Below are 140,639 nucleotides of genomic sequence, written 5' to 3'. Positions count from 1 at the left end.
ATATAGATATCTGGAGATGAAGGTAGTTCATTTTTTAAAGAAATATACAATAGCAACACGTCTTGGTTTGGAGTCTAGGGACTCCACTAGCTAAACAAAAATGGGGAGAAGAGGATTAGAAAACCAGCAGAAGCACACTACACTTTTCATTTAATAAAAATATCAAACACCTTGCTGACTAATCATCGTATAGGCTGATTGCATGCACCAAGCAAAAATGTTGTCCACGGAAGTTAGTGGTGGCTTATTAGTGTTTGAGTTGGCATTTCGTAAACGTAACCTTATATACAGTTTTAAAGGATATAGGAAGTTATGGAATGGGCCCTTTTAGTTTTTCCTTTTTTAGTAAAATTCGTCTAATTTGAATTCGAGTTCGAAATTGTCTTGAAAACGGCTTCTTTTTATCTTTTTTGGTATATATAATCGGCTCTAACTTGAGTTAGAATTTGAAATCTCGATTTTAAAACGAATTCAATATTAGGTATTAAATAAGATAGAATTCTTTTTTTCATCTTAGATATAATTGATTTCATTTTGGATTTGAACTTAGAAATTTCGATCTTAAAAATGATTTCAGTATTGGGTGGTATATGAGATGGGACTTTGATGCATTGGTATTTAATTCTTTTTGTTTCTTAGCTTTATGCCTTGTGAAATGCTTTCGCCATTTGGAAAGGAAGAGTGCTATGTAAAAGATATTGGTATCTGATTTAGAAATTCTTAGATAGATTTAGCTTAACGCACATAAACTAGCTGAATACGGATTTTGTCCTTTATCTTCTCTCCAAAACTTATTTACCTCGTTTATATTCCATTTATTTGCCAAAAATAACTTCAATTCAATAAAATAATTTATTTTTTATTATTTAATTTTAATATAAAAAATATATATTAAAAATTTTATATAAAAATATTAAATTATTAAAATATTTTAAATCTATAACGAACAAATTTAAATATACTTTTTTTAAAGCGAAAAATTTTCTAATTAATTTGAATTAACATCATTGTAGAGCACTAAGAAAGAATAATAATCTTAGATATCGGGGAAAAATATATTCTAGCACTTGTAAAAATATCTGAAAATAATATTCTAGCATAAAACCTAACATAAATATATATTATAGTATAATGTATATATTAAGCATGTGTTTATTAAGCTGTTAAAATTATTTTATATTATATAATTTAATTATAAAATATTATAAAATCATTTAAATTTAATTTAATAATCATAAAAATAATAAAATAAATTTTTATAATTATTTTTTACAATAGTACTTATTTTTATAAGCAATTTTAACCCTTAAACTGAAATGTCAAATAAGTATTATTGGTAAGTCAGAAAAAAAAGGTGTATTGCTATTTCATACTATAATCTTAATTGCTACAAACAAAATGTCACAAAATAAAAGAAATTATAAATATATATATATGGAAATTCTTCTGGTTTACGTATTTGGTTTAATTAGCACTTAGAACATCACCATGACTTTCACTTATCGTTTAACCTTAAAAATTAACAAAATGCCAATACCCTAGTCCCTAGCTTCAACAACTGCAATTCTGAGTGAAAAAAATAAAAATAAAAATAATTCAAAAAAATTGAATTAAATTATTAAATTTAAAGAGAGTATGAAAATATTAATATTAATTAATTTACATGAAACAATTAATTTTAAATTTTATGGCAGACTTAAAAATAAAAATAAAAATATACGCACAATTTTTAAAAATATGGCGAGAGCCATAAACCTACCATAAAATTTAATATAAAAATTTCATCATGAGTTAATTTTATATTTTATTTATTTATTTTTTAATATTTTATATATTTTTATAATTTTACATATTAAAATTATATTTTCTATTATAAATAGTCACTTTATATATTAAAAACTCACTTTTCAATTTTTAAGAAATTTTAATAAAATTTTTTATTTTCTAATCTATATTTTCTTTTATTTTATCTTAACCAAACGATTTTGATTAAAATTCTTAATAAAATTTAAATAAATTTTTTAATGAAAGTCTAAATAGTTATTTATCATTCATTTTATATGAATGTATATAAATAATTAAATTATTTTATATATTAAAATGAGTTTTTTAAATAATAAAAAATAAATATTAAAATATTTAATAATTAAAATTAATGAAATGATTAATTAATAAATTTTTTAAAATTTCTTAAATTTTATAATATATTTTTCAAAATTAATAAATTAACTGAATTTTATATAATATAGAAATTAAATAATAAATATTTTAAATATTTTTTGACTAATTTTATGGAGAGATTATGAAGACATTAGTTAATAAGGTTTTGTTTGTGTATGAGATAGGGATGAGTCCACAGTTAGCAGTCAATTCCTTAATAATTTGTGAATAAATTAAAATAGATGTAGTGCGTTCTGACATTTTCCTATCAAAAACCCATTAATTTTTTAGAATGGAGTTCAAGTCAATATCTTTTAAGGGCTCTCTCATTAATTCATTAATTCATTAATTAATTAATTAATTAATTAATTAGTGGCTCGAAATCAAAGCAACTTTTAGCCCATTTACCTTTCATTTCTTTCTCATGGTGATAATGACCCTATTAATTAATTAATTAATCTCACTAGCAAAATTGCAATCCTTCTCATACTCTGGTACTTTCATGATGTGCTTCAATTTTCTTTTTTCCACGTCCAGTGGCTTTTTCTTTCTTTATTTCTTTTTTTTTTCTGAATCAATTTAGCATTTTGAGTGAGTTTCCTATTAGTTTGATTTTATATTAAATAAATTTATTATAAAAAAATACTTTCTCTCAAATTTAAAAATATTTTATACTCTAAAATTTAAATTCAAAATTACTAATTAATAGGATAAATATTTAATCAATTCAATTTAAAATCAAACTGAATCGAAAAAATTAAAATTAAAATTTTAGTATTGATAAAAATTAAATCGAATAGATTTTAAGTAAAAATTAATTTAAATCAAATCGATTTGATTTAATTTGATTTGATTCAGTTAAATCGATTAAATTTTTTTTTATTTTTATCCCATACTTTTAGTGATTTAAAATTTAATTTAAGTATTTCTATCTTAAATATATCTAATCTCTTTATATTATTAAAAATAATATATTGCTTTTTTCATTTCATAATTTTTATCTATTTTTTTAATTATCTCAAAATTATTATTCACTTTGTTTTACACTATAATAATATATATATTACTGTTATAGTTTTATTTAATTTAATTTTATTTTTTAAAAATTTTTTAAATTTTTTTAATATTTAATAAAATTTAATATTTTTAAGATGAATATAATAGAAATATTAATAAAAAATATTATTTTTTTAATATACGTAAAAAAAATAAAGTGGATAAAAATTATAAAATAATAAAGTATTATTCGGGAATCGATTCAATTTAATTTTATTAATTTTTCTAATCAAAATTAAACTGAATTGAAATGATTAAAATTTTTAAAAATAAAAATCGAACCAAACAAACTGAATAATCAAATTAATACGATTTAGTCAAAATTTTCGATTTGAATTAAATACTGTGTCACCGTAAAGAATATTTATAAATGTCTAATAACTTTTTAGTTGTTAGTAGTACTCAAAATCTGTGTCCTTGCACATAGTTAGAGTGTAAAATGAGCAACCAATTAGGATATTTTCTTTCTTCTGCTTCTCTAAAGAGTGCTTTAGCCCTCTAAACAATTAATTTATTTTGTATAAAAAAAAAATCTATGTTATGCAGCATTAGTTAATGGATAATTAGAGAAAAACCACAACTTAATTCTTGCTTTTTACCCTCTATTTATTTTTAGTATATTTTACATTTTTTAACATTTAGAGTACAAAAATATTTTTTTAATAAAAAATTAAATCATTTTAAAAAAAATTAAAAAAAAATATTTTTCATACTGTAAAGATCTTATTAAAACATACACATATAAAATTATTAATATATTTTACTTTTTAAAATTAAAATTAAATAATAAAAAATACATTATTTTATTAAAAATATTTTTTAAATATAAATTATTTTCTATAAATAAATAAAATCTTAATAAAAAAAATTAACTATTGAGAGTTTATTCTGTTAATATAGTATTTCTATTAAATTTTCATTAATTAAACTATAATTCAATATATATAAATTTAAATAGTATGTTTTTAGTTAATTATGATTTTATTATGTTTTTTTATGATAAAAGAATGTCACAAATGATATAATTTTAAATTCGAGTATTTTCATTTATTTATTTTAAAATTTTCATAATTATAAAAATAATGGTTGATTAAATAATAATTATATTTTATTTATTTATTTTCTTTTATAGTATAAATTTAAATTTATAAATTAGATCATGATTAATGAAATACTTTCAAATTAATTTAACTGTTTTCTTAATGAATTATTTAGAATAACAACGAAAGTAAAGTGCAAACGTTTATGTACATATATATGTATATAATTAATTTTAACCCGAGTCTAAAAATTTATAATAATTCAATATAATTAATTTTTCAATTAAATAGAGATTTTATTTAAAAAAAAAAAAACTAAATAACAAACATTGTGATTACTAGAAACTTGAATTCCTTTCATTTTTGGAATATGATTTATTTCAAAAGAAGTCTGATAGACTATCAGATTTTTTTATTTACATTCAATTTTTTTAAAATGTATTAAATTCAAAGTAGGTTTAATTTAATTTTTTAAAGGAGGAGTGTCTAAAATATTTTTAAAAAATATATTATCTCATTATAAACTGACGTGAAATTTCAAGTTATCTTAGTAGAAAAGGCTAGTTTTATTAAATTTAATGAAGAATTTATTGATTATAAGAAGTAGCAATACCGTGGGGCAATAATAGAAAACGTTTAGTATATTGTGAATACAATAAATGTGATGTATTTCTTGTACGTATATGATTGAAAGCTCAATAATCGAAAGCTACATTAATCATATCCGATTAATTATTTATATAATTCAGCTGTAATACATTTAAAATTTTTATTTAGACTCGATTTATGTAAATTTATAATATAAAAATAGAGTAAAATTCAGATTATTTATACTTTAAATTCAGTTTACAAAAAAATTTTTAACAGTTGCTTTTTAACTTCTCGATAAACTAATTTAATAAATTTACCTTTTTATTTTAATTATTTTTTATTTTTTAATACAATTGACCTTAACTGTGTTTCAACTTAAAATTTTTCAATCCGGTAAATAACTACAATAATGAGGAGTTAAGGATTATTGATTTAAATTTTCTTTATTAAGTTTATATCACAGTACTATCTTACATGTTAATATACATTAAAAAAAAATACTCGATTACTAAATGGGAATGATGAAAATTATACCAAAATTTCCATATGCTAATTATTGAAAAAAATATTATATATAAATTCAGTGATAAATTTCTTAAAATTTTGTTTTTTGATAAGGGTAATATGATCTATGGAGCTGTCACATGTGAAAGTAGGTAGGTCCTTCAAATCGTACATCAATTATAAGCAGCGTGCACATGTGGATCATATAAAATAAAAAAGTCTAGTTAAAGAAAATAATCTTTTTTTATCTCCATCTCACCTCCTCTTTCGTTTTTTGTCATTACTTTTGATCACCGTGAACCTTACTATATTTAAAAACAAGATCAGACCTTAAAAACGATTTCTCAAAGCAAATTAACCCCACGAGGCGTGTTCCAGTGCGGTGACAAAAAGCAGGCCGGACAGGCCACACGCGCGGACCTATCTGAAGGAAAGTTAGTCTAGTAACGTGACAAGAGGTTGGGGAGCAATTCGAGTTACCTTATAGTTCTGCTCGCATGCGCGCTAGAGGAATTAAATGACTTTCTAGCGTGGAGAGAGATTCTGACACATTGTACGTATAGATCTGAATAACAAAGACAGGTAACACTGTAACAGAGAGACGTTTAGACATCACTGGTAAACAAAATAAAAAGAGATAAAAGTTGATAAACGTCTTTTATTCAACCAAATTCAAATAATCACTGTAAATTCTATTTTCTAAATTTCAGAACATCAACTTTAATACGCCTTATTTCCAAACAAAACTAACACGAATCAGACCCAATAAGCAAAAACCAAAACTTTTGGCGTGCAAGTATTTAAAACTCCAATAAAAATTCATAAATGAGAAGCAAACTTGGCAGACAATATTTCAAGATAACATAATAAGATCATGAATGGAACAATTTTTTTTTTTTTAATATCTTGAGGTTGATGTTGAATGGAAAAATTAGTAGGGACATTTGATAGGGTCAGGCTGCATAGCTAGCTGAACCAGGTCAAGCTGTTCGTTTTTGTGAACAACATAAAAGCCAGTAGCTGTGGAAGCAGATGGAGGTCGGCCAACGTATTTGATGTCCTCAAAAGATCCTCTCCCCATGGCTCTCATGGCTGTGTAAAGACGAGGTTTAATGTAATTGTAGGCCCCCATATTCATTGCCTCTTCTTGGCACCAAACTATCTCTGCATCTGTAACAATCAACCATGGCCTCAGTTGCACATTACCTCTATAAAAAAAAATATTAAATTTTCAATGCAACTGTTATATGTACATATGTAGATTTTGATCATTGATTATAATAGGATCCACATAAATCTTACTCTAAAATTTACCTAGTTAACATTTAAACTTGGATTCTGCTTGAAATAATCCAAAATTTAGTGACAAAATTTTAACTATTTTGATCCAAAAATAATCTACAATTATGACTTTGAAAAAAATATTCAAAATAAGTTGAATTTATCAAAATCAACTCATTTATCAGCTCGAAATACCTTCCTGACACGTTACCGTATTTGGTATCAAGTTTTCTTTATAAAGTATGAAATTATAAAAGGTTAATTTGATTTAAAAAAATCCAACGTTCAAGTCATTTAGTATTTTAATGTGAACCATTAAAATTTTAATTAATTTTTAAAATTAAAATAAAAAATAAAAAATTTAATTATTAAATATATAGTTGATACCTTTAACAATAATGAATTTTATTTATTTTATAATAAATATGTTATTTAATTCAAAATAATAGCATATACAAAATAATTAAAAATAATATATTTATTATAAAATTTTTATAATTATTAATACAAAATAAAATTCATCTACTGTTAAAGTTGTAGACTGATGCAGCATGTTTAATAGTTAGATTATGTTGTTTTTAAAATTAAATATATCAATTAATTTAATAATATTTTCAAACGTAGAATTAATTTATATTTAAAAAATAATAAAATATTACATGTAAGATAATTTTTGAACTCCCACATTTTGATTTTTTTAAAAAATTAATTAAAATTATATTTAAATATAAATATTAGATTAATTTATTCAAAATTTAAATGTTTAGATTAATAAAATAATGTAAACATTGGATTTTTTTGTTCAATTAGCTATTGTTAAAATATTAAGTTTCCTTGAGAGTAAAGTTTTTTAAAAATGAAAAGTATTTGAAGCTTTCAAAATCTCCGAAAACGAACACTTGTTCAATCTATTTTTCATTTTCTTACTTTACTTTAAGAAACCTCGATACTACAATTAGAAATTTTTATTTTTATGTATTTTCAATATGAGATATCTCATGGAGATGAAACAGTGGAAACATACTTGGATAACGATTGAGTTCACGCTGGAAGAGGTCATATGGGAAGGGACAGAGCTGTTCCACTCTACAAATTGCAACATTTTTCTCGTTGATCCTGCTACGTTCTTCATCAAGCTCATAATAAACCTGCAGCGCAGCACAGATACATATATAACATCAAATGACCATTTTCTTTGCATTATCAGTTAGAAAATGCAGACCCAGACAAGTGAACCATAGTTTAACAAATACTACCTTTCCAGAGCAAAGAATCAGTCTCCTGATTCCCTCCTCAAGATCAGAGTGATCATTCTGATCCTTTATAAGTCGCTTGAATCTGGTTCCCTGTTTGTCAAAACCAGGGTGGCCTTGGACATCATCAAATTCGGACAGATTTGACTTGCAGGACTTGTGGCGAAGCAGGTTCTTCGGAGACATCACTACTAGAGGCTTCCGGAACTCCCTGTGTATCTGGGGTAAATAAGAGACAAGTATCAGAAGAAATCTGGAATATTGTCTGAAGTTTTGCAAGGAAACACAACCTGAGTCATTGTCTTCTAACCTGACGACGCAACACGTGGAAGTAATTAGCAGGAGTAGTAACATTCACAACCTGCCAATTGCATTCCTGGATTTGCTTTCTGAGCGATGAATCCATCTCAGGCACAACAAAGGGATCACTATCACTCATCTGTCATTAGATATAGAACCACCAATTCAACCGTAGTAAAACCAAATGAAATGCTGGTTGCTTATTCATGATTCAGTATATATTCTAGATAAACCCATGTTCGGTTTGGTTTTTAAATGCTGAGGACCTTGTTACTGTAGTACCTGAAGGAAACGCTCCAATCGTGCGCTTGAATGTTCAGGACCCTGGCCATCATAACCATGAGGAAGCAACAGAACTAGTCCACTTTGGCGTAGCCACTTTGACTCCCCACCACTCAGAAACTGATCGAACATCACTTGAGCTCCATTAGAAAAATCACCAAATTGAGCTTCCCACATAACCAAAGCATTTGGATTTTCCATTGAGTAACCCAATTCAAACCCAAGCACACCAAATTCTGAAAGAGAGCTGCATACAAGAACATAGACTGCTCGCACATGAGAACATTCAAAAGTAATGGTTGCTGTTTACAACTGAAATATAATTCCCTACTGCATTCTTCTATAGATTTCATCTGAGCTCATAATTCATATATTCTTCCTGAATATCCAGAAAGTGTAGAATACACCTTTATAGGAGTCAAATCATAAGAGGCATGAGCATTTTGATTACTTAAGAGAACGCTGCAGGACAAATTACAATAGCAACTCTGCTGTTTCAGCCACTAGAACTTGTAGTATTAGACCAGGATACAAAATTTTTCTTAAATATCAGCAATTATATATTTTCAATGCGTATGTATTGATCGGAATTGATAATTGGTTGGCTTGAGTGTCGAGTATAGATTAAGGCTTTCATAGCCAAACTTGCAATCAATTCTAATATATAGCTGCAGAATTACAGTGGCAGCATATAAAACCTCACAGGTAAGTGTCAAGAAGTTTTTGGCATGTTTCTATCAGTTAGAATGTAATATTCACCAAAAAGGATTCAAAAATGCATCAGCTAAAATGCATTATTTAGCATAACAAATAATGGTAAAACACAAGCAAGTGCACAAAAGAAGTTACCAAATACTACCTATTGCTCACAGTAAACATTTCCTCATCCTGGTCCATCACAACATGATCCAGAGTGCAATATTTTTTCCCTGACTCCTGATCGTGAACCATAGCATGGCGATGACTGAACGTACCTCTTTCAACATCTTGGCCACTGAGTCTTACATGGTTACCTTCCGATAGCAATGTTGCAAAAGCTAGTGCTTCAGCAAGTGCCCAGTCAATGCCTTCCCCAGTTTCAATCATCTGTGCCCTGTCATCATATATTTTTTTCACTTGTTTGTGAGGCTTGAAATCATCTGGCAATACTGTGATTGCTCTACCGACCTTCTTCAACACTTCTGGGTTTACCCTGTGTTACGCCAGAAATTTCATGTCATAACTCAAACGATTTAGAGATGCACGAATGACTATAAAAGATGAGTGAGACACTGGCATACCCAGTGTTTCGGATACGGGAAAGCTGTTCAGGAGACTTGAAGCCGGACCAATGAGATGCAAGCCAATCTCTTCTTTTAGGAAAATAATCTTTACTGTTCAAATATTCTTCATTAAGTATTCTATTGACCTTTTTGTGTATTCTATCAATGTCTCCTTGTGTGACCTCCCCAGATTCCAACAATTTATTTTGATATATTTCAAGAGAAGAGGGATGCTTCTGAATGACCTGTTACCGCAAAACTCCAATTCAGAAACATAGAAATAAAGTTCACATCAAGAAGAGTTAAGTGAGAGAGGGGCATTTGAGATTTGAGATATGCCTCAAATCTAAAGAAAAAAATCACCCTTAGACAATAGGCTAACCTTGTACATCTTTGGCTGTGTGAAAAATGGCTCATCGACTTCATTATGTCCAAATCGACGATAGCATACTATATCAACTATAACATCAGAATGGAAAGTCTGGCGCCACTCTGCTGCAAGCTCACAGACATGAGCAACTGCTTCCATGTCATCTCCATTTACATGGAAGATTGGGGCATTCAAGGCCTTAGCAGCATCAGTACAATACTGTGAAGATCTCCCTGACCTTGGATCGGTAGTGAAGGCTACTTGGTTGTTCACTACAATGTGTATAGTCCCACCCGTAGTGTAGCTAGGAAGTGCACTAAGATGTAGTGTTTCATAAACTACACCTTGCCCTGAAAAGCTACCATCCCCATGGATCAAAACGGCCATATTCTTAATCCGGTCCACATCATTACTATAATATTGCTTTGCTCTAGTTTTACCAAGAACAACTGGGTCTACAGCTTCCAAATGGCTGGGGTTTGCAACCAGAGACAAATGAATTCTATTTCCAGATCTAGTTGGTCTATCATAAGAAGTTCCCAAATGATATTTGACATCACCAGTACCTGCATAAAGCCCATCCTCGTCGAGAGATTTTGCATTCTTGTCAAACTCACTAAATATCTGTGCAAGTGGTTTCCGGAAAACGTTACCCAACACATTCAATCTTCCTCTATGAGGCATTCCAACAACTATGTTCTCAACGCCAAGGTCAGAAGCTCTATCAAACATCTCCTTCATTCCCGGGATCAGTGATTCGCCACCTTCAAGCCCAAACCTCTTTGCTGCTTTCATCTTAGTAGCCAAGAAATTCTCAAAGTATGTACTCCATGTTAATCTATCAAGAAAAACCACGCGCCTTTCCTTACTGTATGTCATCGCTGTCGGGGTTTCGATCTTGTCTCTTAGCCAGTTACATTTAGCACTATCATCGATATGCATATACTCATATCCTACATGTCCAGAGTACGCTTGCTCAAGTCTTGTTAATATGGATCGAAGTGTCATTACCGGCCGATTGTCTGATAAAAACCCAGACATTTTCCACACTCCTAGGAAGAATTCCTTATCAAGATCAGCTTCTGTAAAGCCATGGAACGCAGGATCCAAATCATCAGGAATTTCTCTTTCTTCCAAATCCAATGGGTCTAATCTTGCTTTCATATGGCCATTAACCTGGTAAGCTATAACCAGCAAAAATAACCGCATACTTTCTTGTATTGTTTGTCCTGAAATCCCTGCAGATGTGACCGACTGACCAGCAAAATTCCTGAAGAAATTGTCCCAGGACTCGTCTACATTATTGGGATCAGATTCCCAGGCTTTCTGAAGCTCTTCTATGTACACACTGCTTGTGGCATCTAGAAAGTTATCAGGTAGCTTAGAAAGAGGCACAGAATTGGGGGTAGCAGTAGCTTGTGCCTTTGACTGAAAGATTGTACGATGAAAACTCCTATACTGTGAGGGAACGCCCTGTACTCTTGTCATATATGATCCACTGTGACAGAGAGTTCTCTTGATGGCGATTCTTGCCACATTATAACCAGCTCTAAACCATGCCATAGCCTATCAATCTCAAGTATCAAAGTATTGCACCTTCCAAGCTCAAGCCTCACTAGATCATATAAGCATATGTTTCTTATCTATGGGAATCAAATCCTGCATGACAGCATCAGCGGCAAATATTAGACAGTCCTCTATAGACCTTACATTGATTTATGATTTGATCGAAATGAAAAGGCGAGGAAGTGGATGAACAGAATTAAACTTGATATGGAAGAAACATAGAAATGAAATGCGCAAATCATATGCAAAACGTTTGCAATGGCACTCACATTGACTAGTAGAAAAAACCAATAAGGAAAATGAAAATTAGATGTGATGGGGACAAATCTGAGGAAAAAGGAAAGAAACCCAAGAATATAAAGACCAGTATTCAGTCTGATTCAAGAAAAGTTTTATATTTGCACAGAAACCCAAGAAGCATATTACTGATATAACTTCATTAGAAAGAGGAACTTATTCACTATCAAAACTTGACTAGATTTAGCAGAAGGAACATATAAAACTGCCACAAAGAATCAAAGTTGTTGTTGAATAGAACTCATGTAAGGATACATAATATAGAAAATATCATCCCCATATAGATATTCATATATACATTTATACAAACAACAGAATTGCATACATTGGCAGTAGGAGAAAAAGATTAGAAGAGCGATAGTGATCACCGAGATGCGGAGTTTGCGTGCAACTAACTGGGAGGAGGAAGAGAATGGAAAGCTAAAAATATGAAAATGGAGAATGCTAAAGAGTGATTGTTTGGTGCCAAGTGTCACAACAGATTTTTAGCAAATATTGGTATTTGCATTTCAATGAGAGGCTTATGCCGTTGCGTAGATTGCAGATCCATATCAGAAATTGTGGCAAATTTTACTGCACTAGTGGACATGGGATTTCCAATCCAGGGCAGCAGAGGTTATTTTATCAGATAATTCTCATTTAGATCGGAGCCGTATATGAATTCAATGTATGTAATTTTATATATAATTATTAAAATTTTATATTACAAATTTATACGAATTTGATTTAAATAGTAAATTTGATATAAAAAATAGTAAATTAATTAAAATTTTCACGATCTCTTAAGATTTTTTATAAAATTTTTAGATTTTAATTTTTTTAAAAAAATTTATAAATTTTAATTAAAATTATAGAATTTAAATATAAAATGTTAAATAATAATATTTTATTTCACTATTATCTGTTTTAATATTTTTTATTCATATAGTAGGGTTATATTATTTTAATATTATTTTGAGTGATATTTATTTTCGGATTATTTTATAGAAATATAATAAATTAACGGAATTGTATTTTCTAAATATATAAATATATATATTTTATAAATGTATTTTATTTTTATATTCCCTGCAAAACAGTAAAAACATTTTAATGTGTTTTTGAAAATGTAAGAATTAATTTATTAATAATTATAATATTTAGAAATTAAATAATAAATATTTTATAAAATTAATAACACCATTGTTAATTAAAAATAATATTTTTTTATTATTAAAAGAGTATGTTATTATTATTATTTTTTGAACCGTATGTTATTATCTTTTATATTTCAAAATGTTAATTTTTTTATATTTCTTAAAATAGTCATTGTATTTAATTTTTTTTTATAAAAAAATAATTACACTACAAAATTATATATTTTTTGTAAATTTAAAAAATAAAAATACGAATACCATAGATTTTAATTTTTAAAAAATTTTAAAAATATCATATTATGAATTATTATAATTTTTTTTCATTAAAATTTTATATTTTTTATAATGTGATTGATTGGAAAAAAATATGTTCATTTAAAAAAATTAAAATAAATTATACATAAAGTTTAATTAGTTTTTTAATAAAAGTAATTCTTACAATGATGAAAGTGTTTATAAAAATCACTTAATAATAATAACGGATAAGCGTACTCAAGAAGCTCTAAATTGGACCTTTTTTTCTAGGAAAAAACGAGACTATGAATCCATGGATAGGATTTTACATAGGTCCCACACTCATTTTTTATTAGAAATCCATGTAAACTTAGTTAAGGAGTTTAAGGGCTTTTTGCAAAATTAGGGGTCAGAGAAGAATTATTTGTGGATTTAGGGTCGAAGAAAAATTATTTATTAATTTGAGATTGAACTGTTAGATGGCAGCCAAAAAGAGAGTTTAGCGGCTATTTGACATTTAGAATGGCGTCAGCTTTTTTTTAAGAATAGCCTGTCGCCATTTTTTTATCTTTTAAGAATAGTTTGGCGCCCCACTCCAGACCATTTTTTTTATTATTTTTTATTTATTAAAATATTATAATTATATTAATTAATTAATATATGAATAAATATTTAAAATTATAAAAATTAAATTTATTTTTATTGGACTGCTATTATACGGTGTATATAATCACAGAATAATATTAATACCCTCATACTTTAGAGAGTTATGAAATATATTATTATATAATTTGATAACCTCCGTACTTTTCTCACTCTAGGAGAAACTAAACTCGGAAAAGTGAAATAGGCCTAAAGTTTCAGAAACCTACTTTATTTAGCCGGTCCAGCTTCTTCGGTCCTGACCCAGACAGACACGGGGCAAATCAGACTGCCCGCGAATCTGAGTCCAGCACAAGGAGTCCAGCCCGGTGATATGACTTAAAGAATGACAGCAAGTCCAGTCAATTCGCAGCTCTGCCCGCATGCGTGTTGGAGGAATTAAATGGCCGCCTAATGTGAAGAGGGGTCCTGATACTTCCGTACTAGCGATTTAAGCACCTTCCGTTGTAATTAAATAATATTAGATATTTTTATAATAATAAATAATTTTTTATAATTTTAATATATTAATATTTAATAAATTTTATTATTAATTTTTAAATAAAAAATTACTGTAATATATAATTTCATAATTATAAAATTAATATTATACTGCATATATAAAAATAATTCGGTTATAATTAAATATATAAAAATAATTTAATAATGTTATATATATTTATTTAATGATAAAATTTTTTATTATTTTAATAAATTAATATAGTAATATTGTTAAATAATATTAGTAATTTTTAAATTATATAATAATATTATAAAAAAATAAATAAAAAATAAAAAATAATAATGGCATGGCGCCAGGCTATTTTTAAAAAAAAAAATGGTTGCCGCCATTCTTAAAAAACAAAAAAAAATAATTAGTGCCATTCTAAATGGCGGGCTCCTATTAAATAGGCGACTCTCTTTTCCGCTGCCACCTGGCAGTCCAACCCCAAATTCATAAATAAATTTTCTCCCACCCCTAATTTTACAAAAAGCCCCTTAGTCAAAGCAAGACCAAATGGGAAAATCATCAGAAAGTGAGACTGAGAAACCATTCAAGACCAAATGATACCAGGCTTCTCATATACAAACCAGCTTTTTTATTTTTTCCCAGGCTCTTTTCTGGGAAGTGGCATCATCAACCACAATTTACTCCAAAAAATACTGTTATATCAACAATCGCCTGCTGCTTCAAGAATATAAACATCATTTACAATCCTCATAAAAATACGTGTCTGGTGTTTTTCTCTTCAGGTATCTTGTTCTTCAAATGGTCAACAAATACATAACATCATCAAACTAAACTTGGAAAATATGACACAGGGATATTCATTATTCCATTCAAAAGAGAAGGGGATACAGGAAGCGAAAGAAAGAAAAAATCCCCAGAAAAGCTTTAAATTGCCATATCTTTGCTTGCTGCAAGCGAAGCGTTTTAAAGAAATGCTACCAGCAAAATGAATCAGAAATATGATGGAATGTATACATCCATAATGCAAATAGCTCACCATCTCTTCTACACATAATCCCTATTTTGACAACAATGACAACACTTGATTATTGCACGGCATTATACCTTGAAGTGTCATAAACTTGTAAAAGAGTACCGATATTATGCCTTGGCCCAAAAAAAGAAGCTTCGTGAACAGGACATGAACAATATCCAGCCTCCACAAAGGGAGATTTATCAATGGATGTGCCACATTGTTCTTTAAGATAAGTATTTAACAGATTGAAAAGGTTCAGGAGGGATACTTTATTGGCTCAGGTTGCATGGCTTTTTGGATGAGTTCGGTCTGCTCCTTCACATGCACCTGGTAGAATCCGGTGGCTGTTGCAGCAGAGGGGGCACGTCCAACATACTTGATGTCCTCCAGAGATCCTCTTCCCAGTGCTTTCATAGCAGTGCAAAGGCGGAGCAAAATGTAATTGTATGCACCCATGTTCATTGGCTCTTCCTGGCACCAAACAATCTCGGCATCTAAAAGCAACAAGGAAAATAAGGGTCAAAGGCATATGTAAAATCAACGGAGAGAGCGGTAAATGGCAAGAAAAATTTCAAGTATCATCATCACTCCATATAAACCACCCAATGACAATTCCCAAACAGCCCTGAGTCACCATGTTAACCAATAACCAAACTCAAGTCGAAGCAAACAAGCCATCATGTTTAATAGACTGGAAAATTTGAATAGCAGCATACTAATCAAGATTTCATTTTATTGCAGAAAATATAATGCCCGAAAAAGGAAGGAAATGTCTGTATGCATCATCACTTTTTTATCAAACTAATTTTGGAAAACATACTTGGATAGCGCTTGAGCTCACGCTGGATGAGATCATATGGGAATGGACACAGCTGCTCCACCCTACAAATTGCAATATCCTTAGCACCATTCTTTTTGCGCTCTTCATCAAGCTCATAGTAAACCTGCATGCAAGAGTTTCAAATGTTTAAGATAAATGCCTTTTACATCACCAGTATGGAATCAAATTCAAATGTGAGAAAAAAACAGGCAGTAGCTGAGAGCGTAATGCACCTTTCCAGAGCAAAGAACCAGGCGTCTGATACCCTCTTCAAGGTCAGAGTGGTCATTCTGATCCTTTATGAGACGCTTAAATCTGGTTCCCTGTTTATCAAAGCCAGGGTGGCCTTGGACATCATCAAACTCGGAAAGATTTGATTTGCAGTCCTTGTGACGAAGTAGGTTTTTTGGAGCCATCACAATGAGGGGCTTACGGAACTCCCTGTGTAGCTGAAACGCAAAACCAAAGAACTTAAGAAAATGAGGATGTCCACCTTCAAGCTGGATAATATTTCATCAAGCAATTAATTAATTACACCAACCTGGCGCCGCAAGACATGGAAATAATTAGCAGGAGTTGTAACATTTACAACCTGCCAGTTACATTCCTGGATTTGCTTCCGAAGTGTTGGGTCCATGTCTGGAATGACATAAGGATTGTCATCACTCATCTGCAACAATATACATAACTGTATTAGTGGTACTGTGTTGCAATCCTCATGACCATTATACATGCGGATCATAGAATAAAAGAAATATGTACATCTGAATAGTTCATGAGTCCAACATGCTATAGACTGGAAGTGACTAAACAACAGAATCAGTGGAAAAACCGAGAATTAAAGTCAACAGAATGTATCTATTAGGTTCTTTCATTAAATACCATTTAGGTATATTTCTTATAGGATTGTCTTGTGTCAGGCTACAAGAAATTGAACTGAAATTTTAACATCCCTTGGAAAACCTTCAACAAAGTCCAACCCTGGAGACCAAACCAATGCTTAAAAAGAAGCAAGGAAATGCAAGACCAACTAGACATGCAGAGATACTATGTTTCATAAAATAGCAGTAATCATCAGTTCATGGGTTTTCTTTAAATGGACAAAACAAAGCACTGAAATGCAAAAAATGGACAAGATGGTATATATGTGTATGTACAGCATAGTACACATCCTTCACGAGGGATCACCTGAAGGAAGCGTTCCAACCGTGCACTTGAATGTTCAGGACCCTGACCATCATATCCATGAGGAAGAAGCACAACAAGGCCAGTTTGACGCAACCACTTCGATTCCCCACTACTCAGGAACTGATCAAATATCACTTGAGCCCCATTAGCAAAGTCACCAAATTGAGCTTCCCAGATAACCAATGAATTTGGATTTTCCATTGAGTAACCCAATTCAAATCCAAGAACAGCAAACTCTGAAAGAGAACTGTAGAAACGAACAACTTGAACTTATTACTATAGACATTCACTATAAAGCTCCAATAAAAAGAATTTCTACGTCTCTATATTCCTATTTTAAAATCACAAATGACCTCAAGGAAATAGTAATAATTGATATAACCTTTGCCAACACATCAGAGTCACTTAAAGAAAAACCAATACAAAAACAACTGAAGTTCCAGGATGCTCAAGCTATGTTCGATAAGTTTCTTTGATATAGAAGTTATACAAGGAAAACATAGAAATATAGTAATGCACCTGTTGCTGACAGTAAACAATTCCTCATCTTGGTTAATGACAAGATGGTCCAGAGGACAATACTTTTCCCCAGTTTCTTGATCATGAACGACTGAATGCCGGTGACTAAATGTACCTCTTTCAACATCCTGGCCACTCAATCTAACATGATTACCTTCTACAACCAAAGTGGCAAAGGCAAGAGCTTCTGCAACTGCCCAATCAATTCCTTCCCCAGTTTCAATCATTTGTGCACGTTGTTCATAAACCTTCTTTACACCTCTGTGAGGCTTAAAATTATCAGGAAAAGTTGTGATTGCCTTGCCAACATTCTTCAAGATCTCAGGTTTCACCCTGCATAATACCAAAGTAATTTCAAAACAAGAAAATATTTAAGTTACAAGTAGTGCCAGCATTAAAATCTGGTCACCATGCTGGCATACCCAGTGTTTCGGATACGTGAAAGCTGTTCAGGTGACTTAAACCCAGCCCAGTGAGATGAAAGCCAATCTCTTCTTTTAGGAACATAATCTTTGCTAGCCAAGAATTCTTCGTTGAGAATCGAATTGACCTTCTCTTGTATCTTTTGAATATCTTCTTCACCCACCTGGCCAGATTCTAAAAGTCTCTTTCTGTAAATCTCAAGAGATGAGGGATGATTTCGAATAACCTGTTCACCCATCAAATAAAGTGTGATAAGTCAGCTTGACACATGTAAAGACAGCAATGAATACATGTTACTAGCAGAAAATCAGGATAAACAGCCATGACAACAAGATAAAAAACAACCCAAAGCTTGGTTATATAAGATTGTGGACAAAACTAATAATAAAAATGAGGTCTTGTAAACTAGGGCATAAGGGAGGTGAAAGGAATGGAGGCAAAAAGGAGTTTTAATTTGCATGAAAATTGGAGTTAACCTGATACATTTTTGGCTGCGTGAATGATGGCTCATCAATCTCATTATGTCCAAATCGACGGTAACACACCAAATCAACCACAACATCCGAATGGAAAGTCTGGCGCCACTCAGCTGCAAGCTCACAGGCATGAACAACTGCCTCCACATCGTCTCCATTTACATGGAAAATAGGGGCATCCAAAGCCTTGGCAACATCAGTGCAATACTGTGAAGATCTCCCGGCCCTCGGATCAGTAGTGAAAGCAACTTGGTTATTCACCACAATGTGTATAGTTCCGCCAGTAGTGTAGTTTGGCAGGGCACTAAGATGTAAAGTTTCATAGACCACACCTTGTCCAGCAAAGCTACCATCACCATGAATCAAAACTCCCATGTTTTTGGTCCTCTGCTCATCATTGGAGTAAAATTGCTTAGCTCTAGTCTTTCCAACAACAACAGGGTCTACAGCTTCCAGGTGGCTAGGATTTGCAACCAATGACAAATGGATTCTCTTCCCACCTCTGGTTGGACGATCATATGAAGTTCCTAAGTGATACTTCACATCACCAGTTCCAGTGTAAAGGCCAACCTCATCTACAGGCTTTGTACCACCACTAAACTCGCTAAATATTTGACGAAGCGGCTTTCGAACAACATTACCAAGAACATTCAATCTTCCTCTATGAGGCATTCCAATAACTATGCTCTCAACGCCCAGATCTGCTGACCTATCAAACATCTCCTTCATACCAGGAATAAGAGTTTCCCCGCCTTCAAGCCCAAACCTCTTAGCTGTTGCCCACTTGGTGGCCAAGAAGTTTTCAAATTGTGTACTCCATATAAGTCTATCGAGAATAACTTCACGACGTTGGCGATTGTACTGCATAGGAGTTGGAGTTTCAATCTTGTCTCTTAACCAGTTACATTTATCACGATCTGCAATGTGCATATACTCAAAGCCAATGCTCCCACAATAAGCCTGCTCGAGACGGGTTAATATAGACCTAAGAGTCTGAACCGGACGGTTTTCAGACAAAAACCCAGACATTCTCCACACTCCTAAAAAGAATTCTCTATCAAGGTCAGCTTCTGTGAACCCATAAAGTGCTGGGTCTAAATCATCTGGAATTTCTCTTTCTTCCAACCCCAACGGATCCAACTTGGCTTTCATATGGCCATTAACTTGATAAGCCCTCACAAGCAACAGTAAACGCATACTCTCCTGAATGGTCTGGCCTGAAATTCCTGGGGATGTGGCAGCCTGACCCACAAAATTCCTAAAGAAATTGTCCCAAGACTCATCCACACTATTCGGGTCAGCTTCCCAAGCTCGTTGTAGCTCCTCCAAGTACACACTACTGGTTCCATCTAAGAAGCTATCAGTTAACCTGGAGAGGGGCACTGGACGAGGGACAGGTGCAGATTGTGCCTTGGACTTAAAGACAGTGGTATGGAAATAACGACTCTGAGAAGGAATGAGCCGTGTTCTAGTTGTATATGATCCACTTTGAGATAAAGTCCTCCTAATGGCAAGCCTTGCCACACTAGTGCCAGCCCTAAACCACCCCATTGATAACAATGCACAGTACAGAATACCACAAATTTGTCAAAGATGTACCTCCGTGGATCAAACCTCAAGCATGAACATATGTAATTTCTCTAACGGAACAAGGCCTGTTAAACAAAGTTTAGAATAAATAAATAAATAAGTTAAAAGAAGACATACCCACGAATTCTGCTAATTCACCTAACAGCAAAAGACTCCAAACATTTTCCAAGTGTGACTACAGACCCAGATTCAACTAAAATCGACCCATGATTCAACTATTATTTCAGATTAATCTGAATTCTGAAGCCAGTCATAAAATTTCAGATTAAATAAGACCCAGAAAAACAGAGCAAACACAGATGGCAAGAAACAAACGAAAATCGTCTTAACAATCGAGCAAATAAAATAGAAATTCCTTTTCTTGTTAATTTGACTCAAATGTTCCCATCCCAGCAACCATACACAGTTAATCACATGAAAGCAAAGAATCAATAAATCAGAAAACGGAAAGAAGATCACAGAAGTGGAGAAACAGATATGAAAGGAAAAAAAACTGATTGAAATGCAGCGTTTGGATTGAAGGAAAGAAAACATTACCGGTCAGAGAGAGAGATTGGTAAAAAAGAAAAGCCTATTCGCTGCTGAGAGATGACTGTCTTAAATCCAGGTATGGTGGGCCACTTTCCGCTTTATGCGTTCCTTTCTTTTCCCATTTTCTGGAAGCTTGATATTTGAGCTCTCGTTTGGAAAAATTTACTATTTAATATTTATATTATTAAAAATTTATTAATTAACCATTTAATATATTAAAATATTTTTTACATTTAAAAAAAATTCACTGATGAATCATTTAATTAATTTTAATTACTAAATATTTTATTATTTAATTTTATAATTTAAAAAATTTATTAATTTATTCATCAATTATATAAAAAGTTTATAATTTCTCTTTCTATATTAAAATATTTTATATTTTTTGTAATTTATTTATAAAATTTTTAATTCGTTGAACATGTTTATTTTGTACTGAATCTATTGAAATCTTAATACTATGTTTAGATAAGATTAAAATTATGGTAGATAGAGAATTTTGTGAGAAAAAAAATATTTTTTTCTTTTTTTCATTTTATTTGAATTGGAGAAAATCAAGAAGCTTAGAAAATAATAAATAAAAATTGCTATTCATTTTCTCTAAAGAAAAATTAAGTAGAAAATAAATGTGATGCTCTGAAATCCAGAAAATAGGGTTTTATAAAGAGTTTTTTTGTGAGATAGTGTTTCCCCTTTTATTCCTTTCATTTTGTCTGCCAGTGACGTATAACGAAATTTCCGTCATTAAGCCACGTGTCTCTGCTGTACGGATATGAACGTACAAGAAGATCAAATTTCTGCTACATGCGTAACGGCCATTTAATTCTTACCTGGTACGCCGACGAGTGGACCTACCAGTCGGACGGGCTGGCCCCTTTCCCTCTTCCGGACCGGACTGAAAGATGGGGTTAAGGCTAAGTCTAGTGGAGGCCTGATTATTGGGTCGGAAGATTAGGCTGACCGGATAGAGAAATCTTGGTGAATTCCGGTCCTTCAGCTGAGCGGGTCGGGTCTAACTATTGGGTGAGACTTAGAAGCTTTCAGCTGTATTCATTAGGCCTGCCCTTGGATCGGAGTGAAAAAATTCAGCGGTCATCAAAATGAAAATATATTTTATCTCAATAATTATTTTATTTTAATTATAAATATATAAAGGGTATTTTACTACTAAAAAGTCACTTTTTTGTTTTATTTTCTTCTTTAATATCTAAACAATAAAAAGAAAATAACATTTTCTTAAAAAATATTAAAATTATCTTTAGAGTTATGAGTTCTCAAATTCAAAAATACAATATAAACATATTCCACATGTATACACGTGTACAACCCAAATATATAATATTTTATTTAATAAAGATATATTTTCATTTTTTAATAATTCTCAGAAAATTAACTCGCAATAATGTTTTTTTTTTTTCTAAAATGAAATACAAGTTCTCTCTGGTACTGTATTTAATATTTATCGGTACTATTTAAATGAAATTTAATACAGATCATATTGAAAAATAGTCATGATGAGAGGGAATGGCATTCGATTTAAATTGAAAAATTGATAGAATTAAATTAATTTAAAATTTTAATTTAATTTTTTATTTATTTCGATTTGATTTGATTTTTAATTTTAAATTTTTTAATTATTTTAATTTGATAAAAAAATAAAAAAAATTAAATTGAATCGATTAATAATAATAATATATTATTTTGAAAAATTATATCATATTAAAATTAAAATATTTTAATTAAATTTTAAAATACTAAAAATAAAAATAAAGTGTAAAAAATAAAAAATTTATTAAAATTGAAATTAATCAAATCGAATCGAATCGAATCGAATTAAATTAATTTAATTCAATTTGATTTTTATTAAAATCAATTCGGTTTGATTTTTATAAATATTAAAATTTTAATTTTTAATTTATTTAATTCGATTTAATTTTAAACTGAATCGATTGAATACTAGTTGTGATAATAAAAAGAAATTGCATGATTGATTTTTTGAATAAAAAAATATTAAGATTTATTCTCAATTTTTTGTTGGGTTCATCTTTATTATATTCTTCGATGGACTTCAGAAGCACAAAAGATGGTCTAGAATCATGGGAAGATAAGCTACGCTATTGTTGCTTTTTAACTTTTTAATTGATGGGAAATTATTATTAAGTTTAAAATTTTTATAAATTAATTAGTTTATTTTTATTTTAAAAATAATAAATTAAAATATTTATATATTTTATAAAATATATAAACGATTTAATTAAATAATTTTAAAATATAAATAAATTAATAAATTTTATAAAAATTTAAGGACCTAATAGAAAGTTTTCCTTGATTGATCACGTGGACAGAGCATTTATTCTTGTTATCTTCTGTGGTAGGTAAAAGAAATTTAGTATATGAAATTTGAAATTAATTATGAAAAAATCAATAATAGAGGAATCTTTCAAACTAAATACAAATTTACATTTTTCAAAAAAAAAAAAACAATTTCTCACATTATTTTTAATACGACGTATGATTTTGAAAAAGATTTATATATAAAAAAACAGCCACGATTTTGATAAAAAAAAAAAAATTAAACGGCATCGTTTTGTTCATCCACATCAAATAATGGAGAACGTGAAAAAACAACAAAATTAAAAGAGAATACAGAAAAAGAAAGGTATTTAAGAGGATAATTTTTTATTAATTTTTAATTATATCTATTTTAAATATATTAAATTTTATTAAATATTAAGAGATATTTTAAATATCCATTTAGAAAAATAATAATTGTAATAAAATTAAATAGAGTTTATAATAATTCATTTATATATTATTATAATGTAAAATATGAAAATGATAATAATTTTAAAATAATAAAAATAAATAAAAATTATGAAATAAAAACAGTAATAAATATAAAACTTTTAGAGGTTGATTTCAAAATTCAAGTCTAATAATACAAATAAAATCAGTTAGAAGTATCATAATTCAAATCTTATCGTATATAGATATAATTGATTTTTTTTTTTACATTTGCTTCCAATTATTTTATATTTTTTATATTTCTAATTGAATGAATTAATTATTATTTTAAAATACAAATTAACTGTGAAGTGTTTTTTAAGTAATTTGTCTAATTTTCTCAATTTAATTTTTAGTTTGCATTTTTTGGGAAATTGATCCCAATTGTGGTTATTTTATATTAAGAGAATATAAAATTTATAGTTAAGAGTGAAAATTTTTTGGATAAGAATTTTATATTCCCTTAATTTATTATTAAGGGAATATTTATATATTTATTATTTAAAAAATATCCATTTCTAAATAATTTCTCATGATTACCTTGCATTGTGATATCCATTTGTAAATAATTTTATATCTATGGTTAGGTCTATCACCAATCCAAAATGAAATAATTTTAAAGGTTTTTATTTTTTTTTTTGGCTAATTGATTATAGTCTGAATTAAGTTTGCTGGACACAAAATATATTGAAGGGCCGTAATTGATTATAGTCTCTACCTATAAGTAAACAAAATCCAACCTAGAAACCCAGACAATAAGAAGGCACTTCAAAAAAAAAAGCCCTCTTTCAGTATCCAGACCAAGAAAAAAATAACACAAAAGAAAATATAAACTAAAGAAAAAAAACCCAAAACGTCATCCAGAGATAGAGAGAGAAATCCACGCTTCGAGTGGGGAGAAGAGCTTTCCCCTACCCGAATGGGGCAAGGGGAAGCCGACAGTGCTGCAGTCGAAGGAGACTTACTATTGTAAAAGGAAAAACGAAATTTCATAGTATCTCTCCCTAGAAACCCTATAGAGAAAGGACCATTTTTTTCCCAACTTCCGTCATGCACGACAAAAGTAAAAAGAAGCTGGCATGTAAAGGGGACATAAATCACTAGAAAGAGATGAAAAATCTCAATTTTCTTCTACCAACGGCCACATGTTATAGTTTTTTTTTTTTTTTTTCTTTTGCTAGATTACATGTTATAATTAAGTAAATTTGTTTACACACGTATAAATAAAATTTTAATTTCTTTATTTTTTTTCTCCATTTTCATGCATATCTGTTTTTTAATAAATTTATTCAAAGATTAACACGTGTACATCTGAATTCAAAAATAGAACTAAATCTCTATTAAAATTATAGTAAATTTGATAAAGTATTTAACTTCATATAAGTCTTACATTTATCTAAAAATGTAGGTTTATTTAAACATTCTTCCATTCAAAACTATTCCTTGGTCCTACTTGATCATAGGATATTTAACCTTCCAATGATACATAAATCATAGTTATTATTATTTTGTTATGTAAAAAATAGAAAGAAAAATATAAAGTTTTTTAAAAAAAAAAATTCAAACACAACACGGACCACCATGAGATAATGAATATAATATCATATTATGTAATTAAAAGATGATTGATACTTTTATATGGTTAATTTTAATATTAAATTTAATACAAAGTAATTAAAAGGGTAATGTACTTTTTTATCTTCAAGTTATATTAAAATTAATACATATTTCTTAATTTAACTTAATTATTTAATCTATATTTTTTAAACTGTGTTAAATTAAAAGTTGTTCTATGCATTTTTTTAATTAGTCACTTATTAAATGAAGAAAATTCTTTTAAAAATAAACTACTTTTTATCTTTTAGTTATATAAAAAATTAACTTGTATTTCATTTGATCCTTTAAAAATTAATGATTTAATATCTGTATTTTAAATTTATTCAAACGGGACAAAAATATATTATTTTTATATATAAATAGAGAGATTTTTCGTTTGATTGGTTAAAATGTATGAATTAAAATTTTAAATTTTATAAATTAAATGAAATAAATAATAATTTTAATTCTATTTTATAGAAAAAGAATTTAAAATACAAGAATTCTATTTCTTAAATGACAGATTTTCAAGTAAAAAAAATTAATTTTTTTATTAAAAAAATAAATTAAATTGAATTATTACGAATCGTTGGTTCCAAATGGAAGAAATGGGATGAGGGAACTAATTTTACTTTTCACCTTCAATTTTGAGAGTAGATTGAAACTAAATTATTATTCTATTCTATTATTTTATTTTATTTTATTTTTCATGCATATTAAAAATAATTTTTTTTATTTATATTTATTTTAAAAATATGAAATTTTATTTAATATTTAGAGATATACTGTAATTTTTTTAAAAATAAAATAAAATAAATTAGAATAAAATTAAATAGAATTATAGTAATTAATTTATATATTATTATAATAGAAAAATAAAAATAAATAATAATTTTAAAATAATAATAATAAAATAAATAAAATTATAAAATAAAAAATATTAAATATAAATGTTACACTCGTAAATTTAATCGGCTGATAAATATATCTGAATAAATTTAAGAGATTTCAGATTTTATTCTCTTAATTTTAATTTTTATTTAAAAAAAAATATAAATATTTTTAATTTATTATATTAAAATTAAAATTTATTTATATCAATCTGACTGTATAAATTATTTTTAATGATAATTTACTATAGAGAAAGATGAAAATTTAAATCTAAGTTTAAAAAAAAAAAATATCGGACAACTCCTTAGCATAACTTCTAACTAATTTACAAGAAGTTTGTTATCCATAAATTTAAATAAATATATTTTTGTCCGGGTAAATTTAAATAAGTATATAAGATCTGAAATCTAATCATTTGGAAAGAGAGCTTATCTGGTGCACTCAATTTTACGTTAGGCAAATTCAAGTCTCACTCCAATTGGCAGGATACTAGCCACGTAATACACGCGGAGAAAGACAAGGGTGTCGCAAACTCGTTGGACACAGTCTCTGCATTTCTCTCTCTTGCTAACCTAAAGGGTACTCTCTCTCTCTCTCTCTCTCTCTCTCCCATTCTCTAATTTTGATCTTATATAGGTCCTTCTTTCTCTCTGTATATATCTCTAGTTTTTGTTTTTCCAGTGACGGAATTTGATTTGTGGGGCGAAATTGATTTGAAAGAGAAACCATGGCCGCACCACCAGCAAGGGCTCGTGCTGATTACGATTACTTGATTAAGCTTCTCTTGATTGGGGACAGCGGTTAGTTAGCTGCTCATTTCTCATTTCTCATTTCTCTCTCTTCTCTGTGGTATTTGTTTATCGCTTTTTGGTTTTGATTTCTTTGTGGGGATAGGCCATTTGGGTTGTTGATGTGGAATGTGATGTAGTGAATTTAGGGATTCTTTTCATGGTTTCAGCAAATGGATACCTGTTAGTTTTTGTTTTTCGCTTCTTAGATGCCACATTTTCGAGTTTGTCGTATATGGGCTGTTGTTTAGCTTGTGTCTGTTAATGTGGTTCGAAATTATATTTTATTTAACGATTGGTGCTTTCTTTGGCTTAATCCGGATGGTTGTGCTTGCAAAATTTTTTTGTTGTTTATGTTTTTATTGGATGCTATTTACATGGAAAGACAAGTTTGTTTCTTTATGAGTTGTGGACAAATATGGATATATCAGTTTAATTGCATAACTGAATTGATAAAAGATCGCTTGTGCTTCTGCAAGTTACATATAGAAAATTTGTTCAGGCATGCATTGCCACATCCTTATTTATTTGTGTGATAATTCACTTTTAACAATTATCTTGTGTAACACCCTTTCTGATTTTCTGTCACGCAACATCTTCTCGATCCATGTACAAAAATCTGATCATCTTGTGCTTGGGTTTCTTCAATATTTTCTTTTCCAATAGGCCGTGTGTTTTAAACAGAGTGATGCTGAGCTGTGGGCCTTTTGTATGAGATGAATCAGGTTGACTGACCATTCATTTGGCAAGCATTATGTACTTGTTATTTTTCTTACCTTTCTTAGTATACGCATGCTTTCATGGACTGTAAATGATCCATTGCTAGGTTGAATAACAGGCTGGTTCAGCTTTAGCAAATTGCTCTGTTTTTCATCCAGTCAGCAAATTTATATTCAGCCCTATGATTTGGCACAGTAAATTAGGTTAGAGTGCGAGTTTTTTGATGCAGTACAAATTCTCCAAGATGGATTGTATACTTTATTGTTCTGAGCTTGGGAAACTAGAATGTTTTGATTTTTACTTAGCCTATATGTCAGGCAAAAGAAGAACTGTGATGGATAAATTACTGGGGTGATTGAGTGTGGCCTGGGAAGTTGCATTCTATTCAGTCTTGTCGTTGTTAATTTAGTAGGGTTTGACTGTTAATGAAATAGAAAATAGTTCAAGCTGAATGACTCTTTAGGTAGCTGAGCCAAGCTTGGCAAGTAGAATTGTGTTTTATCTTGGCTCAACCAATTATGTTGGTTTATGGTTGAAACATGAGAAGGAAGACTGTTCTTGAGTTTGGCTCATAAAGGAACAAAGAAGCAACTAACTTGCTAGCCAAGCTGAGTTTTGAGGCATCTGCTGTTGCTGGGCTCATTGATATCAGATTTTAGTTGCATCTAGGGGAAATTAGTAGATATAGGTTTTGAATATTGAAAAACATGTTGGATAGCAGAGTTGCATAAGCCTCCATGCAGTAGTTTGAGAGAAAAATTGGTTTCCTACTCTATATTTTGAAGGACTTGAGAAGCTTTGGATGCATGGCAGGGTACTTCTTTATTTTGGAATCTGAAGCATGGTTTTAAATAACGGCCGTAACGTAACGGCCGTTATGTAACGGGTTTTGGGGGGTCCGTTACCCGTTATCTCGTTATATAACGGCCCCTTCTGATTTGCAGGCGTAACGGCCGTTACGTAACGGTAACGGCCGTTACCAATAATTAAAATTCTTTTATATCTTTTATTTTTTGCTCCCTATTCTCATTTTCATTAGTTTCTACACTTTTTAGCAGCTTCAAAGACTATATTTTCTAAGTTTTCTCTTTCCTTTCTCTTTCAAATTTCAATCTTCCCTGCATATTTCTCATATAAACTTAGATCCATTATAAACTACTCTATTTCCAAGCTTATTTCTTCTAAAAAGTTAGTTAAATATCTATTTTAGTTTTTAACTGTTGTTTTTTTTTTCCTTTTTTTTGTAAGTTTTCGTGGATTAAAGTGTTAGTTTTGAGTTAAAATTATACTTTGAGCTATTAGTTTACTCGATCTATAAAGATTATGTTGATTTTTCTTATTTTAAATTATATGATGTTTAACTTAAGTTAAATAATCTATATTTTATATATTTATGTTTATTATGCATTTGTATACATTGTTCTAAATTAAATCTAATCAATATCATTTTATTTATGAACTTTGCAAATTTTTTTAAAAAATTTGCGTAGCGCCAGGCCGTTACCGTTACGTTACGACCGTTATAGGTCTGTTTCCGTTACTCGCGACCGCGACTGCGAACGTGGCCGCGACCGCGATTTAAAACCATGATCTGAAGTCATGCCATGTGGGGTACCATGTTTTCCTTTATATCTAAATTGCATAAACTAAATCATCCTTGGATTGCGTTTTACTCTGTTAAGACCCTTGAGAAAAAATTTCATGGTCTCCTTGGTAACTCATCTGATTGCCCATCCATCTCTTTTCTCTGAAGTTTGAGTATGTGATTCTGGAGTGCTGATCAAATTTGGTACTCATCCTGGAATTATAGGCTGATTTGCTTGGTCACTCTTGGTTATTCCAATGCGATTATTTGACATTCTTGTTCTTGTAACTTTGCAGGTGTCGGGAAGAGTTGTCTTCTACTACGTTTCTCTGATGGTTCCTTCACAACTAGTTTCATTACCACAATTGGGTGCATATCTTTGAGAACTCTTATCTTTGTTTTGTGAAGCTATTTCAGCATCCTTTTGGTACTTGAATATTGATAAGTAGGCTAATGATATAGCAGAACATTAAGAAGTAAGCTAATGACATTTAGCAGGGCTTGAATTTGAGAAGTAGCCCAATGAAAATCTTTCAATTATGCCTCCATCTGTTCTACATAATCTCTCTGCGGAGGTCCTGGAATATTGCTGTTCACATATGTTTGATTAATATATTTATCAATTGCTGAAAGAGAAAAGTTTAATTTAAAACATTTTTTATTGTTTTTTGAAATTATATTTGTGATACTTCTTTCGACAGAATTGACTTTAAAATAAGAACAATTGATCTTGACGGAAAGCGGATTAAGTTGCAAATCTGGGATACAGCTGGTCAGGAGCGTTTTCGAACTATCACAACAGGTTTGTCTTTGGGCATCTGTTGGGTTCTCATTTTCAAAATTTATGGGTAGTTTTCTAGATATTGCCCTCCTTGTTTACATTTGGAAGCTTTTCATATAATTCATTAGCATTTTACATGTTTGAGCCTGGAGAGTACAATGTAACCTCACCTGGTGATCTGGTTTTTGAACCTAATAAATATGAATAAAAATGAAATATAATAATTTTGAAACCCTGGAGACAAAAAACTGAGAAGGAAAAGAGTGAATAATAAAAGCACTTGAGTGAAAAATTGAGGAATCTCATATTTTGGATGATTCCATCAGGTTGATAAGATGGGTACTTTCTAGTCTAGATATTTTTATGAACTGCCATTTATCATGAGGAATAGGTTTAAATTTAGTATGCTTGTTTTTGTCTATTTTTAAGTGCTTTCGATGCTTTTCAAATTGTATGGTAAATTGTGGTTTTCATTATTTTTAGATGGTACTGGAATTTGCTCATGTACTTTATATTCTTCTGCAGCGTATTACCGTGGAGCCATGGGGATTTTGCTGGTCTATGATGTCACTGATGAATCATCTTTCAACAGTAAATTCACCTTTATTGTTTCTCACAATTGGAGATTTGTTGAATATGCTACTATTAATGTTTGCATTTCATCACATCTGGCAATTGCATTTTTCCTTTTGTTATTGGTGATTGATACAAATTCTTAATCCCTGTTTTTTTGGGATGAATGATACAAAATCTTTGATAGATTATAGCTGCTGCATCTCTTGTAACTTTTTCTTCCACATTTGCTCTTTCATTTCCCAAATGCTTATGGATCTCGCATCCCAATGTGGTCAGATATCAGGAACTGGATTCGGAATATTGAGCAACACGCATCTGACAATGTCAACAAAGTACTGGTGGGAAACAAGGCAGACATGGATGAAAGTAAAAGGGTAAGTATTGTGTTTTGCAACATAGAGGATATTCCTGTTTCCTACCTGGTAGATTGGACCATGAGTTTGTCGATTGGTATCAACCATCCACTTTTCTGTGTCGCAAGCTGTGTAACCATTAAAGGACAATAGTTCTCTCACAGAAATTGTGAAAGAAATAAGTAGCTGGATCTAAAACTTTATTGCCTTAAAAGTTGGGTGTCAGATTGTGTGTGTCATTTCAATTCCTCTCTCTGCATATGTGTATGTGTTATTTAGTGATGCCCACTGCTCAGGAAGATACTTTCTGTTATTTCCTTAGGCTGTGCCTACATCCAAAGGTCAAGCTCTTGCTGACGAGTATGGTATCAAGTTCTTCGAAACTGTAAGTATTAGTTATCTTCTGCCACAATTGAACTTTGAGAACTTCATCTGCATTTCTCTGTCTACATATATGTGTGCCTGTGTGTGTATAAATATATAAATAAATGTAATCATGTTTTGCAGAGTGCAAAGACAAATTTGAATGTCGAGGAGGTTTTCTTTTCAATTGCAAGGGATATCAAGCAAAGGCTTGCAGAAACTGATACCAAGGCTGAGGTACTCTTTTTTTTTTTTCTTCTGGTTTTTTCTCTTTTTCTGTAAGTTAGTTTTTGTACCATTTTACCAAAGAATACTTGGTTCTTTATGTTGTTTTGCCGTTCTTTCTCTTGAATTACATGTATTTTTTTTCTTTTCAAATGATGTTGTATTTTCCAATTTTCTTGGTGATACCAGTCTCAAACAATCAAGATTAACCAAGCAGATCAGGCAGCCAATGGTGGCCAAGCAGCTCAGAAGTCAGGTTGTTGTTCATAAGGGGGAATCTAAGAAACAGACTGAACAGGAAAAGGTTATGCCAGTGACTTCCATTGAAGTATAAAATTGATTCTGATGACATTTTGGTTGGTCCAGATCTCTGTGCCCTTGTTATTTTTTTTCCCAGTTATCAATCTTAGTGTGTTTAAGGCAGTTCTTTATTTGCTTAATTATGTGGAGTTTATGATGATACCCTTTTTCCATTCCTTTCCTTTCGGGATTTAAAACTCATTGACCAGTCTTTGATGTAGATAGATAATCCATATTTAGCTTATTTCTTCTGATTCATGATGTCTAGTTTTGTTTGTCCTCTCTCTCTCTCTCTCTCTTTCCATCTTCCATTTTTTCTTTCTATTTTTGATTTGTGGTGTGTTATAGTTTACCATCTTGCTGTTGCCTGTAGCTGGACTAATTGTTTATATAAGGTGTGGATTTCAGTGTGACCACATTTTCTCTTTCTATCAATATTATCATGAAGAGAGAATTGCCTAGAATTTTTAAAAAGTTTATTAGTTTTTTTTTTTAAATTCTAAAATCATTCAATTAAAATATGTTTCCGTTCTGAAAAATCAGAACTATTTAGTCTTTCATATGAGAATTAGCTATAAAGCAAAAGAATAATAAATTTCTTTGGTGGTATGAACCTTTATGATGAAATATATGATATTTCAATATAAGGAATTTTTATCAACCGAATTTTACTGATGCATTGATTGCTAAAATAAAATTAAGGGTGTTTGTCTAAATTGATAAGTTGGTCTTATCAAATAAGGGATGTTTTTGTTTATAATATTTTTTAAATTTATAAGTTGGGTGAAGAAAATTCAGTGCTTCTAAATATTAAATTTAAAAACTGATTTAATTAAATAAATTATTATATTATTTTTATTTAATTTTAAAATTTTACCATATATTTTATTTAATAATTTTAATAATAAATATATTTATAAACTATTTATTATTAAACATATCAGCGATTTACTATAAGCAAATATTTATAAGTCAAAGCCGAATACTCTGGAAAATTTTGGTCATTTTGAGCAGAGGTGGAGGAATTAAGGTTGACCTGAAGTCTTGCAACTTGTTCCACTACCTTTACTATAAATTATTAGTATGAACGTTCGAGATTGGGTAACAACATTATTAGTTGTATTGCAATAGTTAGTTGTATAAAAGTTAAAAGAGGTTAGGATATATACAATTTAAAGTTACAGAGAATAATTTATTTTTCGATATATATTCACCAATTTGAAATTTAAAAAAAAAAAAAAACACAATGAAAAATAGAAATAAGGTTTATAAAGTAGGGAAATTTATATTTTATTAAGATAATTAAAAATAAAAATATTTTTTTATTTTATTGTAAAATTTAAAAATGAAAAAAACATAGAGAAAATAAAAAGAGAACGTCCATGGTGTTCCTGCCTGTCATGACGCAAGTGATCAAGTCATGAGGATAAATGTCGTGCTCCAATTATACACACTTCAATGCAGCCTTCTCTTTCTTGGTGTTTCTTCCATTTTCTTTTTGTTTCTTTATTCCAAAATCTTCCAAACACTTCTTCGTTATCTCAGAGTGAGGTTAACAATGACGAACACAACAACAACACACGTAAGAACTCGCTAAGGGAGGAAACTTCTCTTGAACTCCAGAAAATCAAATCAAAGCTTCACTCATCATTCTTTCTTCTTCTTCTTCTTCTTCTTCTTCTTCTTTCTCATGGCACAAAATCTTGATCTGTGTCGTCAGCTCCACGTTTTTTTCTTTCCCTTCATGGCTCATGGCCATATGATTCCAACAATAGATATGGCGAAGCTGTTTGCTTCACGAGGACTAAGAGCTACAATAATCACCACTCCTCTCAATTCACTTCTCTTCTCCAAAACAATCGAAAGAAGCCAAGATTTGGGTATGAATATTGATCTGCTTATCCTCAAGTTTCCTTCAAAGGAGGCTGGATTACCAGAAGGATGCGAGAACATGGATTCCATCACTTCCCATGCCAATGGCGAAGAATTGATCAAAAACTTTTTCCAGGCTGCATCGTTGCTTCAAGAACCTCTTGAAAGTCTCCTCCAAGAATGCAAACCCGATTGCCTTGTTGCTGATATGTTCTTCCCTTGGGCTACTGATGCAGCTGCCAAGTTTGGAATTCCAAGGTTAGTGTTTCATGGAATGGGTTTCTTTTCTTTATGCACCCAAGTGTGTCTATACCAATACAAGCCATACAAGAATGTTTCCTCGGATTCAGAGAGCTTTGTTGTGCCTCATCTTCCTGGCGAGATAAAGTTGACGAGAAAGCAACTCCCAGATAGTATTAGAAACGAGGTTGAAACTGATCTTACAAAATTGATGAAAGCTGTTGTAGAATCAGAATCAAAGAGTTTTGGTGTAGTTGTCAACAGTTTCTACGAGCTAGAACCTGCTTACGCTGATTATTACAGGAAGGTCTTGGGAAGAAGAGCATGGCATGTTGGCCCAGTTTCGCTATGCAATAGGGGAATTGAAGATAAAGCACAAAGAGGAAAACAAGCTTCCATTGATGAACACGAGTGTTTAAAATGGCTCGATTCCAAGAAACCCAACTCTGTTATCTACATATGTTTTGGAAGTGTGGCCAACTTCACTGGCTCTCAGCTTATGGAGATTGCAATGGCTCTTGAAGCTTCAAGGCAGCAATTCATCTGGGTAGTGAGGAGAGATAAAAACAATAAAGAAGATGAAGAGAAATGGTTACCTGAAGGATTTGAACAAAGAATTGAAGATAAAGGGCTCATTATAAGAGGATGGGCACCACAAGTTCTGATTCTTGATCATGAAGCCGTTGGAGGATTTGTGAGCCACTGCGGATGGAACTCTACACTTGAAGGGATAACTTCTGGGAAGCCATTGGTGACATGGCCTGTATCTGCTGAGCAATTCTACAATGAGAAGTTGGTGACAGATGTTTTGAAGGTTGGGATTGGTGTTGGGGTTAAGGAATGGGTGAGATTGCAGGGAGATTTTGTTGAAAGTAAAGATATAGAGAAAGCAATCAGTCGAGTTATGGAGGGTGAAGAAGCAGAGAAGATGAGGATCAGATCAAAAAAGTTGAGAGAAATGGCGAGGCAAGCTGTTGAAGAAGGTGGATCCTCTTACTCTGATTTCAATGCTTTGGTTGAAGAGCTGAGGTGGCGTCGCCCATGAAAAAACTTTGGGAAAATTCTCAACATTCAACCCATAAAATGTTATGCACCGTTTCAAATTCACAAAGGATTTTTTTTTTTTTTTTTCTGATTGGAATAAATTTCAAGTGGTGTTATTATTATTTTTTTTATTGAGTATATTTATAGGCTAAGATTTTCTGAGTACAAATTTATTGTCGGTACATATTTAAAATTTATTAGCACACAATTTAATTCACGATTGAATCGGGTCGAATTGAGTAGGAGGACAGGTCAATTATTCCACAACTCTATCAGCATTGACGAAAATGGTCGTCTGACGATGATGAGCAGGCAAATATGCCCATCGTGAGAGGCACAAAGAAAAAAAAAATAGAAAAAACTTATTCATATATGCTTAAACTCTATTTTTTTTTTCTAAATTTCATATTATCATGTATCGTATAGATATGTATCATATAAATTTCACTATAAATAATGTTTTCTCTAATCATATGGTTTTGATTCTCTGAATATTCATAAGAATTTTATTGTGAAACAAAAGTCAGAGCTTTTTGCAAAATTAGGGGTGGGAGAAGAATTATTTATGGATTTAGAGTTATAAAAATTTATTTATGAATTTTGAGTTGGACTGCCAGGTGGTAGCCGAAAAAAGAGTCTGGCGCCTATTTAACAGGCGTGGAGTCTGGCGCCATTTTAAATGGCGCCAACTATTCTTTTTTTTTTTTTAAGAATGAGCGGCGCCAGTCGATTATTATTATTATTTTTTTATTTATCATTTTTATAATATTATTATATAATTTAAAAATTATTGATATTATTTAACAATATTAATATATTAATTTATTAAAATAATAAAAAATTTTATTATTAAATAAATATATATGACATTATTGAATTATTTTTATATATTTAATTACAACTAAATTGTTTTTATATATGTAATTACAATATAATATTAATTTTATAATTATAAAATTATATATTACAGTAATTTTTTATTTAAAAATTAATAATAAAATTTATTAAATATTAATATATTAAAATTATAAAAAATATTTATTATTATAAAAATATCTAATATTATCTAATTATAACCGAAGGTGCTTAAACGGCCATTTAATTCCTCTGCCATGCATACGGGCAGAACTGTGAATTGACTGGACTTGCTGTCCTTCTTTAAGTCACATCACCGGACAGGACTCCTCGTACTGGATCCAGACTCGCGGGCAGTCTGATCTGTCCCGTGTCTGTCTGGGTCAGAACCGAAGATGCTGGACTGGCTAAATGAAGTGGACTTCTGAGACCTTAGGCCTCTTTCACTTTTTCGGGTTTAGCTTCTCCTAGAGTGAGAAAAGTCCGACGGTTATCAAATTATATAATAATATATTTCATAACACTCTAAAATATGAGGACATTAATATTATTCTGTAATTATATATGACTGCCTGCATAATAGCAGTCCAATAAAAATAAATTTAATTTTTATAATTTTAAATATTTATTTGTATATTAATTAATTAATATAATTATAATATTTTAATAATTAAAAAATAATTAAAAATAATAATGGCATGTCACCGCTCTAAGTGATGCCAGGTTATTTTTTTTTTTTAAAAAAAAGGTTGACGCCATTTTAAATGACGCCAGGCTCTGGCGTTCTTTTCAGCTGCCACCTGGCAGTCCAACCTCAAATCCAACAAATAATTTTTTTTCAACCCTAAATCCACAAATAATTTTTCTCCAACCCCTAATTTTATAAAAATTACAAAGAATATGTGGATACATTTCGGACCAGACATTTTCCAGAATGTTCCATCGATCCTGCCCCTGTCCCTCCATGTCCACGTTCGTTGAGGCACTATAAGCTAACGTTATCCCTCCATGTCCACGTTCGTTGAGGCACTATAAGCTAACATTATCATGTACATGTCATTATTTTTTAGGAAATTTATTATTTAATTTTTATATTATAAAAAAATTCAGTTAATTTTTTTATTTTAAAAAATATATTAAAATATTTATAATATTTTAAAATATTTTTTAATTATTTTTTAATTTTAATTATTAATTTTTTTTAAAAAATTTAAAATACTCTTTAATATAAATAGATTAAGTAGTAGATTTTTTTATAAATTTAAGAGATTAATTAATAAATTTTTTTAAATTATAAAAATAAATAATAAAATATTTTAACGATTAAAATTAATGAAAGCATTAGTCGATAAACGTTTTAAAATGTATATTTCTCAAAAATTGAGGATTTATTTTTATACTACCATTAGAACGAAAGTACCTCTGCAACCATTAGCATCGATATGGCGTTCTGAGTGCAGTTATGAGCAATCTTGAACAAAATAGAAGCAGATAATAAATTAATGCCAACCATCCCCAGTGAAAAATGTTCCCAGAAACTCTTCCTCAGCATCTATGGCTATGCAGTCATTTGGACGAGCAAGCTCATTTGTTAGATTAGCATAGAATACAGCAATTTCAGTATGAGCAAGCTCATTTGTCGTTGAGCACTTAGATCATAAAAAATTCATAAATATGTGTTGCTGGATTGAAACGGAAGAGAAGCAAGGAGAAAGTTAATTGAAAAAAGAAATTTGGATTGTGAGAATAATTTTAGAAGTCGAAAAGAAAGGCTTTTAGATGGAATTATAGTTTATAAGACATTTTGTTTGGATAAATTTAAAAATAGAAAAATTTATTATCTCAATTTAAAGTAAATGAATTTCATAATTATTAAATTAAATATTTAAATATATGATCCATGCATTTAGAATTTATTATACATTTTTAAACAATAGTAATTAAGGTTGAACTCATATGTGATCAAATTTATATTACACTCACTTTTTTATATATTTTTATTTTAATTAGGATAATAAATTAAAGAATTTTTTTTTAAAAAAATTTATTTCTTATCGGTTTTATTGGAATAAAGAAATTAATTATAAATTTTTATTGAAGTCGTCGGTGTGAATTTAAATTTTAATTAATATTATTTTTTTTTAAAATATACACATGTTAAATTTATATGAAACTAATCTATATCCGAAAAATATCATATTCTACTCTCATCCTGTCGTAATTCTGACAAAAACAAAAAATTGTATCATAGGATTTTTAAAAAAAAAACAAAAGGCAAAAAGCTAGCCAGATGAAGCTGAGTAACACAGAAATGACCAGAGAAAGCAAAGCACTAGCTTATGTAACCAGAATATTTTTGGTAGATTCCTCACATATTGCCTTTAATGTCTTCCTCAAATAATTATTAACAAGAAAAAGCAAAAAGTGGACAAAAAAAACAAATGCAAAAAAAAAGTTATGCTTCTTCAAAGCATATGCTTAGAAGATACTCTCATCCACATCATTATTCCTACTACAAAAACTCACATAAAACACCAACTTCTCACACTTGAAGCCCTTGGAGGGATGAAGAGTTGGGGATATATACATCCCCTCTATAATACAGCTATATTTCTATCCCTCCCATTCGGTCTGATGGGCTGGACGCTCTTCCCCGACCACCGGCAAAGGCGGGGATGATATCGAAAATGAAGAGAAGGGTTAGTTGTATGTAGAATTAAGGTCATGATGGTTTTTATACCATTAGGGCAACTATGATCCTTTGGCAATGTTATCAGTATGAATATTGCTCCACATATTTCATGTGTATCATGCTTTTTTAATGGGGAAAATATTTATGTATTTTTATATATTGTCTTTGATTTCTTTTCTTGTTAGTTTGTTGATGATGAACTTGTTCATTGTTGATGGATCTTAGTTTTGTTCATTAATCAATGTCTCATGTTTAACTTCATTTCTTGAGAGAAATTTCTTCTGTAAAATCAGAGAAATCTAGCCGGCTAGTGAAATCACAGCTCATGTTCAACTGGGATATTTCATTTTTATTCCTTGCTTAAAACTAATAAGATAAAATAATGGAGGATGGTTTTATCTCTGTCAAATCTGAACTACCAGTACAATATATGCAAGGCTTGTGTCATTCATTTACTGCCCAACTTTGGACCATACAAGATGAAGTTTCTACTGATCTGATTGGTGCTCTTAACAAAGTGCAGACCTAATAGGATACCATTGAATGAAAATGGTCACTTGGAGAACAAATTTTATTTTGGTGATTGACACATTATCTCATTGACAGCAGGCAATTCCTCTGTTGATTCCCCTTTCAATGACGAAAAATTACTGGTTAATTCATGTGTTATCGGGAATCTAAATGATTAATTCTTATATTTTAAAAATAAAATTTTGAAAACTCAACTTAATGTAACATATCCTTTAATTGAATTTTCAAATTATAAGAATTATTTATATATTTTAAAAACACAAAGAATAACTAGTTAATTTTGAATATCCCAAGAAATAAAATAGAATTCATTTTCCTTATATAAAAAGCGAAACTTGTTCAAATATATTTGATAATAATAATTTATATATAAATATATGAGGATGTGAAATGCGCGCATGTATTAAAACTATTAATCGGATTGGGAGAAAATGTTCTGCAGATACAATACAGTGGCCATTGCCCTCTCTACATCTGGCCGCTGCAGCTTCCAAAAGAAAGCTCGCATGATTTCAGCACTTATAGTCATTTCAATCAAGAGGCAATTTAAAGATGTAATCTAACAAGAAAGTTGGCTTGGCAAAGCCCAGGAATCTCTTGCAACCTTTGAGAAAGCACTACAGAATAGTGTGCTAAAATAACTAAAAATAAAATAAAATAGAATTTCAGTCTCGCTAATTAAAAGTTCTCATACGTAGGCACACAACGAGGTTGCTTAGTATTCTTAACCCTTGGTTAAAGCGGCTTCACATCACTTCAAATTAGTAATCGCACTAAAATCTGTAGCATTTGTACCAGTTGACTTGCAGTCAAACAAAAAATGAATTGCTCTGAAAGCACTTGCTTTATTCGTATGCACAGATTTGTTAATGGAGAAAGACAGCCATTCTATATGAGATTGGAATTCGAACAAACCCCTTATTTACCCAGTCCGAAAAGGGCAAATGCCAAGCTTCAGATCAAGGACTAAACCAGGCAACATCATAGAATGGAGCAAGAGTCAACAGCAATATCAAATCGAGTCCAGTAGACATCACTTCAATAAATGTTGCCATTTTTAAATAAAATGTGAGCTACAAAAAAAAACATCAGTCTTTAATTCACGCAATCAGGCACAAACACTAGCCTTTTGAAGATGGCACAAACAGAGGGCAAAAAACAACAATCTGATCCTATAGTAAAGAAGTTCAAAAGTACGACCAAAATCTCCTCGTAAGCAAAAATAGTCATTCAAAAGGGGAAATGAAGTAAAATCTAAGTCTAGTAAAAGAATCCAAGCACTTTGCCACCAACATTCTTTCTTCTAGCCTCTTCATGGTCCATAATGCCAGCAGAAGTTGTCAACACAATATAACCAAACTGCAAGTTTAAAATCATTTATTATGTCAATACCAGAAACCACAGATATCTATTTAAGTACTTGACATAAATAATGCCTACAAACAAGTGTGCAAAAAAGATTCAAGCACATATCATAATACGATTGAAGTTGATGTAAACATTATGCAAGCAAATGAGTTGTACTTGCCCTGGACACTAACTAGATCTAGAGATTATATTTGTGTCATCACCATTGCTTGATATTCGTGGTAAAGGAAACTTATATCATGTATTCATGCAAGTATTCCTCAATTTAGAGGTTTTTGTGTTCACCTGTCTAGAGGGGAGCAATCTGGCAGTCCATCCTTCAATCTCCTTGACACCAATATCAAATCGAGGACTTATAACTCCACACTTGTTCAACCTTCCATTCAATTCAACCACAATTTTACCAGCCCTGTGGTCATCAACATATTCAAACTCACCAATGTATCCTATATACCAGAAACATAGAGAAAATGATAAAAAAATCAGTGTAAGTTTAAGAATTTTCAAGGGAAAAAAATGAAAAAGAACACAGGTCAAACAAAACAATACCGTGCTTCTGCATCACCAACAGAAATTTGATGATCACTTTTGATGACGGCCTTATCATGACCTGGCGCTTACCACGCTTTTCAGCATTGTACATGCTCTTCAAAGCATCATTCAAAACACTAACTCTCACCATTGTCGCTGAAACAGGTATTTTGAGAAGTAAGCCAATATTTCTAGTTTAATTATCTTCAAAAAATAAAGTTATCTAAAGAGAGGGAAATTATACATCCCCTCCCCCAACCCAAAAAAAATTGAAGTAAACTAAGGCAATCTAGAGCTCAGTGACCATAAATATTGATTCATGGCAAAAAAAACTTTCCAAGCATTTGTGACAAAGTATTATGCAAGAAAGTTGAGGCAATTTGGAAGCTCAGCAACCATTAATTCTATCTCTAACATCATAATGTTTGAAAGTACCTTAGGCTAAAATGCAATCTTGCAAGGATGATATGATCAGTGGGATAACAGAATTAATATATATATATATATATATATATATATATATATATATATATATATAATGTAAAGAATGAAGAAAATTGTGCTGGTTGGACAGTTAAAAACACCAGTACACCACTATGAAATGTCAACGGTGAAAAGATATCTTAGCCCTATTGTATATATCCTGGGAATCACAGGAGAGAGAGAGGGGGGGGGGGGGAGGAACTGATGTCAGGTTGAAGTAAGGCTAAATATATGATGTCACAAGGTAACAAAGTTTAATTGTCTCGTGCACATGTAGAGGATTATGTTAGGCTAATAAAAAATGCCAACAGGAAGTGCTTATGAATCAATATCACTAACTAACTTTCTGGCAATACAACTCAACGAAAATCACAAGAGATCATAACTGGTCAAGTACAGATTGCAAGAATAGGAAATTTTCACTAGTAAAAGATTAGAAGAATGAGAAACTTTCACTAATAGAGATTACATAAATGAGGAACTTTCCAGTGGATTTGGTATCAGTTTAATGCAAAAGGTTCACCAGACTTGTAATGATTTGAACAATTTAAGAGCCTCAGTGGTTGTTTCAGGACTTTGATTACTATAACTTATAATTAAGGTGTGTGCGGTGGCAGTGGATGTTTCACTTGGAATCATTTTGTCACTTTAAATCAAATTTACAGAATTGTTTTTGAAAGTTCTCTTAGGTCAGTGTGTTCCAACATTCCAAGTTACATCAACAGATAAACAAATTTGTCAATGCCGTTTTTCCATGTAATATCTAACAGATCACAATGCCTACAGTACGAAAAGAAATGAAAAAAAATCTATTCAGTTATTATGAATCAATCATATTATAATCCAAGAGAAATTTTCTACTAAAGCCTTAAGAGCGCTACATTAGTCTTGTTTTCTTTTTCGCAGAAAGCAAACACAAGATATGGGAGATACATACCACAGTAGAAGCAGAGAAGGACCTGCAGAGGCGCCTCAAAGCAAACGAAAACAGAGAGCTAGGGTTTTGAGAGAAATTCGAAGACAGAAAACCCTAGTATTTATACGGTTAGGAACAAGGTGGATTTACTATATTACCCTTTCCCTAGGGTTTATTTGAAGCCATGGGCTTGGCCTCAGTATCAGCCCGGGATGATCTCTACGTCTTCTCAACCCACAATCTTTGAGATGATTTATATGAATTTAAAGGAATTTTGTGATAAAAAAGATCTTTTATAATTTTTTATTGACTCCTTAATTTTATAAAAGATATATTAAATATGTATAATAAATTATACTTTTTGTTAATTAGCTCCTTAAATTTTTTGTTGACACTTAATAATTTGTAATATAATATATTTATTTATTTATTTTAAATTGAAGCACCAAAATTATTTTATCTTAAATGAATACAAAAGTTTAATTAAAATTAATTATTCAGACATTATATTTACACATTATACAAAAGTTTTTAAAATTTGTATTTTTGCTCTTTTCGTTCTTCTACTATTATAATATATTTTTGCTTTTTATTCATTGTGCCATTCAAATTTAAAATTTATTAATAAAGCCAGGGAGAGAAACAGCAAGCAAGTAGTCAGGCTTTCAGGCTTCTTCATTTATTTTATCACTTTCCGCTGGATTAGATTCGCCCAACTCATTCATTCGCCCAACTCATTTGTCTACTTATTTGTCATTGGTTTTATCTCAATTTTGAAGACTCAAAAAATCACTTTCATATAATTATCTCTCTGGATAATTCTTCTGCCAACGAAGAAAAAAAAGTAGAATTAGAAAAGAAATATAGAACAAATATGCTTTGATACCATATAATAAAAAGACTTAATCGGAATACAGAGATTGAAACAATACTTACTCAATTTTTATTTAGAAAGAATATGTTTATATATAGTTCTATCGACTATTTTAAAAAGACACGCGTTATAATATACAATTGTTGTTAGAACAAAAAATATATAAATTAGAAGAGAAAAAATTCTTACGCTATTTTTATGTAGCTGACATATAAATAAAAATAAGTTTTCTAAAATATCAATTCAATTTTATATTTTTGAAGTAGTGTTTGACCTATAAAGTCGTCTGACCTAATTTGTTGGAGTGCTGCCCAACACTTAAAGTTGGTCTCTTGAAGTGGTGGTCGGACCTATTTTCTGATTTGTACTGTTTTATTATCCGATAAAATACTATCCGGTAATCAATTTGATTTTTTTTTACTTTTATGCGGTTGTCATGATTTGCAACTTTTTTGGCAATGGACTTGGGCTTGTTTCTGAATTTAGATTCTTATAATTTCTAGGTCATAGTCTGGTTTTTCTTTTTTTTTGTCGTAATTTGCGCACTTTATCTACTGGTTCATGACAAATTGCAATGATTTTGCTTTGTTAAAAAAAAAAATGTAAAATTTGTTTTGTATAATGATCTAAACTCTCAAGTAAATTTTAACTTGGTGAATTTAAATCTACTATTTTCTTGATATATTTACTTTATTGTTTTGCAAATCTCTGACTTTCATGTACTTTTAATTGTTAATTTTACTAATTAATAGGTTTATATTTATTTTAAACTTTTAGGGATATAAATTTTATATAATATTTTGATATCAACTAATTTTTTATTTTTGAAATAATAAATTTTTAATTATATAATTATTTAAATTAAAATAATTAATAATTTGCTATTAAAATTTGAGTTTTTGAGATTTTTGAAATTGAAGGTGCTACAAAGTTTCAGAAAATATATCCTTGATAAACTAGAGCCACCAATTCCAAAACCAGTAGGAAGATATACCTAATTCAACTTCACCACCAAGGGATAAATTAAAATTGGTTAGGTTAAGGATTTTTCATCTTGTTTGTTTATTTGTCCGGCTCTCGTGAAACTCCCTTAAAATTTTAATTTATATGGAAATATTTTTAATTTAATTTTTAAAAAAGAATGCTTGGACATGTGAAATTTACTTAAAATAAAAGATGTTTTATTTTTTAAATTTGAGGTCCGTCCCTATATAAAATATTAAGCATCCTCTAATAAACACAGTTATTAATCAACACAAGGTCTTTAATCATAAAATTAATCATGAGATGCAATATGTGAATCGACAGTATATATTTTACAACCCTATAGTCAATGGTGGCCTAATGGCCTGCATATCATGATCGCATACATATACACAAATATATATATTTCAATTAAAATTTCAAATCCAAAACCTCTCAATTTTAATATCATGGCAGTAATATAATTTTATTATTTTATATACTTCACTTAGTTTAAAAATTATTGTATTTATCTCAAGTCACAATTTATTTGAGGGCAGTTAAAATAATAATTTTATTAAATTTAAAATAAATTATTTTTTAATATGTCAAACGTAAATTTAACACACCACTTCATACTCAGAACTATACTGGAGCGTAGAACTATACTGGAGCGTGGCATAGTTATGAAAAATTAAATACCGGTGGAATACTCTGATATCATATTAAATTTGGATGAGATCTAGTTTATCCCAAAAGCAACTCAATAGAGAAGAGTGACTAAGACTCTTGTACGAGATAAAGGTGAGCAGTATTCGGTTCAAACCGAAAAAATCGATTGAATCAAATTAATTTAAAAATTCAGTTCAGTTTTTTATTCATTTCGATTTGATTTAATTTTTAATTTTAAAAATTTTAGTTATTTCAATTCATTTTGATTTTGGTGATAAAAAATTAAAAAAATCAAATTGAATCGATTAATGATAATAATATATTATTTTTAATAATATAGAAATTAGATCATATTAAAATTAAAATATTTTAATTAAATTTTAAAATAGTAAAAATAAAGTGTAAAAAATAAAAAATTTATTAAAAGTTCAAACTGATCAAATCAAATTGAATCTGACCGATTCAATTTGATTTTTTGATTAAAATCAATTCGGTTTGATTTTTATAAATATTAAAATTTTAATTTTTAATTTATTTGATTCGATTTGATTTTAAATTAAATCAACTAAATATTTACCCTAATATAAAGGGTATTACTCTTAGGGGAGAGCATAAATCGGTTTGAACCAAAAAACCAAGCCGAACCGATCAATTTCGGTTTAATAGTTCGATTAATCAAAATATTTGGTTCGGTTCAGTTAGTATTTTCCAACTTATTCGGTTTTCGGTTCGATTTGATTTAAACGTATTAAATAATCGAAAAACCGATTTTATATATACTTTTATTAATTTTATATGTATTTTTAAATTTTACATAGATTTTTATGATTTTTTAAATATTATCATTATGTATTCAGACAATATTTATTGGTAAATTTATGTGAAATATTTATTAAATTATTCTACTGAAATTAAAACCAGAAAATTCAAAAAAAATTACAGATTTTAGTTTGAATCAAACTGAATTGAACCGAACTGATTTTTATCTGTTCGATTCGGTTTGATTATATTTTTATAATTGATTTTTTTGGTTTTTAATATTTTTACAATTCGATTTTTGATTTTTTCAATTCAGTTCGGTTCAAAATCGAACCGACCTATTGCACAGCCCTAATTACTCTATTTTACATCGAGGTGAAATTTAATTGAATGAAATGAAATTTATAATAATGACTATTTTGAGTTTGCATATTCATAGGACTGAGCAGTTCAAACCGAAAAAATCGATCAAATTGAATTAATTTTAAAATTTGGTTTGATTTTTTATTCAATTCGGTTCGGTTTTTAATTTTAAAAATTTCAATTATTTCGGTTCGGTTCGATTTTGATCATAAAAAATCGAAAAAACCGAACCGAATCGATTAGTGATAATATTATATTATTTTTAATAACATAGAGAAATTAAATTATATTAAGATTAAAATATTTTAATTAAACTTTAAAATATAAAAAATAAAAAAATTATTAAAAATCGAAACTGATTAAACTGAATCAGACCAGTTTGGTTCGATTCAGTTTCTAATAAAAATCGATTCAGTTCGGTTCGATTTTTATAAATACTAAAATTTCAATTTTCGATTTATTCAATTTGATTCGATTTTAAACCGAACCGACCGAATGCTCACCCTACATATTCACATGTTAATAATATGGGAGGATAATGTCATAGGACCACGCATATACAGACATTAAGCTTTAAAAATATCATATTTAGGTGTGAGAAGTCAAAATAGAAGAAGAAAATTTCAAAGACTACAAACCCTAATTGACAAACTAAAGCCATTGACTTGTGATTTTGAAATGCATTTGAACTTATGCTGCTTACTCATTTTAGATTCTTGCTTTGCAACTACAAGACAAGAGTTTAACTTCTCATCAGCTCTCATCGTGTGGCTATTTACATGACAACTTTATTTTTTTTAAAAAAAAAATCATTTTCTATTTCTTAAAAATTTTATTAATATGCGTAAGTCTTATTAAGACATAATTTATTTTTAAACGTTGCAAATAAAAATGAAATATTAAAAATATTTTTTAAACAAAAGTAATTTTCTACGAAATATATAAACAGAATATAATTAATAAAGATTTTTTTGCAAAATTAATAAATTGATTTGAAATTTGATTCAAAGTTCTCTTGCACAATGATTTGATAATTGATCCTGAATCAATTTTAAATTTGAAATAATTACTATTTTAAAAATTAACTTAAAAAATATGAGATTAAAATAATTTAAAATTCAAAATGAATTAGGTGAAATTCAATTATGAAATGGAGAAATCAATTGATAAATAAGATTTTTGTTATATAAAAAATAACAAAACAGATAAGGGATTAGTTAATTCTCTACAATTACTCAAAATACAAAAGATTAAATTTTAGAATCTCTAAAATTAAGTGAATAAAAGGAAAATGAAAAAGGGAAAAAGAATTATTAGGAAATTAAATAAGAAGTCGGAGGTGCTTTAATAAATTGGCTACTGTATGGATTCCACATGTCATCACGATAGGCATTTATGATTAATTTAACTAAGTATATAGAAACAGAGAAATTAAGGCTGCCGAATCTGGAGATTAAACATTGAAGTAATTAAAGAGGAGAGATTTAGAAACATTACTTTAGACATGGACACGTACGTGTAATAAATGAACATGCTTATACAAGACAAGTAGAAATGCTGCATTTTCTGATGAACCCTACCTTTTAATTGTCAACTCATTTTTATATTTTAAATTATTGATATGGATAGGTATGACAATTTTTTTTTATCAAATCGAATTAAAAAAGATTAAAAAATAAAATAAAATTATTAAATTAATTCAATTTAATAGATTTTTTTATTAAAAATAATTGAATATTTTTCTATATGTGATTTGATAAAGAACTGTTTAGACTCCATCAAGAGTTTTAATCAATATCGTTTATTAAAATAAAATAAGAGAAAAAATAGATTAGTAAACTAAAAGCTTATTGAAATTTCTTCCAAAATTAAAAAGTGAATTTTAATAGAAAATAAAGTTTTAATATATAAAATTATGAAAATATCTAAAATATCTAAAAAATAATTAAAATGTAAAATTTATCATCTAAATGATATAATTTTTATATCGAATTTCGTGACAGACTTGCGGCCCTCGTCACACTTTTGAAAGTTGTGTGACTCGAAATTTCTTTTTCGAAAAGTTATCGTGAGTCTCTATCGGATATCGGCAGTAAAAGTTAGATCCGGTCCAAATTTATCATAAAATTGAAGGCTAATTGCTCCATATCACGATCATTTAGCGGCAAACCTTTTACATACCTTTCACATGTTTTTTTTTGGTTTAAAGTCTAATTTTTTTAGAGTGGTTGATATTTTGATTTAATATAAAAATAAAAATATTAATTTGACTAAATCTAACTTAAATTGAAATTTCTAGACTAATTTAGAAAAAAAAAAAAAAGAACTAAATTAAACTTCATCTTATAAGCACAAGAGTCATTGTTGACATTATGATTACTTGGTGAAATTAAACATAATGATTAATGAAAATAACCTAAATATTCAACTAAATAAAATAAAGAATGAAAGCGAAATGAAACAGATAATTTGCCAGTTAGAGAAAGCCGACCATGCATCTTACGTATATAAACATCATAAAAAAGCCATTTTCTGTCTTGTAATAAGTCATTTTTTGGACCTTTCATTTTCCTTGACCTTTCATGCAATTAATATATATAATATAATTAAATGGGTTAGCTTTATCCTCAAAACTACTCTCTTTTTCAAAGGAAAACACACAGATCAGAACAGTTCTTACACTCAGAAGAAACCTTGTAAACTCTCTTCTCAAAGGATATCTTTTGTTAAAGTTCTTCATTGTCTGCCCAGCAAAAGCTTAAGGTATTCTCTAACTTCTTTTAGTTTATCCATGACCTTTTTTTTCAAAAGTTTCTTGTTATTTTCAACTAATTAGGTTCTAATTACTCTTCTCTGTTCTCGCCAGAAATTTGAATATACACCAAGAATTTAATCTTATTTGGTTCAAATGAGGAATGCTATTCTTCCATCTGTACCTTTACAGCTTTATAATTTCGGTATATTTGGCTCTCACTATTACTCGAACTTGAGATTTATTAATGGCTTGAAAATTGTTTTAGTATTACTGATCTTTGATGTTTATGAAATTTTGTGGCTTGAATATAAATAGTCCTAAGCTATATCCTTGAAAATTAAATTGCTAAATATATATATTAGAGAAATTGTTTTATTTGATATATGATTTTGTATTTTTTTTTACCCTTTATTGTAGGGAACACTGAAATTCAGATTACAAATTTAGATGTTTCAACGGAGAGGTGTGCATTTCGGCTAATTATTATTATTTTTTCTTATACGATCTTTGTGTTTATATATATAAAAGAAAATCGCTCATATTTTAATTTATAATTTAATTCCATCGCCGATACATGCATATCCGTGTGTTTATTATTATTGTTATTATTAATTACAATCTCTTTCCAAGAGTTTATTTTTTTGTTATAGTATACCATTTTTGAAAAGTTGATGTTGTCTTTGAATAGCTTTTGGTTGGATTCCAGAGTTGATGACAACCAACTAAGAGGTGAAAGCATTGCTATTCCTCACCAACAATTCCAATCAGGTTTAATGAATTTCTATTTGCTACAAATATAACTCCAAAACAAGTTGAGCATAGATTTCCAACATATAGTAATTTGAGAATTCTCACATTAACTCGGTATAGATAGGATAAATTATTCTCGAATACTTATATTTTGTCTATAAAAAAAAAAGTTTAAGACGGATTTTGTAGATTCATCACTATTAATATGCATTAGTGACAAATAAATATTCTGTTGCTAATTTATAACTATTAATAGACTATTTAGCGACGGTTTTAATATGTCCCTTGACAAAGTCGCTTAATTTATTAGAAGCCTATCGTTTAAAAATTTTACAATCTTGTGAGATTTTGAGATATTATTTTTGATGCCATATGAAAATTTAAAATTTGTAGATGCATATTTAAAATTAATAAATAAAAAAACTTAATTTGGAATTTTATCTATTTTTTATACTTTAAAAATAAAAAAAGATATGAGAGCTGAACCAATTGAGATTTTCTACTAAAATTTCCAATTTTTGTATTTTATTGTCAGATTGTCAGTTTACATCCTCTAGCTGGGAGGAGAATACACAACAATCTCTTATATTAAGCAAGAAGGCTAACGTTTCCCAAGAGTTGGTATGAACTATACCCTTTTCTTTTATTATTTAATAGAGGCCCAAATATTCCTCTTTTAAATTTTTATTATTTAATAGAAACTCAATTATTATTATTATTATTTTATTTTGTTCCTTCAGGATTTTCAATCCACAACAAGAAGGAAAAGATCAACTGAGGTTGTTACCTCAGATTTAACAGATTTAATTGAAAACAGAGCAGCTTTTAGTGAATGGAAGAAAGACAAGAGAAGGAAGGCATCTTCCTCTGAGGAACAATGGCTTGATCATCAAGTTAAGCAATCAACCAATATTAAAGATCACAAGGTAACAATAAATGATAACATATCAACAAGAAGATTAAGAAGTTCTTGTTGACCAAAAATGTCCACCAGATTTCAAGATTGAAGGGCTTTTTTTTTCTGTTGTTGCAGTTGCAGGTGCCTGTGAGGAGAAGCCAAAAGCTAGCTGACAAAATCACAGCTCTTCAAAAATTAGTCTCTCCATATGGCAAGGTTATATTTCTTGATTTTCTATTCCTTGTGTGGAGCTAATTATTTTCTCCTATATTAAAGCTAATAAATTAGGGTTTTTTTTAAAAAAAAATTGCAGACAGATACTGCTTCTGTTCTTCAAGAGGCTTCTCTTTATATCAAACTCCTTCAAGAACAGATTAAGGTACAACTCTCTTCTAATCACAGTGGAGTTTAGTGTCCGTTTATTTGTGTAAAATAATTTATATTTTAAAAATTTTATCTATAAAAATATTTTTCATTACCTTGACAGAATTTGCTTCAGATGCTGAGTAGTTCATGTCACTTTCAGGTAAGCATGAACTAAAAATTCTATATTTTACATGTGAAACTAATGCATAATTTTGCTAACTTTAATGTTCATTAATCACCCAATCGATTTGAGTAAATTTGAAATTGTGATTAACTGATTTGTGACAGGAAACTGATGGCAGACTATTAGACCTGCAAAGCAGAGGACTGTGTTTGTTTCCCATATCAGTAATGCAGGAATTTTCTCAGGAAAATTGTTTTGATACTTGTAATGCATATTCAATTAAGTCAATCTTCAATTAAATTTAGCTTGGCCTTAACACAAGAATAGCCATATCTCTAATCCATTTTGGACAATTCTGTTTGAAAAAATAGAACAGATCTATTAGACAAGTTTTGTAGCTCTTTTGATATATGCAGAGTGTGCCAACTCCTGCAAATTTTGTTAATTTTGCAATTGTCATGATAAAATTTGGATACAGGGTTAGTAGATGAAGTACTCCATTGCCCAATATTAGAAATACTCACTATTATGAAAATGAATCTAAAGTAGCGGCTACAAATTGATACCATATATTTAAATTGTAGACATAAATTAATGGTAGCCGTTTGAAAATTGTTGTATTTGATTTTGATGTTATAACATATAGTATAAACAGTGCAGCTAAAAGTATAATTTTATAGTATTAAAATAACAATTTTATAATTTGAACTTAGTTCATTATCTGTTCTAATTTGCTTGATATCAATTTTGAATTATATGTGCATGAGTTTGTGAAATTGAGGAATAATTAAAGACACTTTAAATTTAGATTTCATGAAATAAGTCCGTATACATCTAGAAAGATCATCCACTATTGTCAAAAATAATGATTGTTATTAATGTCCTTTTATGAGTAAGGTCCTATACATCCATGTGGACTAGTTTAAAAGGTCTTGAGCAAATAGTACTACTATGAGGAAAAACTAACCTCTTTTGTTTAGCTCTAGGGTATTAGTACTACTATGAGGAAAAACTAACCTCTTTTGTTTAGCTCTAGGGCATGTAAGACAAGGATTACATAAGTCTTTTATCTGTAGGATGTCCTAAACAATTATGCCACAGGTTAAAAGAGTTTGAAGATGCAACAACATAGCAAATATTGTAATTATGTGATTATGTTGCTCAATATAAAAGAAACCATTTCTTTCCTCAGCCTTCCCAATAATCATCCATGTTAAGTGGTCCTGGACGAAAGACTGATTAGGCATAAAGAGAATAGAAACATCTTGTTCAGTGACAAGCTTACTTATTGATAACATATTGAACCTGAAACTTAGAATAAAAATAACATTCTGTGACAAAATCTTGGAATTAAGTTGTACAGAACCAATGGCTTTAACTTGAAATTGTCTATTAGGTAGAGACATAAAAAGATTTGAGATAGATGAAGATTTAGCAAATAAAGAAAGATTGCAAATGATATGATCGGTTGTACCAGTGTCTAAGATCTATCTAGACAAGGGTTCAAGAACTGATTTTGAGTAAGAAGAAAGGAAATTGGAATTGTATGTAACTATCATATTGACTTGTTGAGTGACTTTACTAATTTTTTTATCATCTAGAAGAGCCAACGGTTTTTGTATTTGATCTTTAAAAAGATTAAACATATTTATAGGAGCAACAGTCGGTGCATTGAGATTTGTTGAACATATGCAGACTTGTAGAATTTACCAGAATTTCCTCCACCACCATTACAATTACCCTTGTATCTTGTGAACTTGATATCAGCAGGAAAATCAACAATCTTATAGCATTGAGCATTTACATGTCCAGTTTTGTCAGAATGGAAACATACGAGGTTTGCTTTAGCCTTTTTAACTGCCATTGCAACCATTTCCGGAAAATATTGAGTTTGCAATATTAATGATATTTGTGTTTCTTCTCTTAAAACTATATTATAGGCCTAATCCAGAGTAAAAAAGGGTTTCATATTGATCACTTGTGAAGACAAGCCTTGATAGTTGTCATTCAATCCATTTAAAAACTTGAGTACGTAATCCTTTTGCTGGATTTCAATAAACTTGTGAAAACAATCAGAATTACACTTTCCACAACTGCAAGAAGATAAAGGTCTAAAGATTCTCAACTCTTTTTATATTCTATTTAGTTCAGTAAAATATATGTCAACAGATTTGGTACCTTGAATAATAGTGCACAACAATTGTTGATGATGATTGACTCTTGAATCATCTGCTTCTGAAAACCTTTGGTGTAGTTTGTCCCAAATTTACTTAACATTTTCAAGATAAAAGATTGTCAATGCAATTGGAGGTGAAACTGATCTTAACAACCATACAACTAGCAGATTGTTGCACCTTATCCATAGTAAAAATAATGGATCTCCGGTTGAAGGTTTTGAAATGGATCCATCCAAGAACCCTTATTTGTTTATAATTGAAACATCTGACGAGAACGATTTTCGCCAAGAAGGAAAATTCAGTACATTAATTTTGGAATAACAATTACATAACCATGATTTTTTGAATGATAAAAAAAAGAAGTTTTGAATTGAACCGATCGAATACTTATTCTTAGAGGTAGATACAACGGATTTCAAACTGTTACTATTGATTTATGATTACAGTAAAAATATATAAGACAACAATTTACTACTGACATCTTAGACCTATTTTTAAAGTATTGTATTAGGAGAATATTCTTTTAGTATAATCCAACAATTATATTCCCATTGTGCCTCCTTAGAAGAAAAAAAATCATAATTTGCAGCGAGTAATTTTTATTTTGGAAGGGATTATTATACATGCACTCAATTATACATGGATCTACCCTCCTTATATCTTATATAGAAAACTCTCTCTATTAATTCATGTTGTAAACTAATTAAGGCTTCATTTACATTTGCCAAACTGTTGGCAGAAGAGACTTAAAGAATTCTTTACTGCATCTTCCAAATCACCATACTTTGCCCTAATCGTCACCAATGTACTGCTTTTTTGCTTCTTCAGCTCATCATCCAATCCATCCGTACAATCCGAGCTATAAGTGAGAGCAGCGCTTACATACGTTTGAATATTAGATAAATGGCAATCATCGTTACATTGCTGATCACTGCCACCCAAGAAACCTAGCTCTTTGATTGAGTCGTTGAATTCATCCACCGCAGAACTGACTTGTTCAATACAGTCTTTGACGCCTGGGTCAGCCGGACTTGTTTTCGAGGCGAAGGAGTTTGCGGCCTGGGCTGTGCTTATAGTTTCTGAAAATGAAGCTTCCACCACCTGCTTTGCATTTTGTATCGTTGCGCTTTGAGCGATGGAGTCTTGTTTAGCGATTCCTGAAATGAAGAGGAAACAGTGGAGAAGAAACAGCAAGAAGATGGCAAGTTTGGCCATTTTTCTCTGAGAAAGATGATGAGGTTGAGAGGTTTTGTTAAATGATGATCTTGTAGTATAGGTTAGGTGACCTAATTATATAAGGGGAGGAAAAAATTTAAAATTTCTAAATAATTTGGAAATAAATTAAATACTTTCCAATTCTGCATTAAATATATTAAGATTTTGGATATTCGTTAATGCCTGATTATATAATTGGTAGGTGAATCCAAGAAAAATCAAAATTTCTCAGTAATTTGGAAATAAATTAAATACTTACCAAATCTGCAATAAATATCTTGAGATTTTGGAAATTCTTTCATTGAAAACATCTTAGTTACCATAATAATATGACTTTATCTCCTTTTTTGGTATTTTTTTTTTAAATCAAGAAAGTAAAATGGATTTAAAATAATAATTATGGATAACATAACTAAAATTTTAGAAATTACTTAAATGTGAGATATTTATTATTTTTAATTAAATTACTCTCTTACTAGGTACTCAAATTTGAGATGTTCATCATCCTCCATTAAATTATTTCCTCATTACACTACAAGAAATTGATGCTTTTCCGATGATTTTTCCATCTTTCAGGGGCAGTTGTTATAGCAGGTAAACGAATCGCCATATGAGCATCGTTATAGATGCTGGCTTTACAACATTGCAGTGTTTTTATCAACCGCCAGATATATATTTTTATTAAGAGCGATTGTTAGTGACAGACTTAACCGCTGTACATAAGATTTTAGAGGTGTTTAAAAATGTCTCTAAACGTATTTTATTTATAGAATAAGTGATAAATCAATCAATTTTAAAGACAGTTTAGACCGCCCTTATACAAATTCCCACCATAATTTACGGTAACTCTAACTGCCTCTAGCATATTAAAATTTCTTATTTATTGCTAGTTTCAATTAATAGTTGAGGTGGTTACAATAGTTGATATATATTATTGGTATCAAAATAATAACCACCCCAACACATTTAATAATTTTAGGGGCGGTTTAATGCAGATTCCGTTATTATTTATGGCAACTCAAACCACCTCTAGTATATTAAATCATCATTTTTATTATTCATTTGCATACATAGTTGAAGCAGTTAAAATCACCCATAAATATTTTTGGCGCTAAAATAACTGTAATTACAATAATATATACATTTCAAACCACCCTCCAGCTAATGCCATCATTTACCTATTAATAGCACAAAAGTAAAAGATTAAGGATTTTTAAAATTTTTTAAAATATGATAACTTCATTTTTAATATATATTACACATAATAGCTAATGACTGTCGGGCTTTTTCTACCCTAGGCAAGGTTGGGCCCAAGAGAAGGATGCTGGTCCAAAGCCCATCGGGCTTTTCTCATAAACAAACCAGCGGAGCACCCCGACTCGGAGAAATGAAACAGGCCAGACCAGACATGCGCGTAGGCCCATCCTTTAGGAACTCAGCCCGGTGATGTGACAGGAGGTAGGCAAGGCAGGCCCAATCACTTCGCAGCTTTGTCCACATGTGCGCCGAGAGAAATTAAATGGCCGTCTGGTGTGGAGAAAGGCTTTAACGCGTCCGTACGTACAGATCTAAGTGACAGAGACAGATGACACTGTAGCAGAGAGGCCGTTAGACGTCATTAGCAAACAAAAGAAAAAATGATAAAATGGGAGGAACGTCTTCCTCTCCATCTAAACTTATACTCATACTGTAAACCATATTCTCTGGATCTTAGAATATTAATACCAATAAACAATATTTAATAAAACAATTAATTAACATGTAACTTTATAAGGCAAAATAGATTAGTATCTCTTTTTTCAAAGTGTATGAAAAGAGAAAAAAGAAATGGGAAAATTACTTTGTAGTCCCTGAGGTTTAACGTAATTAACACTTCTGTCCCTCTATTTTGGCGACCCAACACTTAAGTCCCTCACTTTCTCTTCCGTCCAAATTCGTAGTCATTCCGTCCAAAATAGCCGTTTGGGACACGTGAATCGACAAAATTAACCCTCTTCTTCTTCTTTTTCTTCCTACCCAGCAACTTTTTCTTCTTCTTCTTCTTCTTTCTTCTTCTTCTTCTTCTTCTTCTTCTTCTTCTTCCTACCCAGCAACTTTTTCTTCTTCTTCTTCTTCTTCTTCTTCTTCTTCTTCTTCTTCTTCTTCTTCTTCTTCTTCTTCTTCTTCTTCTTCTTCTTCCTACCCAGCAACTTTTTCTTCTTCTTCTTCTTCTTTATTCTTCTTCTTCTTCCTACCCAGCAACTTTTTCTTCTTTTTTCTTCTTCTTCTTCTTCTTTCTTCTTCTTCTTCTTCTTCTTCTTCTTCTTCTTCCTACCCAGCAATTTTTTCTTCTTCTTCTTCTTCTTTCTTCTTCTTCTTCTTCTTCTTCTTCTTCTTCTTCTTCTTCTTCTTCTTCTTCTTTCTTCTTCTTCTTCTTTCTTCTTCTTCTTCTTCTTCTTCTTCTTCTTCCTCTTCTTCTTCTTCTTCTTCTTCTTCTTCTTCTTCTTCTTCTTCTTCTTGAATTTCACATTGAAAGAAGGGTATTTTTGGAAAAAATCGTCACATCCCACTTTTGACTCTTTGACCAAACGGTTTAAATGGACGGAAGGACTACGAATTTGGACGGAAGAGAAAGTGAGGGACTTAAGTGTTGGGTTACCAAAATAGAGGGACAGAAGTGTTAATTACGTTAAACCTCAGGGACTAAAAAGTAATTTTCCCAAAAGAAATATATAATGGAAGTCATGCATTGATATTTTCTATGTAAAGCAGGAATATAAATAATTGAAACACAAGGTGATTCATTAATTGATAATTTTCTATATACTTTTAAATTTAGATAGTATGAATTTTAATGTATTTTATTAGAGTCTATTTCATTATAAGTGAATTAATATTCAATATATTAATTTATATATCAACTATAATTTTAATATAATTATTTAAATTAATTAAAAATATAACACAAAACTCAACTAATTAAATATAAAAAGTATGTATCTGAAAACTCACAGTTTGCTCATACCCAGCAACTTTTTCTTCTTTTTTCTTCTTCTTCTTCTTCTTCTTTCTTCTTCTTCTTCTTCTTCTTCTTCTTCTTCTTCTTCTTCTTCTTCTTCTTCTTCTTCTTCCTACCCAGCAACTTTTTCTTCTTCTTCTTCTTCTTTCTTCTTCTTCTTCTTCTTCTTCTTCTTCTTCTTCTTCTTTCTTCTTCTTCTTTCTTCTTCTTCTTCTTCTTCTTCTTCTTCCTCTTCTTCTTCTTCTTCTTCTTCTTCTTCTTCTTCTGGAATTTCACATTGAAAGAAGGGTATTTTTGGAAAAAATCATCACATCCCACTTTTGACTCTTTGACCAAACGGTTTAAATGGATGGAAGGACTACGAATTTGGACGGAAGAGAAAGTGAGGGACTTAAGTGTTGGGTTACCAAAATAGAGGGACAGAAGTGTTAATTACGTTAAACCTCAGGGACTAAAAAGTAATTTTCCCAAAAGAAATATATAATGGAAGTCATGCATTGATATTTTCTATGTAAAGCAGGAATATAAATAATTGAAACACAAGGTGATTCATTAATTGATAATTTTCTATATACTTTTAAATTTAGATAGTATGAATTTTAATGTATTTTATTAGAGTCTATTTCATTATATGTGAATTAATATTCAATATATTAATTTATATATCAACTATAATTTTAATATAATTATTTAAATTAATTAAAAATATAACACAAAACTCAACTAATTAAATATAAAAAGTATGTATCTGAAAACTCACAGTTTGCTCATAAAATATTTGAGATAGAAATCTACGTAAGGTATGGACAATTTCATCTAATAATTCACATTTATTTGTCATGAACTGCAACTTTTGTTTAAGCATTGTTATCTCTTCTGATTGATTTTGAGTTAGTGGAATCCTCCTACCTAGATCCTACATTGTAAGAGGTCACAACAAAATAGTTTCTAGGTGTTGGTCCTAAACTTAAAGTTCACACATGACCATTATGCTTGAAAAATGCTCTTATTTAATTCATTTAAGTCAATGCTAGAATTTTCGCTTTGTTCGGCTATAAGTGCATGTGCCTTCTCCTATAAGATTAAATATATAACAATTAAAAAGGAGAAAATGTCATTTCGTCCACATATGTTCCATCTTTTTTCTTGTGAATTGCCTCAAAACATGCAAGTTTATCTGGATCTTTTCCAAGTTCTTTTTCCTGTAAGTAAAAGTTATTACCATTTAGCAAATACTTACTATTTTCTTTCTCTTTTTCGCATAACTTTCCTTCCTGATGTGTGAGTATTCTTTTATTTCTTTGCATTAAAAGATATTGATATTAATAAGTTACCTGACTCTCTACAATGAACCATTCATTAACAAGAGTAGGCCAGGCCATTGTTCTTCCACAACATTTTCAAATACATTTTCTATAATCTGTTCTTTAGGCTTGCATGGATCATAATATTGTGCCTTCAAGTCACATTTAAAATATCTCCATTTTTTATTCAAAGATTTTAAAATTCAACTCTTAGTTTTAGGTGAACATAAAAATCTTATCTGTACAATCAAAATTTAATAAACGCAAATTAGTAATAAAGATCATGAAAAAATAATTATTAACTTTAAACTATATTATGAGAATTTTATAACCTGAACAATCTTCTCCATTTTCCTTTTGAATATTGAAAAATCTTTATAGCCCATCCTGCAATATTCAAAGGTCCCACTTTGCACCTAATACTCTGGTTCAACTTGAGAGGAGAATACATAAGGATGGTCGTTAAGTTTCTCACCAGTATGGATTAAGCGAGAAAAGTTTACCAAGGTAAACCCAAATTTATTTTGTTTAATGCATGCACTATGATAAATGTCAAACCAATCACATCTAAACAGTATGACCTTAAAACTATCATGATAATTTAATTCTAGCACATCTATAAGCTTGCCATAATAGTTCATCCCTCCAATTTCTGAAGTGTTAGCCAAGCCACTATTTTGTGTCATATAGTAAAATAGACTTGATGTACATATTAATAAAGTAAAAATCAATTATTTAACATCATATAATAATAAGAGAAAAAATATAGACACCAATGAATATAATGAAACTAAACCCATATATGATTTTTTCATCCATTCAAATTCTAGGTCACGATAGATGGGTTTCAAAGTCTTTTGCATCAACAGAGTACCAATGGGAATAAAAAGAATAAAAAAGGGTCATTTAATTGCATGTTTGTATCGAAACTTGTGATAGTTACTTATCTTTGAGAAGATTGAAATGAGTATCTCACTTTGATTTCAAGTCATTCTCCCAGCAGAATTGAGTGTAGAAAAGTAGAATTAAGAGAAAGCAATTTACAAAGAGCAACTTGATAGAGAAAATCTAATAAAATCAGGAGAACCCAAAAATAGAGAGTGAGAGAGAGATCGATAGTTTATTTTTCTTCCTATCTTATTTCCTTTTGGGCGCAATTGAGGAAACACAAATTTTCAAATATTACGGCAAAATTTATATATCGCCTTTGTGAAGTACGGATCATTTAGCGAATCTGAAGTTATTGCAGCATATTTCATTTGGACTCTATCACCCGCTCCTACAAAGAGGCAAAATTAAAAAATGCCTTTCTCAGTTGCCATTTTTTATAAGGGATATGATCATTGAGGCGATTGATAAGATAGCCTAAATGAACACTAACGAATAGATACATGTTGTTCAGTGACAAGCTTACTTATTGATAACAAATTGAACCTGAAACTTGGAATAAAAATAACATTCTATAACAAAATCTTAGAATTAAGTTGCATAGAACCAATAGTTTTAACTTGAAATTTTCCATTAGGCAGATATACAAAAGGATTTGAGATAGATGAAGATTTATTAAATAAAGAACGATTGCAAATGATATGATCGGTTGCACCAGTGTCTAAGATCTATATAGACAAGGGTTCAAGAACTGATTTTGAGTAAGAAGAAAGGAAATTGGAATTGTATGTACATATCTTATTAACTTGTGGGGAGACATTACTAGTTTTTTGATCACCTAGAAGAGCCAACAGTCTTTGTATTTGATCTTTCGAAAGATTAAACAGATTTACATTCTCATAAATAGGAGCAACAATCGATGCATTTGAGATTTATTTTGAATAGTAGTGCACAATAGTTGTTGAAGATGATTGACTCTTGAATCATTTGGTTCTAAAAACTTTTGGTGTAGTTTGTCCCAAATTTGCTTAACATTTTCAAGATAAAAGATTGTCAATGCAATTGGAGGTGAAACTGATCTTAACAACCATGCAACTAATAGATTGTTGCATCTTATCCACAGTAAAAACAATAGATCTCCAGTTGAAGGTTTTGAAATGGATCCATCCAAGAACCCCTGTTTGTTTCTAATTGAAACGTCTAACAAGAATGATTTTCAACAAGAAGGAAAATTCAGTACATTAATTTTGAAGTAACAATCATATAACTATGAATTTTTGAATGGTAAAAAAAGAAAGTTTTGATTCGAACCGACCGAATGCTTACTCTTAGAGACAGATTTCAAACTGTTATTATTGATTTATGATTACACTGTTATTATTGATTTATGATTACGGTAAAAAGATAATAATTTACTACGGATATCTTAAACCTATTTTTAAAGTATTGGATAAGGAGAATATTCGTTTAGTATGATCTAACAATTGTATTCCCGGTTGTGCCTCCTTAGAAGAAAAAAAAATCATAATTTGCACTGAATAATTTTTATTTTGGAAGGGATTATTATACATGCACTCACTTATACATGGGTCCACCCTCCTTATATCTTATTTAGAGAACTCTCTTACTAATTCATGTTGTAAACTAATTAAGGCTTCATTTACATTTGCCAAACTGTTGGCAGAACAGACTTAAAGAATTCTTTACTGCATTTTCCAAACCACCATACTTTGCCCTAATCGTCACCAATGTACTGCTTTTGTGCTTCTTCAGCTCATCATCCAATCCATCTGTACAATCCGAGCTATCAGTGAGAGCAGTGCTTACATACGTTTGAATATTAGATAAATGGCAATCATCGTTGCATTGCTGATCACTGCCGCCCAAGAAACCTAGCTCTTTGATTGAGTCGTTGAATTCATCCACCGCAGAACTGACTTGTTCAATACAGTCTTTGACGCCTAGGTCAGCCGGACTTGTTTTCGAGGCGAAGGAGTTTGCGGCCTGGGCTGTGCGTATAGCTGCTGAAAATGAAGCTTTCACCACCTGCTTTGCATTTTGTATCCTTGCGCTTTGAGAGATGGAGTCTTGTTTAGCCATTCCTGAAATGAAGAGGAAACAGTGGAGAAGAAACAGCAAGAAGATAGCAAATTTGGTCATTTTTCTCAGAGAAAGATGATGAGGTTGAGAGGTTTTGTTAAATGATGATCTTGTAGTATAGGTTAGATGACCTAATTATATAAGGGGAGGAAAAAATTTAAAATTTCTAAATAATTTGGAAATAAATTAAATACTTTCCAATTCTGCATTAAATATATTAAGATTTTTTTAATTCAAGAAAGTAAAATGGATTTAAAATAATAATTATGGACAACATAACTAAAATTCTAGAAATTACTCAAATGTGAGATATTTATTATTTTTAGTTAAATTACTCTCTGACTAGCTACTCAAATTTGAGATTTCATCATCCTCCATTAAATTATTTCCTCATTACACCGGCGATTTTTCCATCTTTTAGGGGTGGTTGTCATAGCGGATCAACGAATCGCCATATGAGCATCGTTATAGATGTGAGCTTTATAATGTTGCAGCGTTTTTGTCAATCGTCGTATGTATATTTTTATTAGGAACGGTTATTAGTAATAGACTTGACTGTCATACATAAAATTTTAGAGGTGTTTAAAAATGACTCTAAATGTATTTTATTTATAGAAAAAATATAAATCAATTAATTTTAAAGACAGTTTACACTGCCTTATATAAATTCCTACCATAATTTGCGGTAATTCTAACCGCCTCTGACATATTGAAATTTCTTATTTATTATTTGTTTCAATTAATGGTTGAGGCCGTTAGAATAGTTAGTTTATATTTTTAGTACCAAAATAATAACCACCTCAAGGCATTTAATAATTTTAGAGACAGTTTAAACCGCTTTTATGCAGATTCCCACTGCTATTTATGACAACTCAAACCGCCTCTAGTATATTAAATCATTACTTATATTATTTATTTGCATTCATAATTTTAGAGACGGTTTAAACTGCCTTTATCCAGATTCCCTCTATTATTTATGGCAACTTAAATCACATTTCTGCTGTTATTTATAGCAACTCAAACTGCCTCTATAATATTAAACCATCATTTTTATTATTAATTTGAATTTATAATTGAGGCAGTTATAATCATCCATGAATATTTTTGGCGCCAAAATAATTGTAATTACAATAATATATACATTTCAAATAATCCTCTAGCTACTGTCATCATTTACCTATTAATAACACAAAAATAAAAGGTTAAGAATTTTTAAAAAATTTTAAAATATGATAACTTCATTTTTAATATATATTATACATAATACCAATAAACAATATTTAACAAAAAAATTAATTAATTTGTATCTTTATAAGGCAAAATGGATTAGTATCTCTTTTTTCAAAGTGTATGAAAAGAGAAAAACAAATATATAATGGAGGTCATGCATTGATATTTTCTATGTAAAGCATAAGGAATATAAATAATTGAAACACAAGGTGATTTATTAATTGATAATTTTCTATATACTTTTAAATTTAGATAGTATGAATTTTAATGTATTTTATCAAAGTCTATTTCATTATAAGTAAATTAATACTATAATTTTAATATAATTATTTAAATTAATTGAAAATATAACACAAAACTCAACTAATTAAATACAAAACGCATGTACCTACTTACAGTTTACCCATAAAACATTTGAGATAGAAATTCATGCAAAGTATGAACAATTTCATCTAATAATTCACATTTACTTGAGTTAGTGGAATCCTCCCACCTAGATTTTACATTGTAAAAAGTCACACTAAAATAGTTTCTAGGTGTTGGTTCTAAACCTAAAGCTCGCACATAACCATTATGCTTGAAAAATGCTTCCATTTAATTCATTTAAGTCGATGCGAGAATTTTCGATTTGTTCAGCTATAAGTGCATGTGCCTTCTCCTATACGGTTAAATATATAACAATTAAAAAAGAGAAAATGTCTTTTTTTTTTTTAAAGAAAAAAAAAGAGAAGTAGTTAAGTAGATAAACTGAATAATACCATCAGCTACTTTATATTCTCATCCACACATGTTCCATCTTTTTTCTTGTGAGTTGCCTAAAAAAATGTAAGTCTATCTGAAACTTTTCCAAGTTATTTTTCCTGTAAGTAAAAGTTATTACCATTTAACAAAATATGAAAATTAAACTATGTTAATAAGCATGATATTGATAATTAATAAGCATATCGATAAATACTTATCATTTTCTTTCTCTTTCTTTTCTTATGTGTGAGCATTCTTTTATTTCTTTGTTCTAACACTCAATTGCTATATATATACATTACATCATGCAATACCAAAAAATATTGACATGAATAAGTTACTTGACTCTCCACAATAAACCATCCATTAACAAGAGTAGGCCATTGTTCTTCCACAACATTTTCAGGTACATTTTCTATAATATGTTCTTTAGGCTTGTGTGGATCATAATATTGTGCCTTCAAGTCACATTTAAAATATCTTCATTTCTTATTAAAGATTTTAAAATCCAGCTCTTAGTTTCAGGTGGACATAAAAATCTTATCTGTACAATCAAAATTTAATAAACGCAAATTAGTAATAGAAATCATGAGAAAATAATTATTAACTTTAAACCATATTATGAGAATTTTATAACCTGAACAATCTTCTCCATGTTCCTTTTGAATATTGTCTTTATGGTCTCATCTTGCACAACTTGAGAGGAGAATACATAAGGATCGTCATTCAGTTTCTCACCAATATGGATTAAGCGAGAAAAATTTATCAAGGTAAACCCAAATTCATCTTGTTTAATGCATGCACTATAATAAACGTCAAACCAATCACATCTAAATAGTATGACCTTAAAATTATCATAATAATTTAATTCTAAGACATTGCAAGCTTACCATAGTAGTTCATCCGTCCAATTTTTGAAGTATGAACCACGCCACTATTTTGTGTCATATAGTAAAATAGACTTGATTTACATATTAGTAGAGTAAATATTAATTATTCAACGTCATATAATAATAAGAGAAAAAATATAGACACCAATCAATATAATGGAATGAACCCATATATAATTTTTTTTTCACCCATTCAAATTTTAGGTCACGATAGATGGGTTTCAAAATCTTTTGCATCAACAGAGTACCAATGGGAATAACAAGAAAAAAAGGGTCATTTAATTGCATGTTTGTATCAGAACTTATGATACTTACTTACCTTTAAGAAGATTGAAATGAGCATTTCACTTTGATTTCAAGTCATTCTCCCAGCAAAATTGAGTGTAGAAAAGCAGAATTAAGAGAAAACAATTTATAGAGTGCAATTTGATAGAGAAAACCTAGTAAAATTAGGAGAACCCAAAAACAGAGAGAGTGAGAGAGAGATCGACAGTTGATTTTTCTTCCTATCTTATTTTCTTTTGAGCGCGATTGAGAAAACACAAATTTTGCTCCAAATTTTCAAATATTATGGCAAAATTTATAAACTGCCTTTAGTACGAATCATTTAGCGAATATAAAGTTAATTGCAACATATTTCATTTGGACTCTATCACCCGCTCCTACAAAGAGGCGAAACTAAAAAACGCATTTATTCATTGCCACTTTTTATAAAGGATATGATCATTGAGGTGATTGATAAGATCGCCTAAATGAAATCGCCGGCAAACCCAACCCTCCCCTCCCCTTTTGTAGTGTTAGCTAAAATGGTTGTATTTTGAATGGAGTTTATTAAATATGTGGCTTGAATTTTGGATGTATTTTATTATAATTCGAATTGTAAGTTTAATATCGCTAATTGAATTGGATAAACAATAAGAACATGTGTAGGAAGGAAAAAGCGAGGACTTCATGGTATGGAGAGTTATAAATAATTATATTTTGGTGAATTATTTTAAAAAGGCCCAACGTTTGCACATATTTGCATTTTAATCCAAACGTTTTAATTTTAATTTAATTGGTGCCAACTTTTGCATTTTGGTGCAATTTTAGTTAATTTATAAATTTCTAAATTTAATAATTTATGTGACAATTTGATAATCTAGCTGACACATTACGTGTATTATTATTATTATTATTATTTATATAAACTAATGATCAAATGACTAAAAAGACCTAGCGTTTATATTATTTTACGTTTAATCCAAATGTTTAAATTTTGAATCAGCGTTTATATTATTTTACGTTTAATCTAAATATTTAAATTTTAGATAAATTGGGCCAACGTTTGCATTTGAATATAATTTTAATCAATTTCAAAAAATTAAAATGTAAGAGTTCCGATAGAATGTCAAATGTAATATTTTATTATTTTTTAAATATAAATTAATTTCATATATGAAAATAATATTAACTCATACTTAACTATAGTAAATGATATATTTAATTCTAAAAGTAATAGCAATTTAAGTGTTAAATATAGACAGATTCAACAATGGATAGATTTTATTTTGTATTTATAATTATAAAAATTTAATAATAAATATATTATTTTTAATTATTTTATATATGTTGTTATTTTAAATTAAAAATATGTCTGTTATAAAATATTCATAATTATTAATGTAAAATAAAATTATCACTGTTGAGATGTGAATTATATATTAATTTTGATTTTAAAAATTAGCCAAAATTACATTCAAATATAAACGTTAGACTAATTTATTCAAAATTTAAATATTTAAATTAAAATACAAAATGATATGAATGTTAGATTTTTTTAATTAATGACTAATTAAAAAATAATAAAAATAATTTACGTGACATATCAGTTAGACTATTAGATTGCCACATAGACTATTAAATTTTAAAATTTACAAATTGACTAAAGTTGCAACAAAATATAAATGTTGAGCTAATTAAACCAAAATTAAAATATATAAATTAAAATACAAATACACGTAAACATTGAATTTTTTTGCGTTAATTAGTCTTATATTTTTATTTTATGTATTATATGAAATTTCAAAAAATATATATATTTTTATGCTGAAGATAAAATATGATTGTATTAAGAAGCGATTAAACCCTTAATAAAGTACAACTGATTTATAGGATTCCCGACAAAAAAAAAAAAAAGCAGAGTGAAGAGTTTTCTATGCCAGGTTATGAGCAACACTATTACATGAACATTTTACAAATAGAAAATCAATAGAATCTATAGTTTTGCTCAACTCCTGAATATTTTTAATCATCGCATTGATGTTGATAGAAACAAGATTCTCTAAAAGACTTGAGACAAGATTCTTGCAATCACTTTCAACCTGAATGCACCTTAAGCCCCTGTTCTTAACAAAGAGGAGAGATTCCCTGCACCCTAAATTTCAAGATGCAAGGGACTAGAGATATGAAGGATAATTCCACGTCCTAATGAGTACTGCAAAGGCTCTCTTACAATTCATTGAATCCAAAACTACGTCAAAGTTAGTTTTAAAAAAATTGATTGGTGGTACTTGCCAAAAGCAAGATTCAGTACTTTCGTTGTTCTTCTTAAAATCATTTTGCATGAAAGTGGCTGAAACAATGATAAAATCCTCACTCTACAAATTCTTCCTAAAAAGAAAACAGTTTCGACTCTTCCAAATATTCCACATTAATATAACAATGAGTTGAACGTATTCTTTATTGCTTCTATTATCTAGTAAGGTTATAAGGAGGTTCTACCAATAATCCTTGAAGAGAAAGGATAGAAAAACCAAATCCTCGTAAATCTTGGAAGTCAAAGGAGAAATGTCTAAAAGAAAAATATATTAAAATATTAAAATTTTAATAATTTAATAATTGATCTTTTGGTTAATTTTTTTTTTTTAAATATATTACTATTTAATATAAAAAAATTTATTAATTGATTTATTAATTTTATAAAAATACCTATTAATTAATTTTTTTATATTGAAAATATTTTTTTTTAATATTTAACTCTAAAATAATGAAAAGATTTATTAATAAATAATTTTTTAAATTTTATAAATATTTTAATATATTTTTTAAAATTTAAAAATTAACTAATAAATTTTCTTATACCTTTCTTATAATGCTGAGATAAAATACTCAATTTTTTCTCATTTTGAATCAGCTGAATTTAAAACGATTGACTGTATTAAAAAATTATATTTTGAATGAGTTGAATTTAGAACGACCGATTGTACTCTTAAAAAATTACTAACTGTTGAACCTAAACGACGTCGGACCGCCACAATGGCCTAGCTACGAAGCAGGCTCATTACGAGACACGCACGCCAACCTCACCGCCCAAGACGTGGCATACTTTTCCATCATTGACCGTGATCGTGATGCGAGCTTGGCAGAGATTCCACACATACGAAACGTGAGAGAAAGGAGAGGCTTTCCCATTTTCAAGTTGAAGTTTTATCATCGCCACCTCCTTTTTTTTCTCTCTCTCTCTCTCTCTTTCGAGCCCTAGATTTTCTCGCTCTTTTTCGGCCCTATAATTTTCTCGCGAAAATGGTAAGCGACTCCTATTACTCTATGTACGCGCTACTTAATTTCAATTTTAAAATCCTTGCTCCGTTTGTTTTTTCCAATGGTTTTTGATGAACATGATGATTACTTGATTTGATGATCTTTGTAATTTGGATCGTTTGCTTCTGATGATGAAAATAACCATGTCGATTTTCGATTATTCATTTGTAGGCAGTGTAGTGCTTTGGTTGCCGTTTAGTGTTGGATTTTGCTGTTTTTCTATTGATACGTTTATCTTTCAGGCAATGTTTAGTTTTAGGTTTTGTTTTATGCTTTAACCCCCTTTTTTTCTCAAAAAATAAAAAGTAAAGTATTTAATTGGTTTCCCCAATTTCCGAAGATTTTGTTGGTTTGCCTTGTTAAAATTTTCATTTTATTTTATTTTAGTTGACTCTTCCACGTGGTTTGATTGCTCCATTCATATAATTATTCACTAAATTTAATTTTTAATGGTTTAGTGGATGATAGTGATGGTGATACTGTTAGACGTTAGGATTGGCAGTGAAAGTTTTAGGAAAGGTAAAGCTTTCCCTTTCTGAAGTTTTTCTTTTACTAAATTGGGTAAATTTACAAAGATCAAACAATTTGATTTTTTTTTATTTTTTCTTTCGGTCACGGGAGAAAATGAAAATTCATGATAATTTGGAAATGAAATGATTTTGAGTCAAGGATCTTACTATTGTGAACTGTAAAATATATGCTAGCTTTTTTAGGGGTAGCCTGAAAGGCTGAAACTGAAATGAAGTGTATTCTAGTGTTAAAAGTTCTATGCTTTCGTTATATTTGTGGATGCTGTTTATTGGACAGAGATATTAAAATTTTATGCTGCTGGTGGACTAGGATCACACCAATAAATTTTTGCTTGAAGAAAAGTGTGATTTATCTGAGAATTGTATCGGGGGAAAAATGACTTCTGTAGACAACCAAGATTACAAGCTGAATCTCATAAGTAAAAGAAGTATGTGAACTCCTAATTCTTGTATCAGAATGCGAACGCAAGTTGAAGTGTGGATTAAGTGGATGTTGCTGAGTTGGGTGCACGAAAAGGACACAAATCAAATCAAAGATCTGTATCCACGTTGTAAAACAAAACTAAGCAAATAATGAAGCCTAATCTATGCAACTTTGGACTTTGTCACTGTTCAAGTTCTTATACTATTTCCTGACTAATGTTTGTTTGTATCTGGTGTAAAGAATGTGGATTTCCAACCATTTATGGCATTAATGTTTCTGTTGTTCCCAGTATATTAGTATTTGTTTCTGTTTTCAGGCCAACGCAGCATCTGGGATGGCTGTGCATGATGACTGCAAGCTGAAGTTTTTAGAATTGAAGGCAAAGAGGACTTATCGCTTCATTGTTTTCAAGATTGAGGAGAAGCAGAAACAGGTGATTGTGGAGAAGCTTGGTGAGCCAACCAATAGCTATGAGGAATTCACAGCAAGCCTTCCTGCCGACGAGTGCCGATATGCTGTCTATGATTTCGATTATGTGACAGAGGAGAACTGCCAGAAGAGTAGGATTGTCTTTATTGCATGGTAAATGGACATGCATACATGCAAACGTGCTCTTTTTCTTTTTCCTCCATATGGTTATTATACAGTTTTGCTTTTATGATTTTCTGTTTTATTTATGGTCCTTGCTTGTGAAGGTCCCCTGATGCATCAAAAGTGAGAAGCAAGATGATTTATGCAAGCTCCAAGGACAGGTTCAAGAGGGAGTTGGATGGTATTCAGGTAGAGTTGCAAGCTACTGATCCTACAGAAATGGGTCTTGATGTTATTAGAAGCCGATCAAATTGAATGTAGGATATCTTCCATATAATGGACAAGCCCATATTATGTGGGTAACTAATGTTATGTTTATATGATTTGAACCTAGAATTTGCCTCTTGAAGCGTGTCTCATAATATTTATGGATTGGATTCACGGATGAGAGATACCCTTTTGGTGTGATGTTTACCAGCAAATTATATGATGGTATGTTGGGGTGTAGTTTTGGGTTTGATTTTGTTGGTTGCTTTTGATTTTCTTTGTTATTTGGTTGCCTTTTGCTATTTAGCAAAGTCTAAATGGAGACACTGGTGGATTTGGGCAATTGGGCCGCAGAAAAGTTTTCTCATTGGAAAGGGGTGTTCTATTTGGATGACAAATGCACATTTAACATTTTTTTTTAAAGTTATTTTAAAATAAGTTGTAATTATTTATTATACCTAATAAAATATCGATAAATCTGCACAAATTTATATTAATACTTAAAGGTAATTCGACAAAAGTTCAATTGCTTTATTTGTCTGGAGAAAATATTTTTTTAATTAAAAAAAATATTTTTGAATATTTTTAAAATTTTATTAAAAAATATTTTCAATAAAAAAATTTTCTAAATCCAATTTATTTTCCCAAACAATGGAATCTAATTAGTTTAGTGTTTTTCTTTGATATGAGTTTTATTAAATAATTAATACATAAAATATAAGGTAAATTACTATCAAGTTTCTAAAATTTTTATAAATTAATTTATTCCTATTTTAAAAAACCGATAATTACATTAAACTATTTATAATTTTTAGTCTTACAGTTTTAATTATAACATTATATTATTTAGACTTATAATTTTAAATATTTATACTATATAGTCATTTTATTTTAAAATTTAGAAATTCGATAATAATTATCTCTAAAATATATCGTCTCGCATATTATGTTACCTCTGACATTTAGATAAAAGGATTAATTCTATCATGAAAAATATTAGCAATAGGTGACTGTCTGATATTCTTCATCTATTAGTTAAAATGTATTTATTATATTTCTCAATCTTTAAATAGATATACAATTCAACCAATACTAGCACGAAGAATGTCAACAGTTACTTGGAAAAAGTGAGTATTGCTAGTATCTGTCTTCTCCCCTTAGTCCTAAAGCTGCGTTTACTGAGTAATTAACAGTTACTCCTTTATCAAGAAGATTTCAGAGAAGCTCTGCTGCATAAACACAGAATCTCGAGATTGCTCTGTTCCACAATGACTTCACTTGCAGGCAAATCCCAGGATGAGATCTTCACTGTTAGAAGAAAACCAACAAGATTTTTCAAGATAATCCTTGAAAATACTATCCGCGAGGGAAAACTTGTAAGCTTCTTTCCATCTTCCTTATTACTTTTGATCATAATCTTCTTTATTTTTTCTTGGGTTTCTGTTATAATCTTTAGCAGTATTACCATAATCTTTTGGTCTTAATCTAGACAAAAATACCCATTTTCTGATTCTTTTAACAGGGGATTCCCACAAAGTTTGTGAAAGATTATGGAAATTGTTTATCTAGTCCAGTAACCCTTACAGATCCCACAGGCAACTCATGGAAAGTAGATTTACTGAAAAATGGGAATGATGTTTGGCTAGAAAAGGGTTGGCCGGAATTTTCCGAGAATCATTCTCTGAAATATGGGCATTTCTTAGTTTTTGAATACAAGGGAGATAGCCATTTGCATGTGTTTATATTTGATGAGAGCGCTGTAGAGATTGAGTATTCAGGGAAGCTAAACTTTGATGGAAACTCACCATTGCCCAAGAAACAAGAAGATGGTGATCAAGATATCATTTATCTTCATACAACCAGGAGTGGCAACCAATCCAAAGGTATAAGCTTGAGATTTCCTGCAAATTTCTAATTAAAAAAAAATGAACCATTTAGTAAATTTTTTAAAACTTAAAAAAGCCTTGTAATATATTTTTCAAAATTTGATAGTCAAAATAATAAGTTTTTATACATTACAGAAACTGAATAGTAAATTTTTCTTTTCTTTAATATAGAAAAGCAGAAACAAGTCATGGCTGCGAAGGGTAGGAATTGGCAGATTGAAAGGCCTAAATCGGCAAAAACTTGTGGAGCTCTTCAAGCTGCCAACAACTTCATCTCTAACTATCCATTCTTCAAGGTTCTTTTAAGGCGAACTCTTGATGTGGTATGGCATTTATAAATATCAAACCATTAGAAGAACACCATTGTTTGATTTGATCTTGATGGTTTATCCAGTGAAGAACATCATAAACTCCAGCAATGTGTATTGAATTTTCAATTTTTGCAGAACGTTCCCTTCAGTTTGATCAGGAGATATATGAAGTGTGAATCACAGATTCTGATGCTTCATGTTGCTGAAAAATCTTGGCCTGTAAAGTTGAATGTGTATTCAAATAGGCGAATAGCTTCGTTAGCTCGTGGTTGGACAGCATTTGCAAGGGAAAATTGTCTGGAAGCTGGAGATATTTGCATCTTTGAGATGATTGAGAGGAATGTGCTGAATGTGTTCATGTTCAGATGTGCTTGTTAAAATGCCTGATTTTCAGTCTTTTTTTTCTATTATCAGTCCATTGCACGGAAGAACTCTGTTTTTGCATCATTTGGCATGTATTTATTTTGAGAATGCTGCAGAATTTGTTGGAATCCAATTCAACTGAAATTGATTTTCAAGATTCTTGCTTTTCCATTTTTAAGTACTGATCATAATCTTAGCCATAGTTATCTAAATAATACTTTCAACTCGTTTATTTTTTTATTTTTTAATTAACAATCTTTAAAAATAAAACTAGTTTTCGTTAATAACTTTTATTTTAAATTTTATATAGTTATATTCCTCTATTTTTAAAATTAAAATATAAAAAATAAATGCTTTTTATTAAAAAAATTGGTAAAATTAAATTCTAGCTATTAATTTTTAACATCTTTAATTTAAACAGTTAGATTACAAGTTGGATAAAATAATAAACACAAAATTATAGTTTCATTTTAATCTTAATCTTCCAATTTTAGACCTCGTTGATAGAAAAGTAATTTTTAAAAAAAATCCTAATTCCATCCTAACTCTCTAATTTTTATCTTCAAAATCCCAACCCTATATGTTAGGGTTTATCTATCTATAAATTCTACATTGTCTTTTCATTTTGTGGACTCAAAGCCACATGGAGTTCGAAGTAGGGTTCGAATCAAAGCTGTTCGAAGTAGGGTCCGAATCAAAGCTATTCATGATCTATCCGAAACTCGATCGAATTCAATTCGTTTTTTAAATCGTTTTTTAAATGTGCTGAGTTCTGAAATTTTAAGATAATTTATTAAACGAGTCAAATTTAAACTTAATAATATTTAATTTGTTAAAATTCGTAATTGATTCATTAAGAGACTCGCGAGTTGATTCGTTAAGAGGCTTATAAATTACACTAATTTATAAGACTCATAAATGTATTTAATAATACTCTTGTTTATAAATTTATTAAATATAAATATTATAAAATATATGTTTGTTAAATATAATTATTATATAATTTTATTTTAAATTTATAATAAAAAATAAATTAATCTATCACGATATATAAAAATAAATTTAATATATAAACTAAAAATATATTCTTTAAAATAATAAATATTATTAATAAATATTAAGTAATATCATAAATATTTTTTAATTGAAAAATTATAAATATTATATTTTTAATATTTACTTATATTATTTATCTCTCTTAATTTTTTAATTTAAAAAATTAAATAATATTAAATTATGTAGCCAGATATATTATTAATTTATATATTTTTATCTCTTAATTTTATAATTATATTATTAATTTATATATTTATTTTTATTATATATTTTTCTAAAAAAAATTTCTTTAAATTATTAAATCTTTTAATAAATTATTATTATTACTTTCATATACTTATATATATTTATATGATTATTCTATTAAGCGAATATAATATATATATATATATAATTATATAATTTAAGTGGACTATACTTATATTAATATATTTATTTTATATAATATTTTATATTTATATTAGTATGTATTATATTTGTTTTATAATATAAACTAATTTATATAAATTATATATTTAAATAATAATATATAAATAATCAATAATAATATATTAATAAATTTTATATAAAAAATTTAATTCAAATTATATAATTAAATAGAAATTTCCTCAAACTTTCCCCCTCTCCTTTCTCAATATAGACTATTTATATATTACTTTATATATTTATTATATATATTTCAATTAATTTTATATAAAATTTAAATATTTAATAAATATTTAAATGAATGATTATTGAATTTAGCATTATATAATTGATCTTATATTAAATAAACTTGATTATATAAATTAAAAGTTTAATAATTAGTATTTGAATATAAATAATATTTAATATTATAAATAAAAAATATTTGAATATTGACCTTAAGAAAGCAATCATTGATTAACCACTCAACCACATGCCGATTCCAACCTTCTCACTACGCGTTATTTATATATAACTAAATAAGGGTCACTGCCCCTCCAACTCTATAAGTGGAACTTCTCTATAAATTATTTTTTAATTTTATTGTGTTTTAAATTAAGATTTTAATTAAATTATATTTAAATTTAATAATTTTTTTATCTTTTTAATTTAAAAGTTTAAAATTTTATTAATTTAAATTAATTAGATTTAAGTTAAATGAGTTTCTTAACAAATAAATTCTAACTCAAGTTGAATAAATTTTTTTAAATAATAAATAAGTTTATTACGAATTTAGTTTGAATTGAATTAGAATATAATAATTTTTTGAGTATAATAATTTTTAATGAGTTTTTTAATTGAGATGAGTTTTTTGAATTCAAGCGTAAATTTTGTTAATGATATTTTTTAAATGGAATTTTTGAATTTGAACTCAAATTAGACTTATTATTATATTAAATGATTTTTTATAAGTCAAATTCAAAATGAATTCGATATAATATTTAATTCTCAAATTGAACTTGAGTTAAATATTAAATTTTAAATTTAACTCAAACTCGAACTTTTAATATTTTTAATAAATAAGTCTGAATTTTATAAAATTCGACTCGACTCAGTTCGATTACCTCCTTATTTTTACTTTTAAATCTTAACTACTTCAATAAATGTTTCGTTTACTTTATTTATAAAAATTCAACTCTTAATATTATTTTTGCGATAAATATTTCATAAATAATATTTTATTTAAATTAAAATAATAAATTAACTCGAATTAATTTAAAATTTTAATTTAATTTTATATTCACTTTAATTCGATTTGATTTTAATTTTTAAATAATTTATTTATTTTAGTTTGATTCTAATTAAAAATAGATAAAATCAAACTGAATCAATTAATTAATAATACTATATTATTTTGATAATATAGAAAATTAAACGTAAAATACTTTAATTTATCTTTAGATGTATAAAAAATAAATGATTTAGTTTAATTTTTATAAATATTTAAATTTTTATTTTTATTTAATTTATATGATTTAGTTTAATTTTTATAAATATTTAAATTTTTATTTGTTTTAGAGAAAATTATTATTTAATTTTTTATATTATAAAAAATTAATTAATTGATTACTCAATTTTAAAAAATATATTAAAAATATTTTTATTATTTTAAAAAGTCTATCAATTAATTTTTTTATTAGTTTTTAATTGTTAAATATTATAAAAAATTCTAAAATATTATTAATAGTGATGAATTAATTAATAAACTTTTTATAAAATTGATAATCTAATTAATAGATTTTCTATAAAATTAAAAAATTATTTAAAGAGTTTTTTTAAATTATAAAATTAAATAATAAAATATTTAATTATTAAAATTAATAAAATGATTAACTAATAATTTTTTTAAAATGTCACAGCATTTTAATATATTTTTTAAAAATAAAAAATCAGAATTTTCTTATAATATTGTGATTAAATATTACTTTTCCATTCCCTCTATTCGGTTGGAAACCGAATCAGCCGAATGTTCATGCCTATGCCTTTTGCAACCTTTCCTAAAATGACAAGCAACCAATCCCAAAACGCAGCTATCAACGAGGCAACGCCATAAACGCCACTCCATCAATTTAATGGGAGAGATGTCAAAGTGGTTTCATCGACTGCAGGGGTGACACTGCAAATGCACCTCTCTTTCCATAAATGGAAGAAAAAAACAGAGTTCCCCAGTATATGTACATAAAACAACAGAACAGAAACTTAGTAATCCCAGTTCTAACAACTGTAGACTGGGCCACCGTTTGCTTTATCCTGGTTTTGATTGGTCAATCAACTTGTTGAAACAGGTATTTAGTTTTATTAAAAATACAGAAAATCCCCATATTACTTTACAGTTGAAAGCTTGAGGTTGATGATCATGGCAACAGAACCCCATTTTTTCAAGATAATTCTTCATAGAACTATTCGTGAGGGGAAATTTGTAAGCTTTCTCTGCCTTTTCCCCGTTCTCTTTTTCATTTGTTTGTTGTTCTTCGGATTTTGAATGTTTGTTTTTGTTTTTAACAGCAGATTCCAGGGGAGTTTTTGAGGAAATGCAAAGAAGGTCTGTCGAGTCCTGTAGTCCTGAAACTCCCTGACGGCGCTATATGGCATTTGGAGTTGTTGGTATGTGGTCATGAAGTTTGGTTGGGAAATGGTTGGCGAGAATTTGCAGGGCATTACTCTCTGGATTTTGGCCACTTGATTCTTTTCAAACACCTACGAGACTCCATCTTCAACGTGGTCATATTTGGCAGAAGCGCTACAGAAATACAGTACCCATGTGGTAGAATCTGTGCTGGAAAACGAAGAACCCAGAAGCCCAAAAGGGAAAAAAACGATTATAATCAGCCACCAAGAAAGAAGAGAGGGAAGAGATCACTATTTCTACAGCTTCCTGAGGGAACAAGAACTGATTCAGCAATTTACCAAGGTAAGATTCTGGCATTTTTTTCCCAAGAGAAACTCCATGATTGATTCTGCATAACAAATATTTTTGTTCATCTGTTGGTTGGTGTAATTTCTAGGAGAAAAGCCTATGCCAGTGATGTACAAAATGAGTGATTTAGCGCTGGCTACTCTGTCAAGGCCATTTTCATGTAACTTTCAAGCTCTTCAAGCTGTTAACAGCTTCTCCTCAGAATACCCATCTTTCAAGATTGTTGTGCGATCATATAACTGGAAGCACTGCAATGTGGTAGGTTCATATTTTTTGTTTTTTCTGAGCTTTCGTTATCAAAATTTTAAACCATAGGTTCAGATTTTTACTATGGACCACTGTTTGATCTGCATACAGACAATACCACGTCGTTTTTTCCGAAGATATATTGAGCATAGAGCAGAGCATGCTATGCTTCAGGTTGCGGACAGAATGTATCCTGTGCAGTTCAAACCTGCGACAAGCAGTGGCTCAATTACACTAAGCATTGGTTGGCGTGCCTTTGCAGCAGGAAATTTTCTGGAAGGTGGAGATGTTTGTATCTTCGAGCTGATCAAGAATAATATTCTGAAAGTAACCATTTTCAGAGATGTATATCAAAATGCGTAAATGTTTTATTCTTAAACCAGTTTGTAGCAGTCTCATGTTGTCTGTGCCTGTGTCCTCTTGAATAGATCAGTAACTACAAAGACCTGAACTTAACATTATTAGTTGCAAACTTTGTTGACTTGTGCATAAGATGTTTGTCCTTTGGTTAAGCTTGTTGATATTGTTCTGGCGGATCATTCGATTGGTTCGATTTAAAATTGAACCGAATTGAATAAACGGAAAATTGAAATTTTAGTATTTATGAAAATCAAATCGAATTAATTTTAATCAGAAATTAAATTGAATCAAACCGGTCTGATTCGATTTGATTCAGTTATTTTAATTTTTAATAAATTTTTTTATTTTAAATAATCAAAAATTTTAAAATTAAGAATTAAATAAAAAATCAAAATAAAATTTTAAATTAATTCAATTTTTTCAAACTGAACGTACACGTTACTTGACGTTTCGTTTTGCCTTTCTTGCAAAACCCATCAACTGGAAATTGGAAAAAATTCTTGCTTTCGTTGAGAGTCGAACTCAAGACCTCCCGCTTACTAAACGGGTGCTCTAACCAACTGAGCTACGAAAGCAAGCTGTTCATTGGACAACACAAAACCATCTCGAATAATGATGATTGTTGTACAAAGAGCATGTCAGAGAAAGATATTGAAAGAGTTTTCTTTTTAAACTACTCTTTAAGAAATTTGAAAGAGACACGTTAAAATCTGAGAGTGGTCTGGCAAGTACCAGAATATTTCGGTATGGTGTATTTTATTTTTTTAGAATAAAATATATAAATAGTTAATAGACAATGAAATGGCAGGTGGTGGCACTAGTTCAGAGCTTGCAGGACAGAGACAGTAGGTTGCCTTTACAACTGTTCTTGTTGGAAATTCTTAGCAGCCTGAAGTTGAAACCAGTCACGTTCCATATCAAATCAAAATTGAAATAATTGAAACTTATACAATCTTTAAATCAACCCATGCAACCCGGTTCAAGGCTTAACCTACCACGGGAGCCGGACTTGCTTAGTTGAAACCATCTTTCAAACCAATTTCGAAGCTCAAAATGAGGACTTTGCTCTCTTTTTCTTCACCCAGCCCTTCCCTGAATCCTGATTTCAGAAAATTGTGATTGGTCATTATTATTTGCTCGTTGAACAAAATTAAGTTTTGTGGTTATTTAAAGTTAATTAGATTAAAATTAAATTTTATCCGCATAGAAATTAATTTGAAATAAATTATTTTTAGCAAGTATTTGCCTTATTCTATGAGAATCGAATCCTCAATCTAAAGAAAATATAAATCACTCGTCTCAATACTAATCGATTAAAACTTATAATTTTAATTACATTCTGAATGTATTATTATTATAAGATTAAAAGTTAAGGTTGAAATTCATTAATGAGGTGACCACTTTTTCAACAAAAATTTTATAATACAATCATCATATCTATAATGATTATAATATAATCATTGATTATAATAAATCTCATATAGATTATAATATAATCAATAGTTAGGATGTAATCATTTGATTATATAATTGTTATATGAAATAATATTTTGATTCCAGTATGGATTTACTACGATTTCTATTTTAATTTAAGAAATTTGAGATCAAACCGCAAGGTATCTCCAATTCAAAGTGAACATAAATCGACCAGTTGGGTCCCAGTCCGAGTCCAAGCTTACCATGGCCAATTCTAACGACTGTTGCTTGTGAACACAGGATTTGGATCTAGAAAGCTGGAGAACCAAGTACTTGTGGCCTGCATAAAAGCAGCATTTCAGGTGCTTTTAGATGGTACAATGTGTCCTTAGTCCTTATTCAAGAGTCTCGTGATGAATCTCTCTCTTTGAAACCAAACTTTAGCAAATCTCTACAGGGAAATTAGCTACAGCAAAAGGTGAAAATTGTAACTTTTCACTAATGGGTTCCCATTTCTGCAACTCACCATGAACATGATAATATCATTCATGTCCTTATTATCTCTTCTAGTTCTGTATTAGTTTCTTGCCAAAATCAACCTGTTCCTGTTTGAAATCATTCATGGATAGCATGGGATCAGTTTTTCTCAAATTTATTCTTGAAGACACCATCGAGGAGGGAAAATTTGTAAGCATGCACGTATTCTCATCTCTCTCACATATTCTCGTTAATTTTTTCTAACAGTTGTGTGCGTGACCATCAGATGCTGCCAAGAAAGTTTGCTAGACAATATGCAAATTCTCTGTCAAATCCAGTAACCCTCAAGCTCTCAAGTGGTGCTGCATGGCAAGTTGAGTTGCTTAAAAACGAGAAAGACGTATGGTTGTATAAGGGTTGGAGAGAATTTGCACAGCATTACTCTCTGGACATTGGAGACACAGTAGTTTTCAAATATGAGAAAAACAGCCATTTTCATGTATTCATCTGTGATCAAAACGGGCTTGAAATAGAATACCCAGAAGATCTTCTCAAAAAAGAAGGCGACGACGAAGATGAAGATGAAGATGGAGATGGAGATGAAGATGAAGATGAAGATGGAGATGGAGATGAAGATGAAGATGAATATGGAGATGGAGATGAAGGTGAAGATGAATATGGAGATGAAGATGAAGATGAAGATGAAGATGTCATTGAATTGGATTGTGAGAAGATTGGAAGCAAGAAAGCTAGACTATACATCTTCCAAGATGGTTCTGAACCAGCCAACAACTTCATTACAGAGAATCCATCCTTCCACCTCGTTGTAAAATCATACCATTTGGAGAGGGAGAACGTTGTAAGTCTCAACTGATCAACGTTCGATCTTTAATTTTGTGCTTGTCTACTGACACTTTAAAACATTATTATTTGCAGTATGTACCGAACAGCTTCATGCAAGAGCTTAAGGACATCACAGAAACTGAAAACATGCTGCTTCAGGTTGCGGATAAGGTGAAGATATGGCCTGTGAATGTGAGATTCTATCCATTGAAAAAAATGGGTTGTATAACCTCAGGCTTCCGCACATTTGCAAGGGAAAATTCACTGCAACCTAGAGATGTTTGTGTTTTCCAACTGATCAGCAGCCATGTTCTCAAAGTTTCAATCTTCAGAAATGCTTCGTAGATGCATGCATGGTTTTCTTTCTGTCACTTGTTGTTGTGGGGGGTTAAGCATGTGGGCTTTGTTTCTAAATTTTTGTCAGAACTTAGTGGAGTTTTTCAGTTCCCTTTCTTTAACTGTTTGTTTCACATGAAAATTGAACTTCAAGTGGAATTATTGGTTTAGCATTATTCGCCCGAATAAAATTTATTTTATTTTATTATTTTATTTATTTTATTTTAAAAAATATAATTATTTCGATTCAAATTTAATTTTAATCAATAAAAAATCAATAAAACCAAACTGAATTTATTAATTTTAATAATATATTATTTTTAATAATATAAATATATTAAATTATAATTAAAATTTAATATTTTAATTAAATTTTAAAATGTTAAAAATAAAATTTAAAAATTTAAAAAATCCAAACGATTAAATCAAATAAATCTATTCGATTTAAATTAATTTTTATTTAAAATCAATATTTAATTTTTATAAGTATTAAAATTTTAATTTTCAATTTATTTATTTTAATTTGATTTTAAATCCAATGGAGGAAATTATTATTTTTAAAATTTATTATTTTTTATATTTTATATACAAAAATTATATATATATATATTGGGATAATTTGTTCCCATTGAGACTAAATCCTTATATATTCTTGGATACAATTTGAAAACCAATTAATTATGACTTATTAGTAATGTTTATGTTTTATAATATAAAGTTACTTTTGTCTTTTATAATTTCTTTTTATTTTTGAATTTTAGGGAAATCATTGAAAATTTTTGCTGATGAAAGTGAAAATTAAGCATTTTTTTAAAAAAAGAAATTACTTAATTCTTTTTTTTTTTTTAAAAAAAATCATTTTTAAACTTAAACATCTTGTTAACGCAACTAAACTTCCTTACCTAAATTTATTAAGGTAATTTCAATTGCAACCAACAATGAAAATATATTATTGTTTTAAAAAAATATACTCCTCTCTCATAAATTTTATTTATTTATTTTTTATTATTTTAAAATTATTTTTTTTAAATTATAATAATATATAAATTAACTATTATAACTCTATTTATTTTTATTTTATTTTTAAAATTTTTTTAATATATCTCTTAAAATTTAATATATTTAAAATAATTATAATTAAAAATTAATAAAAAATTATATTTTTTAATATGTATAAAATAATAGAGTGGATAAAAATTATAGAATAAAATTTATATATATATATATAAATTATTTTTTTTCAATAACTAATATAACATTTACTAATAATAAAATCTTATGCATCTTAATTTAAATTTGATTACAATTCTAATACTAAGAATAACAAATATTTTAAATAGAACTTAGTACTTTCAATGATTTATTATTTTTTTTAATATTTAATATAATATGGTGAATTTATTTCCCTCAACCACTTTTGTTCCTCCTGCTTCATTGCAACGGGAGATTAGCTTCTGCTTGCTGTGAAGTGGGGTTTTGTGTGGGTCGTACTTGTACTGCACCATCTCAGAGGAGCTAACAGAAAGCTGTTAAAAGAGACGATTTTAAAGCTGAGAGCTTGACGATTATGGAAATTGCAGCCCACTTTTTCAAGATAATTCTTCACAGTACTATCCAACAGGGGAAACTTGTGAGCTTCTCTCTCTTCCCTGCTATTCTCATTTTCTCTCTACTTTCTTGTTGGGTATTCTCACATGCAATCTTCAGAATCTTACTATTTTTGCATTCTGTTTTATTTCTGAGAATGACAAATTACATTTCTGGAGCAACAGTGGGCCTGCAATGTTGTATATGATTCAATTTCTTCTGTAAACCCTAGCTGGGTCCTAAGCTAATAAAAGATTTAAGCCAATTTCTTTCTTAGTATTATCATAATAGCCATGTTTCTGGTAATTTCAGCAAATAGAGTGATAATATTAATTAATTTTGGCCTACATTTCATGCTTAATGCTTCTTCATGTTTGTGATTTAGTTCAGAAATGGTAGCATAAGCCACTGATACACATGCTTCAACCAGACACATTATAGCTTGCTCTTATCAACTGCCAACTCCTACTGATTTGGATCATTTTCTATTACTATCTCCAGATAACTTTTTTGTCCCAAATTCTCTCTCTGAGAATTTCAAGATAGCTTATTTTCTATATATACCCTAACTAGTCTTTAATATGTGAGAAAATCATGACTATCTAATGGGTTTTTTCGACAAATTATTATAATTTTTTCTAAAATTAAGGGTATTAATTCATCTATTGATTTGGGTGAATAAACGTTAAACGACAAAAGTTTATAGTGCTTTTCATGTATCCATCACAAAAGGTCTTAAGAAAAATTTTGAAACTTGTGGTTTCCTGATAAGTTTCTGATCAATTACTTATTGCATCCTTAGGTGTGACCTGCTACTGCTACCTACCTGTTAAGCAATGCTAAACTAATTAAAACTTTAACAGGCTTAAGACCCTATGTGTGATTTCATCTGTGCTTATAGATTTTATGTATAATTCAGTTGGTGCTTTTAATCAGGAGATTCCAAGAAAATTTGTGAGAAAATATGGAAATGGTTTGTCAAGTCCTGTAATCCTTCATGTTCCTTCTGGTGCTAAGTGGTCAGTGGAGTTGTTGAATTGCAATGGTGATGTTTTGTTGGGAAAAGGTTGGCAAGATTTCTCAAATTATTACTCTTTGGACATTGGAAACTTTCTGCTTTTTAAATATGAGGGAAATTGCCAATTTTGCGTGCTCATATTTGATAAGAGCGCATTAGAGATTGAGTACCCATGTGAGAACATCTTCAACACAAAGCCAAATAGTGATGATCTCCACAATACTACAATCAAAGAAAATGAAGATGACACTTCTGTTGAAGCATTAGATTTTCCGTCACAGTGCAAGAAAATGGGGGGAAAATCAACATTCCTACATCAATCTCGTAAGTAAATGGAAACTGATATTAGCACTTGTAGCACTTATTGCAGTAACTTGAGAATTCACATACACATATGTAAATTCCTTCAGTATTTTTTATGTTGTTCTGATAACCATGCTAAACGGAAAAGCAGCATAGTGCCTAAACTAGAATATAATTTAATTATATTTTCCAACCCATGAATCTCGACTGCCACCAAGGAAACTCAAAAAAGAAAAAAAATATATAAGTATTTGAGACCCTTCCTGCACAAAATCAGTTCAGAAGAACAACATTTATTCATCTTTTAGTTGATTTTTTGTAGGGAAATTCATGCAATCAAGGAGGAAAAAGAATGATCATGGGAAAGTCAAAAGTTCACATGCATGTTCATGGAATTCTCAAGCTCTTGAAGATGCCAACAACTTCATTACAAAGTATCCATCTTTCAAGGTTGTTGTGAAGCCATATCATTGGGATCACAACAATGTGGTAGGATCATGAGTATATACCTTCAGTAGATACATTAAATGAACCTCTAGTCAATTACACTTAAAGAAGTTTTTTGTTTTGATATTGAGTAGTTAGTGGATATCCGTAGTTCCACAAGCTTCGCCCGCTAGCAAAAACAACACTGGAAATTACTGTATGCCATGCACGATTAGTGTTTTGTAGTGTTGTGTTGCCTACAGTTGAAGATACATGTTACAGTCCTAGATTATGGATGGTTGATAGGAAATGAGCTCATTAGGGAACTTTTAACACCTCAGACTCGTAAAATAGGAGTCTTAAATATCATAATTTTAAGAATAAATTATACTTGTTTTATTAAATAAAATTAAACCTCTTATATAATGAGGTTCGTACCATCATAATATTTCTAATTATAATACTTCTAAGTAGAGTAGAGATCTATACAAACAATTATTAAATCCTAAGATAAGATAACTGAAATTTAATAACAAATGCATAAGATAAGATAAAATATTAAAGATAAGATAATAGATAAATATAATCTGTTTGCTATGGATATTATTGATTTAATCTATCAATTATCCATAACATCACTTCCCTCTTGGAAAAAGGGGTTGTCCTCAAGTTCAAAGGTAGAATATGCGGCCTGAAAATAATTGTTCGACTTTCATGTAGTTTCAAATTTAGGACAGTCTTGCCAACTAACTAATAATTTCTAAATTGGGTATCTAAACCGAAAGCAATAACTCTATGTCCCTTATCATCACACGAAAAAAAAGTTGACTTTAGCATTTTGGACACCACATGTACCTTTATTCTCTCATTCACTTGTTGACCAAAATTTTATGAGTACTACTCAATATATCTTGGTCCTGGTTTGCCTCTCCATTGAAGAAGCAAACTAGTTCAAAGATTTAGCTCAGTTCAAAGATTTATTGAGCTAAATCATTCAAACGTGATCGTTGGATGTAATAATTCAACTTTTTTGGTAGATTTGTTGAATTATTAATGACGACCGGCTTTTCTTTTGCCTTTTCTGCCAAGGATAAATGCTCAGCTATAATTTCAAGCAAAACTTGTTTCTTTTTTTATTGATGACATTACAGTTGATACCGTTCTTCCTATAATTGGATATAGGAAAATCCAATTTCTATTGGAAATGATACTAATTTCTGCTTGTTTTATTGAATAAAATTAAACCTCTTATATAGTAGAGGTTTATATAATCATAATAGTTCTAATCAAAATAAAAGTGTATACAAACACCTATTAGATAAAAAATTCTTGAGGTAAGATAACATAAATCTAATAACAAATGTATAAGATAATAGATAAATATAATCTGTTTGATTTGTTATGGATTTAATCCATCTGTTATCCATAATAATACAATGTGATTATGCTCAATTTTATTATCATAGGCATGATATCTGATATTTGACACTACTTGGCGCAGAGCATGCCAGCTGGTTTTTTCAGAAGATATTTTAAGTGTCAAACACAGAACGTAATCCTTCAAATTGCAGACACATTGTGGTCTGTGAAGTTGATCCGCCCTTCACGTCGATGTGCAGCTACTTTATCTGCTGGTTGGCATGCATTTTCTCGGGAAAATGCTCTAGGAGTTGGAGATGTTTGTGTCTTTGAACTTATTAAGAGGAATTTATTGAATGTATCCATTTTCAGATGTGTCAATTGACAATTTCGCTAGTTCTTTTTTTTTTCTTTTGCAACTGTTAGAGACATTGAGATTATTGTGTTGTTAGAAGTTTTTGTCTTTATCTGTACCTTGTGTAGTAAACTAGAGGCAGTCTTGTAATTCAGTTATAAGATGCTTGGCCAGTTATCTTCTTTAGTTTCTTGAGTTTCTAAAGTTCATTCCTTTGGCTGACAGAAAAATGCTAAGTGTTTCTGTACAGCTGTCTCAATTGGAAACATTGCTTGTTTGACAATGAAGATTCTGCAGGCTGGTGTTGAATTCCAATCTTGCTAACCAATTTCTGTACTGAAAAATGAAGATTGTACTGAAAATGCATATCCAATGACATTGATGAACATTAGTCTTTGGATCCATTTGATGTTTCTATGAAGGAAATTAAAAATAAATAAAGAAATAATGTTTCTTTATTTAATATTTCTATGAATTTTAATGAATAAAATTAATTAAAAGACTAATTAGTAAATTTTTATACCTCATAAATACAAGCTGCCCAGAAATGTTTGCTTGCGGTCAAACCTTTGTGTTCACTGTGATCAATAAAGGTGATCACTGTCAGGATTCTCTGCAATTTGCAGGGAGATCACTCGAGAATGATAAGGATCAGGATTTTCCTGCTAAAAGGAATATTGGATGACTAGGATTCTGTCTACATCCCAGACAGCTACTGGTTAGCTTGCTCTTTTTCATTAAAGCTTGGTAGCATTTTTGGCTTGTGGACGAACTGGCCACCCAACAAAAATAGAAACTACATTATTCTCTCCAAGGTCTTAAAACAAGAAGAGGAAGGAGCAGCAGACAGAGGAGTTTAGGTATGTTTGTATCCATTAAACCATATGCGAGGAGCTAAAACTAAAGTTCAGTCTTTTTCTTCTTCCTAAAACTCAATAGTATTCAAGAACCATTTTTTAAAGAGAGAGGAAGGTTAATGATTTCTTCAGGATTTTTCTTGCAGGTAACAAAAACTCTTCAAGCAAATCTACAAAACAGAAGGTAAAATTTCAAGATTTTCGCTACTGGGTTCTCATGGTTGCAACTCACTATGAACAATTGGACATGATAATGCTTTTTCAGGCTCTTGTAGTTGCCAAAGTCAGCCTGCCCTTAATCTTGGCCAGTCATGGATTTCACTGAAGGATCAGATGCACCTCGTTTTTTCAAATATATTCATGAAAATACCATCCGTGAGGAAAAACTTGTAAGCATATAAGCTCTTTCACATAATTTTCCAATTTTGCTTTCATTTATTCTCATAAATGTTCTGTGCACAACTCTACTGTTCTTTCTATTAGATGGTTCCACAGAAGTTTGTTAGCAGACATGGAAATTGTCTGTCGAGTCGAGTAACCCTCGAGGTCCCGAGTGGTGCCAATTGGGAAGTTGAGCTGTTGAACAATGATGGAGAAATTTGGTTAGGTGAGGGCTGGAAAGAATTTTCACAGCATTACTCTCTTGAGCATGGCTACATGATATTTTTCAAATATGTTGAATTTTGTCGTTTCCATGTGATCATATGTGATGGAAGTGGATTAGAAATAGAGTACCCAGATACTCCTAGTGATGATTTTGAAGTTCTGGAGCTTGACATGGAAGAAGAAAGACAAGAACAAGAACAAGAACAAGAAGGAAAATCTGGCATTCAATTGCTGCAACAAAGTTGCAATAGCGAGCAAGCTTTAAAGGCTTCATCTTCCATTATTTATCCAGCAATTGAAGCATCTAACAACTGCATTTCACAGTACCCATCCTTTAAGAAAATTCTGCAGCCAGACCATCTGGAGCATTGGAATATGGTAAGACACTTCTTGTTTTGATAGGATTTGCTAGATGTAAAGGGTCTTTTGCAGTTATGTTATTTAAAAATAAAAAATTACTATATAATCTATGCGACATGGTGAAATTGACTACTTAGTCCCTATATTTTCAAAAATATATTAAATTATCTTTATGGTTTTGAAAACTCAATTCAAAAGTTTCCTCCCATTAAGTTTTAGCATTGTTACTGTAATCTATACAATAAAAGATGAGACAAAAGTTAACAAAAACAATACTAAAACTTAAAAGGAGGTTGTGCAGCCAGACCATCTGGAGCATTGGAATATGGCAAGGCTCTTCCCATCTTGATAGGATTTGCTAGATGCCAAGGGTATTTTTAGTTTATGCATAGATTGCTATAAGCTTAAATCTTTTCTCTTCAACAACTACTCTGCAGTGATGTGGTATGGCAAAACTAGCTAATTAGTCCTTGTATTTTCAAAAATACACTAAATAGTTACTACAGTTTTGAAAATTAAATTAAGAGTTAGTACGGTTACCATTATATATAGTCAAATGTGAGAGAGAAACTAACAGTAACAATGTTAAAACTTAACAGGAGGAACTTTTGTTGAGTTTTCAAAATCACAGTCATTGTTTAATGTATTTTTGGAAACACAGGTACTAACTAATTAATTTTTGTTATATCACATGGATTAAATAGTAATTTTCCTATCTAAAATTGCAGAATGCACCATTCACTTTGCTATATGCTTAAATCTTTTCTCTTCAAAAACTACTTTGCAGTGATATTTTTTCAAATTTGAATGCAGAATATACCATTCAGTTTTGTCCAAAAACATTTGGAGAGCAAAACACAGACTGTAAAGCTTCAAATTGCAGACAGAGCATGGCCTGTGAAGTTAATGTTCCATCCAAGCAGCAACATGAGTTGTCTGTGCGAAGGTTTCTGCGAATTTGCAAGAGAAAATTCTCTGGCTGTGGGAGATGTTTGTGTGTTTGAACTCATCAAGAGAAATGTGTTGAAAGTTTCATTTCTCAAACCTAGCAGTTGGATGGATAGGAAAATGGTTCTGTAACTGAAACTTCAAACTTTTCTTAATTATCAGTAAGCCGTTTAGTTATTGTCAGGGAAAGACATGGATTGAGCTTGTTATGCTTTTAGTTCTGTTGTTTGTCTTGTAAATTCTTGTGTCCAATTATATGGATTGAGATCAATCTTTACTATAGGTTGATGGGTTGCAACTAGTGGTTTAAATACTGTACTAGCCATTATATGATTAAATCAAGAATCGGATCGATATTTTTTCTTTTTTTGGCAAAGTTACACTTACCACTGAATTGAAATTACAACTGCAAGTATTTTTTTTAAAATTTTGATTAGTCCATATTTAACCAAATTTGACTATTGAAATCCAATTAACGTACTAGTTTGGTGCTAGCAAGTAGTTTGTTTTCTTTTCTTGGTGTTGCTTTGTAGCTAAAAATTCCATATATTTTCGATAATTGTGTTGAAGAGTTTTAAAATTTCATCAAAGGGTTCATAGCTCAGTGGTAGAGCATTTGACTGCAGATCAAGAGGTCACCGGTTCGAACCCGGTTGGGCCCTTCATTTACTTTTTCATTTTTCCTTCATTTAATTCTTTTTCTTTTCTCCCTCTACATTTCCTTTTAAATTTTTTTCTCAAAGCAACCTTTTATATATTAGAGTTAATCACCACAAAAACTCTATTATTTATAATTTTTTTAAACAGCATTCTACATTAATTTAATTACTAATTAAATTCCTTCATTTAATTCTTTTTCATTTCTCCCTCTACATTTCCTTTTAAAATTTTTATTTTCAATTATATTGTTAATTATGCATCTTTTTAAATTATAATAATATTTAGACTAGATTTCAGAAAAAAAAAAGGAGATAGAATAATTCAAAATTGAATTAATATAAAATAGTATACTTAAATTATAAATAAAATAAAAAATATATTATAATAATAATATAAAATTTTAATTTTAAATAATATAATAAAAAAATCTGAATTTTAAAATAATTTACAATTACACTTTGACTTTTTTAAATTTTTATCCATTACACTTGAAATTTGTTAATGTAGCGATCACATGACAGATAAATTTTATTATACACTACCGACAAAAATAACGATGGATACATATGAGAAAACATATAAAATTTAAAATTTAATTAATAATTAAATGAGTATAGGCATAATTATAAAAATTTTAAAAGTATAAATTTTTTTACTAACTTTATATACTAATACTAATATTTTATTACTTGTCTTCATTACACATATTAATTATTTATTTTCTATATTTTTTAAATTAATTTGTATATATAATATAATAAATATATATCATATAATTTTTTAATAATAATTAATTTTAATTTTTTATTATCATAATACTAAATTATTATCCTTATATTTTATATGCATTAAAGTTTAATACAAACGCTATTATGAAATAAAATTAAAAAATATATATATTTATTACATTAGTCAGCAATAAACAAAATATAAGAAATATGTTAATTAGCATACATTTTGTGATTTTATTCACTAATATTTATTATTTAATAAAATTATTACTAACATATTTTTTTAAAAAAATTATCATAATTCAATTATAGTATAGATTGTAGATTCAAAAAAGTAATTCATTGTTTATATTTATTAAATTATATTTATTCATTTATAATTTGGAAGGTATAATTAATCTTTCAATATACATATACCTTTTTAGTAATAAAACAATTTATTACTATAATGGGAAACGTGATCAGTCATGGGTCCATAGCTCAGTGGTAGAGCATTTGACTGCAGATCAAGAGGTCACCGGTTCGAACCCGGTTGGGCCCTTTGAAACAATATTTATATTTTTTGCCCTTTCCATTTACGTAGTAGGTCTTTGTTTTTATTGCTCCGTTGCCCTTCAAATTACATTTTAAAAAACTATCAAATTTGAGACAATTAATAAAAAAAAATTAACCAAATAAATTTGAATTCATTTACTAAATCAGGCTGTGATCTTAATCAACGACACTCTTTAAACCAAGTCCATTTGATATTAAAAACTAAGAAAAAAAGAAAATTTTTTTCTTACTCTCCACCACTATTGATATGAAATTTTTTAAGACCCTAGATATATAATATATAAACTAAAATCTAAATTAAATTGAAATAAAATAAATCAAATGCTCTTGCGCCTCTTGTCTTGCTCAAATTCAGACCCAAGAACATGAGCTGCACTTTTGTTCAATGGAAGGTGGCTATGCCATTTTTCTCTTAGCTGAGCACTTGGGAAGTTTCATCTTCTCAATGCTATTTAATCCATCATGAAAAAACAAAATGCCGCATTAGTTAAAGAAATAAAATTACTCAAACCTGGCATTGGGATAAAAAAATCTGTGCTTTCAATGCTTAAATCTTCAAATAGCACTTGCCAGTAGAGGAATTTAACAATAGCAAGCAATAAAGTTGCAGAAACTCAGAAACAAAGTCTAAATAGAGAATGTACTGAGAAACTCATGATCTGAAATAGTGGGAGGACTAAATAATTAATGATCTGAAATAATATGTGATACATAGTTTTAATTAAAATGTCCCTTGTAATTTCAAAATAGAATTATTGGATCCTTTTATTAGAAACCGTTAATTCCGTCTATTAATTTTGCATAAAATATCTGAAATAGTTTTGGTCTATCCTCTAATTTACAATATTACACTCCTTTCAACACTTACTTTCTATATCAATTTCAATCTAATTCAATCCACCATTTCCCTTTTCAGAAAATTCTTTAATCTAATTATAATTTGTAAAATACAATCCATCAATACAATCTAAAAGTAAAATAACTGAGAAACACAATCGTCATTTGAATTTGGAGCCTCGCAGTTGTTGTTCCTTGTTCATTGTGATGCAATAGCATTGCGAGACCAACGACGGTTAGCCGAGAGTAAGATGGATGGAGAAGAACTTTCGAGGGAATAATATTTTGAATTAAATATAAATAGTTAAAAGATAGAATTTCTCTTTTTTTTTTCTTTTTCTCCCCTATTTAATATTTAGAATAAACACAAAGAACCTATGTTAGAAGCATACAATTTTCAAAATAGAAAGAGTGATACATAGCAATATCCTGACGTGGCCAGAAATTAATTTAAAACAAATGGAGAGATTAAAAAAACAGATACATTTTTTAAATAAAAAGATTAAATAATTAATTGTACTCCTTTCATCTTATCATTTTTATTCATATTAATTATCCAATTTTTTTATACTATAATAAATATAAATGAACTATTATAACTCTATTTAATTAAATTTAATTTTTAAAAAATTACTTAAAATATCTTTTACTATTTAAGAAAATTTAATATTCTTAAGTATAATTAAAAAGTTAATATTTTATAAAAAAAGTAAATTTTATTGTGTAAAAAATAAAATATTAATAAATAGTAATTATTTATTATTATTAATTAACGTGTTTTTGATAGTGATGTTGGCAGTCCAAAAGGGAGGCCCGAGATAGAAATTACAAGCTCTCAACATAAATTAATATTTTGTTTTTGACAATGTTATTAGATGAAAAAGGCTAATAAATGTATTTGTTATATTAATTATTAGTTTCTCTTTCATTTGCACCTATGAAATTTACCAAAAAAAGTCAAAACACAAAACGACATACCTCAATTTTAATCAGTAGCATAAATCTTTTATAGCATCCTTAAACTATTATGAATTCAAAGACAACTTTTTTTAGGATAGAAAATAAAAGGCGAACTTCAACTTTATTAAAATTTGTAATTATATAGATCATTGATTGTTATGATAAAATTAAGTAATAATTTAATTGTATAGAGTCCAGCTCCTGTATTACAAACAAAGCCTCAAACCACCAAATCACTACCCAATGGTCCTTACAGAATTCTATAATGACAAATTTGATCTCTTTACTGCCTAAGAGGCTATGGATACTCGAATTAATCATCACACAATTTGATAATAAAAGTTTAAATCAAAGGAACATAACAAAACAGGAGATGGTGACCAAAATTTTCTATTTATTTAAATCAGCTCACACATTTCTAGTCAAAACAAGAATAAGATAATTTCTTACAACAATCGCACTTGCTACAGAAATAATATGAAATTACATATTTACATATTCCAATAAAACATATCAGTGGACTTATGAAGATGTCTTTAGTCACAGACCTCACCAAAACGTAACAGAGCCTTGTGAACCAAGCCTGCTTCGATCGCCTTAAGCCCACTTTTCTCAGCATACAAAATCCTAGGTGTGTTCTTCTCACAATTAAGTTAATAAACCTCAAGAGTTGGAAAGAACTCACAGTTTTTATTATGCGAGGATGGCTGTTTAAAAATGAAGCCAGCACTAATGTTAACTTCTGGAATATTAAAAAAAAAGGGAAATGAATGGCCAAGAAGAAACAATTCTGTACAGACAAAAACAAGGATTCTCCTGATATTGCCGGGAAAATCTTCTGTAGGCAAAATGCACACAGATTTACTGCATCCACATGAAAACCAAAAGTACTTCAATACATGCAACGAGAGAACAGTAAATCAAGATTTCAAATGTTTTAAAAGAATAAAGTTCAAGTGTTAGATGAGGTCTCTCCAGACTTTTCGACCCATCGATGTTGGGTTCTCAAAGCAGGAAACTATAGAGACATGCCTAACCCTTAGCATGTTTGCATCAAGCTACTCTTATCAGGTTTTGGAGCTAGAATTCCCAGATAACTGAGATCAGAGGGGTAGGCAATATCAGGGAGGATAAATTAAATTGGTGAAGGGAAATGAATGGTAATGACATCTTAACTCCCCTTTTCTGTTTCCTTTTTTTAGTGTTTTTTATGGTAATTTCCATATTATTATTCATTTCAAATATTTTCCTGATAACTCCCCCCCTGCTCCAACTGTATCCATCACTCTTTAAATATCTGAAAGGAAGGTATGTCATTCTCTTTTCTGCCCTCCACCCAAATTGAAGGGGAAGTATTCACCCCAATTTCCCTTCCCCTTCCCTCTCCGGCTCCCCATACTTCAATTCATTCCTTACCTTCTCCTATTTAAACTTCCAAATACAATGTCCAAGTCTTATGATTTTGTTTTTTCCATAGCTTAGACAACGGCCAGTATATTAGAATTTATAAATAATTTAAATACAAAAAAAAGCTGAGGACAGATGAAATACCTGAACCTGAGGATATGTTAAATCTCAGAATCTGAACAAGAGGCAAAATGGATGGCCAACCAATGAATATAATTACTCCAAAAATTTTCTTGAATTTGTAGTCTGGGTTTAGCAAAAGGTCTCCAGTCTCCAGATAACAATCTCCGTATGACGTCAATGCATGATTGTGTGAAGAAGTTCCCAACAGCAGATATGACTATAAGCAGCAGCATCAAACTCACTGTTTTCCTAGTTGTCAAGGTGAAAAAAACTGAAGAGGAGTCTCATCTAGTATGTGCATATATATAAAGCACAATGGATGTCCAACTCGTACGAATTTCAATTTTGTGTAATCAGCCTTCTTATATTTCATTTGGGAAGAGGAGGTCTAGGAACCTGCGGCTACTTCAATAAAAAAATTTTGCCTTGCTGAAGTACTCCATGAATCAGAGTAGCTTTTCAACTTATGCCTAAAAAATAAGTACAATCCAATTATGGATTTTCAGAACTCGGTCAAATGTTGCCAGGTGGAAGACCATGACTGTTGAACAAAGAACAGCAAGTTATGCACGACTGCAGTCTCTCCAAGATTAGAAGCAATAAAATTGCATGGGGGTCACTAGATTATAGCCCATCATTTGATAACTGGAGTATCCCACGCATCTGAAGGTATGGATTTTCCAACAGCTTTTCATTGTTGCTCTGAACAGCAGAAGCACGAGCAAAAAGGTAAGTGATATTCATCAGTGCTATCCCATAAGAAGAACTATAATAGCACCACAAAAATGAGACAAGGTCCTAATGAAGATAGGGATTTAATTAGAGAACATCTCAATACTCTGGAAAGGTACTTGAAGGATGGAATGAAACCATCACTATTAATATCACAAAAGCATGGGTAATACTCGAAACTTATCTATTGCTCCCATACTGTTATTGTTTCAAACCTAAAATTGCAGTACTTCCTTTAAGCAGTATAATGAAGTTCTACCTGTTGTGCTTTGAAGACAAGATTCTGAAGCATGTGTTGGTACTCATCAGGTTTTTCTGTCATCATTCTCTGAAAAGTCCCACATTTATCAGCAAGGATAAATTGAAATTTAAAACATAAACAAATAAATACTAACAGATCAAGGTCATCAGTGAAGGAAAAGAAAGCATCTTGCCTTCAAAAGAAAAGCAGAAGAGTAATACGCTACCCTTGAATCTGTATCATCTAAAAGTTCCCTGCCAAAACCAAAAGTGGAAGATGTTTGATATGTCTTACATAAATATGAGGCAGAATCTTCCTTGTGGAGTATGGAAAGAGAGATCACCTAAAGAACTGTTCTCCACCAACTTCTTGAAATGCAGAAGGGTCTGCTGTGCATTTACCAATTAGAAGCAATAAAAGAGTGGCCCTAATATCTGATGCAGCACCAGGAAGGTTTCCTCTTCCTTTGCTACCAACGGCAACACCCAGTGAAATATTGTCTGCTGCTGCGCCAGCAAGCTGAATCAATGGCCAATAGAACAATACAGCAGGAACACGTGTAACTAATTGCATAGGAACAATAGCCTGTCCTTTCAGAAGCATGGCTGCCATTGAAGCCATCTCACACTTCAGAGGATTATTAATGCTGTAGCTGGACCTGCCATCAGTTTCCTCAAATTCAATCTGGGAACTATTTTCTTGCTGAGAGACCCGCTCAGCACCATCAATTTGTTTAACCTCAGCTACTGTGCCCCCATAAACTGTACCTTGTTGGGTATTTTCTCCATATGGCATCACAGTTGACGGTAGAACTTTCAGGCACAACTGAGAGAATAGTATGTCACACATCTGCACAGAAAATACGAAAAGAAAGAGGGGCATAATGCTCATTACCAACAATTTTCAAGAAACCAAAAGCAATGCCAACTGCTTTTAGAAAATGAAAACCAAACAAAAGTTAACACCATTTCACTAACAGATCTGTTTGTAGACCCAATCCCCTGAAAAATCCACAATCTATGCCAATTTTGCCCATCTTTCAATTTTTTTTTTCAATTATGCCTCCAAGTTTGTGCCCATTATACCCTTCCCGTGCACATAAACATTTGTGTAAGCAATTATTTATTCCTTAGAATTTTTAGTATTTGATTATGAAGCCACATGTGTACTTTAGGAGTCATTAAACCTATAGGACTGGTACTTGCCTGAATTAGGTCAAGACAAGGGAAAGGTTACAATTAATTGGCAAAATTGGGTGTCACCAAAATTGACATGCTAAAGTTTCAAAGTTTTAAGGTCATACCCCAGAATAAAAAGGAAAGATGTTTCCTAGACAACAAAACCGTCCGATAATTCTACATGTTATTCCCCTAGGAATTTAGGGCAAAAAACAAAATACTAGCAAACAGGCCATCTAATTAGACAGATTATTCAATAATATGCGAAGTGGAATTAGCATGAGAAACATCCTAGGTTCATCCAATCTTCAAGACAGCAGTGGTGGATCCTGTTTACATGCCTATCAAAGTAATATACCTATGACCTCATAATTATCTCTGATGCCTAATCAAACGGTTTACATTTTACAGGCTATCAAAGACAGATACCTTCAAAATGTTTATGCGATCTGTTTCATTTATTTGGGCTACCAAAGATAAGGCACTGCTCATAATGTCTATCACTGCATTGGCTTTCTCAAGCCGGTTATCCAAATGTCCATGACCAGAACTGCCGCTGTTTAACTGTTGCATTTCATTCTCATCCAATAAAAATTTACATCGCATGAGAAGCCTCTCTAGGACAAATAGGAAACCCCATCTGATGACGTAGTCCTTGGACTTCAGAAGTCCACACATAAGCCAAATGGACAAAGGAACATCTGACGCGTCTGAAGAATCATGAACACTAGCACGGGCAATTATATGCTGCAAGTTTTTGATATTCGACCATATGCTCTCATCCCTTCCATCAGTAATTTCCATAATAAGTAGATCACCTAACCAGGTATAGCCATTCTGGCGGTAAGCAACTCTTTCTGAATGAAGAAGGGAATGCAAAGTGGCCCATGCAAGCTTTGCTTTCATGATAACACTATTTCTTAAGCCTGCATTCCCAATGCTTTCTAGGAACTTGTAAGATTTTGACATCTGCATTAGATGGGAAAACTCTTTGTCCAAATGAGTAAAAGATGCAATTATTGCATCCAATCTCTCTGTGATATTCTCTAAGAGCTGCAAAAGATAAAATTAGATTAGAAATGAAGTAGGGATTAAAAATTTGTAACAAACTTAGAAGGAAAGAAAGCAGGCAATTTTCACATTATGAAGCAGGTAACAGTAAAATATTTCATACAATGATAAAACTATGTTTTTGTGTGTATGCATGCATGCAAACTCATTTTGTTCAATGATAAGTCCGCGTGTGTCTGCGTGGCAAGCAAAACCAGTACTGAATGGCAAACTGCCAAACGCTTGACAACTGATGAACAGAAGCAATATTTTTTCAACCTAAACAACTCAATCATCATATGACTATCCAAGGAACCATGAGAAAAATCTCAAACTGAACTGCAAAAGGATATAGGTAAATCTATCATCTAATATAGTCCATTACAAATGGTAACTTTCATCTTCATTCAACCCATAACTCTAGCAACACAACTAGTTAGAAGCACTAATAATGCAACTTCATTACTAAATAGAACTGATGGAAACCTATTCTGGCTGTATCTATGATATATAATCGGTTTTTCTGAACAGGGAATTCCTCCTCATACTTCGCATGACAATAGCAACACAGACAGCTACAAGCATGGTAATTATTACATAATTTGATTAATAAAAAAAAGATGTGCATTATAGTAACCAAGATCGAGGTGATATAAAATAAATCATCCATGTAGTGGGTGGCCATAGGTGACTCGGAAGTCGGAACATATAATTAGAAGACATTGCAGAGGTCCAAATTGAGTGGCCTAGTACTTTTGGCCAGGTGAAGTCCTAAAAGCCTAAATGTTAGGACCCTGCTGTGAACATGTTGATAAAGCCGACCCGTATCCACATAATGTTAAGACCCTGCTACTACCAATCTAGTAATGCAATTCATCTTGTAGCAAAGCACTTGGAAAGAAAGGTGCACAACAAGTATCGTTGAACATTTGATTGATAATCACACAACAAAGTATGAGGAGTGAGAATGACCAACTCAGCAATAACATTGGACATTCTAAACAGGCAACCTACTTACTTTAACAGAAAATGCAAAATTTGAATATGTATTTATGTATGCATATAGTTATCAGCAAATGCCCCTTCTAGATGAAGCACAACATCCACACCCTTGGATTCATACAAACCATCTCGCTTAAGCTTACCATATTTAGTCGTTCATTGTTGGAATATCTAGACAAAGCAGCAGAAACTGATCTTCTCAGAAGCTCCCCAATGCCTTCTACTCCAAGTTTAACAGAAATATAAAAAGCTTCAGGTGCACCAGCAAGAGAAAGCAGGGCTGATAGAAGTTGAATCTCATCATCACTATATTCAGAAACTCCAGTAGCTATACATGCTTCATTTATTTGATGCAAAGCATAGTCAAAAAGAACCAAATATAGATTTCTCCTGTCTTCTCTCAAGGAAGAAAGAGAATACTACAAAGAGGAAAAAAAAAAAGATTCAGATACAGATGGATTCATTACAACACAGAAACAATCCACAGCACTTAATAGCTTAATCCAAAGTATGTGATCACTGATTTGCAAACCTCATAGAAAAAGAACTCAATTCCTCCAATCAGGTCAACCTGGTCTATGAGAAAAACCGGTGCCTTTGAAACATCTAGTGTTGGCTCATCAGGAACTTGATAACACATATTTGTTAACATGCAAATAAGCCTGCTATGAACTAATTCTGCCCAAGAATTTATCCTGCTAATCTCTACAATTCTCTTAATAACCTGAAAATGAATGCAGAAAAAATTATCAAATCTCGTCCAAAAGAAGGTTCACAAAACCACAATGATTCACATCTGATTGGAGCACAGATATTATTGCATGGAGCCTTACAAACAGGAAATCCAAACGACAAACTCCACATGCAACATGAATTTCATTGCTTATAAAGTTGACAAGACGAAAAAAGGATGTCATTCAGGCCTAAAGATTTGTACTTAGTGATATGTTGAGACAGTTGGTGCAAAGAAACCAAAACAAAAAATAAATAACAGGTACCAATGAGCTTCGGCTCAGTGATACTTGATTCATCCCTGGGCTTTGAGGACTGGGCACATTAAACCAAAAAAAAAAAGGAAAGAAAGAACAGGGAAGATGATAGCTAGACATTTCTCTCTTGTTTTCTCACTTAAAGCTTATGCAACTAAAAGCAATCTGCTAAAAAGTTTCTTCAGCTAAGATTCTTCTTTTGAGTAGCTTTCCAAAAACAAGCTTATAGAACCTCAACAAGGGTCAGGTTTTCAAATCGTTCATTTTCAACAATGTTCAAGCAATTAAAGTTTTAAGTTGAACCATAATAATAATAATAATAAAAATAAATCACAGTGAAATTTATTCAAGCTGATTCTTATCCCAAGTTATAAATTCAAAACTGAAAGACTGCAGGGCAGTTATTTCTTCCACTCAATATATTCTCCGATTCAAATGGATCAGACTGCATTCTCTGAGGGCTGGTAAGTGGTAATGCAAATTAAAGTGAAGACCCCTGTTGATCTGACAGAAACATGTTTCTTTCAACCCCCATCATGACAGACACATAACTACTGAATGTAGATGCCCAAAGAACAGAGGGGCAAAGAATAGGTAAGCCAGAATTCATAACCTACATAGCATACTGTTTAGGCATGAGAGACATGGTTAAGGAAGTAAAATCTCCATAACACCGCCAAATTGTACCCTTTTTGGAAGTTAATTTGCTATTGTACAATCCACATTTACTTTATAGTTGTAGCAGCAATGAACATAGACCACAGATTTGTTCTCACTGGTTAGAGAAGCATAAATAAAGGGTTAAAGGAAAAGCCTAAAAAACCCGTACTCAAATGGTTTTGCAATTTTACCCTCGAAGTTTCATTTCTGGCAATTAGATCTTTTAACCTTCAGTTTTTCTTTCTGCAATTCTACCATCATAGATACTTAGCTCAAATCACCATGACTCAATTCGATTGTCTAAATCAGTTGACCATACCACCAAATCATGCCATTGTCAAAGGTCCATTTGTGTTGGTCAATTGCAAACTAAGCATCCGTTTAGCAAATCAACCATTTTAAGTTTCAGTCCCCTCTCCCTCAATCCCCTCCTCCAGCCAGCATAGTTGTCACCAACAGTCCCAAATGGAAGTAGAAGCTGCAAAAATATTTGGGGTACCTTTCCCTTCTCATAATTGCCAAAAATTGAAGAAATTCAATCGAAAACCAATCCGGTGACAGAATTCATGAAAAAATTAAAAGTCAAAAAACCTAATCGCTGAAACTAGAACCTTTAAAAAAAAAAAATAAAACAAGCTTAGTTTGTTTTTTCTGCTGTATATAACAGGAAATTGTTTGGGGGGGGGGGGGGGGTTGTTGGAGGGGAAGAAGAAGAAACTGAATTCCAATAGTATAACCGCAAAGAAGTAAAGCTAGAAAAGAAATACTCACCCTTATGTCAAGACCTTCCAACCGTTTTCTAAGGATTTTGCCTCTATCACAAACAAAATAAAGTAAACAGCTCAAAGCAGATGCCCAGACGGATTCTTCCTTCTCTTGTGTCTGCAAAAATATAAAATAAAATAAAATAAGATAAAATTAGAGATCAGTTGGTTAATGAATTATAAAAACAAATCAACAGCATAATACATTAATAATATCAGAGAAAGACGGCTTTATGTTGCAACATTAACTAACATTTATGTTTCTGAATTTCAACTAAAATAGCTTAAAAAATCCTAATGCAGTCTCTTTCATGTTCCAAGTCCTATGATCTATCCTACAAAAGAGTCCTTGGTTAACATACAACAACTTGGAATGATGGTTCCAACCATGATAATTAGTTTAAATTTCAACTAATAGGCTGTGTTTGGTACAAGGGCCAAGAGGATCTTTCAACTAATAGCTATACTATGTAGTGTTGCATGCATACAAGATAATCCAACTATACAAAATACTTATTTAAACACCAAATAAACAAACAATATGCAATATAATAGAAAGTGAAATGATAAATATAAAGAATACAAAATGAGAAACTGTTATAGATTAAATCCATAACAGAAACTGAATAGAAAAAGAGTTTCTTTCAATTTATATTGTCCACATCATGTTTAAGTTTTGCTTTTCAAATATATATATATATTTTTTACTTCTATCAGGGGAATGGATAAGCTATCCCATGGGGAGTGAAGGAGCCAAAACAAACAAGATAACCATTCATCCTTGCACTGTCCAATTAAAGCACCAAGCACAGAACAGCAGAGCATTCCTGTCCAGTCCATTTAATCAAACACCCTAGTTTCTTCAAAAAGTTCAGGGAGTACAATAATTTTAGGTAAAGGTTGAAGACATCCATGAAGTCAAATGGTAAAGAAGAGTCAAGGCAAATCAGCCAACCAAAGAATTGCTTAAATGATGCTAAAAAAAATCCATACCTGGACAAGAAGAAGAAGTATCTCATACAAAATGTTTAAAATCCAAGATTCAAAGTTATCAATAGCTGACAAAGAGCCCAACTTGTTAGTAGAATCTGCTTTCCTATTCTCCTGTGCTGCAAGTTGCTCATCGGTATCAGCAAATGCCTCCTGTGAATACTCTTCTTTAATTGTAGAAGAGTCATCCACCATCATTGGTTCCAGTAGATGACCATGGACACCAAGGTTCAGAATCAAATCAAAAGCACGAACCCTACAAGTTGCTTTTGGAGAACTAAGCATTTCCTGTAAAAAGATTTCAAAAACAAACATTAGAATATTTCACAATGCACACAAACACACACACAAAAATAAATAAAAAAAATAAAAACTATTCAGATATTTCATTGATGCTGCACCTCAAGCATGGACAGAGTGAGGGGAGCAGCAGTCCCAGAGTCCAATACATACCTACAAAGAAAATGTTCAACAATCTTCTATGATTAATTCTTCTGAACAAAGTGACAAGATAGAATAAGAAAGAGATCATTGACTTTTTTTTTCAACATTACGAAGAAAAAGAAAAGGTGTAATTTGAGAATCCAACTGCATTAAACCTAGAGACTTAAAAAAAACCTGTATTTTTTACTTTTGAGTCTAAGGAGGAACCCTCAGCAATAAGCTTACAATATTTCAATAGCCCAAATTTCACTATTTTGACAATTTAACTAACACGGATGACGATTGGCACTAAATTTTAGAAGATGATTCCTAAAATCAAAAACATTGAAAATCAGTAAATGAGCAAGGGCAAAGGCCAAATAGTTATCTATGTTAAGTTAATCAATATTTGCTTGCTAAACATGAAAATTGTCAAGTCAAAAAAACTCAAGCTAGACACACCTTGTAACTCAAGCATATAGTGCTGACGGTTACCATAAACAAACCACAATAATTAAAATTTAAAATTACCGAACTAAACCATGGTTTGAGAATCCATTGGCAATTCTGGAATGCTTTCACCCCAGACTTCTCTGATCTAAAGCTACTTTCACCATTCACTTCGAATTAACAATCTATACATGCAACAAATAGGGCTAGTCCCCACAATTTCAGATAGTTGCATGCCACTTTCTTTTCCATATTGCAGATGACATGGCAATCCATACTTCAAATAACTTTAGCCCTGAAGATGATTGAGAAAGTCCAGAAACTAGGTAATTTCCAATACAATCACAATATCATAAACATTGTGAATCAATTAACCATATACTAATGATGTGTGCAAATCTAAGAGAGACATCTATAGATACAAAATGTTGCAGTGGCAGGTTGAAAATATAATATACAACAGATTGAAATAAGAACAATAGGTAAATGCAACAAGACTTACATGTCAATGACAAGTTTGATAAGGACGCTCACAGCCACATCCATTGATGGCTTCCCACTGTTATTACTTAGTCTAGATGTTAAGGTGAAGTTATTAGCACCCGGAGAATATGTCTCTGAGCTAACAGCAGCAATAACCTCACATACCTCAGCAGGATTCAGTCGTAGTGGTTGCTGTTCACTAAATCACATTTAAAAATAAAAAGGATGAGAGAAGGAAGGATGGGCAGCGGAAAGGTAAAAACTAATGATTTTAATCTGTTCATGAACAGAAAGAAAGGTAATTATGGATTTCAACAACTAACTTCCCACATCCACTATAACATGCAACATAGATAAGCAAGTGAAATAGAAGGTACCAAATTCAAAACCGTTGCAGCAGGAAAGGAATATGGGGAGTTTAAATCCAAAGCCAGAAAGGCAAAATTATTAATAGAATTTATATATCCAGATAAACCATGATGTCTGAGAATGATATTGGTTGAAGTTTCGGATTTAAGTTCAAAAAGAATCAAAATTACATAACTGCTGGAGTTCCTTTAAAGCAACATAATCAGAAAGCCATCTTCTTTTGATTTGCTTTCATATGTTCTTTCCTCTTACTTACCTGAGGTTATTTAATGAGGAAACCCTATCCTCCACTCTCCTTGTACTACAATTTTCTCTCAAGAGGGAAAATACTTTAACATGGGAAAACGGAGCTCCTCCTAGAAATAAAAATACTGACATACAACTATTTCATGTAAAATTGAAAATACAGACTAAAGCCAATATAAAGGAAAGGAAAAAAGAACTGGTGCAGCAATTATAATGACCATAAAGCACAAAAAATAAAAACCAGAGTGACAGTTATCCAAATCCAAGATAACACTGGGAATATAATTGTAAGGATCTCCCATTGTACCTATAGTGGCGATACTGGAAAAGTGGTCGAGCACGTGTGCGAAATGTGCTTGCAGGAGAATCCTTCCTGCGAAAAAGGAATCAGAATATTAGTAACATAATTAAGTTAGACATAAGGTTAGACTATACTTGAACTGCACGATTTGGAATATCCGAATTATCTTTAACAAGCCCTCAGAAAAAGTTTCAGTTCCATACTTCAAGACTGTGATTTAATAAAAGATAGTAAAAAATATACATTCATACATTTTAGCCTTATTTCTGAAATGTCCAGAAACTGTATGAATAGATCAAATTTTCTTTACCATCTCATGATATAATTATTTGTTAATTTGGTAATGTTAACATCTTGTCTACAGTTCTTAGAACTGGCAAGGCAAAACTAAATGATGTTTTCCTAGTCTTATCCTCCCTCCCTGTAGCTCCTGTGTTTCAAAATCTAATGCAAAACTAATATTAAATAAAAATTAAATATATAACAGTAAGCAATAAAACACATCAATCAACTCAACTATTCACATGCTTATCTGATTCACTTCCTTTCACTAGCTGCTAGGTGAAGAACATTCGTGAGAATTAACCAAAGTCAAATTTGGGTGGTCAACCAAACTGACACACAGGTGATTCCTAACAAAAGAAACATTAGGATTCATATATTTACGATCTCAACAACTATTAATGATGCCAGGTAAAGAAAAGATCAGGCAAGACAAAAAAACAGACCATTAAACTACTCTCCAGATTCAAGCCAAAGTTGCTTAAATATCGTTGTTATCACATGTATGCCCTTTCTTAAATGGAAAGACAACTTTGGACTTGGTCTTAGCACAGACAAGTCACCAATCATCTATTAAGGGATTAAATTAATTTAAGCACAGAAAGGAAGTAACTAATCTTAATAGGAACAAAATTCTCCAAGCATGACAAAGCAATAATTTCAGTTAGAAGAACATGCCAAATTTGGCGAGGTCCTGATTTACTGCGTTTAGATGCTGTTATTGCTCTCAAATGAGGACGAGCAGAGGCTGAATTAGTGATTGTCGTAAATGATGAGGGCTGCAACAGTTGATCAAGATAAGGCATATCTGTAGTTCCAAAATATTTCCAAGGCTGACCCTTCATTTTCGCTTCCATGTCTCCCACGAGCAGAGCTGCAGCACCTAATTCTAGAAAATTTCGTATGCCCATATCTTGGAGGTCCACAGCACGGCCACTGCATTATAAAACACGGCATGCAGTTGAATTATTTAAGCAACATATTACAGAAACATAAGGCTATAAATTGCAAAGTTGAAAAGGTAGATGAGGACAGAAGGTAAGTTCAAAATGCAATTACTTTTCAGCAGAAAGAAATGACAGCGAATGTTCCCCAACCCAATACCACTTCAAAACATCAGCAGCAATATAATTCAGATCTTCCCCTGCGTCAACTTTTTCCATATTTGATAAGTTTGAAACAGGTAAGGTGATAGCATCTTTCTTCTCTGAAGATTCCCCGCCATTAGCAGGGTTTAATTGGGAATTAAAGGATCTACTCAACAAAGATGACAGTGATGGAAGCGACTGTCTTGATGCAGAGGGAGCTCCAGCAAAAGCTGCTGGTTGGAATGACCGCTTGGGGACATATTTAGCCACTAGAGAACGCACATAATTTAATGACTTTACAAGTGCCCCCGAAGCAAAACTAGATACAGGCAAAGAAGGTGAAGAATTTGTAGAAGCTGCTGACACAACGGATTGTTGATTCAGAGAACGTGACCATGGTGACAGCCATTTATTTGGACTTGCATCACACTCAGCAATTGTGCACACACAAAACCGATCAATCTGAAGCAATGTCTCTTCGCTTGGTTTATATCTGCAGCACAAGAACAATGAACTCATAAAACACAATCAATGGAATCTAGCAGAGCTGGCTACTTTATCAAGACGCACGTGGAAAATATATCAGTAGCACAGACAATGAACAATGGACATGCATCCGGTGCAATGAGTTCAGAGAAACCTACAATTGCAGGAAAGCCTTTGAGGAGATCTGAAGCTTCATTATGTCAACTCTATTGAGTTATTTCATAGGGGAAATTGCAAAAAATATATATATATATATACACTGCAGTTTCTTGCTATTTTCAAATCAGGGTCTGAACTCTGAAGTTAAGTTTGTGATAAAATTAACCACGTGGTTACGACAAAAGAAAGTTTTTTACCCTAACAGTGTTAATACTTGTTGATATGGCATTACGTATTACTACAAAATTTATTTTAAGCCACATTTAAAAGAAAAATTAAAAATTGATTATAAACTAGCAAGCAATGTGGTTATTTCAAGACAAAAACAAACCACAGTTCACTTCAAAAATAATCCATGTGCAAGACCTCCAAACTATGATGTAGGATCAAGACAAGTTTTTCCTATTATTCAACAAATTGATTTCAGCATATTTGCTTAGAAGTTCATGGTTCCAAATTCCTTTTGTCATGACAGTAGTATGTCTTAGTTTCTTGGCTTAATTATATTTCCCTAATGGAAGATATTTACTCTGCAATGAGTACATATCTCTGAGTTTCAGCAGTCTCTTTACTACTTTCGTATCAATTCATGCTCTGTTTTTTTGAAAAGAAAAACAGGATAGAACAGAATATAAAAGAACCCATGCAAAGAATTAACTAGCAACATCACATGCCCATTTCCTACTGCTCTTTTCATCCATATAGCGAGGGCAATAATGTCACTCCTCTTTCACCATTGTATGATATAATAGCAGTACCATATCCTTTCATCCATATGGTCCATGAAATTATCATGCAATAACAAATTAGAAAATTATCTCACAGTCCCACGACGAGATCAACTGTGCACTCTTTTCCATCCATGCACACAAGAAAAGACACGACTTTGCACACTGCCTTCAATTGTGATAAAGTTAATCTCATATAATATGATCTTGTAAAGGTAAAAAAAAATATTGCATACTCCATTTCAACTTCTAGGAATTGTGAATCATATATATTATCATAACATTCTATCTGTCATGAGATTTTCAAAAATAAAAAAAGTGAAATTTTCTGGAATCAAACAAATATAGGTCAATGTTAGACTCATGGTTAAGTCATTATAAATAGCAAAATGAATTTGAAATTCTCAACTGACCACCTTCTCAAGATATCTTCTGTTAGCACTTAGCACAATGACCACATCCATTAAAGGCTGATACCGCAAGCAATGCCAAGGTATACAGGACTCTCCAGAATTGTTAAAAGGTATTATCAGAGGGGAAGGGGATATATGTGCAACAGAGAAAAGTATTAGAGAAAAAAGATGCTAGAAGCTGTGGTGTTATTTTTTTGTTGGAGAGTGGATGATGAGGAAGATGAACAATAATTAATTTTTTTCTTTAATTTTATTTTAAATAAATTTTATTTTCCAAGTCAGCATTTATTTAATGTTGTTTTTGTAAAATCCTTGCATAATCATAAGGCACTACTTTGGTACAAATTAATCTCATATCTTGATTTGAAAATGAGCATAATCACAATATACTTTATTGTAATTTCGTAGCTATTCAATATATAGATAATTGAAAGCAGTGTTATCAAGGCAAGAGGTGACACTAAGACGACATGGCAATGCCTTTTTAAAAAAGGCAACAAAGCTAAAATTTTGTTATATATTTTAAATATACATATGTATACATATAAACACTTCAATGAACACCATTATTCAAAAGAAAAATATTCAAATGAAATATATATATTATTTACAGCAATAGTAGAAGAGAAATTTTTTTTTAAAAAAAGAAAAGTAAAAAGAGAATCTGTTGTTGTGCCAGCTCCAACAAAGAGAGAAGAGAGGATGAGAAAGAGTAAGGAGAAAAGGAGAGAGGATAGAAAAAAAGAAAAAGAAAAGACATGCTGCTATGCAGGTCCAGTAGGGAGAGAAGAGAGGAGAAAGAAAAGAAAGAAGAAGAGAGAAAGAGAGAGAGAGGAGGGTAGACATACTTAGTTGCTAGTATTAGGAGCAAGAAAGAATAAGAAATTTGCATTTTGGTTGTTGTGGAAGTGTTATCTACTCTTTGAAAGAGATGGAGAGAGATTAGGATTTCTCTTTTGTTGTTTAAAAGCATTTAAAAAAAAAAGCTTGCGTCAGTGAGAAGGCGTTGCCTTTGTGCAGGGCACCTTGCCTCAGTCAGCTGAGGCGGGAGGGTGGCACCTCACCTCGCCTCTCTTGCGTTTTTTCACCTTTAACAACACTAACTGAAAGCAAGTAACCTACCTTCTTCCCCAATTTCACATAACTGATAAAATTGCAATTAAATTTGCAGTGGCAATCATCATATTCAAGGGCTAATTTATATCCATAGACCCTCAACTTTGAAGTTTGTTATACTTCAATCCCTCATCTTTAATTTGTTATTATAAAATCCCTCATCTTTAAAAGTGTTACATAAAAATCCCTAATCTTTAAAAACATTACATAAAAATGTATCATCTTTACAAACGTTTCATAAAAATCCATAAGACCATTTTTCATCTAATTTATCAGGCAAAATTGACATATAAAAATATCACAATGTAAAAAATTAAAAATATGTGAGGAGAGATAATATTATTAATACTCATATAGCAATTTTTATTTTTATATTGAGACATTGTCATGAATCAATTTTGCAAGGAAAAAAAATGGATTGAGGGATTTTTATGTAACATTTTTAAAATGGACTTTATGGTAATAAATAAAAGGTGAGTGATTGAAGTGTAACAATCTTTAAAGTTGAGAGATGATGGATAAAAATTGCCCAGACTCAAGAACAAAACCAAAATATCACATGTTATGACAAATTGCAAGATCAATAGGTGGAAGTATTACAACCATCTAATATCAAGAAAATCCTTTACTAGCAACATTCTATTGGCACAAGTCTACAAGTACTCGTAGATCTAGATTGACCAATCCAAAGAAGTCATAAGCTTATGTAAAAAACAGCAGAGTAAATATTTTCTCTTATACAATTTTCTCTTTCGTTTTTCAAGCGCATGAAATATCAGCACACTGTACATCCTGGTTAGCTCAATGCCTAGAGAAGACATAAGCATAAGCACAACAAGACTCAAAGCCTATAGTCTTATTTGACTATACCTCAAAGATGTACCAGTACCAAGCACAAGGAAAACAAACACATGCAAAAGGAAAACAAACACATGCATGCATACATATTACCAGAATCTTAAGAAATCATGCAGCAGGAACAACTACTGAAAAAAGACATATAGCTAATCAAAAGAGACAAGTTGCTAATATATGGCTTTGCAATGGTCAATACACACCCCACTTGCATAACTTGGCTCCCTCTAGCTAGCTAATCTAAGAGACACATAAAAAAACATACACCCTTAACACTCTGATCTTAAAAACAAAAACAGAAATCTAATTCTTAATTTTATCTCTTCTTAGGCCAAAAAGCAGTGCAAAAGACTGTTTTGTATAAATATATACTTCCTCTATACCATAATTTTTGTCCATCTTTCCATTTTTAGATGTCCTAAAGTATTGTTCACTTTCCTTTTTTACATTAAGATTAACATATAAATTGGCTATTATAAGTCTATTTAATTTTATCATTTTCAACACAATCCCTTATTAATTATTTATTTTTTCAAAATGAGAATTCAAACCATCTCTTAGCATTTAATTCAAACCATATGTTATTAATAATGATTTTATTGTTTCAGTAAAACTTAATATCCTCATTTTATATTAAAGATGCATACAAATTGAAAAGTTAATAGAAAAAATTTTATCCTTTAACTAAAATGACTATAATTTCGTAATTTATGTAAAAAATCAAAGTGGACAAAAATTACAGGACAGAGGGAGTAATTCTTAATTCTTACTGCTCACTGAAGGCAGACAAACTTGAGCAGCTATAAAAGTACAGATCAACCATCTGATCAAACTTAAATGAACTTATCCAAGTACCACCCATGTAGTATACGCCACTATAAAGCAGAGAATTGTTTTTGAAGTAGATATAATGTGAAAACATAAATACATATATATTACAATCTCAAGTGCACTCTAATCTGTATCCTCAAAAATATGTGTGTGTGTGAACACACGTGGGCACATATTTGTGTGATACACAATTGAGAACATATTTGGAGTTCAGTTTTCTTTCCCACTTCAAATCTAATAAAACCCAAAGCTATACCGTAAGTACCAGTAGAAGAATGCAACAAAAACAGTGGCCCAAATAAGCTACAGTTAACTATACATGCGCATCTTACACTAGCATCTCAAATCTTCATACAACTCACACAGGGAAAGACTGAATTATAAAAGCCATTTGCATACAAGCTGTGAAGAAGCATGTGGAGTCAGGAAAATGGATAGCCATAAGCAACAAATGGCTAGCAAAATATAGAAGGCAGCTCCAATAAAGTAAATACTACTAAAAGATCAATGATGATTCGCACAACTTCCCTGCATTAATTGTATGTTAGATAATCATCTATTTTGATTTACAAATTTTTGATATTGATGTAGACTTGGTGGTTTAACAAAGTTGAATGGGAAAAAAGGATTCACATAGCCAACCCCAATTAGTGTGGGACAAAAGCTTAGTAGTAGTTAGTAGTAGCTGTTGTTGTTGAGCAAACTAAAAAAGATAATAGATAAACAAGTTTGTGAAAGAAGACATACCGTAGAAGGTACCGCTTTAAAAGTGCGACACACCTTGCAACAACTTGTGGGCTGGTGCATATAAAAGCCATATCAGAGAAAAAATAAAAAATAATGACAATCATATCTTTACAAAATATGATCAAAGAAGAAAACTGAAGCTGTGGATAAAAAAATTGGATCACAAGTTGCAACATATCAATAAAAAGAATAACATATGAACAACCGAAGATCCATAGAATATTGATAAAAATTGTTAAATTTGGGTCAGGCCTAACTCACCCAAAAGCTAGCTCAGAGGAAGAGTGCCTAAGGCCCATAGGTACATATAAGGGGCACATTACCCCTTTCTACAATCGATGTGGGATTCAATACACCCCTCACGCCCTGAATTTTACTAGTGCGTCACATATTTATTTATGGAAAGTCCAACATCGGATGGGAGGCTCTGATACCATGTTAATGGGTCAGGCCTAACTCACCCAAATCCTAACTCAAGGGGAGGAGGGCCTATGGCGCATATAAGGGGCACATTACCCTTTCCACATCCAATGTTGGATTCAATAAAAATGAAAACAACTAAACAAGACAGAATTATTTTGATTTTTTTTTAAATAAGCATTTTTCTCGATAATTTGAAGTTTACGTTTTAGTGCAATTTAGAAAATTTTATTATCACTACCCATTTTGAATTGTGCATGGCACATGATAAGTAGTTATAATAACAAGTAGAAATAGTGTTTATTGCATAAAATATATTACTTTCACAATGATAAAATATTGAACACTGCATCAAAAATGCAGCAATGAGATCAAAATGTAATAAACAATTTTACAACCCATTAGAAATTCTTAGAAGAATATAAGTTTATTCAAAGTTACAATGTTTTGCCTTGTGATTTTGTCTTAATTTGATGTGTAAAATACTATTATCATGACTAATATTGAAATTATGAGTTCAATTTTTTCCTATTTTAACAATAATTATAGATTATTGAAGCTGTGAGCAATCCACATATGTAGTTTATACAAGCCATGATACCGCATGCATGGCATGGAATAATAGTAATATTTAACCCATCAATGAGTTATGCTAATTATAAAATTACCATTTGCAAAGGTAAACTCCATATTTTAATATTGACTAAATTCAAAAATTAATTAAAAAAATTAAACTAAATTATTACTACACAAAAACTAATTTAAATTATACCAAAACAAAAACTAATTTAAATTATACTAAACTATATTTCAAGAAAAATCTTATATAAACTCAACTATAAAGGAAAAGCATTCAAAAGTAGTTTTTTTTCCATATTTAAAATTGCAAATAAGGTTTTACTATGAGTATTAGTAAATGTTACAAGTATAAATAAAAATTAGCATAAAATTCCATATGACAATCAGCAAAAGATTTAGCAGTCCATGTATGTAATATTTATTGTTCTTTTTAGTCCTTTAAAAAGTTTCCTCCATCACTTGTACTCCTTTTTAAATACATTGGGAGCATTCAGAAAGTTGGTTGCTATGTATTTAGAATTGGTTTAAAACTATCCCATTGGAATCCTAATCCTGATAGGAGTAAGGTTAATCACCAAATCTCTATAAATGCCTGTGAGTTTAGTTATTTTTTAGGTTTTTTGTTAATCTAATTTAGGAGACAACTTGGTTTGGTTGGAAGGCCTTAATGTCCAATTTCCACTTTGCTCATTTTCTCAGCGGCTCCAAACATAAGATTAATGACCACAGGCAAGTAAAAACAGCCTCCATTTTCCTTTCTCCTCCTTTCTTTTTCTAATAAGCTCTAATTCAACACTCTTAAACATACTTTTCCTTCTTTAAATCTCAGATCTAACTCTCACCATTGCTTGAAATTTACCTACTTGAAGAGAATCAGCAGCCAGGCATTTGAATCTATCCTACATCAATGGCGCAGCATAAGCTTGTATGTACGCACCATGTGATATAAGAAACATGTGAACCTTATCTATGGATAAAATTTTCTACTGAAGTCACATCAGATGCCCTTCCCTGCTCTTTTGCTGTAGTATTTTCCCCTCTTTGTAGAATATGGAAAACAAGTAAAATCAAGAATGTTCAAACATAGAAGCAAGTCAAACAAGGTTGTAAGTTCAATTCCTCTCCCAGACCGCCAGCCAAAAGGAAAAAAAAATGTTGTCACGCTAAATAGATCCACCATGTATGACCCTGGTTATGCATGTCCCAATATCATGTGCATATGGGCTGAAGCAGCACATACTTACAAAAAAAAATTCAAATGGAATCCTACAAGATGTTTACGGTACCATTCTCTCGGTATATGATGTATGCTAAGGCACTAGAATACCAGGTCATTCATTCACATGAATCAAATCAACCAAAAAAGAAAGATAAAACTGTAAGGAAAATAGCCGACAAAAAAAGAATAAACTATACAGAGATAAATAGGAATAAAATTAACATTGGCACATTTAGATTTCATTTAGATAGTAAATATTTCCATACAAAAAAAAGAAGAAAAAATAATATTTACCTGCGCTCCCTTTCAGCAATTGTATGTTCTAAAATTACAGTATAAGCCAGGTCAGTTGTTGCAGGTGATGCAAGATAATCCTGCCAATCATGAACTAAAGTTGTAAGAATCAGAATTAAATCCCACATAGATATGTAGTAAAGATAACATTTTTTATCCATTGCTTCATATGAGTTGAAGCCAAAAATAAAGCAAATTTGGACGAACTCACTTTATCACTTGAGTTATAGGCCCAGAGCCGAGCACACATCACTCATATGGAGTATCAAAGAAGACTAGATTCAATTAGATGGTAAAAGGAGAGGGAGCTTTGCTTTGCAAACAACCTTGTGTTGTCAATGCACCAAGATATCAATGCTAATTCAAGGCATCTAAGAAAAATATTATGGAAAAGAGATATTACATCTAAAGTTCTGTTGGTACATAAACGCAATAGCTTAAAAGAAGGCTCTATTGGGCTTTAGAAACAATAATGACAAAGAAGGGAACGCATCAACAGTGATTCAATTAAGCCTGGTCAATATTCCCTTCCCTCTTTCTCTTTCTTTCTAGGCTTCAGACAAATATTACTGCACTGTGGAAGTACAGAAAAGAAGAAAAGTGGGAGAGAGAGGGCGAAGACTGGAACATTCAGCATAACCCTTGTACATCCTAAACAATAATTACTTAAAACTAGCATCCTGGATGTATTATCACTCAAAAACACAAAGCAATCAATTAAAACACCAGAAGTTCGAGGTGTAAGTTACCGCAAGAAGCAAAATTTATCCCGTATAAACTTTCTCAGAGAGGAAATTCCATTTAAAGGTTGAAAATAAATATGACAAAAAAAAAAAGACCATACATATAGAATCCAAAAACATAAAAAAGAAATCTTATTCATAAAGCAACTGTTTTCCGAGAAAATGCAGAAATAAGCTAAATTGAATCAAATTTCACAACTTCTTGTACGCGGGTGAGAAACTGGGGGAGAGCTTCAGCTAACCAGCCTAAATACACTCAATTCCCCCTCTAGTTTACTAAAATTCTAATAACAAATTCTCAAATTTACAACTTAACGCAAAATGAAATCGTCAATTTAAACCTCAAACAGAAATCCACAACCCCAAGATCCAATCAGAAACCAACAGAAACAAACAATTAAAAAAATGCAGAAGCGGCGCAATACTAATTACTCACGCGAAGAGTTCTAGAAGCTTCAGTGACAGAGACCGAAGGATTCCCATGGTGTGAGGTGGAGACGGCAGCTGCAGCAGCGGAGGAGAGGCAATCAGCGATGGCATGGCGAAGGGGCTCGGGAGGCTTCTTAATAGAAGAAGATCTCAGACGAGACGCGCTACCATAGGCGGAGAGCTGGTAGAGCGGAAACCGGGAACTGCCGTGGCTGTTCCGGGAAGGACTGAAGGTAGAAGACATGAATAGGAGACGGAATCTGTATGTGAGATTGCGGAGAAAGCAGCAGATTACAGTTTTAGGGCAGAGAAAGGAGCTCTACGAAGTCAGTATCTAGACGAAGACTCCACATTTGAACGGAGAATCGAAATTGTAAGTGGTTTCGTTGTGTGTCTCTGTAACAGGAAGTGAAAAAGCGAAAGAGAGAGAAAGATTGAAGAGCGATGATTTTATTTAAGATGGGAAACATCAACAATTCTTAATGAATTAATAGACAAATTATTACTTAGCCCTTCAATTTTAATAAAAATATATTAAAATTTTAAAAATTTTATTAATTAATTTTTTTATTAATTTTAATAGTTAAATATAATATAAAAAAAATAATTAATATAATTTTTTAAAATTAAATAATAATTTTTTAAATAAAAAATTAATTATTAATAAATTTTTTATTTTAAATAATAAATATTTAATTTATAATATTTTAATATATTTTTTAAAATTAAATGACTATTTAATAAATTATTTCTAGTAATTTTAACTTCATAAATTTGAGTATTAGCTGTTACTGTATATGTATGCGTAGATTTATTAGCTGGCATCCGCTAATCATGTTTCTGCTTTGGGGAATATTACGTCAAAGTCCCTCTGGTTTAACAATCTTTTTTATATTCGGATGATTTTTTCAAAAAATTAGATTGCAATACTTTTTAAACTTTTTTCTTATAAGAATAAAAATTTCCCTTTAAAATTTTTTGCAGACGTTTTTTTTTAATCAAAATTTATTTTCTTTTAATATCAAATTAAATAAAAAATGAAAAATTATTTAATAATTTAAAACAACCTATTTTTACTATTAAAATAAAATACCATTATCTACTCCCACTATTTTATAAAAATAAACTTAATTTCATTTTTCAATATATTTCACTTTTTATTTTGAAATTATACCATTATTTAATATAAGTAAAATTATTAGTTTTGAAAATAATTTAATCATGGAATAATATAAATTGATAGTATTTTAGAAAAGTTGAAATTAAAAATTTTATAAAAATTTAATTTATTAATTTTTTTATTTAAAATTGAACAATTTAATTATTTTTTAATTTATAAAATTTTTATTTTTAAATAAAATAAAATTATGCATAATTTTATAAAAAATCATTTAAATTCTTTTTTTATAAAATAAATTAATATAAATTTATTATGTTAACGACTTTTTGATAAAAAAATTAATTTTTTTATTAATTTATAATTTAATCTAAAATATAATTATCTAAATTTACAAATTTATTATATTTATATCTAATTTTAATACTTAATCAAGAGAAATAAGGCTTATTGATTGTGGCAATATCACATAGACTCATGTAATATATATTTATATAAAAATCTCAAAATATTTTAATAATTTATGATTTAATTCAAAATTTTAAAATTTATAATTTAACTCAAAATTTTAAAATTAATAATTTGACTCAAAATATTTTTTTTAAATGGAAATTAGAAATTATCTGATAGTAGAATTATGATAACTCTTTATTCAAATATATTTATTATTAAATTAAATATGCAAATAAAAATGTTTAATTTTACTCTTTTTTACAATTTCTTCTCTTTTATTTCACTTTATAACTCTTTCTCCCATTATAATTTTAGTATTAGTTGTGTAATATTTTTTTTAGTTACTTTCTTTTATTAGTAATTTTAATATTTTTTATATTTGTTTTTAGTAATATTTTTTGTTAGTAATTATTAATAACACATTCGCATTTTATTATAATATGCTAATAATAATTTTAAATTTGTAACCAGTAATTTTTATTTTAAAAATAATACTAGTAACAATATTTTTATAAAAAATTATTTTATGTATTGAAATTATTTTAAAATAAATAACTTTTATGTTGTTACTTTTATTAATTAGAGAAGGAAAATATATTTTTATAAACTTTAGAAGGAAAATATATTTTTATAAACTTTATTTTTTAAAGAGCATTTTATTATTAGAAATTGATTAAAAACACAAAAGTGTTTTTAATTTGGAAAAGACACAACTTTTTCTTTGGTTTGAACAAATATCTCCTATTTTTATTTCTATAATTAAATTTTAAAAAACTTTACTTTATGAAATTATATTTTTAAAAATTTTACTTTACTTTTATCTCTTTTAAATAGCGTTAAATGTCCTTACTGTAAGGTCAAACCCGAGAGTCCAACATTATTGTTAATTTATTTTGTCGATCCAGTGATGAAAAATTCATTGCATTAATTTTTTGTTTTAAATAATGATTTATTTTCATATATTAATATTATATATATAATTACATATTCTCCTATGACCATTTTATAGTCCATGGAATTTGCTAATGTTAACCATGTTATAACTATTATAATATATGAGAAAATTTATAATATAAATATTATATTTATTGATGTTCTAATATAAAAAAAATAGGGTTTATAATAGTTTCGTAAACTTATTTAGAAAAGAAAATATTTCTCCATTTATTATTCTTTTACTATTTTTCGTTTTATCCGTTATTGATGTCTAACCGTTTTTCTACTATAATGTCATATATTTATATCATTTAGATTCGTACGTACGAATATGTTACAGCCTTTTTCACGTCAAACGACCATTTAATTTTTCCAGCACGTATATAGATAGAGCTACTTGGTGACTTGGTGTGCTTTCCTTTCTCTTGTTATATCACTGGACTAAATTTTATTCAGATGGACTTGCATGTTAAATCTGTCCGGACCTAATTCTCTTAACCGAACTGAAATGCGCAACGTAAGGCTGATTCACCTTAAAAAGAGTCTGATAAATTTTGAATTTATGTTCTCTTAGAGATCGACCTTATCTCTAAACGTAGAAAACTCGGCGGTCATCATTTATAATAGTAATAATTTTATTATAATTATTAATTATATTATGTTTTATATAAATTTTATCATAATTAATGATGAACCACTAATCATTGTACATGGGATTATTGTGTTAAATATTTTTTCATGAAATTGGGCTGTAAATACATAATTTTATATTAATAAAAATTATAAAATAAAAATAATATAACATTAATAATTGAGAGTTTGTATGACTAAAACCATTGAATTGTTAAAAGTTTTGACGTACCATGAATATCGATAAGATTACTTTAAAAAGTGACGTGGCATACTTCCCTTTATTATTCTTACTTTTGTAATTTATTTAAGATTATTTTTTTACTTTAAATATAAAATCATGTCTTATGTAAAATATAACAATAAATTATGTATTCAAAATAATATAATAAAAAAAATTATATGACGCAAAAATAAAGAATAAAATAATGTGTAGTGCCCGAGTGAAATAACTAGCTGAATTATAAAGTACAGGAACATATATGAATCGGCTGTTGACCTCAATTTTTTTTTTTAAAGAAAAATATATTATAAAGATGACACATTAATAGTAATAATAATGAGAAAAAAATAATATAAATTTATTTAAAATTTATATTTATCTTTTTTAATATATTATATATAATGGTGAAGTAAATTCTCAAGATTATTTAATATCAAATTTTTAATTTTTAGAACTCGAATTCTATACCTCTAAATTCTAAAGATAATTATAGTATTAGTAAGTTATTTAATATTGGGAATAGAAATTCAGTTAAATTGTTTTGGATTGTAAATTTTTTTAATATAATTATTAATAATACTTTTATTTTCAATTAGAAAATGTGTTAATAAACTGCTGCCTATTTCTGATTTGATGCTAATTTTGTTTTTATTAACATACATTTATTGTATTTCTAAGATCGCTAGAGCATAGTAATAGAGTTACAATAAAAGAAATCAAACGCCACCAAAATCAAATAAATTAAAATTCAGAAAATAAATCAAAACCAAACTTCACACAGTATGAAATGATTCGTATTCTAATATTCAAATTAGGCACAATCCATCAATAAGTCGCAGCTTCTATGAACCTCAATGCACAAACGTTTTAACTCTTTTTCCTCTTCTATCTCTTTTTATTTTCTTTCTCTCTCCTTTCGTCTCATAGGAGACTATAGAAAATAATTGATTTGATGCTAATTTTATATTTCATGAGAAGCGTTCGATTTTATTTTTATATCATATTTTATATTTTAATGTCTTCTTATTTAGTTCAAATGTGTTAAGTTGAAATATGTTACGATATGATAAATGCTTTTTAATATCTAGCTTAACTAATTGAGATAAATAAGTTATTTCCAAACCACTAAAAAAAACTCTTAATTTCCCAGAAAAATAAAAAGAAATAGAAACCAAATAAAAGTAATTTTCACATGAAAACGATAAACAAACCATTAGTATTTTATCATTCACTAAGCCTCGGCTGCTAAGGCATAGAACTTTCTGCTTATTTTTTATTAGATGACGACTTTTATTTGTTTCTTTTGATTCCTTCATCTATAAAATTCAAGACTCTCAAATTTTTATAAGCAAATCAAAGAAAGAGAGAGGTCAAAGAAATGTGCACGCTAGAGAAGAGAGGCAACATCTACATCCTCACGCTGACCGGTTCCGGCGAGCGCCGCCTGAACCCTACTCTCATCGACTCCATTCGATCTGCTTTACGTAGACTCCGAGCTGAGCCAACCTCCCCATGCTCAGCTCTAATCACCACTGCCCATGGAAAGTTCTTCTCTAATGGATTTGATCTTGCCTGGGCACAATCATCTCAACCACGTCTCAATCTCATGGATTCGAAACTCCAATCTCTCGTATCAGAACTCATCTCTCTTCCTATGCCAACAATAGCTGCAGTCACAGGCCACGCATCAGCAGCTGGAATGATCTTGGCTCTGAGTCATGACCATGTTCTCATGAGGAAGGACAGAGGGTTTCTCTACATGAGCGAGATGGATATTAGGCTTGTAATACCAGATTGGTTCGTGGTTTTGTTGAAGTGCAAGATAGGGGATACTAATGTCAGACATGAGGTGATTATGACAGCGGCCAAATTAACGGCTGAGATGGCGGTGGTGAGAGGGATAGTGCACTCCGCGCATGATAGCGCAGAGGAAACGGTTGATGCAGCAGTTAGGTTGGGAGAGGCGCTGGTGAAAAGAGGTTGGGATGGGGATGTGTATGGGAAGAATAGAATGGTGCTTCTGAGCGAAGTTTTGGAGAAAATTGGGTCGGAAAATGCGACTGTAGAGGAGGAGAAGACCCAGTCAAAATTGTAATGGCGTCAAATTTGTAATGCTTGCTAAAAATTATCATTAATATACTTATAATAAAGGGATCAGTCCGGACATCTACATATTTGCCTTCGATTTCTTCATTTATTTTTGGGCTTTTTTACTTTCTGTTTCTTCCTTTGATTTATTCTTCTGCTTTCGGCTTGCGTCTGCCTCGTCTCCTATCTGCTTTTTCTTCCTTCTTTTGTCTTCTGCTTCTTACTAGGCTTTGGCCTCTGGACAAAACGACATTGTTTCCTTTTTCTTTCTTTTTTATTTATTTTTTTATTTTTTCTTTTTACCCTATAAATTTTATTGATTAAGCAAGAAGATTTATCTAAATGGTGCGATCATTAAAGCTCATACATGAACTTATTCATTTCTTGTATATAATAATTGCCACCTATTATTCTGAATAATTCTTGCAATTGAACTTGAGCACTTTTGGAGTAATTATTCCACATAGTCTCGAATTGTTCATCCATTAGTGGATCATATCTTGTAAAATTTTCTCTCTGCTTGTTTTGAGACTCGGGTTATTTTCATTATAATAGAATAACCAATAAAATTTGATTATTTTAATAAATTTAAATTCAGTTTGATTTATTATAGATTAATGATTTTTTAAAATTTAATTTTTAATTATTAGTTCGGTGCTTTTACGTTCATAATCAAACTAACTGAAAGAATTTTATTAAAAAGTATATTTAATTACTATTGTTTATAATGGTTATGTTCATAATTTTATTCCTATTATTAATTTTATAGTAATTATTTTACTAAAATAAGTTATATTTATTATTTTTATAAATAAAAATTCTTTTATTATATTTTTATTTATATATTTAATTAATTTATAATTTAAAAATATTTTTTATTTTACTTCAATTAATTCAGCTAAAACCGATAACCGTATATTCAATTATCTTTTAATTTCAGTTCAGTTAAAATTCGGTAAAATTTCAATTAGTTAAAAATCTGGTTTGGTTCGCTTGATGCTCAACCAATTGGCCAATAATCTATTATCAGAATTTTTCAGAGAGACATGGATCGATTTAGAGATTTGGAGTCCAGGAAAGAAGTTTAATTTGGATTAATAGAGTTGCCAAAAAGATATGAAAGAGAGAAGCAGAAGCTAAAAATACAATCTCATATAATCAAGCGATAATAGCTACATTAACTACAAAAAGAATGCTCTGAATGAGACACAGTGAATATGTAATATCAAGCTTCATCATTCATCGCCATTAAGCAATTCACGAGAGTTAATTCTCCCCTAGATTAATACCTCCTTGGACCACGGTCATAAAATGGAGCAGAGGGGCACTTGAAAGCTTGGTGACCCCTCCCACCACAGTTGTTGCAAATAACGATGGCCACACATTCATGGCTTAGATGGCCGTGCTGGCCACAATTGCGACAAATGATATCATTGAAAGGACCTCCTACATCCGATGCCAAACTCGATTTGGAGCATTGGCGGGCAACATGACCTGATATGTTGCAAATGTTGCAGACTGGCTCGTTGGGGCAATCTCGAGCAAGATGACCAGTCTTACGACAATTGTTGCAAGCCTTCTCATTGGTGCAGTCGGCAGCAGTGTGGCCAGGCTTGTAGCAATTGTTGCAGGGCCTTGCATCATGGGCTGGAAGACTAGGATTATAGCAATCACGAGCAAGGTGACCCATCTTACCACACATATGGCAGACTGGATCATTTGGGCATTGGTTTGCAAGATGTCCAGGCTCCTTACAGTTCCAACACATAGTTGTTGAGTTGCATTCAGCAGCAATGTGGCTGAAACAAAATAATATTTGATAAAGTATTAAGTACTCAACCATAAAAAGCAGGTTGATCAACAGAATGCAGCCACCAAGAACCAAATTTAAATTCCACTGTCTTGAGACACAAATGAAAGGTTCTACAGAAATAATGATGGATATAATCATCTCACCCAGGAAGTCCACAGTTGTTGCAGACAGTCATGTTTGGACAATCTCGAGCAAAATGCCCAGGTCGTTTACACTTGTTGCATAGATAGTCTTGCCTGCAATATACAATATAACTAGTAAAAGATAATCTCAAAAGGTGGCAGTAACAGCAGAATATCACAGTTTTTCACAAAAAGTTGGATACCTAACATAATGCAATTTGGTCATTTCATTAGAAAATGGTAGCAATTTCCTGTCCAAAATCTTGATGTGCTACTAGAATGAAGAAAAATCAACAAAATACAACCAATCTTCACCGTGCCTCAAAACATGTGCTACAATTAGTGCAGAAGAAAATAATTCCAGAAATTTAATTTCCATGATTTCCACTTCACAATTAACCTTAATTTCCATGACACCGTTCAATAAAAGTTTTTAGTGTCTTCTGTTCCTCTAATTCTTCTAATCCATTTTTCACTTTTTCTTCAAGGTCCCATGGGTCATACCACACTTGCAGAAATTTATAACATAAACAACTTACATTTTCATTAACAAGTCATATCCATTTTTACTTAGTACATATCCTCAACTTTCCTTACATAAACATCGTTTCAATTTTACATCAGCAAGCATTTCCAAATTTTCAGGCATTGCAGGTGCACATTTACTATGATGCTGCAATATATGCTGCTTGTACTTTCAAATACAGTGCACAATACTAAGAGCAAAACGTTACATACTAAGTACAACATTTGATTCCATGATTACGTTTTCTCTATAAATTAGCATCTTTCTGATCAAACTTCTGCAGATACACTGCACCATTACAATTCTTGCCCATGACACCAAATGCAATAGAAACAAAAAATTTGCTGCAATGAGCTAATAAAAGGAACATAATCTATTATCAAATAACAGATTTGGAAGAAAGAATTTGCCAGAAAGAACAAAAAATAATTAGGAAAGGCATTGTGTACAACAAATGAAAAACACACTGATTTATAACCAAAGGTATAAAGGGATATGGGTTTAGAACAAATTCTCAAATTGAAGAGAAACTAGTTCTCAATATATTTTCTAAAAATCAATAGTCACTAATCATAATAAAATCTGTAATCCCTAGGCCCTATGTATAGGGTTCTGCAATCTAATTACGTTATGATTAAGAACCCTAATTTCCAACTCTCATTAGGAATTACAAATCAAATAAAACTGATAAATAAATCAACTACTATTCCCTCCTTTTTTTCCCAAAAATAAGTAGTCCTAAGTCTCTAAGATATCCTATATCACACACTATAGGAACTAAACATACCTGTACCTACGATGATCCCTGGAATAAGGTGCATCACGATAATATGAATTGGTACGAAACCTCTTAGCTCGAGGTGGGCTTCGACTTCTATCCAAGCTCATCTCAAACACCCTGCGAATTTATTAGGGTAAATGGGAACCAAAACTCCCAAAAAACCAAGATATCCAGGTAATTCCAGCCTGTCAATGTCACCACAAAAATAAACCACCAATACTGAAACTACAGTTGATTAATAAATTTACTTAAAGTACACGATAGAAGTATAGAACCACTCTTGAAAAAGAAAACATCAAAAATCACTACAAAAGAACCATAGAAAGAGAGCAGGCAACAAAGGAGACATGAAGTAAAGCACATGGTGCACAAAAAACTCTCATGAATGGCATATTAAATACAAAGAAGAGAGAAATTAAACAAGAGAAGACTTGAAAAGTAGAAATTCAAGATTATAAAACCCACTCGCCTAATCATGGCGAAATATTTTGGCTTAATATGGATGTTTTTCTTTTATAGAAACCAATAATCCCCTATTAACAGATAAAACTGTCAATTCTGATTGTTGTTTCTTTCAGCCTTCAACATTATCAATTTTATGAAAATGCAGAGACACCAAAACCACTACACATGCGGATAGAAACACACAGGAAAAATGGGTGTAAACAATATAAAAATAATCCCTCCAGCAAAAAAACTGTTGCTAAATAAAAACTGCGCCTTTTCAAGAAATGCAACTTGATTAACAATTTTATGTCATCGAGAAGTTTGCAGAACAAATCCAAGCCAATTTCACCATATTATAAACTACTTCCTTTTCACTTAAAAGAGACAGTTTTGATAACAAAAAGGAAAATGGCATGAAATCAGGTGATTTCTCCTTTAGCTAAAAAATAGGAGCCGTCTACGTTTTTCTTGAAAAAGAAACACACGATAAAAAATAAAATAAAATAAAATAAAGCACAACAACTATAACATTTTTAATTCCTTTCATTACTCCATTTTCTCAACAACCAAACAGAATTGAAATATATATGTATAGAGAGAGAGATCAGATGTCATTTGCACAATTATATAATATTACATACAAGTAGAGAGAGAAGGAAATTTTACCTGCAGATGATGAAAGAGAGTAAAAGAAAAGAAACCTAGATTAGGAAATGACAAGATTTGTTTGAAGGAGAGGGCTTTTATGGATTGCTCGGATTTTAGAAATGATGGCACGTTGCTTCTCAACGACATCGTTTCTATGGGGATTCATTGCCAAGGACAAGGCCGTTCTTTACCTCCTGCCTTTCGAATACTTTGGAACGGTGAGTGTTGTTAATTAAATCGATTTGAAGTGAAATTTCAATTAATTAAAATTTAATTAATTAAAAGTTAATGAAATAATCAGAATTAAAAAATTCAATGTAATCAAACTAATATTCAATAAATTTTATATTTTGAATAATAACATAATAAAAATAATATTGATAAACAACACTCACCAATAAAATTATACTTAATATATTAATTAATAAAATTTAATTATTTACTTTAATTAAACTATCAAATTAAAGGGAGTGAAACAATCAATATAAATTTTTTAAAGTAATTGGTTGTGCAGTTTCTGTTGTTTTGTTTTGCTATTGCTTTTCCTAGTTTTGGTTTTCAAATCTTTGCTGTTTATTAGAAGAAGCAGTTTTTAGACCTAGTTCAGGGCATTTGGTTTTAAATTCAATATAAAAATAAAATTAAAATTAAAAAATTTCAATTCAAACACAAACACGCGCCAACGTCAAAATTTTTAAAGTCAATTGACCTAATAAAATCTCTTTGCATGTTAAAAAAAAATCCATGAAAGATTAATCTTAATAATTTTATTATTTTATTTTAATCAAAATTTTATTATATCGAGTATTTTATCCTTTATTTATTGTTCAAATATATTAAACATATTTTATAATAAAATAAGTTGAATAAAAAATAAATCTTAATTAAATTATTATTTTGGCTTCAAAATTTATTATTATTATTAACAATTTAATACAACTTGAAGATATTTACAAACGCCAACTGAAGCCAGTTGCCTGAGCTATCCATCAAGAATGATGTGGATGAACAAGGATGATTCTCTTGATTACACAGCAAAACATGGAGCCAACAAAGCAATAATAGTACAAATCATCTCAATGGACAACCTTAAATCAGCCTTCTTCCGACGTTAGCAAATACCGATCCCCTCCCTCTGCTGTGCTGAGATGTCCAGCTTGAGAATAACTGTGAGACAGCATAACTTTGTTCCTGGCCGCCAGGATCGTCGAGGTGCAGCTCTTACCAGCCCATCAATGTCCGTCTCACTCTGTCCACTATCTCTTTTCTGGCTCGACCACTTGCTAATGGACCTTTACCATTTTCATCTAAGAGAAATCTGTAGACTTCCCATTGCTGATCCTTCGTTGAGTGTCTTCCAATTTCAGCCTACAAATTGGCAGTGAGGAGAATGAGCTTATCAGCATAGGCTGGAGATGGTAGAAAGAAAAAAGTAAAAAGTAAAATTGTGTGGCGGGATGATATATGCTTACAGAGAATATGCAAACTCCTAATGTTTTTAGAGCCAAAGTAACATCATAGAATACACGAGGTCTTCCTCTTCCACATAATTCAACAGGGTTAGCAACCAAGAGTTCTGTATCTGGGCCGCGGTTGACGATAATCACTCGAAATGGATGAAGCATCTCTGCCTTTAGACGAGAACAAAGAGTAAGCAGAAGCTTAGAATCTACTATCTTCTTCCCATTGGTGTGTTGAATAAACAAGTCCATATTCCGGCATCCTTTTACATTTGAAGCGAATCTACCATAAGCAATCTATATGAGAAAAACCAACACGCGTATTGGTGAACTAACAAATGAAAGTATTAATTCATATGGTCAAATACAAAATATCATAGAAGCCCAAGCAAGCAGACATTGAATAGGGTTCTATCAGCAGAATAAATTTTAAATGGGTAAAGAAAAAAAAACCCATTGCATAATTTCTTTAGAAAATCAAGAAAACTTAAAAAAAGTTGACCAGCAAAAGACCTTAAGGACAGGACAGACATTAAATAATACATAAAGAGCGACTCTATATAGATAATTCCACTTTCAAGATAGATGAATGATAATCAGAATTATCATGAAAAATCACAAGTGAAGTACCTGGATATTGCAGTCCTTCGAGGTCCTCAATATGTCATATAATAGGCCTTTCTGATCAATACATTGAATTTGAAGTACTGTATGAGCTGGGCTCAACTGATTATCCATTGTAACAGAAGCCTTCTCTGCTTTTGCTCTATCTGTGCAGAATGCTTGGGTACATGATTTACCTTCTGATGGTTCACAGCTAAACAATTCCGCTGCAATTGCCTGCGGGAGGGAAGAGAAAGCCTGGAGACTTTCATATTCAGGTCCTGCCAGCTGAAGTTCGCAGCTGATGCAATATTCTTTAAAAGCAGAAACCAGATGTTTGCATGTGTCGCCCTGCCTTTTTTCTGTGTGCAAAAGTTCCCTGACATGTGATTAATCAATGTTGTCAACTGATAATAACGACAAGAAGTAACAATTGATTTCTAGAGCATTATATAACAGAAAAATGATGTACTTCATGTTCATGTAACTGTAACAGGAGACTGTAATTGCATTTTTGGCACATACAAATATACTTGTTGAGCATCAACAAACTCAATAGAGGAATTCACTTTTCTTTATTACAGTTTCCATTCTCTGGAAATATTCATCTTGTTAATCAGATAAACAGGATACTACAAGGCTATTGATATTCAAAAATGAATCATAGAACAGAGGGCAAACAGAAATTTTCCTCAAGGTCAATTTAATATTGAACTAAAACTCAAATATTTAATTCTACGAGAAATATTTTTCTACGCATGTCACACTACACAGTTCACCTGCTCAGTTTAGAGTTTTCAGTTAAACGTTACATGAGAAAACATCCACTACACCACAAAGTTTCAAAAATCTTTCCTATCATCTATTTCACCAACACATGTTTATGCACAAGTTATAATTACAATTAGCCAGTATCATTGGACAAGCATAAATTTGTGCACAGCCTGATGTTATCTCAAGGAGCAAATGAACACAGACATCTTGTTGATTTCTATAACCATTGAAGCCTTTTTATGCATGTTATGCACAAAAAGATGACAACTTATACCAGCAAGCTATGTACCAATAGATGGCAAAGCTGCATAAGAGAAAATCTTAGGAACCCATGGTCCTGCTTTTATTTCAAGAAAGGAATTGTTTGAAAAGAAGAAAACCAGCAAATCTTCACTAGAACATACTCAGAGGCCCAGAGCAGCATCAAGTGCTTTGACCTTTTTTGGCTTTGACATATATTTTATCTAGTTCCTACTTCCTATATCCCTAATAGAGTGGTAAAATAAGCTCATTTGTAACCATATTCTTTCAATCTCTGCATTCTCTCATCTCTCTTAGGTTAGCTGCCATACCTTATATGCATAATGAGAAATGGGGGAAAAAAAGAAGGGAAATGTAAATATTTCAGTTGATAGGAAAACCAATAAAATGTTATCGTTATGTGAATTTGTTTAGAATAAAATACGAATATTCAGTGCACCAGTTCCATTAAATCCAAGGTAAATATGAACACGTAAAATGAAATAGTAGTGTCCAACAAGCCAACATCAGCCAAGAAACGAAAATTTCAAGAATAATGCATAATCTCAATGCATAAACAGGAAAAAACTGGACAGACTACAAGAAATAAATTAATGAAAAACCGAACCTACTTACTACTCTATTAAGTTATGATAACTTACAATGAAATGCATAAAAATACAAGTGCAATTAGATGCTGTATATACATTACAAGTAAATTCTTCTGAATCCAAGATAAACTCACATGCCATCTGTGATGAAGAACAAGTCTAGAACTTTCCCATCCGGCGTTTTCATCACTTTCACTCTTTGAATTGTAAATTCAAGCTCAGTAAGTACTTTAGTAACATCTACACAAGCAGAAAGAGAATAAACACCGATCCATATTAACAAGTTTCTTAAAATTTCAAATGAAAAAAGACAAAACAAACTAGTTTTAAATTACCATGCAGCAACCCTTTTTGGTCAACAAACCAAACTTTCAAGAGATAGAGTGGAGGCAGTGAGGGACCATTAGACTTCTGATCAAAGTAGAATGGAACCAAACAAGGAGGGGTCGCATAAGAGAGCCGGTTTTTCAAGCTATCCCAATCGAATCCATGTGGGATGGAGTCTGGAACCACCCAGAATACTATGTAACACCATCTTCCATCGGTTGAAAAGTCTGCCATCCAAAAAATTATCCCATTTCAACTCTCTATCAATAGAAAATTTTACAAAAGAGAACATCAGAAAAAAGAAAAAGGCTAGTAGAGGTCACAAGATGCAAAATTTTCTTTCCATTTTCCCCTCATTTTGCCTCCAACTTAATAATCCACAAACACAAGCAAATTGCTCATTAAAAATTACAAAAAACAAAATCTCCAAAAAAAAAAAACCAGAAACAATATAGACTCAAAATAACAAGACGATAACTGAAGAGAGAGAGAGAGGGAACCTGCGCGAGTAATGGAAAGGCCAAACTCGAGAATTATACGGCAGAGGTCGCAGCCAAGACCAGCTTCATCGGGGCAATTGACGGTTACGATGGTGGAGTCACCGGAGCTCTTGGGTTGTTGGATTAAAACGACATCGTCGCCGCTAGGGATCCCCATTGTTTTGCGGGAGACAGTGAAAGAGTACGGAACTGTCCCTGCAAAAATGTTAAGGTTAGAGAGCTGTCGGCTTTGGATATTGTCGGAAGGCGGAAGTTTCAGGTGGGTTTCTATTCTGGGAGGCGAGGTGGCGCAGCACAGATAAGGTCCAGGTAGTAAGAGGGGTGAGATTGCGCAAATTTCATCTTGAGGCCGAGGTTTAGAAGAGCCCACGGGAGCGGTTGTGTCCTAGTCAGCAAGTTCAGGTGGGACACGTATTTTTTGGCAGTTTGTGAAAAAGGGCTTTTTCGTAATATTGAATGGTATAGAGCGGTAAATTTGGCTTCTTTCTCTTGCACATGCAATGATTAGCTAGGAGACATGAGTACTTATTTTTAATAATTTTATAATTAATTAATAGTTCTTATAAAGGGAAAAAAACTCATTTTTACTCTTGAATTATAAATCACTTAATTTGGCTTTAAATTCAATCAAAAAATATTTGATACGAGATGAAAAATGGATTTTTTAAAATATAAAAAAATATTTTAATATATTTTTTAAAATTACATGATTACTTAATGAATTTCTCTTTATTCTAACAATTAAATAATATTTTTTTAAAGATATAAAAGAGAAAACGGAAAAAAAAAAAAAGAAAAGAAAAACGGGCGCAGCCTAGTCAGTGTAGCGTAGGACTATTTTGGCGTCTTCAATTCCAAAAGTAGTTGACTTGGCAAACCCCTGGAATCCACTTGAAATTATCATGCATTGCCAATTGGCAAGCCAACTAGTACAATTCTATTTATTAAAATAATCTTAAACAATTCTAATTATAATTAATAAATTAAAATATGGTAATTTTCTTATTTATATTACAAAATAAAAAACAAATTATTATATTAATTTGCATTTCATGAGCTTTTTAATATATAAAAAAAATAAATTTCAATTTATAAATTATGTCCAAATTTCTAATATTTATACCAATTATCGGTCTATATTTAAGGTGAGTGGATTATTAGCTTCCAATCTTAGCAAATTGTTATTTTTTTACAATTAATTTTTACTGAAATTTATCTCCACATATCTTAAATTTTGTGATAAATTTAATATTGTACCGACACAATAATTGTGCAAATTTAATTATGAGATGGCACTATAAAATAAAATCATATAATATGAGTCTGATAAACTGATATGTGGTTGCAGATTTTTTATCTAAAAAATATTATAATATTCAGTATTTCGCTAATACTCATCCTTTCTTGAATTGATCGAGTCTTTCATAATATAAAATTAATGTTGGTGTAATCTAACAGATTTTATTATATATATAATTGCAGAATCTCTACTAACTAATTAATAACAGTTAAATTTTTAAAAAATTTTAATAATTAACTCTATTTTTTATAAAAATAAGCACGCACAGATTTCGATATACATATTTTTATATACTCATTTTAAAATTAAATTTATTTATTATATTCATTTTTATAGTAAGTTATTAATTTAAATATCAAAATGATCGTCTATAAATATCAACCACGTGATTTTTTTTTTTTTACAGATTAATAATAGCAAATTCAGTTTATTTTTTAAATGTTAAAAATTATCATTCAATTTAATATATTTTTATGGATTAAATAGAATTTAATTGGTCACATATTTTTTTAATTTTTAAAATTTTAAAAGTCATGAATTTATTGATAATTTTATTTTGTATAATTTTGCATTTTATTAGAAGTGGAAGGTACATTAATTATTTATTTATTTATCATTATTATTGGAAAAAAGTCGTAAAGTAATTGGAATTAGGAAGACAAAAATGATGATGAGACAACTAATCATATTCATGTTGGATAATTGAAATAATAAAAAATAATTAGATCTGATCCTTAGGATACTATTGAAAAATAATTATAATAATTAAAAAAAAAAAAGCCTACATGCATTAAGAAATTGGAATTGTTAGATAATAAGTGCAATAAAAAAGCTAAAAAATAATTAATAAAAAACAATATTCTCAAATGGAATAAACTATATATTTTAATTGAGTTTTGGCTGAATAATAGTAATCTCAAAGCAAACATATCTGTATTTATAAAGTGAAATTTATTAATTTTAAGAATGAGTTAATGATATGAATTTATTTACATTTTTAATAAAATAATATTAGTATATGGTTATTAAAGTTAAGGAAGTAAATTTACTACTTTTAATAATATTGATTATATTTTTAAATTTAAATAAAAATAAAATAAGTTAATGGATATTTAAGTGATCTATTATTATGTTAATATTCAGTTTAAATTAAAAAAATTAAACAAATTAAATTAATTTAAAATTTAATTTAATTTTTTATTTATTTTGAATTAATTTAATTTTTAATTTTAAAAATTTCAGTTATTTTAATTTAATTCGGTTTTATTAAAAAAAATAAAAAAATCAAACTAATTAATAATAATAGTATATTATTTTTGATAATATTGATAGATTAAATCATAATAAAATTAAAATATTTTAATTAAATTTTAAAATATTAAAATAAAATGTAAATAATAAAAGTTCAATTAAAAAGTCTAACCGATTAAATCGAATTAAATTAATTTAATTTAATTTAATTTTTACTCAAAATCAATTTAATTTTTATAAATATTAAAATTTTGACTTTCAATTTATTTAATTCAATTTTAAATTATCAAATACTGTAATTTTAAGCTCGCCTAACTCGAAATATTTGAGTATGGAAAAATTTTTTAAAATGTTTTTACATTCATCTGAGTACATATAGACTAATAAAAAAGTGTTATATTTTTTAAAATTATGGTAAATTATATTTAAAATTATGATAAAATTCACTAAAATTTTTAATATATATATATATATATCTCAAATATTTTTAAGCAGTATATACTAAATTTAACAATGTCCTTTTTTTTTCGGTTATATTTTCCCTCCACAATAATTAAAGAATTGTGAAAATTAAGTTTAAATTAAATTTTAACATATATTAATTTTTTATCAAAACATATTAGAATGACAACCTAAAATTTTTAAATTAATTTTAACAATATTTGAAATTTCCCTGAACTCTAAAAACTTAATACATATGATTTTCAATAAAAATTAACATGAAATATTGAGCATAAATATTTTATAGATTATCTTGTTATACATCTGAAGAGTTAAAATTTTTTAAATATTGTCAAAATTAAAATAAAAATACTATTTTGTTATTTTAATATTTGTTAATAAAAATTTAAAATAAGTGAAATTTAATTTAAATTTACATTTTATAATTCTTTAATTATTAAAGAGAAAAATAATACATTTAATAAAAGAGGACGTTATTGAATTTAATAATGAAATATTAATAAAATAAAATATTATTTTAAAGGAATATATTATTAATAAAATAAAATTTAAGGATATTATAAATTGCGGTTAAATTTTTTTAAATTCAATGTATTCATTAACTAAAACCGTGACTAATTTTAAAGTTTTCTGCGGCCCACTTTTGTTTTTTCTTTCAATTTTTTTTGGTGTGTTAAATGGACGGCTTCTGCGGCAATGATTTCTGCCATAATGGATTTCCTATTCAGGCATTGACAATTGAAAATTCTAGTCCAATAAGCACTAGCAGCCAGCTCTCAGCAGGCCCCCGGTAAATTCCAACTCTCTACTCTCTCCTGTTTCCTGCCCCATGTCACAAAGTAAGTTGAAAAGGCAAAACCAAGAAACTCATCAAGTTGTCTCCTGATAATGCCATTAATAGTAAAAATTGGAAGTTGTATCATGATACTCATGGTTTCATAGGTCAATATAGAAATGTTTGGTGTACATACACGAGAAACTCGCCTTGGAAAGTGAAACGTGGTTTAAATATTAGTATGCTTAATCCAGTAGAATTAAATTGTATCCACACTAATTCAGTTTGCTAAGAATAAAATGATCCCGGCTGATGACCGCTGGGCCTCACCACTCCTAGACAAGACTGAGCCCAAAAGAACGGCGCTGGCCTAAAGCTCAGAAAGCCTTATTTGGACAACCGGTCTAGTCTCTTCAGCCCTGATTCAGATACGCGGGACAGGCCGGATTGTCCGTGAGCCTAGGTACAGTAGGAGGAAGTCCAGCCCGGTGATGTAACATAAGAAAGGACAGCAAACCCAATCACTTCGCAGCCCTCCCTGCATGTGCGCCAGGGGGAATTAAATGGTCGCTTGGCGTGGAGTAAGGCTCTGACGCATCCGTACGTACGGACCTGAACGACAGGGACAGGTGACACTGTAGCAGAGAGGCCGTTAGGCGTCACTAGCAGACAAATAGGAAAGGAATAAAAGGGGAGGAACACCTTCCTCTCCGGCTAAGCTTACAATTATACTGTAAGCTCTATTCTCTGAATCTCAGAACATTAATTGGCACCGTTTATGAGAAAGAAGGAGATCTTCTCATCGCCGGAATTCCTTTCTTGCAAAATCTACTAAGATCCACAATGGCAAACCATAATGAAAACCACACCGTTAACACCCCAAATGAACTGAGTTCTGCTCAAGAAGGGCAGCAGTTCTCTTTTTCCAGTCCTACAACCCCCTCCAACCAACCATCAGTGCTGTTTGACCTTTCACCGAGCTCGGCAGGGAATGTACCCAGAGCTACCTTATATGACCAAGAATTCCAAGCCATGGCTCTTCAGCTATAGAATACTGTCCAGTGGTTGGGGCAGAGGCTACAGTAGAGGGGTCTCAATACCCCATTAAACATACCCCCTGTAGCTTAAGAGGTCCATACCACCGAGTCTCAACACACCTTCAACTATCAGATCCCTCAACAAAGTAGTAAGAGGACCGGAGAAGGGAGCAGAGGAGCTGGTGGAGACTAGAAGCCGGCAGTCAGAGTCCGAAGAAGGAGAGTGAGAGAACTTATTGAAAATGACGAAATAGAAAGCTACTCTGCAGGAACAGCCAGGAGAACCGAGAGTAAGGAATATGGAGAAGGGTATCGCCTGGAGAAGAGTCCGAGATAGGAGGAGGCAGATGTAGATAAGAAGTTACAGAGAATGAAGGAGCAGCTCTTGGCTGAGCTAGGGGCAAAAGACAGTAGTCGAACCCTCTTACCCATATCCTCGCCATTTTCTGGGTGGATCCAGCAGGAGATCATTTCGAAGAAGTTCATGATCCCTCCGATGGCTGCATATGGCAGAGTAGGGATTCGGTTGCCCAAGTGTGATTCACGATATATAAGAACAAGCTCAGATATTATATTCCTGTTTACCTTCTTTGAAGTTACTTCAGGAGTTATGGTGACATCATCTGGGTAGAGATCTCTGTCCGCGACTTCGACAAAAAATGGTTCGCCTTAAACACGCACTTCATGTCGGCAGTCCCAAACTCAGGCCTAGATAGGAAACGAACAACCTTGGTCACTCGATCTCCAGTTGACAGCTTTTGCTTGACTTCTTATCGAATCTCCTCCACCGTCGAACTCGAAGCAGTCGCCTTGGATGATAATGCTCACAATAAAGAAGCCTGAAAGTTAGGGACATAGCCCTGAGAAAACTAGAAGTCATAGGAAAAAGAGCAGCAGTAGAGAAGCTGGCACCGACATGGGAGGGCCCCTTCAAAATAACTAAAGTAGTCAAGCCTGGAGTATACTGGATTGAAGACCTACAAGGGAACTCGGAGCCCCATGCTTGGAATATCCAGCATCTGAATAGATACTTTCCTTAAAAAACAAGTTGTATAATACCTTGTACTCTGAAAATGTTTGTATTTATGAAAGACATGAATGAAATAAGAAAGGTTGTTATTATCATACTATGTGTCTCTATTATATCTTTAAAAAGAAGAACAGGCACCTGAAGCCCTCAGTGAGGTGGGTGACTGGCCTCGGAAATTGACTCTCATCATCAAAAAATCGAGCTGAGAGGATGAAGCGACAGTAAGGCCAAAGAGCCTAAATCCTAAATGAAGCCCTCAGTGAGATGGGTAACTGGCCTCGAAAATTGACCTCAGCACCAAAAAACTGAGCTGAGAGGATGAAGCGACAGTAAGGCCAAAGAGCATGAATCCTAAGTGAAGCCCTCAGTGAGGTGGGTGACTGGCCTCGGAAATTGACTCCCAACACCAAAAAACCAGCTACGAGGATGAAGCGATAGTAACGCCAAAGAGCCTGAATCCTAAGTGAAGCCCTCAGTGAGGTGGGTGACTGCCCTCGGAAATTGACCCCCAGCACCAAAAAACTGAGCTGAGAGGATGAAGCGACAGTAAGGCCAAAAGCCTGAATCTTAAGTGAAGCCCTCAGTAAGGTGGGTGGCTGACCTCGGAAATTAACTCCCAGAATCAAAAAACCGAGCTGAGAGGATGAAGCGACAATAAGGCCAAAAAGTCTGAATCCTAAGTGAAGCCCTCAGTGAGGTGAGTTACTGGCCTTGGAAATTGACCCCCAGCACCAAAAAACTTAAAGCGACATTAAGGCCAAAGAGCCTTAATCCTAAGTGAAGCCCTCAGTGAGGTGGGTGACTGGCATCGAAAATTGACTCCCAGCACCAAAAAACTGAGCTGAGAGGATGAAGCGATAGTAAGACCAAAGAGTTTGAATCCTAAGTGAAGCCCTCAGTGAGGTGGGTGACTGGCCTTGAAAATTGACCCCCAGCACCAAAAAACTAAGCTGAGAGGATGAAGCGACATTAAGACTAAAGAGCCTGAATCCTAAGTGAAGCCCTCAGTGAGGTGGGCGACTGACATCGGAAATTGACTCCCAGCACCAAAAAATCGAGCTGAGAGGATGAAACGACAATAATACCAAAGAGCCTGAATCCTAAGTGAAGCCTTCAGTGAGGTGGGTGACTGGCATCAAAAATTGACCCCAGCACCAAAAAATCGAGCTGAGAGGATGAAGCGACAGTAAGGCCGAAGAGCTTGAATCCTAAGTGAAGCCCTCAGTGAGGTGGGTGACTGGCATCTGAAATTGACCCTAGCACCAAAAAACCGAGCTGAGAGGATGAAGCGACAGTAAGACCAAAAAGTCTGATTCCTAAGTGAAACCCTTAGTGAGGTGAGTGACTGGCATCGGAAATTGACCCCCAGCACCAAAAAACTGAGCTGAGAGGATGAAGCGACAGTAAGACCAAAGAGCCTGAATCCTAAGTGAGGCCCTCAGTGAGGTGGGTGACTGGCCTCAAAAATTGACCCCCAGCACTAAAAAACCGAGCTGAGAGGGTGAAGCGATAGTAAAGCCACTAAGCCTGAATCCCGCGCAAGGCCAAAGAGCCCGAAAATAATAACTAAGCCTAAAGAGGTTGAATGCTAGGTCACACGAGACCGAACTCAGAAGAAAGTCAAAATCCAAGAAGGACCGAGCTAGAAAGCGAAGGTCAACTAATAAAAACAACAGAGACAACCATCTCCTCACTAGAAAAGACTGGGGCAAAATGAAAACACGAATAAACAAACCGAGTTGTAGCCCAAACTTGGCTTAGCACGAAGCCAAGGAGGCTAGTCCGACCTCAAAGGTCAAGACACACTGGGAAAACAAAAGTACGGACTCGCGAGCTCGATTGAGCGGACGGGATCAATAGCTAGACGGACTCGCTACACGTGGACAACCGAGCCTAATAAAGTCAAAAGGCGAAACAAATAACCAAGAACCAAACTCCCTATGCGGAGGAATCCATATGTGTTGAATACGCAAAAAGACAAAATAAAAAGGCTATGTTCCCAGCTCATACTAGCCTACGAGTAAGCAAACACTCAACGAAACAAGAAAAGCGATAGGAGACCGAGCTTTACATCCCAGCAGGGGGCACAGCTCGAACCGCAATGACTATCAAAAAGGGCACATCAAAAAGGGCAAAGCGCTCCGAGCCCACAATGAGAACAAAAGTTAAAAATTACTTAAGGTATGACACTTATGCTAACGAGATTATCTCTCCAAGTATCATATGACCGAACTGATCACACGGAAGACCTTGCAAGCCAAAAGGTGAACTGCCCTTACCCAAGTAAGAAAAACTCATGGGTGAAAAATCCAACTTGATGCCAAGGCCTCAGCTCGGACAAGGTCAATTGGCAGAGTCACAGAAGAAGAAATTTAGTTTACTGATTATTCAAAGTTAAGGGAATTGAAGTATTGTTAAGAATATGCGCTGTCAAAGGTCCACTAATGCCAGTCCTCGTCACAATGAGCCACGGCCTCATCCCTCTCGCGCTGAGCATCCGCCATAGAGGATAGTCGCGCGAAAACCTCATTGCAACGAGATTTTGCTGCAGCTGCCCTCTCGTCAGCCTTCCTGACATCTTCCTGCGCCCAGGCCAACTCATCTCTAAGGGTCTCAGATGACCTTGGATTGCAGCGAGCTGGCCCCTGACATCACTAGTAGCCACGAGATTCTTTTTACGGCGGGTCTCTTCGATCCTACGGTCCATCGAGCTCTAGAGTGACTGATCACGAGCATTAATCTCTATAAAGACACCCAGCACCTAGTAGAAAGAAAAGATAGCAAAGGAAATTAGAAAAATAACAAAAACAAGAAATTACTCAAAATAGCAAAGTCACTTACCATGAGGAGCTCTCTGAGAGACTGTCTCCCAACTCCTCCCGAGTCCAGGAGCGAAAAGCCACTTGCTGCTGAGTAGAGCAGGCTAGGAGATTGGTGAGAGCAAGTAAGTGTGGGTCTGAAGTGTCAGCAATCCCACCGAACATCCTCTCCCGCAGCAGCTCGGCAACAGAGGTCACGGCGGACTGGGGAGTGATCTCGTCAGCGTTCAGGACCTCATTGTCCGGAGCAGAAGACAACAGCTCCACATACGCTTTCTTCTTTTCGCCAGGAGGAAGAGTTGGGGTAGACTGCTTAGAAATACAAGCCTTCTTGGAAACATGAGCCGCAAGAGGAACCTCCGTGGCAGGGCTAGCTTGCCAGTGGCCTCCCTGAAAGTGATGCCACCACTGGCAGCGGTCTTTTTTGAGCGAGGAACAGTAGAGACAGCCTTGGCTCTATCCTTAGGGACGCCCTTTGTAATATCCGGCTAGATCCCGACATCGGAATCCCAACTTTTCGGCGGAATCTCTGTCGAAATCTGGAATTCAAAGATGCCGGAGCCGTCTAGGAGGGTAAAATGCGTTTTCTAAAATGTTTTCACATGATTTTATAGTTTTAATGCAAAAGAAATTGAGTTTTGAAGAGAAAAAGACCAAGGAGAGCATTTCCAGGTTCGGCCGCCGAACCTCAAGTTCGGCCGCCGAACATGGGTTAGTTTAAGAGGCACGTTAGGCTGCCGAAGGTGGTGGAGCTGTGGAGACAGCTTAGGCCGCCAAAGGTGGTTGACTGGCCACCTATAAAAGGCCCTCAGACCGAAAATGGGTGAGTTTTCTCCCCATTCTCGAGCTCAAGTGCGTTCATGTCCTCCTTTGGTTGATTTCATGTTCTTTCTTCAAATCCTTCACGTTTTTATGAGTTTCCTTTTGAGTTTTGAAGTTTTAAAGCTTAAATCAAGTTTTGGGAGCTTGGAGACCCAAGGAGTTTGTTTCCTCCCATCTCCAAGTTAAGGATCACACAAACCCTCGATCTTCAAGAGGTAAGTGTAGATCTTTGCTTTCCTTTATGTTTTAATGAAGTTTTAAGAAGTTTTTATGCTTGTGTGAGGATAGATGTGCATGTTAAGGTTTATGTGGGTTTTATGTTCAATGTATGTTTATGTGATGTTATGTTGAGAGGTTTATGCTAGTTTATGCCCTTTAAGCATGTGGGAGTGTGTATGCATGTTTGGGAGAGAGAGCATGTGAGGCTTTGGGTTGTTTTGGAAGGTTTAGAGGCTGTTTGTGCATGAGAAGGCTGAGTTCTGCCTTTCTGAAAGAACTCAGGTTCGGCAGCCGAAGGGACTTTTGGCCGCCGAACCTGCCTGTGGTGGCTTGTTTTGGCTGCCGAACCCTGCCCCCGAAAGTTGGACTTTCGGCTCTGGAGGGGAGTTTCGGCCGCCAAAGGTGTCGCCGAACATGCATGAGTTTCAGCTCTGGAACCACTTTCGGCCGCCGAAGGTGCCGCCGAAAGTGGCTGAGTTTCGGCTCTGGAGGGACTTTCGGCCGCCGAACCTGCCGTCGAAAGTGCCCTGTCCAGCCTTCCTTTGCATGATTTTTATGATGTTTTAGGGGGTTTTTGGGGAGTTGTTTATGAGTTGTTTAGAGTGTGTTTGGCACCTCATTCGAGTCCACCTGTGTAGGATCGGACCTGAGGGATCGAGGAGGCCAGCAGTGTTAGCTGTTGCAGAGTCAGTCCAGCATCTGCCAGAGGTGAGTAGAACTAACTCAAATGTTTTAAGCATGTTCACGCATCATGAATACCATGTATATGTATTAGGCTGTTACATTAGATTTCACGAAGATGTTGCATTGCATAATTTGATGTTGATGTGGATGGACCAAGGCGACCCCAATAGCCCTAGATATGTTATGTTAATGAAATCCTAAGGAGCTCCACCGAGGGCCGGGCATAATGAAGTCCTGAGGAGCCCCACCGAGGGCCGGGCATAATGAAGTCCTGAGGAGCCCTTTGAGGGCCGGCACCATGATATGTTACAAAAGTCCTGAGGAGCTCCTTCGAGGGCCGGGCACAGACAGAGGGAGTTTTGGAGGTCATATCCATCCGTGATGTGAATTGTTTGTGCTGTGACGCATTCCATAACAGCATGTTTTATTATTATTGTTTATCTGTTCTGCTTACTGGATTCTAGTAGCTCACCCCTTTCCCTTAACCCCCAGGTTTGCAGGTACGGGATAGACCAGGAAGTCAGCAAGAGTAAAGAAGTCATGTTTTGTGTAATAGCTAGATGTGGACATGAAAATAATGTAATGTGATATAATGATGAGTATTGAGGTTTAGAGTTGTGCTTGACTCTAGTATGTTGGTTAATCCCTTTTTGCACATGATCTATAAAATGTTTTATTGATGTTTTATGTAAACCAAGCTTATTGTATGATATGCTACCCCATTGGAGCATTTGATGAGGGCTCTAGTATGGGATTTTATGGTTATGAGTTTGTGCATGCACAGGTTAAGCTTGGTGAATGAAAGAAAAAGTTTAAAGTTTTATGTATTTGTTTGATCATGAATGGGATTTAACAGGTATACAGGATGTATGTTAGGCTTGCTACGGGTCCCGGCGGCCTTAAGCCGATCTGGATCCTAGCGCCGGTGGCGGTCCGGTTTCCGGGTCGTTACACCCTTGGCAGAAAGGATGATCTCAGTTCCACCCTCAGAGGCACCATTGCCAGCTGGGACGACCTCAGCTCTACCCTCAGGGGCACCTTTGGCAGAGGGGACGACCTCGGCTCCACCCTCAGAGGCGCCATTGTCAAGCAAAATGACCTCAGTGCTGCCCTTGGAAACAACTTCAACCACAGAGGTGACCTCAGGTTCCCTCCTTGAAGCGCCCTCAACAGTGGCAGCCACCCCAGCTTTCCCCGAGGAGTCATCCTCCATGGAGTCCTTAATAACGACAGGCTCCCGAGAGGCTTGGAGAGAAGCAGATCTAGACTGGGGGGCAGCAGGTGACTTAGACGAACGAGAAGTTCGACCATGACTAGGATCCTTAGAAGCGCCCGAAGGGGAGTCCTTGGAGATCGGCACCAAAGCGCGAGAAGAAGCCGGGGCAAGTGGGGCAACACGACCAGCTGTTATAGGGGAGATGACGTGGGCAACCTCTCTAGTCACGTCGGCAACAAACATACCAGCCCAAAAAGCGTCCAGAGCGGCCCTCATACTCTCCTGAGATAGGACGAAATTCTTCGATGGCTTGATTTTATCCATTGGGAGGTCGAAAGCTGCAGAAAATAAAAATAATCAAACAAGTTAGAAGTATATTCAATAAAAGTTTAAAAGCAGGAAAAAGATAAGATATCAACAGACAAGTACCAGCTTTCCGGCAGTCCTGAAGACTGGACACAAGCATACACTTCTCAACATCATACTTCCGCTTAACAGAAGTCAGTCTGAGAAGGCTGATCTGCTCAGAGAGGGTCAACTGAGGAAGGTCGTTGCAGCCCGGTGGGACATCCCTCCAAGGGAGGTCTACCTACCAGAACAGCCCGGGACCTCCTTTTAGCTTCACTACTGCGAACCCCTCTGCCCAGCCTTTGATGGAGTCTTTATACCCCAAGAAGATGGACAATCCTCCCCGAGGAGCAAAGTAATAAAAATCCTGGCTAGACCAGACCAAGCGGAAGAAGGTGGAGAACAAACGAGCTGTAGGGGTGAAACCCCAACTCAGACT

General features: G+C 31.2%; 18 protein-coding genes and 3 non-coding genes across 33 annotated transcripts in view; 11 read left to right on the top strand and 10 right to left on the bottom strand.

Moving 5' to 3' along the window:
• LOC110625087 (WAT1-related protein At2g39510) overlaps positions 1-244 on the bottom strand; it is a 3,393-nt gene extending 3,149 nt beyond the window's left edge. Inside the window, exon 1 of the mRNA XM_021770612.2 lies at positions 1-244. This exon is cut by the window's left edge and continues 266 nt beyond it. The gene's annotated coding sequence lies outside the window, so the exon portion shown is untranslated.
• A 5,904-nt stretch (positions 245-6,148) lies between these two features.
• On the bottom strand, positions 6,149-12,538 carry LOC110624615 (2-oxoglutarate dehydrogenase, mitochondrial). 3 transcript variants are annotated; one of them, XM_043960768.1, is made up of 9 exons: positions 12,288-12,538; positions 10,112-11,758; positions 9,748-9,974; positions 9,327-9,659; positions 8,468-8,714; positions 8,196-8,324; positions 7,889-8,104; positions 7,657-7,780; positions 6,149-6,521 (listed from the first exon to the last, which is right to left on the bottom strand). In XM_043960768.1, exons 2-9 carry the CDS (start codon positions 11,660-11,662, stop codon positions 6,283-6,285), a joined length of 3,066 nt encoding a protein of 1,021 aa, XP_043816703.1. In that variant the 5' UTR covers positions 11,663-11,758; positions 12,288-12,538; the 3' UTR covers positions 6,149-6,282. The 3 variants fall into 3 exon arrangements, with proteins under 3 accessions (XP_043816703.1, XP_043816704.1, XP_021625514.1); XM_043960769.1 differs by having other exon boundaries at positions 12,331-12,538; XM_021769822.2 differs by lacking the exon at positions 12,288-12,538 and having other exon boundaries at positions 10,112-11,798.
• A 2,741-nt stretch (positions 12,539-15,279) lies between these two features.
• On the bottom strand, positions 15,280-21,158 carry LOC110625357 (2-oxoglutarate dehydrogenase, mitochondrial). 2 transcript variants are annotated; one of them, XM_021770979.2, is made up of 9 exons: positions 21,015-21,158; positions 18,888-20,542; positions 18,411-18,637; positions 17,989-18,321; positions 17,470-17,716; positions 16,823-16,951; positions 16,515-16,730; positions 16,282-16,405; positions 15,280-15,955 (listed from the first exon to the last, which is right to left on the bottom strand). In XM_021770979.2, the coding sequence occupies exons 2-9, from the start codon at positions 20,436-20,438 to the stop codon at positions 15,717-15,719; spliced, it is 3,066 nt and encodes a 1,021-aa protein (XP_021626671.1). In that variant the 5' UTR covers positions 20,439-20,542; positions 21,015-21,158; the 3' UTR covers positions 15,280-15,716. The 2 variants fall into 2 exon arrangements, with proteins under 2 accessions (XP_021626671.1, XP_021626672.1); XM_021770980.2 differs by lacking the exon at positions 21,015-21,158 and having other exon boundaries at positions 18,888-20,990.
• Positions 21,159-26,742: 5,584 nt separating this feature from the next.
• LOC110623892 (ras-related protein RABE1c) lies at positions 26,743-32,228 on the top strand. Of its 2 annotated transcripts, XM_021768911.2 has the most exons (9): positions 26,743-26,858; positions 26,961-27,079; positions 29,669-29,741; positions 30,074-30,174; positions 30,679-30,744; positions 31,006-31,103; positions 31,405-31,467; positions 31,590-31,682; positions 31,860-32,228. In XM_021768911.2, exons 2-9 carry the CDS (start codon positions 27,007-27,009, stop codon positions 31,938-31,940), a joined length of 648 nt encoding a protein of 215 aa, XP_021624603.1. In that variant the 5' UTR covers positions 26,743-26,858; positions 26,961-27,006; the 3' UTR covers positions 31,941-32,228. The 2 variants fall into 2 exon arrangements, with proteins under 2 accessions (XP_021624603.1, XP_021624602.1); XM_021768910.2 differs by lacking the exon at positions 26,743-26,858 and having other exon boundaries at positions 26,879-27,079.
• Positions 32,229-33,284: 1,056 nt separating this feature from the next.
• Positions 33,285-35,223, top strand: LOC110623891 (scopoletin glucosyltransferase). The gene has a single exon (XM_021768909.2). It carries the CDS (start codon positions 33,661-33,663, stop codon positions 35,125-35,127), a length of 1,467 nt encoding a protein of 488 aa, XP_021624601.1. The 5' UTR covers positions 33,285-33,660; the 3' UTR covers positions 35,128-35,223.
• A 5,014-nt stretch (positions 35,224-40,237) lies between these two features.
• LOC110624092 (40S ribosomal protein S15a-1) lies at positions 40,238-42,672 on the bottom strand. Its single transcript, XM_021769171.2, has 4 exons — positions 42,524-42,672; positions 41,122-41,259; positions 40,858-41,018; positions 40,238-40,563 (listed from the first exon to the last, which is right to left on the bottom strand). Exons 2-4 carry the CDS (start codon positions 41,252-41,254, stop codon positions 40,465-40,467), a joined length of 393 nt encoding a protein of 130 aa, XP_021624863.1. The 5' UTR covers positions 41,255-41,259; positions 42,524-42,672; the 3' UTR covers positions 40,238-40,464.
• Positions 42,673-53,914: 11,242 nt separating this feature from the next.
• LOC110624981 (pectinesterase inhibitor 11) lies at positions 53,915-54,418 on the bottom strand. The gene has a single exon (XM_021770458.1). The coding sequence runs from the start codon at positions 54,416-54,418 to the stop codon at positions 53,915-53,917; it is 504 nt and encodes a 167-aa protein (XP_021626150.1).
• A 6,846-nt stretch (positions 54,419-61,264) lies between these two features.
• LOC110624980 (pectinesterase inhibitor 9) lies at positions 61,265-61,768 on the bottom strand. Its single transcript, XM_021770456.1, has one exon. It carries the CDS (start codon positions 61,766-61,768, stop codon positions 61,265-61,267), a length of 504 nt encoding a protein of 167 aa, XP_021626148.1.
• A 6,212-nt stretch (positions 61,769-67,980) lies between these two features.
• Positions 67,981-70,143, top strand: LOC110625335 (actin-depolymerizing factor 2). Its single transcript, XM_021770951.2, has 3 exons — positions 67,981-68,136; positions 69,422-69,687; positions 69,801-70,143. Exons 1-3 carry the CDS (start codon positions 68,134-68,136, stop codon positions 69,949-69,951), a joined length of 420 nt encoding a protein of 139 aa, XP_021626643.1. The 5' UTR covers positions 67,981-68,133; the 3' UTR covers positions 69,952-70,143.
• A 565-nt stretch (positions 70,144-70,708) lies between these two features.
• LOC110624638 (B3 domain-containing protein Os01g0723500) lies at positions 70,709-72,619 on the top strand. Of its 2 annotated transcripts, XM_021769852.2 has the most exons (5): positions 70,709-71,030; positions 71,116-71,279; positions 71,426-71,786; positions 71,961-72,112; positions 72,236-72,619. In XM_021769852.2, exons 2-5 carry the CDS (start codon positions 71,172-71,174, stop codon positions 72,476-72,478), a joined length of 864 nt encoding a protein of 287 aa, XP_021625544.1. In that variant the 5' UTR covers positions 70,709-71,030; positions 71,116-71,171; the 3' UTR covers positions 72,479-72,619. The 2 variants fall into 2 exon arrangements, with proteins under 2 accessions (XP_021625544.1, XP_043816905.1); XM_043960970.1 differs by having other exon boundaries at positions 70,711-71,279.
• Positions 72,620-75,972: 3,353 nt separating this feature from the next.
• On the top strand, positions 75,973-77,649 carry LOC110624020 (B3 domain-containing transcription factor VRN1). The gene is made up of 4 exons (XM_021769071.2): positions 75,973-76,403; positions 76,490-76,895; positions 76,990-77,159; positions 77,259-77,649. The coding sequence occupies exons 1-4, from the start codon at positions 76,335-76,337 to the stop codon at positions 77,508-77,510; spliced, it is 897 nt and encodes a 298-aa protein (XP_021624763.1). The 5' UTR covers positions 75,973-76,334; the 3' UTR covers positions 77,511-77,649.
• Positions 77,650-78,008: 359 nt separating this feature from the next.
• On the bottom strand, positions 78,009-78,082 carry TRNAT-AGU. Its single transcript has one exon. It is a non-coding gene; the product is annotated as a tRNA-Thr (tRNA).
• Positions 78,083-79,544: 1,462 nt separating this feature from the next.
• LOC110624979 (B3 domain-containing protein At4g01580-like) lies at positions 79,545-80,588 on the top strand. Its single transcript, XM_021770455.1, has 4 exons — positions 79,545-79,610; positions 79,687-79,909; positions 80,036-80,259; positions 80,337-80,588. The coding sequence occupies exons 1-4, from the start codon at positions 79,545-79,547 to the stop codon at positions 80,586-80,588; spliced, it is 765 nt and encodes a 254-aa protein (XP_021626147.1).
• Positions 80,589-81,985: 1,397 nt separating this feature from the next.
• Positions 81,986-85,813, top strand: LOC110624021 (B3 domain-containing transcription factor VRN1). 2 transcript variants are annotated; one of them, XM_043960969.1, is made up of 4 exons: positions 81,986-82,209; positions 83,103-83,508; positions 83,810-83,937; positions 85,415-85,813. In XM_043960969.1, exons 1-4 carry the CDS (start codon positions 82,147-82,149, stop codon positions 85,655-85,657), a joined length of 840 nt encoding a protein of 279 aa, XP_043816904.1. In that variant the 5' UTR covers positions 81,986-82,146; the 3' UTR covers positions 85,658-85,813. The 2 variants fall into 2 exon arrangements, with proteins under 2 accessions (XP_043816904.1, XP_021624764.1); XM_021769072.2 differs by having other exon boundaries at positions 81,988-82,209; positions 83,810-83,976.
• Positions 85,814-86,113: 300 nt separating this feature from the next.
• On the top strand, positions 86,114-88,766 carry LOC110625161 (B3 domain-containing transcription factor VRN1). Of its 2 annotated transcripts, none has more exons than XM_021770712.2 (5): positions 86,114-86,487; positions 86,617-86,668; positions 86,750-86,873; positions 86,968-87,468; positions 88,264-88,766. In XM_021770712.2, the coding sequence occupies exons 3-5, from the start codon at positions 86,796-86,798 to the stop codon at positions 88,528-88,530; spliced, it is 846 nt and encodes a 281-aa protein (XP_021626404.1). In that variant the 5' UTR covers positions 86,114-86,487; positions 86,617-86,668; positions 86,750-86,795; the 3' UTR covers positions 88,531-88,766. The 2 variants fall into 2 exon arrangements, with proteins under 2 accessions (XP_021626404.1, XP_021626403.1); XM_021770711.2 differs by having other exon boundaries at positions 86,115-86,487; positions 86,631-86,668.
• A 222-nt stretch (positions 88,767-88,988) lies between these two features.
• TRNAC-GCA lies at positions 88,989-89,060 on the top strand. The gene has a single exon. It is a non-coding gene; the product is annotated as a tRNA-Cys (tRNA).
• A 1,198-nt stretch (positions 89,061-90,258) lies between these two features.
• Positions 90,259-90,330, top strand: TRNAC-GCA. The gene has a single exon. It is a non-coding gene; the product is annotated as a tRNA-Cys (tRNA).
• A 2,188-nt stretch (positions 90,331-92,518) lies between these two features.
• On the bottom strand, positions 92,519-114,401 carry LOC110624371. Of its 3 annotated transcripts, none has more exons than XM_043960534.1 (18): positions 113,946-114,401; positions 112,767-112,846; positions 110,255-110,305; positions 104,891-105,412; positions 104,510-104,767; positions 103,556-103,621; positions 102,653-102,832; positions 101,679-101,730; positions 101,281-101,565; positions 100,295-100,405; positions 98,407-98,598; positions 98,018-98,293; positions 96,252-96,875; positions 94,988-95,493; positions 94,838-94,898; positions 94,663-94,731; positions 93,693-94,469; positions 92,519-93,005 (listed from the first exon to the last, which is right to left on the bottom strand). In XM_043960534.1, the coding sequence occupies exons 1-17, from the start codon at positions 114,180-114,182 to the stop codon at positions 94,296-94,298; spliced, it is 3,744 nt and encodes a 1,247-aa protein (XP_043816469.1). In that variant the 5' UTR covers positions 114,183-114,401; the 3' UTR covers positions 92,519-93,005; positions 93,693-94,295. The 3 variants fall into 3 exon arrangements, with proteins under 3 accessions (XP_043816469.1, XP_021625157.1, XP_043816471.1); XM_021769465.2 differs by having other exon boundaries at positions 93,693-94,373; XM_043960536.1 differs by lacking the exons at positions 92,519-93,005; positions 93,693-94,469; positions 94,838-94,898 and having other exon boundaries at positions 94,939-95,493.
• A 4,170-nt stretch (positions 114,402-118,571) lies between these two features.
• Positions 118,572-119,480, top strand: LOC110624461 (enoyl-CoA delta isomerase 1, peroxisomal). Its single transcript, XM_021769624.2, has one exon. It carries the CDS (start codon positions 118,676-118,678, stop codon positions 119,390-119,392), a length of 717 nt encoding a protein of 238 aa, XP_021625316.1. The 5' UTR covers positions 118,572-118,675; the 3' UTR covers positions 119,393-119,480.
• A 1,039-nt stretch (positions 119,481-120,519) lies between these two features.
• Positions 120,520-123,898, bottom strand: LOC110625385 (cellular nucleic acid-binding protein). 3 transcript variants are annotated; one of them, XM_021771019.2, is made up of 4 exons: positions 123,741-123,898; positions 122,634-122,812; positions 121,342-121,434; positions 120,520-121,184 (listed from the first exon to the last, which is right to left on the bottom strand). In XM_021771019.2, exons 2-4 carry the CDS (start codon positions 122,732-122,734, stop codon positions 120,668-120,670), a joined length of 711 nt encoding a protein of 236 aa, XP_021626711.1. In that variant the 5' UTR covers positions 122,735-122,812; positions 123,741-123,898; the 3' UTR covers positions 120,520-120,667. The 3 variants fall into 3 exon arrangements, with proteins under 3 accessions (XP_021626711.1, XP_043816935.1, XP_043816936.1); XM_043961000.1 differs by having other exon boundaries at positions 122,634-122,744; positions 123,741-123,896; XM_043961001.1 differs by lacking the exons at positions 122,634-122,812; positions 123,741-123,898 and adding an exon at positions 121,524-122,617.
• A 719-nt stretch (positions 123,899-124,617) lies between these two features.
• Positions 124,618-128,577, bottom strand: LOC110625339 (ACT domain-containing protein ACR9). Of its 2 annotated transcripts, none has more exons than XM_021770956.2 (6): positions 128,238-128,577; positions 127,746-127,964; positions 127,545-127,650; positions 125,813-126,164; positions 125,195-125,479; positions 124,618-125,090 (listed from the first exon to the last, which is right to left on the bottom strand). In XM_021770956.2, exons 1-6 carry the CDS (start codon positions 128,392-128,394, stop codon positions 124,944-124,946), a joined length of 1,266 nt encoding a protein of 421 aa, XP_021626648.1. In that variant the 5' UTR covers positions 128,395-128,577; the 3' UTR covers positions 124,618-124,943. The 2 variants fall into 2 exon arrangements, with proteins under 2 accessions (XP_021626648.1, XP_043816934.1); XM_043960999.1 differs by having other exon boundaries at positions 127,746-127,997; positions 128,238-128,379.
• Between the last annotated feature and the right edge of the window lie 12,062 nt (positions 128,578-140,639).

This window comes from Manihot esculenta, chromosome 10 (genome assembly GCF_001659605.2).
Source record: "Manihot esculenta cultivar AM560-2 chromosome 10, M.esculenta_v8, whole genome shotgun sequence".
Lineage (NCBI taxonomy): Eukaryota > Viridiplantae > Streptophyta > Magnoliopsida > Malpighiales > Euphorbiaceae > Manihot > Manihot esculenta.
This window is presented reverse-complemented; position numbering and strand designations above follow the sequence as displayed.

Coding starts and splice junctions, on each gene's coding strand:
- LOC110624615 (XM_043960768.1), bottom strand. CDS start 11,662: ATGGCATGGTTTAGAGCTGGTTATAATGTGGCAAGAATCGCCATCAAG. Junction 8,715..9,326: donor ATGTTTACTGTGAGCAATAG/GTAGTATTTGGT, acceptor TCTTGTATGCAG/CTCTCTTTCAGAATTTGGTG. Junction 8,105..8,195: donor TCCACGTGTTGCGTCGTCAG/GTTAGAAGACAA, acceptor TATTTACCCCAG/ATACACAGGGAGTTCCGGAA.
- LOC110625357 (XM_021770979.2), bottom strand. CDS start 20,438: ATGGGGTGGTTTAGGGCTGGCACTAGTGTGGCAAGGCTTGCCATTAGG. Junction 17,717..17,988: donor TTGTTTACTGTCAGCAACAG/GTGCATTACTAT, acceptor TCGTTTCTACAG/TTCTCTTTCAGAGTTTGCTG. Junction 15,956..16,281: donor TGAGCTCAAGCGCTATCCAA/GTATGTTTTCCA, acceptor TGTTGCTTTTAG/ATGCCGAGATTGTTTGGTGC.
- LOC110623892 (XM_021768911.2), top strand. CDS start 27,007: ATGGCCGCACCACCAGCAAGGGCTCGTGCTGATTACGATTACTTGATT. Junction 29,742..30,073: donor AGTTTCATTACCACAATTGG/GTGCATATCTTT, acceptor TTCTTTCGACAG/AATTGACTTTAAAATAAGAA. Junction 30,745..31,005: donor TGATGAATCATCTTTCAACA/GTAAATTCACCT, acceptor CAATGTGGTCAG/ATATCAGGAACTGGATTCGG.
- LOC110623891 (XM_021768909.2), top strand. CDS start 33,661: ATGGCACAAAATCTTGATCTGTGTCGTCAGCTCCACGTTTTTTTCTTT.
- LOC110624092 (XM_021769171.2), bottom strand. CDS start 41,254: ATGGTGAGAGTTAGTGTTTTGAATGATGCTTTGAAGAGCATGTACAAT. Junction 41,019..41,121: donor GTTGGTGATGCAGAAGCACG/GTATTGTTTTGT, acceptor TCTGGTATATAG/GATACATTGGTGAGTTTGAA. Junction 40,564..40,857: donor GATTGCTCCCCTCTAGACAG/GTGAACACAAAA, acceptor TTAAACTTGCAG/TTTGGTTATATTGTGTTGAC.
- LOC110624981 (XM_021770458.1), bottom strand. CDS start 54,418: ATGGCCAAACTTGCCATCTTCTTGCTGTTTCTTCTCCACTGTTTCCTC.
- LOC110624980 (XM_021770456.1), bottom strand. CDS start 61,768: ATGACCAAATTTGCTATCTTCTTGCTGTTTCTTCTCCACTGTTTCCTC.
- LOC110625335 (XM_021770951.2), top strand. Junction 69,688..69,800: donor AGGATTGTCTTTATTGCATG/GTAAATGGACAT, acceptor TTGCTTGTGAAG/GTCCCCTGATGCATCAAAAG.
- LOC110624638 (XM_021769852.2), top strand. CDS start 71,172: ATGACTTCACTTGCAGGCAAATCCCAGGATGAGATCTTCACTGTTAGA. Junction 71,787..71,960: donor GAGTGGCAACCAATCCAAAG/GTATAAGCTTGA, acceptor TCTTTAATATAG/AAAAGCAGAAACAAGTCATG. Junction 72,113..72,235: donor TAAGGCGAACTCTTGATGTG/GTATGGCATTTA, acceptor CAATTTTTGCAG/AACGTTCCCTTCAGTTTGAT.
- LOC110624020 (XM_021769071.2), top strand. CDS start 76,335: ATGATCATGGCAACAGAACCCCATTTTTTCAAGATAATTCTTCATAGA. Junction 76,896..76,989: donor TGATTCAGCAATTTACCAAG/GTAAGATTCTGG, acceptor TGTAATTTCTAG/GAGAAAAGCCTATGCCAGTG. Junction 77,160..77,258: donor ACTGGAAGCACTGCAATGTG/GTAGGTTCATAT, acceptor ATCTGCATACAG/ACAATACCACGTCGTTTTTT.
- LOC110624979 (XM_021770455.1), top strand. CDS start 79,545: ATGGATAGCATGGGATCAGTTTTTCTCAAATTTATTCTTGAAGACACC. Junction 79,910..80,035: donor CCATTTTCATGTATTCATCT/GTGATCAAAACG, acceptor ATGGAGATGAAG/ATGAAGATGAATATGGAGAT. Junction 80,260..80,336: donor ATTTGGAGAGGGAGAACGTT/GTAAGTCTCAAC, acceptor TATTATTTGCAG/TATGTACCGAACAGCTTCAT.
- LOC110624021 (XM_021769072.2), top strand. CDS start 82,147: ATGGAAATTGCAGCCCACTTTTTCAAGATAATTCTTCACAGTACTATC. Junction 82,210..83,102: donor CTATCCAACAGGGGAAACTT/GTGAGCTTCTCT, acceptor GCTTTTAATCAG/GAGATTCCAAGAAAATTTGT. Junction 83,509..83,809: donor AACATTCCTACATCAATCTC/GTAAGTAAATGG, acceptor GATTTTTTGTAG/GGAAATTCATGCAATCAAGG.
- LOC110625161 (XM_021770712.2), top strand. CDS start 86,796: ATGGATTTCACTGAAGGATCAGATGCACCTCGTTTTTTCAAATATATT. Junction 86,874..86,967: donor CCATCCGTGAGGAAAAACTT/GTAAGCATATAA, acceptor TCTTTCTATTAG/ATGGTTCCACAGAAGTTTGT. Junction 87,469..88,263: donor ATCTGGAGCATTGGAATATG/GTAAGACACTTC, acceptor ATTTGAATGCAG/AATATACCATTCAGTTTTGT.
- LOC110624371 (XM_043960534.1), bottom strand. CDS start 114,182: ATGTCTTCTACCTTCAGTCCTTCCCGGAACAGCCACGGCAGTTCCCGG. Junction 103,622..104,509: donor TCAGGACCTCGCCAAATTTG/GCATGTTCTTCT, acceptor CCTTTTTCGCAG/GAAGGATTCTCCTGCAAGCA. Junction 101,731..102,652: donor ATCAAACTTGTCATTGACAT/GTAAGTCTTGTT, acceptor TTTTCTTTGTAG/GTATGTATTGGACTCTGGGA.
- LOC110624461 (XM_021769624.2), top strand. CDS start 118,676: ATGTGCACGCTAGAGAAGAGAGGCAACATCTACATCCTCACGCTGACC.
- LOC110625385 (XM_021771019.2), bottom strand. CDS start 122,734: ATGAGCTTGGATAGAAGTCGAAGCCCACCTCGAGCTAAGAGGTTTCGT. Junction 121,435..122,633: donor AGGGATCATCGTAGGTACAG/GTATGTTTAGTT, acceptor TGTATATTGCAG/GCAAGACTATCTATGCAACA. Junction 121,185..121,341: donor AACAACTGTGGACTTCCTGG/GTGAGATGATTA, acceptor ATTTTGTTTCAG/CCACATTGCTGCTGAATGCA.
- LOC110625339 (XM_021770956.2), bottom strand. CDS start 128,394: ATGGGGATCCCTAGCGGCGACGATGTCGTTTTAATCCAACAACCCAAG. Junction 127,651..127,745: donor CCAAAAAGGGTTGCTGCATG/GTAATTTAAAAC, acceptor CTGCTTGTGTAG/ATGTTACTAAAGTACTTACT. Junction 125,091..125,194: donor TAGGAGTTTGCATATTCTCT/GTAAGCATATAT, acceptor GCCAATTTGTAG/GCTGAAATTGGAAGACACTC.